General features: G+C 42.5%; 2 protein-coding genes and 1 long non-coding RNA gene across 7 annotated transcripts; 1 reads left to right on the top strand and 2 right to left on the bottom strand.

Annotated features, from left to right (window-relative positions):
* Positions 1-31,420: 31,420 nt before the first annotated feature.
* On the bottom strand, positions 31,421-44,611 carry LOC149748713 (uncharacterized). The gene is made up of 2 exons (XR_016393809.1): positions 41,044-44,611; positions 31,421-38,621 (listed from the first exon to the last, which is right to left on the bottom strand). It is a non-coding gene; the product is annotated as an uncharacterized LOC149748713 (long non-coding RNA).
* A 29,110-nt stretch (positions 44,612-73,721) lies between these two features.
* Positions 73,722-122,230, top strand: ZDHHC13 (zDHHC palmitoyltransferase 13). 5 transcript variants are annotated; one of them, XM_089915054.1, is made up of 18 exons: positions 73,761-73,851; positions 75,061-75,238; positions 88,612-88,757; positions 91,541-91,663; positions 93,269-93,346; positions 94,583-94,727; positions 96,149-96,213; positions 97,586-97,748; positions 97,990-98,115; positions 100,904-101,037; positions 104,145-104,247; positions 109,040-109,162; positions 110,034-110,096; positions 110,799-110,892; positions 112,540-112,623; positions 116,772-116,929; positions 119,209-119,306; positions 121,613-122,230. In XM_089915054.1, the coding sequence occupies exons 2-18, from the start codon at positions 75,194-75,196 to the stop codon at positions 121,749-121,751; spliced, it is 1,887 nt and encodes a 628-aa protein (XP_089771180.1). In that variant the 5' UTR covers positions 73,761-73,851; positions 75,061-75,193; the 3' UTR covers positions 121,752-122,230. The 5 variants fall into 5 exon arrangements, with proteins under 5 accessions (XP_089771178.1, XP_089771182.1, XP_089771180.1 ...); XM_089915055.1 differs by lacking the exon at positions 73,761-73,851 and adding an exon at positions 73,942-74,764; XM_089915052.1 differs by lacking the exon at positions 75,061-75,238 and having other exon boundaries at positions 73,722-73,851.
* Positions 122,231-130,746: 8,516 nt separating this feature from the next.
* Positions 130,747-141,579, bottom strand: CSRP3 (cysteine and glycine rich protein 3). Its single transcript, XM_022583778.3, has 5 exons — positions 140,963-141,579; positions 136,549-136,717; positions 134,689-134,821; positions 132,458-132,551; positions 130,747-130,891 (listed from the first exon to the last, which is right to left on the bottom strand). Exons 1-5 carry the CDS (start codon positions 141,222-141,224, stop codon positions 130,815-130,817), a joined length of 735 nt encoding a protein of 244 aa, XP_022439486.2. The 5' UTR covers positions 141,225-141,579; the 3' UTR covers positions 130,747-130,814.
* Between the last annotated feature and the right edge of the window lie 2,600 nt (positions 141,580-144,179).

Raw genomic sequence — 144,179 nt, 5'->3', positions numbered from 1 at the left:
TGTTAGTTATTATTCTTAAATCTTTCATTAGTTATTATTATAGCTTTGAACAATAAAATTCGGTTTCTGTTTTTAAAATTGATCTGTGCTAAACTGGATAAATTGACTTCCCTTTGAGATGTAAAGAAGTTAGCACACATACCAGCCATACTTGGGTCTCTAGGAACAAGTATGGCATGAGTGAGTGAGAGACAGATTTAACCAGAATCGGGTTTTTTCTGACGAGTGTGGCAGAGGGGAGTGTGATAAGGGCCAGGAGGGTGTGTGCAAAGCAGTGATTATAGCAACAGGTCATGGAATCTAAACATGGCAGGAATGGAAGTGAGGGCATGAGGGAATCATGGGCAATGAGATGTGTTGAGTCAAGAGATGGGAGGTCAGGATGGTATTTGCTGGTCATTGGATTTGGGATACTAGGGAAAATAAATTGTGCAGATCAGAGGTGAAGGGCAGGCAGTGCAAACTTGAAACATAATTTGGAGGTGATGCTATTGTGGGTGATGACGAGATCCAGGACTGGATGATTAGAATGCAGTGGGAGACAAGGTTAAAGGAAGGAGGTGTTTAGACAGCTGAGAGGTTAGAATGTTGGATTAACCATCTAAACAGATATTCGAGTCCCCAGAGTGAGGCTGGGGTGGTGCTGGAGATGACTATAAACCAGGTACTTAGGCCAGAAAATAAACATTCACATACCTACCTCAAAATCAAGCATATATTGAAGTTCTATTATATTTGCCAATCTCTCTTTAAAAACGAATAAATAAAACTAAAACTAAAGATACAACTATAGCCCAAGCCTGCAGCTCACTTGGATCTGTCACTCTTCAGTTCTTCTGAAATTGATGTGTCTTTTTCTCTCATATGCATGACAGGATGTCAAAATAGAAGGTTTATCTAAATATCAAGATATTCCACAAAATGCACTTCAAGAGGAATGCAACATGACTTGTAGAATTTAAAAGTAAAGCTTCTGATCACTGGTTACACAACTCTTAAGCTATCATGCATGTCGGGGTATAAAAATGTTCAGAACTGAATTTTTCTGTAAGGCTTAAAATGTTGAATTTAATTTAAAGGTGAGCCATTTTTTCCTCTCCCACCACAGGGCTCTCGTGATGTTCAAAACCCAGCCAAAGCTGTACAATTAATAAACTCACAGGACTCACAGGAATGACTCTCATACGAACCCGTCTAAGTTGGTGGCACAGCATCAAGGCACCCTACCTGGTGCATAGGCCACCAGCGCTGTCTTCCTGTCTCCTCCCACCACCCTGTGCCCCAGCTAAGGAGCCCTCACCTACAGCCAAGCCCTGCTGTGGCACTTGGAAATCAAGGGTTGCATATAGGATACAGCTGAGTGCTGGTCTGGGAAGACCATTGGATCTGGATCTGAGATCTGAGTGTTGAGCTGTGTTCTAGGAATGATCAATATATTGGGTTGGAAAAACTGTAAACTATAAATGGTATTATTTTCCTAGCTACCTTGTATTGTCTCCTAAGTATCAAGAGTTTATTTGTTAGCTCTCCTTTCTGGGGGGGTGTTGTCACACCATCTCATGGCGACCCCTCCCTGTCTGCCCGAATGCTGTGAGGAATGAGTAACCACTGGCCGAGAACAGTTAAGAATTCTGTACCAAACCCAAGTTTTTTTATTAATACGATTGACATGACGGCTCCAATGTTTTCAATCCCGCTCCTCTTGGGGACTGGCCATGAAACTGACTAAAAGTCACAGCCAGAACAATTGGTACAAAACCTTGAGGCTTACAGAGTGTTCCAAAAGCTAGTAATAAATGGTTTCCAAGGTAATTTCTATTTTGAAATCGACACTGAAGTTGCAATGGCCAAATTAGAACTAGTGGGCATATTTTTTGACTCTCCACTGGTTGGAGCAAAAGCTAAATAACCACTCATAAGTTTTCAAAGGTAAAAGCCGTGTTTTTCACTCCTAGAACCCATGGCAAACTGGTCACCATGTCAGGGACAAATATCTCCAGAGGACCTTTCCTAAACCTGATTTCCTGGACTATTCTTATGCAGGCAGAATCTAACTCTAAGGACATTCTTTTCCCAAAGACCAGAGAATCCAATGAACTCTAGATACTCATTTAGAATGAAGTTTTTTTTTTATCTGCAGCATGCTTCCAAACACAGGCCCAAACATGAATCTTAGAGGAACAGAGTCTCAGAGAAAAATAAGGATTCTTCTTTTTCTCTATCATCAAGTAGAAAACAATTATAGACAGGGTTTTATGATTTTAGACAAATATTTTTTCCCATTGAAATGAAACTAGAAGTAGAAAGCTTTGAATAAGAAAAGATTCAAAGAAGATAACGTGAGAAATGTATTTATAATGTACAGAGAGATACAGATATTCTACTTTCAGAAAAACGCTTTTCTGAGAATAACAGAAGAGCCAGGTTTTAAAAAATCAGTTTGAAGGCACCGGGGAGTCACTGAGGCATTTCAGAGGCATAAGGCTGAGAGAAGAGTGGATAATTGCCAAGTCTGGCAGGGCAGCATTGCCTCTCAAAGTCACTTCTTTTTATTTATTTATTTATTTTTAGCTGCACTGAATCTTCATTGCTGCTCGTGGGCTTTCTCTAGCTGTGGCGAGCGGAGGCTACTCTTCATTGCGGTGCATGGGCTTCTCATTGCGGTGGCTTCTGTTTGTCGCAGAGCATGGGCTCTAGGCGTGCAGGCTTCAGTAGTCGTGGCTTGCGGGCTCTAGAGCACAGGCTCAGTAGTTGTGGTGCATGGGCTTAGTTGCTCCACGGTATGTGAGATCTTCCTGGACCAGGGCTCGAACCCGTGTCCCCTGCATTGGCAGGTGGATTCTTAACCACTGCACCACCAGGGAAGTCCCTCTCAAAGTCACTTGTGACTGACCAGGGCAGAGGCTCTTCAGCACCGCCCTAGACTGCTTCTGGACATCTCCAGGGTTTCCTGAAGAAGGCTTCCTCCGTGTCCATCCACCTCAGAAATATCCTGCAGAGCGCTTTGGGGAACCAATTTGAGGGTTTGCCATCTCTGCCACTGCCTAAAGAAGCCAGTGAAGAAGTGAATGATGAGATTGGCACAGCCATTAACACAGAGCAGGATAAACACAGTGCAATGAAGGAAACAAAAGAAGGAATTGTAACCAGTTTGAATCCCCCATCCAACGAATGAGTGGATGCCAGCAGGCAGGCCACCAAAATATGATCACCATTGTGCACAGGTTGGTCACACACAGCCTAGTCATTTGCATCCAATGGGAGCCATACAGGAATATGATTAGCAGGGTCAGGCTGACACTAGAGAGAACCACAAATACGAATATCAGAGTGATGTTAGCATCCTGTCAGCATAAGATGAGCCTGTATGTGCCTCTTTTTTTTCTTAAAGTCTTTAACATTTTGTTTTGTTTTATTTTGTTTTGTTTTTTCGGTACGCGGGGCTCTCACTGCTGTGGCCTCTCCCGTTGTGGAGCAACAGGATCCGGACGCGCAGGCTCAGCGGCCATGGCTCACGGGCCCAGCCGCCCCGCAGCATGTGGGATCTTCCCGGACCGGGGAACGAACCCACGTCCCCTGCATCGACAGGTGGACTTGCAACCACTGCGCCACCAGGGAAGCCCGTCTAACATTTTAATGCTTCTGAATCTACAGTTCATTTTACAATGAATGATGCATCATATTTAATGGCATCTTCCCTTCCTTCCTTCCTTCCTTTCTCTCTGTTTTAAATTAAAAAGTTTTTTTGATTTTTATACAGTTTTTAAAGATTACTTTCCATTTACAGTTTCTACAAAATATTTGCTACATTCCTAATGTTTACAGTACATCCTTGAGCCTGTCTTACACCCAGTACTTTGTACTCCCACTCTCGCACACCTATATTGATTCTTCACCCCTCCCCGCTGGTAACCACTAGTTCTTTATATCTGTGAGTCTGCTTTCTTTATGTTATATTCACTTCACTAGTTTGTTGTACTGTTTAGATTCCACATATAAGTGATATCTTATAGTATTTACACACACACACACACACACATACCATATCTTCTTTATCAGTTCATCTGTTGATAGACATTCAGTTTGTTTCCATGTCTTGGCAATTATAAATAATGCTGCTATGAACATTGGGGTGCATGTATCTTTTTGGATCAGTGTCTGTTTTTGGTTTTGTTTTGGATATATACCCAGGAGTGAAATTGCTGGGTCATGTGGTAGTTCTATTTTTAGTTTTTGAGAAACCTCCGTACTGTTTTCCACAGTGGCTGCACCAATTTATTGAGACATTACCACCAACATTGTATGAGGGTTCCCTTTTCTCCACATCCTCACCAACATTTGCTATTTGTAGACTTTTTGATGACAGCTATTCTGACAGGTGTGAGATGATATCTCGTTGTGGTTTTTTAAACAAAATTTATTTATTTATTTGTTTATTTATTTATTTATTTGGCTGCGCTGGGTCTTAGTTGCGGCACACGGGATCTTCGTTGCTGCGTACGGGATCTTTAGTTATGGCATGCGAGATCTAGTTCCCTGACCAGGGATGGAACCTGGGCCCCCTGCTTTGGGAGCACGGAGTCCCAGCCACTGGGTCACCAGGGAAGTCCCTCACTGTGGTTTTGATTTGCATTTCCCTGATGGTTAGTGATGTTGAGCATCTTTTCATGTGCCTGTTGGATATCTGCATTTCCTCTATGAAAAAATGTCTATTCAGTTCTTCTGCCCATTTTTTAATCAGTTTGTTTGTTTTTTTGATGTTGAGTTGTATGAGCTGTTTATATGTGTTGGATATTAACCCCTTATTGGTCATATCATTTGCAAATATTTTCTCCCATTCAGTAGGTTGTGTTTTCATTTTTTCAATCGTTTCCTTTGCTGTGCAAAAGCTTTTAAGTTTAATTAGGTCCCATTTGTTTTACGTTTGCTTTTATTTCCTTTGCTTTAGGAGATGGATCCAAAAAACTATTGCTTCAATGTAAAATATTTATGCCAAAGAGTGTTGTGCCTATATTTTCCTCTAGGAGTTTGATAGTATCTGGTCTTACTTACTTTAGGTCTTTAATACATTTTGAGTTTATTTTTGTATACGGTGTTAGAGAATGTTCTAATTTCATTCTTTTACCTGTAACTGTCCAGTTTTCCCAGTACCACTTCTTGAAGAGACAGTCTTTTCTCCATTGTATATTCTTGTCTCCTTTGTTATAGATTAATTGACCATAGTGATGGGTTTCTTTCTGGGGTTTCTATCCTGTACTATTAATTTATGTGTCTGTTTTTGTGCCAATACCATTCTGGTTTTTTTTTGTTTGTTTTTTTTACATCTTTATTGGAGTATAATTGCTTTACAATGGTGTGTTAGTTTCTGCTTTATAACAAAGTGAATCAGTTATACATATACATATGTTCCCATATCTCCTCCCTCTTGCGTCTCCCTCCCTCCCACCCTCCCTATCCCACCCATCCAGGTGGTCACAAAGCACCGAACTGATCTCCCTGTGCTATGCAGCTACTTCCCACTAGCTATCTATTTTACGTTTGGTAGTGTATATATGTCCATGCCACTCTCTCACTTTGTCACAGCTTACCCTTCCCCCTCCCCATATCCTCAAGTCCATTCTCTAGTAGGTCTGTGTCTTTATTCCTGTCCTGCCCCTAGGTTCTTCATGACATTTTTTTTTCTTAGATTCCATATATATGTGTTAGCATACGGTATTTGTCTTTCTCTTTCTGACTTACTTCACTCTGTATGACAGACTCTAGGTCCATCCACCTCACTACAAATAACTCAATTTCGTTTCTTTTTATAGCTGAGTAATATTCCATTGTATATATGTGCCACATCTTCTTTATCCATTCATCCGATAGTGGACACTTAGGTTGTTACCATCTCCTGGCTATTTTAAATAGAGCTGCAATGAACATTTTGGTACATGACTCTTTTTGAATTATGGTTTTCTCAGGGTACATGCCCAGTAGTGGGATTGCTGGGTCATATGGTAGTTCTGTTTGTAGTTTTTTAAGGAACCTCCATACTGTTCTCCATAGTGGCTGTATCAATTCACATTCCCACCAGCAGTGCAAGAGTGTTCCCTTTTCTCCACACCCTCTCCAGCATTTATTGTTTCTAGATTTTTTGATGATGGCCAATCTGACCGGTGTGAGATGATATCTCATTGTAGTTTTGATTTGCATTTCTCTAATGATTAATGATGTTGAGGATTCTTTCATGTGTTTGTTGGCAATCTGTATATCTTCTTTGGAGAAATGTCTATTTAGGTCTTCTGCCCATTTTTGGATTGGGTTGTTTTTTTTTTGTTATTGAGCCCATTCTGTTTTGATGACTGTAGCTTTGTAGTATAGTCTGAATTCAGGGAGTGTGATTCCCCCAGCTCTGTTCTTCTTTCTCAAGATTGTTTTGGCTATTTGGGGTCTTTTGTATTTCCATACAAATTAAAAATTTTTATGTTCTAGTTCTGTGAAAAATGCCGTTGGTATTTTGATAGGGATTGCGTTGACTCTAAATTGCCTTGGGTAGTATGGTCATTTTAACAATGTTGATTCTTTCAATTCAAGAACATTATATATCTTTACATTTGTTTGTGTCATCTTCAATTTCTTTCATCAGTGTCTTATAGTTTTCAGAGTACAGGTCTTTTGCCTCCTTAGGTATGTTTATTCCTAGATATTTTATTCTTTTTGAGGCAGTGGTAAATGGGATTGTTTCCTTAATTTCTCTTTCTGATATTTTATTGTTAGTGTGTATAAATGCAGCAGATTTCTGTATATTAATTTTGTATCCTACAACTTTACCAAATTAATTGATGAGCTCTAGTAGTTTTCTGGTGGCATCTTTAGGACTTTCTATGTATAGTATAATGTCATTTGCAAACAGTAACAGTTTTACTTCTTTCTTTCCATTTTGGATTCCTTTTATTTTTTTTTTCTTCTCTGATTGCTGTGCCTAGGACTTTCAAAACTATGTTGAATAAAAATGGCGAGAGTAGGAATCCTTGTCTTGTTCCTGATCTTATAGGAAATGCTTTCAGCTTTTCACCATTGAGTATGATGTTAGCATTGGGTTTGTCATACATGACCTTTATTATGTTGAGGTATGTTCCCTCTATGCCCACTTTCTGGAGAGTTTTTATTGTGAATGGATGTTGAATTTTATCATAAGCTTTTTTTCTGCACATATTGAGATGATCATATGGTTTTTATTCTTCAGTTTGTTAATGTGGTGTATCACATTGATTGATTAGCAGATTTTGAAAAATCCTTGCATCCCTGGGATAAGTTCCATTTGATCATGGTGTATGATCCTTTTAATGTATTGTTGGATTCGATTTGCTAGTATTTTGTTGAGGATTTTTGCGTCTACGTTCATCAGTGACTTTGGCCTGTAATTTTCTTTTTTTGTGATATCTTTGTCTGGTTTTGGTACCAGGATGATGGCAGCCTCATAGAATGAGTTCAGAAGTGTTCCTTCCTCTGCAGTTTTTTGGAATAGTTTAAGAAGGATGGGTGTTAACTCTTCTCTAAATGTTTGGTAGAATTTACCTGTGAAGCCATCTGATCCTGGACTTCTGTTTGTTGGGAGTTTTAAAATTACTGATTCAATTTCAGTACTGGTAATTGGTCCGTTCATATTTTCTATTTCTTCCTGGTTCAGTCTTGGGAGATTGTACCTTTCTAAGAATTTGTCCATTTCTTCTGGGTTGTCCATTTTATTGGTGTGTAGTTGTTTGTAGTAGTCTCTTATGATCCTTTGTAGTTCTGTGATGTTAGTTGTAACTTCTCCTTTTTCATTTCTGATTTTATTGATTTGGGCCCTTTCCCCTTTTGACTAAAGATTTATCAATTTTGTTTATCTTTTCAAAGAACCAGCTTTTAGTTTCATTGATCTTTTCTATTTTTTTGATCTTTATGATTTCTTTCCTTCTGCTAACTTTGAGTTTTTCTTGTTCTTCTTTCTTTAGTTGCTTTTGGTGTAAGTTAGATTGTTTATTTGAGATTTTTTTTCCTGAGGTAAGTTTTTTATTTTATTTTTTTGTCTTCCTTCCCAACCAAAAGCATTTTGACCAATATATAGTGCTTTAAGTTAAAAAAAAATTTTTATAGTGGAGTATAGTTGATTTAACAATGTTGTGTTAGTTTCAGGTGTACAGCAAAGTAATTCAGTTATACATATACACATAGCTATTCTTTTTCAAATTCTTTTCCCATTTAGGTTATTACAGAATATTGAGCAGAGTTCCCTGTGCTATACAGTAGTTCCTTGTTTGTTACCTATTTTAAATATAGTAGTGTGTGTATGTCTATCCCAAACTCCCAACTTATACCTCCCCCCACCTTTCTCCTTTGGTAACCATAAGTTTGTTTTCTAAGTCTGTGAGTCTGTTTCTGTTGTGTAAATAAATTCATTTGCATCATTTTTTTTAAGATTCTGCATATAAGCTATATATATGATATTTGTCTTTCTCTGTCTGACTTACTTCACTTAGTTTGATAATCTCCAGGTCCATCCACGTTGCTGCAAATGGCATTATTTCATTTTTTTAATGGCTGAGTAATATTCCATTGTATATATGTACCACATCTTTATCGATTCATCTGTCGATGGACATTTAGGTTGTTTCCATGTCTTGGCTATCGTAAACAGTGCTGCAATGAACTTTGGGGTGCATGTATCCTTTCGAACCATGGTTTTCTCCAGATATATGCCTGGGAGTGGGATTGCTAGGTCATATGGTAGCTCTATTTTTAGTTTTTTAAGGAACGTCCATACTGTTCTCCATAGTGGGTGTACCAGTTCACATTCCCACCAATAGTGTGGAAGTGTTCCCTTTTCTTCACACCCTTTCCAGCATTTATTGTTTGTAGACTTTTTGATGATGGCCATTTTGACTGGTGTGAGGTGATACACTCCTGAGGTAAGTTTGTATCATTATAAACTTCCCTCTTAGAACTGCTTTTGCTGCATCCCATAGGTTTTGGATCATCTTGTTTTTTGTTTTCATTTGTCTCTAGATATTTATTTCCTCTTTGATTTCTTCAGTGATCCATTCGTTGTTTAGTAACATACTGTTTAGCCTCCAAATGTTGTGTTTTTTGCATTTTTTTCTTGTAGTTGATTTCTAATCTCATAGTGCTGTTGGGTCAGAAAAGGTGCTTGATATAATGTCAGTTTTCTTAAGTTTACTGAGGCCTGTTCTGTGGCCTAGGATGTGATCTATCCTGGAGAATGTTCCATGTGCACTTGAAAAGAATGTGTATTCTGCTGCTTTTGGATGGAATGCTTTCTATAGACCATTTGGTCTCATGTGTCATTTAAGGTCTACTTTTCCTTATTGATTTTCTGTCTAGATGATCTGTCCATTGATGTAAGTGAGGTGTTAAAGTCCCCTACTATTATTGTGTCATTGTTGATTTTTCCTTTTATGTCTGTTAATATTTGCCTTATACTTTAATGTGCTCCTATGTTGGGTCCATATGTATTTATAATTGTTATATCTTCTTCATGGATTGATCCCTTAAGCATTATGTAGTGTCCTTTGCGTCTTATAACAATCTTTATTTTACAATCTATTTTGGCTGATACAAGTATTGCTACTCCAGCTTTCTTTTGATTTCCATTTGTGCGGAATACCTTTTTCCATCCCCTCCCTTCCAGTCTTTATGTGTCTCTAGATCTGAAGTGAGTCCTTGCAGGCAGCATGTATACAGGGCCTGTTTTTGTATCCATTCAGCCAGTCTGTGTCTTTTGGTTGGAGCATTTAGTTCACTTACATTTAAGGTAATTATCGATATCTAAGTTCTTATTGCCATTTTGGTAATTGTTCAGATTTGTTTTTGTAGGTCTTTTTCCCCCTTTCATCTTTTCTTCTCTTCTGTTGTGATTTGATGACTATCTTTAGTGTTATGTTTGGATTCTGTTTCCTTTATTGTGTGTGTATCTATTATAGATTTTTGGTTTGTGGTTACCATGAGGTTTTTGTATAGCAGTCTATATATATATCTATAAATCTATATCTATCTATATCTATATATATATGATTGTTTTAAGTTGCTGATCTCTTAATTTCAAATGCACTTTAAAAATCCTGCATTTGGGGCTTCCCTGGTGGCGCAGTGGTTGAGAGTCTGCCTGCCAATGCAGGGGACATGGGTTCGTGCCCCGGTCCGGGAAGATCCCACATGCCGCGGAGCGGCTGGGCCCGTGAGCCGTGGCCGCTGAGCCTGCACGTCCAGAGCCTGTGCTCCACAACGGGGGAGGCCACAACAGTGAGAGGCCCGCGTACCGCAAAAAAAAAAAAAAAAAAAAAAAATCCTGCATTTGTATTCTGCTCCCCTCACGCTTACTGTTTTCAGTACCATATTTTACATATAATTGTTCCGTGTATACCTTAACTGCTTATTGTGGGTACAGATGATTTTACTGCTTTTGTCTTTTAACCTCCTTACTAACTTTGTGTGTAGATGATTTCCTGCCTTTACTGTATGTTTGCCTACTGGTGAACTTTCTCCTTTTGCAATTTTCTTGTTTCTAGTTATGGCCTTTTCTTTCTTGCCTAGAGAAGTCCCTTTAACATTTGTTGTAAAGCTGTTTTGGTGGTGCCGAATTCTTTTAGCTTTCACTTGTCTGTGAGGGTTTTGATTTCTCCATCAAATCTGAATGCGAACCTTGTTGGGTAGAGCATTATTGGTTGTAGGTTTTTCCCTTTTATCACTTTAAGTATATGGTGCCACTCCCTTCTGGCCTGCAGAGTTTCTGCTGAAAAATCAGCTGATAGCCTTATGGGAGTTCCATTGTATGTTATTTGTTGCTTTTCCCTTGCTGCTTTTAGTATTCTCTCTTTACCTTTAATTTTTGTCATTTTGATTACAATGTATCTTGTTCTGTTCCTCTTTAGGTTAAGCCTGCATGAGCCTCTGTGCTTCCCGGACTTGGGGGACTGTTTCCTTTCCCAGGTTAGGGAGGTTTTCAGTTATTATCTCTTTCAATATTTTCTCAGGTTGCTTTTTTCTCTTTTCTCCTTCTGGGATACCTATAATGTGAATATTAGTGCACTTGATGTTGTCCCAGAGGTCTCTTAAACTGTCCTCATTTCTTTTCACTCTTTTTGCTTTTTTCTGTTCAGCAGCAGTGATTTCCACTACTCAGTCTTCCAGCTCACGCATCCATTCTTCTGTATCATTTAGTCTACTATTGATTCCTTCTAGTTTGTTTTCCATTTCAGTTATTGTGTTCTTCATCTCTGTTTGGTTGTTCTTTATATTTTCTAACTTTTTGTTAAAAACTTATAACTTCTCACTCTGTGCCTCCATTCTCCTGCAGGCCAGAAGGGAGTGGCACCATATATTTCAAGTGATGAAAGGGAGAAACCTACAACCAATAATACTCATCATCGCTCTGAACTCTGTCTTAGGTAGATTGCCTATCCCCACTTCACTTAGTTCTTCTGGGGTTTTATCTTGTTCCTTCGTCTGGAACATATTCCTCTGCTGCTTCATTTTGTCTAAGTTGCTATTTGTGTTTTTATGTATGTGGTAGGTTAGTTACATTTCTTGACCTTGGAGAAGTGGCCTCCTGTAGGAGGCGTCCTATGCATCCCAGCAGTGTACTCGCCTCTTGTCACCCAAGCTACATGCTCTAGGGGTTTCCCCTAAGAGGGCTGCAGGGGTCCTTCTGCTGTGGTGGGCTGACTATATGGGCAGTCGTCTGGTTAGTTGCCGGGCCAGGCCTTGCGTGGATGCTGCTGTGGCTACTGTTTACTGGTGCCTGGTAATGAGGTGGCTAGTTGCTGGATCCTAGGTGGCCCCGGGGCTAATGCTGCCTCACTGGTGGGAGGAGTCAGGGTCCTGAAGACTCTGGCACTGCTGCCCCCCCACTGGCAGATGACGCAGGTCCTGGGGTTAGTGCCAGGCTCCTGGCAGGCAGAGCTGGTTCCTGGAGTCTGGCTGCTGGACCCGGGGATCCCAGAGCTTGTTTCAGATTGTTGATGTCAGGGGGCCAGTTCCTAACACAGATGGGTATAGGGTCCAGGGTATCCCAGAGGTTGCATTTGTCTGCTAGTGGGCGGGGCCAGGGCCCAGCTGGCCCGAGGGTAGGCTCTGGCCTACTGTCAGCAGACTCTGTCCATAGGCTGCTGGATTGTAGTTTTCTTGTGTCTGGTACCTGCCCACTGGTGGGTGGAGTTGGGGCTTGGCCCTCTGGTGGGCAAGGCCGTGCTTAGGGGCATGTCTAGAGGCAGCTGTGGGCTGTGGAAGTCTTTTAGCAGCCTGTCTGCTGATGGGTAGGGCTGTGTCCCAGCCCAATTAGTTGTTTGGCCTGAGGCGTTCCAGCGCTGGTGCCTACAGGCTGTTTGGTGGGGCCAGTCTTGGTGCTAATGAGCCAAGATATCAGCCACCAGCAGCAATGTTCATGCAGTTGAATGTTCCTAAAAATGTTTGACACCAGTGTCTATGTCCCCAGGGTGAGCCACAGCCATTCCCCCCCCCCCGTCACCCCCCACCTCTCCAGGAGACTCTCCAAGACCAGCAGGTAGGTCTGGCCCAGGCTCCTATCAAATTACTGCTTTTGCCCTATGTCCAGGTGCATGTAAGATTTTGTGTTCACCCTTTAAGAGTGACGTCTCTATTTCTCCCAGTCCTGTGGGGCTCCTGCAATTAAGCCAAATGCTCTGAGGGCTTGTCTTCGCAGTGCTGGACCCCCAGGCTGGGGAACCTGACTTGGGGCGCAGAACTCTCACTCCTGTGGGAGAACGTCTGCAGTATAATTATTCTCCAGTCTGTGGGTCACCCACCTGGCGGGTATGGGATTAGACTGCATTGTGAGTCTCCCCTTCCTACCCATCTCGTTGTGGTTCCTTCTTTATGTCTTTAGTTGTAGAAGATCTTTTTCAGGTAGGTTGCAGTCTTTTTCACTGATGATTGTGATTTTGGTGTGCTTGTGAGAGGAGGTGAGCTCAGGGTCTCTCTACTTTGCCATCTTGGCCGCTCTTCACTATGTACTTTTTATTCATGGCACTGAACACAGGTTGCAGCTCTAATTTTTTTTTTTTTTTTTTTTGCGGTACGTGGGCCTCTCACTGCTGTGGCCTCTCCCATCGCAGAGCACAGGCTCCGGATGCGCAGGCTCAGCGGCCATGGCTCACGGGCCCAGCTGCTCCGCAGCATGTAGGATCTTCCCAGACCAGGGCACGAACCCGTGTCCCCTGCATCAGCAGGCAGACTCTCAACCACTGCGCCACCAGGGAAGCCCGCAGCTCTAATTGTTAAGTGTATGTCTTTTGGGGTTTTTTTAATCTCCCTTGTTAAAGTCAGTGCTCAGTAACACCTAGATCTGCCTGGGTTTTTTTGGTTGTTGTTGTTCACTATTGTATCCTCAGCATCTAGCACATGTCCCTCTCTGAGAGACCACCTGTTATAATGCTCCCGTTTAACACAGGACGAAGCCGAGGCTTAAAGAGTCAAAGGATTTCCCTGAGATGACATAGTGAATAGCAGGTCCAACACCAGCTCTGGGCTCCTCGAGCCCTGCCTGAGGCTTTTCCACTGTTCTTTACCACATCATTTATTATGGAAGGAGCCCCCAGGAAAAAATCTTCATGTGAGCTCACAATGTGATATTCCGAGGTGTAGAAACTGCTGGTGGCTCCAAATATCCGTTTCTTCTTGTCTCACATAATAATTCCGGGATTTTTTAGACCAGAAAAAGGATCCTTATCCCCGCCTCCCTTAATGCTGTATGGCAGCATGTGATTAGGCACTGACCAATGGGAGGTGAGCAGAAGTGATGTAACCAGCTCCCGGGTTGTGCGTTTCCCCCTCCTCTTCTCCTCTGGATGGAATGCTGATGTGTCCAGGAGCTACGCAGGACCTCAGGGACAAAGTCACCTCTCTAAACCTCTCTACAGATGGGAGCAGCAATTTAAAAGAGCCTTGGTGTCTAAGGCCTTGGAGGCACCAGTCCAGTCCTAGTAACTTCTCTCTTAAGTCAATCTTATAATGAATTTCTTTACGCTCAAATCACAAACTGAAAATACTTATACGTCCCTGTGTACTCCTTCCTCTTTAAAGCATATCTGCATTCCATTCTCAAGGCATTTATGATGGTAGTGAGAGATTATTCCAAAGAAGTGACACAGATAGAGGTACAAACAAACAGTCAAAGAAACAAACTGCGGAGATACAGTGAGAGATTGATCCAATCACAATGAGATAGAGGAAGTCCCAGGAAATACCAACTATGATGAGGTGTAAGACGAGGTGGATTTTCTCCATTTGCCATGAACTCTCATTTACATCTTCTGTTTCCTTCTCTATATCCTGGGAGATCTCTCTCTGTCTCACGATGGCCTCCCTTTCCCTCTGGCTCCTGGTTGCTTTCAGTGGAAGGGAGACACTAACAGTGATTGGAAGGCAGGAGGAGAGCGATTTGGGGATTCTTTTAGCTTCCTGGCTTTCTCCTGCCAGGCTGTGATGATGTGACTCTACATACAGGGATGTAGCCCCTGTCTGGTGGCCCTTTCCTACAGCCACAGTGACAACTACAGCTACAGCCCAGAGCCCTCCCTGAGTTCTAGTAACTTCTCCTTCCCTTGTCTTTCAAGCCTAGTGATGCTACGGCTCCCTTCTGTTACTTTCCTCAGTGGGGAGAGGTCATCATCCCATGTAACTTTCCCTAATCCGCTCATATTAGTAAATTGTCCTTTAATTAAACTCTTTTTAATCATTACATATTTGGCCATCTGTTTCCTGCTGGGAGCCTGAGAGATACAGAAAGGAAAAGAACATTTGAAAAGGAAGTAAAACAGATGACTGGGTTATTCACATCACTTTAGCTTTGGGATGCATGCATGTGCCCTATCTTGCTCCCTGAATTAAGGACAACAGCAGATTTCTCACCATGATAGCACATTTGAATGATTGAGAAGGAGGGGAGAGTAGGGATAAAGTCTAATAAACAGTGTTGGTTCATCAATTCAGATCTTCATGGCTGAGGCTGACAGCACCCAGAGTTGCCAGGAGGGAGCTTCCTGTCTCCTGCCTTTTCCTGTTGCAGCCCCTGTGGCTTCCTGAATACTCCACCCCCAGGTGGAGTTATGTGAATGGGTACTAAGAGGAAAAACCCAACGCTGGCTTTGGAAATAAATATTTGATAAATGTACCTTTCCTCCATTCTTGTTGCTGGAGGTGACATGCTGACCCGTGATGTAGGGAAAAGTCTCATGGGATTGACAATCTCTAGAGGATGCTTCTCTGCCTTGGAGAGGTGCCAGCAGGGGCAAGGGTGAAGCCTGGTGCCCGGGTGAGACTTATCAAGATGCTGCACAGTCCCTGTGATTTCCTGTAGAGAGACCTGCTGGCAAATGAGAGCGTGGAGTTCTCTGAGTCATGATCCCTCATGAGATGTTTCTCAACATTTGGTCCAGCTCTTCTCCTATCTCTCAGCCTTTGCCCATCCCCACCGCATTCAGTGCTGGTCCCTGCAAGGGACTGTTGTTGTGGAGCCTTTTGCTGCCCAACTGTGTGTTTGGACAGCAATGCCAAGAATAAAACACACCCTCCTTCCTTGTCATTCAAGGTTCTCCATGGCCTGTCCCACCCTTTCTCTTCATCATAGTAGTAACGCATACAGGATTACAATTTCTTGCCAGTTTCAGTTAAACGGTAAAAGTAAAAGTCTTTCTGAATCCTATTCTCCAGAAGAAACAACTTGTTTTAGTTTTTTTTTTCTAAATTCTATCAGTAGTGGTTATAGATTTGAATAGTAAACTTATATTTCTAATTTTTAATTTATCAGTATTAACAACAGAATCAATTGATCCCCCATGTAAGATAGGATTCCCCACATAAGATTCTCCATATAAGAATTTAGAATATGGCTGAGATATTTGGAATTATCAGACTGGGAATTTTAAATTACTGTGATTAATATGCTAGGTATTCAATTCATTTTGGGGACAGAGAAAGTATTCTGTATGATACTGTAATGGTAGATGCATGATATTCTGCATTTGTCAAAACCATTGAACTTTACAACACAAAAATTGAACCCTAATGTAAACTATGGAATTCAGCTTATAATAATGTGTCAATATTGGTTCATCAGTTTCAATAGATGTGCCACATTAATGGAAAATGTTAGTAACAGGAAAACCTGTGTAGTGGAGTGGGGATGGGGAGAGGGAGTATATGGGAACCCCGTGTATTTTCTGCAAAATTTTTCTATAAATCTAAAAGTGCTTTAAAATAGAAAATCTATTAAAAATGAATAGGCAAACCACCAACTAGATGAATATTTATAATACACATAACTCACGAAGGACTTATATTTAGCACATAAAAACTCCTACAAATAAATAATGAAAAAGGGAAAGAATGAAAACAGGCAAAAGGTAAACAGACACTTCAAAGAAAAACAAGTAGCCAATAAGCATATGAAAATATGCTCAATTTCATAAGTCATTTGGGAAATTCAAATTAAAACATAATGAGGGCTTCCCTGGTGGCGCAGTGGTTGAGAGTCCGCCTGCCGATGCAGGGGACACGGGTTCGTGCCCCAGTCCAGGAAGATCCCACATGCCGCGGAGCGGCTGGGCCTGTGAGCCATGGCCGCTGAGCCTGCGCGTCCAGAGCCTGTGCTCCGCAACGGGAGAGGCCACAGCAGTGAGAGGCCTGCGTACCGCAAAAAAAAAAAAAAAAAAAAAAAAATGGGGATGACATTATGACCTACCTATAGGTTTGTTGTGAACATTAGTGAGTTAATTATGTAATAGTTCAGAACAGGGACACATGGTAAGTACTATATACTTATTGGCTCCTATGATCATTTTTATTATTATCTCTTTCTAGAAGTTTCACTCAACATATGTTAGTGTTTCTCTTTCTACTCTCCATATCCCTTAACACCTTTTTCTTATTTTCCATCTCTCTGGCTCCTAGGCAGCTTTCTGGGTAATTTCTACAGATGGATCTTCTAAGTTTCTGGTCTCTTTTCCACTGTGTCTAATCTTCTGTTTAATTCATCCACTGAATTTTAAATTCAATTTTTATATTATTAATTTCTAGAAGTTCTACTTGAGATTTTGTTTTTAAATTTGCTTGGGCAGCTTTTGGCTTGGTCTTGATGCTGGCTCACATTGTCAATTCTCTTTTATGTCTTTAACCCTATTTAAGCATAGCAATATTATAATTCTCCATCTGAAAATTCCAGTGCCAAAGTCTATCTATGTCTGATTTTACTGTCTATTGTTTCTTCTATCTTTTCATATGGTGCCTTGTTTCTTTGTGTATTTGTAATTTTAGACTGTCAGCTGCTCACTTTCCTTGGGACTTTATTTGTGGGAATTCCTTGAGGTCTGAATTATAGTTGAGTTCTTCTAGAGAAGACTTGTGGGGTTTTTTTTGCTAATTGACTCGGGAAACTTCCCAACATGGCTCTCATCTATCAGGATGTCCCCAGAAACCTCATCTGTCGTTTGAAGTTTTAGGGAGACAACAGGTTGTGTGAGTTTGGACCACAGTGTGTCTTGTGGCTACAAATTCTCAAGAGAAAATTTCTCTTCACCTACATCCAAGCTTGGTCAAACAATTTCTTGGTGGTTTTATTTCTCACTAATGAGAAATACACCAAGGTTTAGTCTTTGAGGTCTCAGTTTTTCATGGGGCACCCCTGTTAGACTTCCCACTTTTGGGTTGTCCTAAAACTTTATCTTCTACCCTTGCTAGATCATGCAGGGCTTGTAGTAGTCATACTAGGAAATATGAGTTTCCTTCTGAGAGCAAAGGGGGTCCATTTAAGGAATTTAAGCAAGGAAGTAACTTGATCAGCTCTGCACTTCAGAAGAGTCTCTCAGGCTGCTGGGAGGAGAATATATAGAATATAGATGAAACTATAATTCTCTCGTCACATGGAAACAACTGCATGAATACTATGATACATGCATACAAAGTATACAACTATTTATGCTGTTTTGTAATATGTAATATATTTCCAGTTCGATAATTATTAATTGTGGAACCTGTTTTGCCATAGTTCCTTATCCTTAAAATGAGATGCTTTCCAGCTGTGATGAATCTAAAATGAAATCCCTGGTACCTGTGGAGGCTTCTTGCCTGCATGTACCCTCCCCTCTCCTTGGATTTGTTTTGTTCCAAAGAGAGTGGAGACCTCAAATGGGGATCTCTCTGAGGCCAAACTTGATCCCAGGATGACTCTCATTCATTAGGTCCTTTATGGTTCCTGGAGGCTCCCCTTTTCATCATTGTGATATTCTCATCAATGTAGGCCCCTCTCCATGGCCCCAAATTTTGTGTTATGAATTCTTTCCATTAGAATTGAGAATGCAGGGCAGTGTCATTTAGAAAGTCCCTATAAAGGACAGTTTTGTTGGGGAGTATGTGTTGCGGGGAGGGTATGTGTGTGTGTGTGTGTGTAGCTGATTTTACTACATGAGCTTGCACAGATACATATTTTGGAAGGGGGTGGGTGGCTCATCGCTGATCTGGGCCTCTTCTCATTCCACTCCGTACAGTTATCACCAGCCACTGAAAGCCAAGCAGGTGCAATGAAACCAGGAGAGGGGGAGTATCCTGATGATGTCATTTGAACTTGGGTCCTACTATGCCTGGAGCCAGGTTCTCTTGCAGACACCCAGTTATTTGAACCAATAATGTCCCATTTTTGCCAAAATGAATTTCATTTGGGCCTGTCCTTTGCTCACACAGCCATAAATGTGTCCATATCAAAGCATTTATCACACAGTACTTGAAGCACCTGAGGACATGATTTCTCTCCCACTGCACTACGAGCTCTTTGAGAATAACGAACATGTCTTTGAGTCCCAGGGCCTGGGATAGTGCCTGACCCCATGCTTAGCAATTTTTTTTTGAAGTGCATACACTTGTGTCTGTAAGCATGAGTGAATTAGTGATTGAATAGATGACTTGGAGAGGTGAAGGTTGGGAAGTCATTCTGGGCAGAGAACTTTTAAAGCTTCACTGTGAGAAACATCTGCCAATAGAAGAGCAAAACAAAATGAAGGCAAAGAAAACTTGACAGGTTAAAGTCCACTTTAAAATGTACCCAACAGTTAAGAAGCCCAGCCCTTGTGGGAAATAGAATGTACCTGTAGTTGACTTAGATTAGTTTCCCAATGCCCGTACTATTTGGGAAGCAGTGTATTGAGAGAGTGGGGGAGCAGGCCACAGTGACATGGAGAGTCACAGGGGGGGTCCAGGAAAGTGGAAGCAGAATACGTGGGGGTTGGAGGTGGGGACAGAAAGGTCCCTGGGTTGCAGGATCCTTCCTATAAAAACCCCTTTGGAAAATGGGCTTCACCAATCTCTTGTCTCTTCTTCTTTTTTTTTAAAGATTGTAGCCTTATTTTATTTTATTTTTTTGGCTGTGTGGTGCGGCATGTGGAATGTTAGTTCCCTGCCCAGGGATCGAACCCGTGCCCCCTGTGTTGAGAGCACAGAGTCTTAACCACTGGACCAACAGGGAAGTCCCTCTTGTCTCTTCTTGACCAGGGATGGAAGACTAAGGGTGCGTAATCAGAATGACGGTTGATCTATGGTGGCCCTGCCATGGGGTGCTGGAGGACTGGATCAAAGTTAGTCTGAACTGGTTGGATGGAAGGAGAAACAGTTATATGACTTCAGCTAGGGAAAGAGGAGTTAAGCTGGGGAGAGTTGAGGAGGGCAAGAGGTCGGAGCCTCCCTTGTGAGAGCAACCATGATCCTTGAATAGGAAATCACACGGCTTCTCAGACTCTTGGCAACACCAGATAAGGCAGCAACTTCTCCAGGGCTCTCCCAGCCAGAGGACCAGAAGTTTACTACAGAGTCAGGGGCTCCAGGAAGGACCTCCTGCTTCAAGGCAGTTCTGAGCTGACTTTCTACTGGAGTAGAGGAGAAAGAAGGCTTATTGAATTCCTTTCTTCCCATCCTTTGTCATTTAGGTCAATCTGCTCTTGTTCGGACAGGGGCTCCTCAGAAAGTCAGAGGATCATGGAGGCAGAAGTTCCAGGGCTCCTAGCAGCTGAGTGGTCAGGGAAGCCTGCGGCCAGGTTCATCTGAGTGGGGAGAGCCAGCTCCTCTCTGGTCCTTCATACCGTGTCCTTCCATCTGTCAGCTGTTCGGATCTGCTGTCAGGGAGCATGGTCTGGGGGGATTCTGGGAATGAAAAACTTGGGACAACCAATGCTCTAGTTTTCCTCGTTGGAATTTCTTTTTCTTCCAAGCATCACATAAATTCATTCACAAATATTTCTTGAATGGCTACTTTGTGCAGGGCACTATGGTAGTCACTGATTATAAGGAGTGAGCATCACAGACAGAAATCCCAGTGCCTGTTAAAAGTTACATTCTGGACACACGTGTGTGCGTAGTCAGTAGGCTTGGATTAACTGAGTACAACTCTGGCTGATTTTTCCTGTTTGATCTGGTCGTATTCAATTCAGTGCTAGCAACCTCTGTGCTGTGAAAGGCATTGGTGTTCCTTTCTTTCCTGAAGCTCCCAGCATTGTGCTGACCCACATTTGTTTCTTTCACTCCATCAGTTTCTCTCCAAGGCTCAAAGGTGCCCAGATCTCACAGGGGGAGGGGATATTAGCGGCCACACTGCATTTGGGGAAACTGAGAGTCAGGGAGGGCATGTGCCATGTCAAGGTGAGACACAGAGCAGGGAACAGAACTGTAGGCTCCTCCCTGGGGCTGGCACTGCCCCCTCCGCCTCGCCACAAAGCCCTCTCTTTGACTGCTCCACCTTTGGGTGATCTTGCTGGGGAGGGAACTGCACTGATAATCTCACCTTTTTCAGAAAAGGGGCACTGTCTGAGGATGCGATCACTGACCACTGGAGGCACTAGGACCGCCCCCGGGTTGGTCAGCAGCCAAACTGCTGCTCTGACTGACCCTGGTGGCCATGTGACCAAGGAGCCTCTTGTGTCACTATCAAGGTGATGACTCTTTGCCCATACCATTGCCCACCGGATGGGTTCTCCCTGTCTGCCTGTCTCTGACTCTGTCTAGGTCTTTTGCCATCTTTGTTCCCTCTCTGTTTATCTCTGCCCGCCTCTATTTCTGCTTTTCTTCTTTCTGTCCCTGGTTCCGTATGTCACTCCTATCCATGCCCTCATTTCCAGACCTTCACATCACCTTCAGCAGTTTGAGGGGATTATCTCTGCCGGTCCTCATTAGGGCCCCATTCTTCTCATTAACAACTCAGTCTGGGGACCATGGAGGTGTGTGAGGACCATGGGAGAAGCAGGGGCAGGACTTGGAAGGTCTCTGGAGAGTTTCTGCTGGATCCAGAGCTGGAGTCATAGAGTCAGGCACTTCCCTGAAGTTGGTGTCAGCTCCAGGGTGTGCAGGCAGGCCCTATGAGGGAAACTGAGCATGCAGAACAAAGGCAGCGGGCATCTGGTCCTTTGGTAGCAAGCGTGTGGAGGCAAAGGAAAAGGGAAAGGGCTGGGGAGAGTAGCTCCCAGTAGCCTTGCTGACTCTGGAGGAACGGATGCTTGGAGTTGGGCCTGAGCTACTTGTTGGGACCAGAGATTTATGAGTAAAGGATGGTAGTAAGTCTGATGTTTGTAAATACCTCTGTATACTTTGTGAAGACAGTGACAAGAAGATTCCAGTGCATTTCCACGTGTTTTGTGTTCTAAGGGATGTCCAGCAATAGCTAGAAGGCCCCTGACTGTGGATCCAGCCGCTGCAGCCTGCCTGAGCACCCTGGCCCTAGGGGAGTTCTTCTGATGGCTTCTACTCTAACCCTAGGGGAGCTCTATAAAGAGGACCCCTTCTTGGGCTTCCCTGGTGGCGCAGTGTTTGAGAGTCCGCCTGCCGATGCAGGGGACACGGGTTCGTGCCCCGGTCCGGGAAGATCCCACATGCCGCGGAGCGGCTGGGCCCGTGAGCCATGGCCGCTGAGCCTGTGCGTCTGGAGCCTGTGCTCCACGACGGGAGAGGCCACAGCAGTGAGAGGCCCGTGTACTGCAAAAAAAAAAAAAAAAAAAAGAGGACCCCTTCTGATGGCTTTCCAGGGGTCTTGAGCCTGGATTTCGCTGACTCAGCTTATTGCCTTCTGTGGCCAAGCGGCAGATGGAGTGGGCTTCTCCATCCCTTTCCTCTGCTGACAGCCTCCGCCTTTCCTGTATGCTTCTCTTCTCCTTTAACCATGAGGTCTTGAATGAAAATTGTGCTCCTACTGCTTCCCCTTGTTATCCATGCCACCTGCTTCTCCTACATGCTAGACCTGAGCATCCTGCTGGCTGTCAGCCACAAGTCATCCTCCTGCTCTGGTAACCCTAACACTCAAGCCCAGAACGCATTAGCTGTTGTGTGTCCTGCTCAGTGTCTGTTCCTACTGGTGGCTCTTTTCAGAAGGGGCAGCTGTAATCTGCACAGCTCCCTTGAACTGGAGCGCCCAGAACTGGAGCTCACTGTGTGTGTGTGTGTGTGTGTGTGTGTGTGTGTGTGTGTGTGTGTCCAGCCTCAGCCTGATCATTGAGGTACAGCACAGCTCCCAGTTGTGGCTGCCTGGCAAGCTCTCTATGGCCACCTTGCTCTGTCGCCATCTTACTCCCTCTATGGCCCATCGCTTAGCATGGCTACATTCCTTGTATGGTGGATGGATATTTATTGTGGTGAGAGCAGGATCTGTCTTTTCTTGGGATCTTCTGTCCTGAGTAAACAGCAGTGCCCCCCGTACTTCTTTACTGGCTCTCTTACACCATTAATGCAATCTATTGAGATCCAACTATATACTATTTATGAGATATTAATTTAAAACCTAAGGATACAAAAAGATTAAAAGTAAAGGAATGGAAAAAGATTCACCAGGCAAACACTAACCAAAAGGAAGAAATGTAGTTATTGATATATTAATATTTATGGTTATAAGATGTACACAGGAGTTTTTAGTTATGAAAATGATTATTGGGCTTCCCTGGTGGCGCAGTGGTTGACAGTCCGCCTGCCGATACAGGGGACGCAGGTTCGTGCCCCGGTCCGGGAAGATCCCACATGCCGCGGAGCGGCTGGGCCCGTGAGCCGTGGCCGCTGAGCCTGTGCATCTGGAGCCTGTGCTCCACAACGGGAGAGGCCACAACAGTGAGAGGCCCGCGTACCGCAAAAAAAAAAAAAAAAAAAAAGATTATTGCATTTTTGTAGTTGTAGAAAAATGTTAAAAACATAATTTTAGAAAGAACCATTTATAATATCAAAACTGTAATTGGGAAAAAATCTGAAAGAATGTATAAACTTAAGAAAAATTTTTTGAATGACATTAAGGATTACTTAAGTAAATGAAGTGATAGCATATGTTCATGGATAGGAAAATTTAACATTATAAAGATGAATTCTCTTCAATTTCTCTATTATATAGTCAATGCAACTCCAATAAAAATCTCAGTCGGATTATGTGAAGCTTTGATAAACTGATTTTTAAATTCACAAAGAAGCATCAACAATAGACAATATGCTTCTGAAAAAGAAGCATAAGGAGAGAGGATCTGCGCTTTATTATGAAGCTGTAGCAGTTAAGACTATATGGTACAAACCTAGGGAGAGACAAATTGACCAGCAGATTAGAAAAGACAGCCCAGAAACAGATTCACTCAAATACCAAACTGAAATACAGTAGAGCTAGCATGGGAGCTAAATGGGTAAAGGAGGAACTTTTTATTAAATAAAGCCAAGAAAAAATTGTTATTGTAGCAGAGGGGTTTTTTTGGTGTCCACCAAAAACAAATAATAAAATGTCTTACTCAAGGTCACACTTTCAATAAATGATTCTGACCCTTAACTTCTATATACAATCCTCATTGTGTTACCTTTAAGAAGATGCTTAACTCCCTTGGGTCTTCATTTCATCATTCATAAAATTGGAACAGCATCTACCTGCAGTTCTTCTTAGGCTGTCGAAGCAGGGAGAAGCAAAGAGCCAGCTTTTAACATTTTGGTTTCTGGTTTTTGAAGTATCACATAGGATGAAGAGGGGAAAGAAAAGAAATGTGACATTCCACATGGCGCCACTAGGCGGCAGTCGATGACTATTGTGGGGCTCGTATCACCCTTGACTGGCCAGCAGGGGGCTGACGTCCATGAAGTTTGGAAAGCGATCCGATTTGAAGTAGGATAGCGAAGGGACCCATGTTACTTCTGGGTGGTTTTTCATGGATGGTAGTAAGGACAGCTATTCCTGCCAGTGTAGGGCAGTGTCTATGAAATCAGCCTCTGGAATGGTCATTCCCAGTCTCAGATCCTGGATCTAACAGGATTACTAACTTTACTTTGCTACCAGTTACGTTGCTTAACCTCACTGACCCTCAGTTTCGTCACGTGTGAGATGGTGGTGCCCGCTTATGGGGTTGTTTCGAGGTCCTCAAACACAAGTGAGTGCTCAGCACATGGTAAGAGCCCTAGGATTGTCAGCAACGCGCTTATCCTCGTCACCATCATCTTTATTATCCCATTCCTTTCCCACACTTCAAAGCCTCTGAATCTTGGTCCTGAAATTCAAGTCCCCAAGGCCAGCAGGGTCTGAAGCTGCTCAGGCCACGTCTGCCCCTGTGAGTCTTTGGGGCAGAGCATTGGGCCCGACCTGGCTCTTCAGGGCGAGCCCATTTCCACTTCTGTTGCTGCATCTCTGTTAGAGTAGATACCTTGTGTAAACATGGGCTGTAAACTGTAAAGCCCTCTAAAGGTGTAAAGCATTGTTATAGCTGGTATAATTCTCTCAACTCTTACAGGGCTACTGGGTAAGAAGAAAAGAATGAGACTCATGGCCCTTGGGTCCCCGCTGAGGGCAGTTCCCCTTCATGGCTTCCTAGCTTCAGGGAACCCAAGTGACTCCCATGTCACCCTCTCCTCCCCGAATTCCTGGTGAGGCCTGGCTGCCACCTGGTGAGGCCTGCCAGTCTGGTTTTCTCTGGCTTCCCTCTGCCATGTTTGGCCAGTGCAGGGCGGGTAGGGTGTGTGTGAACCCCGTGGTGATGGGTTGGGCAGCCGGCTGAGGAGGGGGAGGGCAAAGGTGCAGGCCCAGGCCTGGGTTCAGCTTCGGCCTGCCGCTCCCTGAGGCGGGAGTTGCTGGAAGGAGGACACCCGTGGGGCTGGGGCCCTACAGTTCTCTGTACTAAACCAGCTCCTGACATGGGGCCAGACTTAAGAAAACCAGTACTGGGGGGCTTCCCTGGTGGCACAGTGGTTAAGAATCCGCCTGCCAATGCAGGGGACATGGGTTTGAGCCCTGGTCCGGGAGGATCCCACATGCCACAGAGCAACTAAGCCCGTGCACTGCAACTACTGAGCCTGCGCTCTAGAGCCCATGAGCCACAGCTGCTGAGCCCATGCGCCACAACTGCTGAAGCCCGCACGTCTGGAGCCTCTGCTCCACAACAAGAGAAGCCACGGCAATGAGAAGCCCCGCGCACCGCAACAAAGAGTAGCCCCCACTCGCCGCAACCAGAGAAAGCCTGCATGCAGCAACGGGGACCCAACACAGCCAAAAATAAATAAATAATTAAAAAAAAAAAAAGGAAACCAGTACCGGGGAGCTGGGCGCATGCCCAGTTTACAGATAACTGTGCAGTTTGCAGTTATGCTTTAGGAGAATGGAGGGGAGGGGCTTGCTGGAGCAGAATAGGTTCCAGAGTATAAAGATCTGTGCAGTATCGAGCCACCTTCTCACACGCCTTTCAAACGCTGAACTGTTCCTGCCTCAGAGGCACTCTGTGTGCAGGCCTGCCAGTGCTCTGTGCTTGCCACTCTTCTCTGCCACCTGGATCCGCCTTTACCCTTCAGGCCCAGTCAAGTTCCCTTCTTGGAATACATCCCGGCTCACAGGGCGCTTTCCTCGGCTGACTCCTGCAGCCCCTGCGAGCCACCCCGTAGAAGTGACACAGCGCCTCCTGCTCTATAATGACATTCGTGAGTCTCTCCTCCAGGTTGGAAACTCCCCAAGAGCAGGGACCACGTCATTCAGTCATTGGTTCATTCATCCATTTGTTCAGCAAATATTGATTGAGCACCCGTTGCCTGGAGGGCCCTGTCTTTGGTGCTGGTATTTGCACAGGAAGCCAGGCCTGAAATCCGGCTCCTGACTCCTGCCTGGCCCAGTGCTCTTTCCAACAGCCCCTCTGCCCCACCCTCATGCCCCGGAGCCCGGCCCTCTGGTTGGACTTCAGGCAGGCAGGGTTCAGGACCCACCTTCCTCTCAGCCCAGACAGGCAATCCCCTGTGTTTGGACGGCTGGGAGGCACCTCTCCACCATCTCTGGACGCTACCAATCAAGGAGCGATAGGGACACATCCTTTCCTCTCTGGTCTCTGCAGCCTCCCACGGTGTCCATGGGCACCAGGTCCAGGCTCGCCGGGTCTGGCTGGAGCCCTGGTCAGCCACTCCTGGCCACGGGACCTCGGGCAACACTCCTCTCTAAGCCATGGTTTCCTCACCTCTAAAAAGGAGATAGCAAGAGTATCTTCTCCCTGAGAGTTTTCTGAGATTCTACACGTTCGAGAAATGGTAGTTCCTGTGCTCCCCTGCCCCACTCCCAACCATAGGCCCGAGGTCTGCAGTCAACTCCCATCCACGGCAGGCCCCAACTTAGCAGACTCGGAGTTAGGAGGCCCATCTCTCTCCTCTAGCACCCAGCCCTAGATAGAGTAATAATAATAATAATAATAGTAACGTCTCTCTTTTTGGTAGTACGTACTCTGTGCCAGGCACTGTTAAAGCACTTCACATGTATTAACTCGTATAATCTTCACTACAGCCATATGAAGGGAGTGCCATTATCACCCGCCTTTTCCAGATGATGAAAGTGAGAGACAGAGAGGTTAAGCAACTTGCCCAAGATCACACAGCTAATAAGTAGCCATCAGAAAGCAAGAGATACTCTGTGTAATTATTGTAGCGCTCGTTGCCACAGCAATGGCCAAGGTAAAAAGGTAAGCCTAGGATATGTGAAGTGGGGCATAAAAGATGTCCAACACACGTAGGCCCCTTCCCAGGGCACCCAGATGCCCTGTGAGCCCAGCCTCTGCTGTCTCATGCTCCACTTGGGCCCTGCCTGGTGTCAGAAGCGGGTGGTCCATGCCCCTCTCCTGGGTACACAGGGCTTCCAGGGAATTCTCCCAGTTTGCCTGAGCCCACAATCATTCACTGCTCTTTGAAGTGAAAACCACCGTGCTCACACCCGCCCCCCCAGGAGTAAATCATCAGGTTCCCAAATATGTTTCCGAGTGTAAATTTCCTCCAAAACGTTTAATTCTAAGCACTTCCTAAATTGCTTATGACAGTCCGAAATGCCATGTTCCGTCCTGCTTCTGTTCTAAGGATCAAAGCAGAGGCAGCGGCCAAAGAAATGCTGGGCTGAGGGGCTGTTCAGGACAACTCAGCCACCGGGGGCGGGGCGGGGGGATTTCTTAAGAGCCTATAGCACCCTCAGCTCACTCAGGGCTCTTGGTGGCACAAAGACAGAGAACCAGGAGGGCAGGGCTCACGTCTGCTGTCTCAGCACTGAGGTTCTGTACAAGATTTCATTTGGAAGGAGGTTCTGTGCTAAAAATAAAAATTGAAAGCTACTGGGCTACATTATCACTAAGGTCTTCAGGGGCTCCCATCTCCTGGGGCTCATTTGTTCATTCCACAAATATCACTTGAATGCCAGGACCTCGGAGGCACAGAAGATCCCGTGGTGGATAAAAGTGTTATAGTCTCCGCCCTCATGGAGGTCAAAACCCAAGATGGAAAAAGACAAAAAGCAAGAAAACAATGATTAAATAAAATAATTACACAATGTGGTGGGTACCATGAAGGAAATCAACATGGTGATGGGATCTGGAGTAACCTGGGGCCTTCTCTGAGAAGTTTAAGCTGAGCCCTGGAGGATGAAAAGGAACCAGACTTGGCGAGAACCAGGGGAAGAGCATTCTTGGTGTGGGGAACCGCAAGTGCAAAGGCCCTGTGGCAGAAAAGAGGTAAGCGTCTACTATGGCTGGAGCAGAGGGAGGGAGGGAGAAGGATGGCCTGAGTTGGGTTTATTCTAAATGCACAGTCATTGAAGAGTTCTAAGCAAGGGTGAGCTACTATCCATTTACAGTTAAAAGATCACTTTTCTGCTGAGAGGAGAATGCCTTGCAGGAGGCAAGGAGATCCATTAGGAAGCTTCTGTAGGAGAGGAGGACAATGGGCTGCGGGTGGCTGTAGAGAGGAGGGAAGTGGACGGTTTGAGTCGGAGCTGGTTAGATTTGCTGAAGGACCTGGTATGGGGGGGCGGATGCAGGGGTGAGAATCAGATGTTCTGAAAATGTACAACAGACCCCGTTTTCCCACCTGCATGAAGTGGGTGTTCCCAGAGATGCCTCCTCCTTTGCCCTGACTGCCCGGTGGTCTTCTCTTTGTTCTGCGTCACCTGCCACACTGGTTTCTCTGTGCTCAGATACTCCGAGCTCGTTTCAGCCTCCAGACCTTTGCACTGCCTGGGACGCTAGTCCCTGATCTCCTCGTGGTCGGTAACTTCTTGTCTTGGGGGCTGAGCTCAGCCATCCCCTCCCCTAGCCACCTTCCCTGAACACACGACTGGTACCCCCTACTCAGACCCCCTCCACCCAGGCACTCTCTATCACGTCACCCTATTTTATGTTCTTTCACTATCTGAAAGGATCTTGCCCACTTACCTGCTTGTTCCTTTCCCCACCTGGCTCCACTAGAATGCAGACTCCGCGAAGGCAGACAGTACATCGCCTGTCTCCGTCAACTCCCCCCACGCGCAGGGGTGGCTGGGGGCGGCCCTGCAGTGCTAGATATGCCCACAAGAGAGCGCCCATAAATTTCCTTTTCAGTTTCTGGCTGGAAAATCTCCCAGGAGTAAAACTAACAGAACCCTAACTGAAATTTCACAATTTGTCTAGTATCTGTAGTATATACCCATACTGTCATGTATCATGGTCTTTCATGTTTCTGGGAGTAAAAAAAAATGTTTTTCTGTGGGATTTTGAGATACCACCTTGAGACGGGGAAGGGAATCTGCATGGGACCCTGGCTCACTCCCACACCTCTTCTCTGCTAAGCTTTCACTGACTCTTACTTGAGCCAACTTGTCCTTATGTCTCCACTGATTGTAGCCAGAGACAGATTATCTTCAGATAGATGGGACCTAAATTAACATTTTCTTGACCATAAATATATATTTGGCTATGACGCAGAGATTTCCCAACCAACTGGGTAAGACTAAGGAAATGTCAGTTCAGATCAATCAATGAAGGCTGGTAAGGGTTTGACATAATAAGGGAGCAGAAAGCGCTGGTTGGTGATTGATCATTGCTGTAATTGGAGGCAGCTGTGAAGCAGTAGAACGAGCGCAGGGCCAAGATGGGAGCACAGGAGTGAGTCCTATTTTGTATCCTGGTTCTGTTGACTTCTAGACACTTGATGATGGCTGTGAGCCTTCTTCTCTGTGAGAACGATAGTGCTCTGGCGGACATGAAAGGTGCTTTGTAAACAGGTAAGCAGGTGGTGGTGGTAGAATGGGGTGAGATTATAACCGCTGCTAGCACCGTCACGTTTGCAACCCCTCACACTGGGACCGGGGGTCCCACTGTGAAAGAGGGGCTCATGTGGAGTTGGGAGGGGACCCAGGGACTGTCTGGATGTGTCACCTAAATAAGGAAGAGGGCCAGAAGTAGGATCTGGGAACTGGAGAAGGAAGCCGGGGAATCCCAGAGCTAGGAGGAGTAGCCCAAGACAGGATGGGCCAGGCAGAGGGATGATTCTGGAAAAATATTTGCAATAACATTCCCGGCTGCTGACACAGGACAGGTGTGAACAGGCTGCATTTAATGGCCAGGGAGGGGATGGGCACGTTCCAAACTTTTTTCTAATAGAAAATGTGTTGCCTTCAATATAGGAAGCTAGGGAAACTTAATCATCATTAGTAGGCACTTTGATTATTTTTTCAAATCTTCCTGGTCGTTTTTATAGTCTTTACTCACTTTTAATTTTCTTTTTATTTCTTTACACATATTAACATTATTGTTCAATCGTCTATATCCCGATATCTGAAGTCTTTGTGGGTCTGATCCTGCAGAGTGCTGTTTTCTGCTGCCTCTCACTCGTGGTGGTCTGTTTCCTTGGATGCGTTGAGATTTGGACTGTGAGGCCCTTTTGGGGGGGAATCCTATGATAATACTGTATGGTTTGGCTTGAGGTACATTCCTGCAGGAGGACTTGTGATTGCTTCCACTGGGCATCAGGACATAAAATAGACCAGGGTCCACTTGAAATTTAAAGGATAATTTAGGGGAGTTTTAAGACCACGCTACCATGTCATTTCAGACTCCTGCTTGGTCAAGCAAGGGTCAGCCAGTAGCCCTCAAATCTCAGAGGAAATTTTTTTCTCCAACTACCCCAAATCAAGTCTGGCACAGACACTTTTCCTTGTTTTTGTTTTTCTTTTGTTGTGTGGTTGCTGTTCTTATCTCTCACCATTTTCCTCAGGATATAGCCCTTCCTGAATCTTGGCTTTACGTGGAGAGGTATCCAGTGTGACTCCCCAGCCTGCGTGGGTACAGAATTAATGCTGAGTGTCACCCCTCCCCCATTCCTAGCATAGTTCTACGCATAGCAGTTCTAGGTCACGAGGCTGTGCAGGGTCCCCCAGAGAATGTGACCGTTTCTTTACATGCATCCACTTGGACTGGGGGCCGGCTTCACTCCTGGCCTTAGGTTCCCCTTCCTTGAAGTCTCTTCCACTGATTTAAAAATATGTTTTTTAAAGATTTTTTTCTAACATTTTGATATGTTTCATAGGCAGAGAGTTTCAGGGAAGCCTCAGCATCACCTGGGAACTCTTTAGAGATGCAGAGTTTTAGGCTCCACCCAGACCCACAGAATCAGAATCTACATTTTTTTTTTTTGGCGGTACGCGGGCCTCTCACTGTTGCGGAGCACAGGCTCCGGACGCGCAGGCTCAGCCGCTCCGCGGCATGTGGGATCTTCCCAGACCGGGGCACGAACCCATGTCCCCTGCATCGGCAGGCAGACTCTCAACCACTGCGCCACCAGGGAAGCCCAGAATCTACATTTTTATACAACCCCAGAGGACTTATATAGGTTGAGAAGCATGGCTTTCCTTTACCATATTACCTGAAACAGAAGCAGGACAGGCACTTTGCGTGGATATTCCAGGATAGGGACAAAATGAAACTGTTCTTTTCCTTCCCCCTGGCTTCTCCCGGGTCCAGTGGCTCAAACGAAGAAAGACTAGGATTGGGAATTCCTTGGCAGCCCAGTGGTTAAGACTTCGCCTTCCAGTGCAGAGGAGTGCCTAGGAGTGCAGCTCCTCCCTGGTTGCGGAGCTAAGATTCCACATGCCCCATGGCCAAAAAACGAAAACACAAAACAGAAGCAATGTTGCAACAAGTTCAATAAAGACTTTAAAAGTGGTCCTCATCAACTAGGATTAGTGTGATGCCTGTGTCAGCTGCTGCCTTTCTCAGCTCCACAGAGGCCCTGGATGGATGGACCCAGCCCTGAGCAGTTCTTGAGCTGGGCATGACCCCCAGGGATGGGCTCAGAGGTCTCAGTGCTGTCCCTGCCCTGTGTTTGTAGGGCCAGGGAGCCCTTGTGCCTACTGAGTTTTCTGCCCCCTCTCCCCCGTCCCCCTCCCTGATGTCCTGCCTACACGACTGATCTTCTGCCTTAGTTTCTCCGCTCTGAATGGAAGCTGGATGGAGCTGGCCCTGAACCCCAGCCTTGACCCCCTTCTATTCTCAAAGACAACACGGCAAAGCTAAAGGGACAGGACTTTGTCCCTCTATATTCAAGAGTCTATTTCCCTGGGAAAATAAGTAGACAAACGAAACAGTCCAAACAGTGTCAGGAACCATAATATTAAATAAGATTACTTTAACTTCTACATAATAAAATATCCACTGTCCTGCCTGAACTCGGCCTTGCATTAACTTCTTCACGTACTCAGCATCCCTGAATCTTGCAGCGCAGCTCCCACTTACTCAGCATTCATGCTGAGCGAGGACCTAGGTTCAGCACTTGATGTACATCATCTCATTTAACACCCACACCATCCCTGTGCAGAGATGAGATAAGGGAGGTCCAGGGAGGCTCAGTCAGTCCACTGTCCAAGGTTACCAGGTTGGTAAATGGTTGATTTTGGATTAGAACGCAGGTCTTTGACACCAAAGCCCATTCTCTTTCCACTCCTCTTTTCTGCTCTCCTGTGTGCAGCACCCAGCAGAGCACCTGGCACAAAGTAAACCCTCAATACATGTTTTCTAAAATGAATGAGTCTTGCCATATAAAGACTACTGCTTATTGAATGCCTACTATGTGCAAGCACGTTCTCTATGTTAGTTTGGATCCTAACAACAATCCAGAAAGGTACTGATGATTATTATTTGTTTTAAAGATAAGCACACTGAAGGTCAGAGAGGTTAATTAAATTTCCCAAAGTCACACAGCTGATGAGTTATTGATCCAGGGTTTGAATTCAAGCCTTTCTTTCTGATGCCTAAAGACATGCACTTTTGGTTGTACTTTCGGTTTGCCCTCTAATGTGGGGAATTTAGTCTTGGGAAGGGGTGTCTTGAAGTTGACATGATACCAGTGGTGCTGGAGACCCCATGAGCAGTGAGAGAGAATCACCTGGAGGCAGATGGTGGCTGGAGAGCGTCCAACAACATGAGGGAGTGAGCACCCCGTCTCTGGGGTGTCAGACGGCTGTCTCTCCGAGAGGCCCAAAGGCTGGAAGAGGGCAACTTGGGAGTTCCCTTTAGCTCTGACAGCCTTGATCAGCCCTGGAAATCTCTGGAGAGGGTGACTCAGAGCCATCCCTCCTGAGGAGGGTAGTTCAGAAGGGCACAGTCCTGGTTATTCTAGTTTCTAGGTGGTATTTGGGAAAGTCTTCATCGATGAAGAAATCACCCGGGAGTGATTAACAACGCTCGGATCAGCTTCTTTCCTCCTTTGCTGGCCTCACCCAGTGAGTGGCCTTTCACAGGGGCTGATTTCTTCCACACTTACAGAAGCAGAGAATGTGAAACCACAGGTTCTGGCCTGGGGTCTCATCTGGGAAAAAGATGAAACCTGAAATAAATGGAACCCATTAGGTTTACAATTGAATTTCAAAGGGCTGGGCCCCTAAAGTGCCATCTTCCAATCAAATAATCTGAGGTCAGAGCTCTGAATGCACTAAACTGTCCTTCGAAGACTGGTAATGCGTATTGTCCCCTGCCTGCCAGCTGTGTTGAGTCAGTCTTCCTGAAGTCCACCACCAGCCTGGGACCCTAGCCACTTGCTTTATCACATTGAAAGGCTTAAAACTATCACTAGTAACAACAACGATTTACATTCGTACAGAAGGTTGCAACTGACAAAGTACTTCCATGTTCATTCCCATTTCAGACTCCAAAGAGCCCATTTGGAGGGGTGAAGTGGGAAGAGTTATCCTTGTTATACAGACCAGGAGCACGGGACTCTGAAGGCAGAGTGCTTAAGGTACTTGGCTTCTAAGGAGCAGATCCAGGACCCGAATCTAGTTGTTTTTTTTTCTTTTTTGGCTGCACCTCATGGCTTGTGGGATCTTAGTTCCCCAGCCAAGGATTGAACCCGAGTCCTCGGCAGTGAAAGCACAGCCTCCTAACCACTGGACCGCCAGGGAAGTCCCAAGATTTCTTGATTCCAAATTCAGCTACAGCTACTAACTGCCCTTCCTGAGGGAGATCGTGTGGCTTGCATCAGTGCAGCGCTCAGAATAAATAATCTGACGTAAGGAGAAGAGTGTTACTTTCATAACCTTGAAGGTAAAAGTGCTTCAGTGGATCATGTTAGGCTACTACTGTTCCCGGCCCCTCCATCACTCCTTTCCTGTATCACAGCAGAGACTCCTTTGCGGGCTCCACTGTGGTTACAACAATGTTCATGCCTCTTTTTGTAAGGGAAGGCAGTGTTACATAGTGGCTGGGAGCACGGGTTCAAGTCCTGCCTCTTCTTCAGCTGTATGGCCTTGCACAAGTTAGCTAACCTCCCCGAACCTCGATTTGACACTGCTGGCCTCATGGGGATGGTGATGATGATTGAATGAGATAACATCCTGGAGAGCTTAGCATAGAGATCAGCACATAGTAGGTGCTCATTAAATACAGACTGAACATAGCTGTATAAAACAAGGACTGTAGGTCAAACCCTGGCACTGCCAGGCTCATTCTTGGAGCATTCGTTCAAGCAGCATTGACTGAACACATGCTCCATGCCAGGTGCTCCTGTGTGCATTTCTCACTGGCTCCTCACAGCACCTCTATAGGAAGGCATCATTATTCCCATTTTACGCATGAGGAAACTGAGGCTTACTTGTCTGCTACCGTCTTTCATACGCTAGGATTCATACTCAGCTCTATCTGACTCTTATTCCAATGCTCTGCCGTGCAGTAGAAGGTGATCAGTATACAGAGATGGGAAAGGGTGTGTTATTGATTGAGAGTGGGGTAACAGGAGCCCCCGAATTGGGGTATCCAGGGACTGGACCTCTAGAGCTGTAGCTCTCACACATGCTGTGCAGCTTTGAGCTGGTCGCCTCGCCTCTCTGGGCCTCACCGCATCATCTACACACCACGGAGTTTAGACAGATCGTCTCAAAGACCCTTCCCAGCTCTGGCCCGCTGCCATGCGCCTCCGATTTCAGAAAGGTTCTAGTACACAACCCTAGAATGGGAGAAGCATAGCAATGGCCCCCGAGCTCTCAAATTAGTTTTGCCTCGTGAACCCATGTGTTTCTGCATGGATTCGGAATCTGCCTGAGGAAAGCTCTCAAATTATCCTACAGGGATTAGCCCAGCTAGTAATTACTCCTATTATTTTTTATTGTATTTTATAAGGTGCCTTTCATCCAGGATCTCAAAGGGCTTCTCAAACATTCGTTAGTGGAGCTCTGCCCCCTCCTGTGTGGATATGAAAGGCAGAAAGAGATTTTAATGTCAGAAAGAAGAGGTGGGGGGAGAGAGAAGGGGACTGGGATCCCGGGATTAATTTCACCTATGAGTTCAAAGGCGATAAGAGCAGAAATTTGCCAGGGAAAGCCTCACCTTTGGGAGTTCAAGGGATACTCAGTGAAGAGCAGATGGATCAGGAAACATTCCTCCTTTAAAAAACAAATCAATTCCTGTGTGCCTAGGAGAGGGTCATTCAGTTTGGCTCAGTTCAATTTGGCTGCTTTATTTCACTTTAGACTTGTCCATGAGCTGTCCTTTGAGCTGCTCTCTAGCACTCAGGCCTGTGCTGATTTGAAAGATGTAAGGGAAGCAAGGCTTTCCGAGTGTACCCACTGCAGACTTGGGCACACTGGGGTAAGTAGTAGGGCACAGGAACCTCCCAGGAGAGTCCTGGTGGCTGCCTTAAACAAATGGCTAAGGCCAAAGAGGCACATGAAACGATGCTCGTCATCACTAATTATTAGAGAAATGCAAGTCAAAACTACAATGAGGTGTCACCTCACACCAGTCGGAATGGCCATCATCAAAAAATCTACAAACGATAAATGCTGGTGAGGGTTTGGAGAAAAGAGAACCCTCTTGCACTGTTGGTGGGAATGTAAATTGATACAGCCACTATGGAGAACAGTATGGAGGTTCCTTAAAAGACTAAAAATAAAATTATCATATGATCCAGCAGTCCCACTACTGGGCATACACCCAGAGAAAACCATAATTCAAAAAGACACATGCACCCCAATGTTCACTGCAGCACCATTTACAATAGTCAGGACATGGAAGCAACCTAAATGCCCATCAACAGACGAATGGATAAAGAAGATGTGGCACATATATACAATGGAATATTACTCAGCCCTAAAAAGGAACGAAATTGGGTCATTTGTAGAGACGTGGATGGACCTAGAGACTGTCATACACAGTGAAGTAAGTCAGAAAGAGAAAAATGAATATCGTATATTAACACATATATGTGGTATCTAGAAAAATGGTACAGGTGAATCAGTTTGCAAGGCAGAAATAGAGACACAGATGTAGAGAACAAACATATGGACATGAAAGGGGGAAGGAGGTGGGACGAATTGGGAGATTGGGATTGACATATATACACTAATATATATAAAATAGATAACTAATGAGAACCTGCCGTATAGCACAGGAGCTCCACTTAGCTGTACAGTAGAAACTAATACAACATTGTAAAACAACTATACCCCAATTTAAAAAAAATGGCTAAGGCCAAAGCCAAGATGCCCCAGCATGTGGCCAGTGGCTACCCCAACACCTACTGGGCAGTAGGTGAGGGAGAGTGAGTTTGGGTTTAGTCCAGGGACCTGATTGACAAATGACACAGAAGGACCGCTTTGAGTCACCCATCATGAGGCCACTCCATTCCTCTCCTCCCTACTCCCCTGTACCATGACCAAGACACCTGGCTACTTGTACCAAGTTCCTTTCATCCCCATTCCGATGAATGGATAGGAGGGATCACTAGGGAGCATGAAACCCTCTCCCAGGGTTGGGTGAGGGGCCAGTGGTCTTTCCTGCTGGTGTGTGAGCTCCCGGAGGACAGAGCCCTGCCCGCCATTCACCACTTAACCCAGCACATGTTCTGGGCACAGAGCGGTGGGTGCTGAGAGCATATCTGTTGACTGCAGGAGCAGATCATGAAGCTGCCACTCTGTTGGATGGTCTGATACAGATTAGACAAGGATCCTTCCTCCCTTTGGCTTGGAAATGGTTGGATGCAAAGGACAGCCAGGGCCACACAGCTCCAGTGACTTCAGAACCAAAGACGGAACTCACTGTTAAGCTGGGGGTGAGGGTGACTCTGATGCGGTGACCGAGGGCCCAGAATGAGGTGGCGTGGGAAGCAGGGCGTGCGGTGTGAGGTGGCAAAGAGGAGGACTGTCCTGACTGCTGGGAACATGAGTGTCCTTTAGCATGTCAGGCTTCCAGCACTTTCACTGCTGGGGGCTCCAAGGCCCCATGACTGGTCCACTCAAGGTGAGACAGCCTGGAGGGATGCGGGTGACAGGAGAGAAGGATGAGGCCTGGCCTCGCCCACAGGGAGCCGGTAGTTCTGTTTTGGAGATTAGACTTCCACACAGAGCAATTAGAGAACAATGCAAGATTTGTCACTGACTAGATTGTGAGTTTCCTGTGTGGGGAGAGAGGGTCTTATTCATGGCACTGTTTCTTGTTGGGCCAGACAAAAGTCTAGGTACTGTTTCTGCTCCAGATACACTGAATGATTAGTTGTCACATTGGATGACACGAAATGTTAAGCGGCCTAGGTCAGAAAAGGGAAGAGTCTGGAGGCCAAGATGTTGGGGAAAGCTTTAAGAGGGAGGAGGAACTGTGGTGGTTGTTAATAAATGACCAGTGAGAAGAATACTCCCCACCTTCTCAAAGGGCCTTCATATCACAAGCCTGTGTGTTGAGGTTGACCGGGGAGGAAAGTGAGAGGTTCTAAGTGGCAAAGGGACTGCCTTATATTTAGTTACCCAGTGAGAGGGCATCTGAGGGCTTTGCCTGCCGGGGATCCATTCTCTTCTCTTCTGGGAAAGCCACCCTATCCTCATTCTCAGTCTGTGGGGTTTCTTTGGGGCTGACATCACCTCTAGACTTTGTGGGTGTGCCCAGGACTCAGACTCAGCACTGGACCCTCCTGGCCACAGGATCTGTCCAGGGATGAGCACATGACACACGCTGAGCCAGTGAAAATCCTCTTGAGGACTTTTTCTAGCACTCCTGGAGGCAAGGCACTCTTTCCTTTGGGGTTGCAAAGCTAGAAGAATGTAAGCCTGGAGCTGCTGGGGGTGAGCCTGGCCACTGGAGAAAAAGCTATCTAAAACTGAAGCTAACACAGAAGAAAGCAGAGCTGCAAGGTAAAGAGGAACTTTTGCAAACTCTTGTTAAGTTTTCAGATACATAAATCAATGCGTTTCTTTTTTTATTCTCTCTTAAGCTACTTAAATTTAAGTTTTTGTCACTTGTGAGAGAGAAAACCCTGTCTCATATGCCCAGCTGGTGAGTGAACCAGGTCCTGGGTCTCCTCATCCATCATCCATCCATTCTGTCCATCCATCCATCGGTTCACATACCTTTAATGGATAAAGCAGTTGCTCAATGCATTTTTGGATGAATTAGTGAAAGACTAATTTGTCATGATGTGTTTGATGACAAAGATACATCAGCTCCCTTTAATCCTGGGGGAGCTTTGTCAAGAAAGGGCAAACCTAGTTCTGAACTCAGAACTTGGAAGTCAGTTAGGAATTCAGTCCCCCAAAGAGTACTGACTTTTTCTTCAGTGTCATTAGCACAAAGCCAGACAGGATCTTTCCTTCGCCAAACATGATTCGGTTATGCTGGTGCCACAGCCCAAATGGGAGGGTCCAGGATGTCACTGACAAGCATGTGGGTTTTCTTGTTGGAGCCGGTGCCAATGCTGTGAGCTCTGCAGTGACACGAGTGTGAATTGCCAGGGAGGACTTATTTGCTTTACCCTCACGGGACCTGTTTTGCCCATTGTATGTGGTGATCACACGAAGTGCAGAACTGCCCAAGAACCTCAGAGACAGTGCCAGCTCTTTCAGGATGACTCTGTAAAAAAAAACTCGAGTCAGAGAACATAGAAGTAAACCAGTCACTGATCTCACACTCCTGTTTCTCCAGGGAAGACTGTGACTCACAGAGAAGGGGAGTACCCAAGGACACTTAGAGAGTGATAAGGAGAGACAGGATCTGGACTCTAGACTCCCAATCTGATGTTTTTCCTACTCGGCCACTCTCCCTCCTTGGGCCACAGCCCAAAACACGTGGAGTTTGTCTCCAAGGCTCATTTCCTCTTTGATCAGTCAGGGCTGTTGGTAGATCAGGGAATGCTGTGGACACCGGACTGTATTTCAAAGATGTTCTTCACGTTGTCTGCCGTCATCTGCTTGTGGGCCACGTGGCACAATAAGGATGGATGGACACGGTCGCCATAGAATTGGTGGGAGGGCACCTTAAAAGTCACCTTGCCCAACCCCCTTCTGAGGTCTGGCTTCCCTCTAGAGCACCCGCTGATACACTTGTCACATTTGCAGGTGGCAGAGAGTGGGGGTGAAAGAGCTGTGCCCTTGGTTCTCTCTCTCTCCTGACTCCTCAAGGACATAAATCCATCAACGGCCTCTCTCACTCTCTAAAGTCTTCAGTCTCTTCCTCCTTGTCTCCTTCCTCTGGATTAACAAATGTTTTGGTTCTCCTTTTCTCAAAGCAAACAAACCAATAAACAATTGATGCGTCTTGTTTCAGTTTTCCCAAATGCTTTGTGACCTTCGTATCTTTCTCTTCCACAAAATTTCTTGATTCATTTATGTCTGCTGTTCACACTTCTTCATCACCCACCCATTCCTTAACTTTGGGCAGCCTGGCTTCTCTCAGAAGTCACCACTGACCTCCTAATTATGAAATCCAGTGGTTTTTTTTCCTTAAGCCTTAAAGTTTCTGTTTCCTTTGTATTGTTATTTAAGATGTTGGTCAGCCAGTACTCAATCTCCCTCCATACGATGTTGCCCTGGTTCTCTTTCTTCCCCTTAGGCCTCACCTTCTGATCATATCTCTGTTTTCACTTCGTGGCTCATTTGTTCTGATGCCCCCCCCCCACCCAGAGACCTCGTCCATCCATTGATGTCTCTGTTCATTCAACACTCAGTTGAGTGCAAACTGCCGTGCCAGGAACTGGAGGTTCAGAGACAGATCACAATCATTCTTGACCTCAGTGAGCTTATTTTCTAATGACAGAGCCAGAGAAGTTCATCCCAACATCATGTGATGACATCATGCAATGCTGGACCAGTTACTTCAAAGATTCAAGAAAATGCAGAACTGAGAGCAGAAAAGAACCTTGTCATATCCTCACATTTTACAGGAGCGGAAACTGAGGCACAGGGAGAGGAAGTCAGTGTCCTGCAGTCCTACAGAGAGTCAGCAGAAGAGCCAAGCGTAGACCTGAAATCTCTTCAAACACATCTCTGGCAGAGAATGGCTAAAGATGACTTTTCTAGTGAAGTTGGAAGGTATGGGGTGCAAAAGAGTATTTGGAGTTTTCTCCAAGATACAAATGCATTTCACTGAGTTCTTTCTGCAACTCAAGACCCATCATTGGAACCTGTGTTTTGCTTCAAATACTCCAGCAAGATGCCATGCGGTAGAGGTCCTACAATTGGGGCTTCTTTATGGAAAGGGAGAGAAACAATACCTGCTGAACACTTAATATGGGCCATAAAACCAAGACCCAGAAGTTAAGTGATTCTTACATCAGATTGAAAGCAAAATCAAGATTGGAACTCAGGTTTCCTGTCCCTAGTCTATTCTTTTCCTGTGGCCAAGAGCCATAAGCTGCCTGAGCTGGATTGCTGGGCTGTCACCTGTCCAGGACAGAGAGGGAGATGACTGACTGTGAGCCTTCTGAGTGTGGGAGCCCCACTGCAAGCCCACTGTGTGCTTTTGGATAAGAACCTGCTCTCGTCTTGACCCCCAGACAGAGCCAGCATCATGAGCATGCAACCTCTAAAGTTGCACAGGACTCTGTGCTTAGAGGGGCCCCAGGCTTGGTTTAATGTTGCCATCTTGAAATCCTTAACAATTTGTAACCAAGGGACCAACGGGATGATGTAGCCAGTTCTGCTCCCAGATTACAGCCTTTGTTGTTGCCGCTCAAAGCACTTCCCAGGTCACTCATTTGAATAGTTCAGTGTTGTCCCTGTCTTTATCCCCCTAGGAAAGGCTATTGGAAAGATCACCCGAAGGGGACTTAAAACTAGGCCAGCCAGGTGCCAGCTAGGTTTCCTGGATGACTTCCGGGAAGGGCTTTACCCTCCCTGGGCATCCTGGGCCACAGCAGAGGGCAGGATTCATCACTAACTTCGCCAGACCCAGACCCCAAACCACTCACCACTTTAATCATCTCCTTCTTTGGTTCAAGAGCCCTCGGCAGCTCCCTACCTAGAGGAGAGTCTAGCCCGCTATGGTTCCAACCTACCTTTACAGCATTTTCTCTCAATGTTCACGCATAGAGGGTCCCTGCTCTGACCAGAGTGTCTTCTTTTCCTTCACTGGGTCCACCTTCAGTACTCTGACCTCTGCGTCTTTCCGTGCCGTCCTAGTGCATCGCCTTATTCTTCTCACCAGCTGATACTCCCCCATCCTTCGAGGTCTAGCTGTGGCCCTGTGTCCTCTGTAAAGGCCCGTCTCTGACCACCTGTTCTATATCCTCTCTCCCAACGAGGCTGCATAGTCCCTGAAGACGGAGTCAGTGTCCCAACTGTATTTTCCTCACCAAGCCACACACCCAACGGCGGTCAGTGAATAGTCGCTGGTGCCCTGATTCTCACCAGAGGAGAAAAGGCAGGAGATCCATTTGCTGGTGAGGCTGGGTCGTGTCCTCCCAGGCATGGCTTGTTTGCTATCAGAAGTGAGGCAGCGAGGGCCTCGTCAAACCTGTTTCCCCAGCTGAGGCTCTGGGCCCAGGCTTGTCCCCAGTGCCCAGGCTATCACAAATCCCACTGGGAGATGTTGCCTCAAATGTTCAGGGAAGGGAGGCAGCTTCCTGACAAGGACAGAGGAGTGGGGATGCTACAGGTAGAAATGTCAGGCTCCAGACGGGGATGCTTATTGTTTTCTGGCTGATCAGACTCTATCCAGAGTTTGGGCATCGCGTGATTAAATTAAAGGTGGGGAGTGGAGGGACTACCCGGAAGAGGAACCCATGCCAAGTGGGAAGTGAATAAATTGGAGGAAAGAAAGCTTGAGAGAATGTGACCCATGTCTTTAAAACAGTCAAAGGGCTGCCATGACCAGCAGAGGTGGACTCGTTCAGGGTGGTCCCTCAGGGCCAAGGTTGGACCAAGGCAGGAAAGTTACAGGGTAGCAGGGTTCTGCTCAGGCAGAACTGTCAAACATGGGAGGGTCACAAAGGGGAAGGAATAAGCCAGCTCTTCCTCAGTAGGAGTGTCCAAGCAAAGGCTCCATCCTCACTGATCCCTCAACTCACCTCTGTTTCTCTTCACAACTTATCCCTCCGTTTCTCAAAGAGATCTTTTTTTTTTTTTTTTGCGGTATGCGGGCCTCTCACTGCTGTGGCCTCTCCCGTTGCGGAGCACAGGCTCCGGACGTGCAGGCTCAGCAGCCATGGCTCACGGGCCCAGCCGCTCCGCGGCATGTGGGATCTTCCCGGACCGGGGCATGAACCTGTGTCCCCTGCATCGGCAGGTGGACTCTCAACCACTGTGCCACCAGGGAAGCCCTCAAAGGGATCTTTAAAACTGCATCTTCTCTCCTTAAACCTTGGCTCCTACTCTGGTGTAAATGCATCAACCCTTCTCCACTGCCCCCATTTTGTTCCATCAGCTCTTGTGACAGACTCCTAACCAGTGCCCCAGCCAGCAGCCTAGATTCCCACCAACCTGCCTCCATGCTGCCAGAGTGAGATTTCTAAAATGCAAATGTGCATCTGTTATGCTCTTGCCTAGAGCCCTGCAGTGGATTCCTGGTGTCCTCATGAAATGGCTGAACTTTCAAGGCCCTTCATGGTCTGACCTGGGCAGCCTCATCCCTTGTTCTTTCCCCTGCATCTTACACACCAGCAGTACTGGAGGCTTAGATCCCTGCCCCACCACACTCACTCCTACCTCTGGGCCTTTGCACATGCTGTTCCCCCTCACCTGGAAGCATCTTCTTTCTTATTACCATTCCTATCCCACCCACTCCACTCCTCCCAGCTCTCTGCAATTCATCTAGTAGGCCTCAGGTTCAGTGTCTCGTCTTCCAGGAAGCATTGCCAGGCTTCCCAAGCCTGGGTTAGATGTCCCTGCCATATATTGCCTTAGCATTCTGTTGCTAGCTTTTGGCCTACAGTAGTGTTGTGTGTGTGTGTGTGTGTGTGTGTGTGTGTGTGTGTGTATGTGTATGTAATTACCTGTACTCCACCCCCTTCCCCAGTAGAGGGCAGGGACCATGTCTGTTTTTTTCACTCCGCATCTTCATTGCCTAGTTCCTGACACATAGTAGCTGCTCAGAATATATTTGTTGAATGAAAGATTGTCCTTCTTTGCAAAGAGGCTATAGAAGGGATTCCTGCTTTGGGCCCCTTCTACCTGTGGGACCATGTTTCCATAAAACACACCCTTTCCTACCCTTAAGTGGTATTTTATCGTGTGCAACAGAAATGGTCAATGCTCATTTCTTGTTTCAAACAAAAATTCACTGTAGGTGGTGGTGCAAGGGGCCGCAGGAGGCTCTTCAGGGACCCAACGTGAGCAGCATTTGGTTGCACAGTATCATTGCAGAAGGAAGACTCAGCGGTGAAATGTTTGGTTTCTGTAGCATCGAGCTCATTCTAGGTAACCCGGGGAGGGCGATGAATTTTACAAGGGACTGTTTAGACAGCCTGCCCCTCTGGGTAGTATCTTACTTCCGTGGCTCCTGTAGAACCTGGCGCTATTATCTCACTTGGCAGAAACAAATGGACAGGACATCAATAGCCAATAACATGAAACTTGACCTACACCTCACACCTTATACAGAAATAAACTGAAAATGGATCATAGATTTAAATGTAAAATATAAAACCATAAAACTTTTAGAGGAGAACGTAGGAGAAAAGCTTTGTGATCTAAAGTTAGGAGAAGAGGTCTTAGACACGGCACCAAAAGCACAATCCATAAAAGGAAAGACTAGACTAATTAGACTTCATTAAAATTAAAAACCTTTGCTCTGTAGAAGACAGTGAAAAAGATGAAACGACAAGTACCATTTGGGAGAAAATATTTGCAAACTACCTGACAAAAGACTTGTTTTCAGAATAAAGAACTCTAAACTCAACAGTAAGGCAACACATAATCCAATGAGAAAATGAACAAAGGACTTGGACACTTTACTAATACACAGGTGGCAAATAAACACATGAAAAGATGTTCACCATCACTAGTTGTTAGGGAAACGCAAATTAAAACCACAATGAGATACCACTACACAGAATGGCTAAAATAAAAAATACTGATAAAAATACCGATAAAACAAATGCTGGCAAGGATGTGGAGATACTGGGTTTTGCATATGCTCTTGGAGAGCATGTGAAATGGTAACAGCCATTCTGGAAATCTGTCTGGCAATTTCTTAAAATGTTAAATATATACTTGCTGTATGACCCATGAATCTCAATCTCGGGAATTTATTTTGGAGAAACGAAAACATTCTCACACAAAATGTTCACAGCACATGCTCACATAAAATGTCCTATATGCAAATGTTCAGAGATGCTTTATTTGTAGTAGCCCCAAACTGGAAATGACCCAAGTGTCCTTCAATAGGTGAAGGTTGAACAAACTGAGGTACCTCCATTCCACGGAACACTACCTAGCAAGAAAAAGGAACGAATAAGTGCAACGACTGGGAAGTATCATGAGGCTATTATGCTGAGTGAAAAAAGCCAATCTTGAAAGGTTAGATACTGTATGATTTCATTTATAAAACATTCTCAAATTGACAAAATTATGGAGATGGAGAAGAGCTTAGTGGTTGCCAGGGGCTTGGAAAGGGGAGGAAGGGTGTGATTATAAAGGGGCAGCGCTAGACAGCTGCTTTGTGGTGATGGGCAGCTCTGTGTCTTGATGTGGCAGTGATTATACAAATCAATACATATACAAATATTACAAAAAGAGTGAGTGCATGCAGAAACTGGTCAGACTATGTGCCAGTCAGTCAGTAATGCACTATAGGTGTGTAAAATGTCACCATTGCAGGTAGCTGGATGATGGGTACACGGGACACCCCCACACTATTTTTGCATCTCCTTGTGGGTCTACAATTATTTCAAAATTAAAAGTTAAAAAGTGGACTGAGAAGAAAGAGGCAAAGGAGCCTCATACTTATTAAACATCTGACTTGTGCTAGGTGCCTTTAGTCTGTTCATTTCTTCGATAATTTATTGGATGCCTTCTGTATACCATGCACTATGCCTGAAAATTAAAAGTAAACAAATGGTTACTGCCTTTTTGATATTTACAGTCTAGATCAGAAGCTTAAGTAACTTGCCCAAGATCACACACTGGTAAGGGATGGAATTGAATTCAAAACTATGGATCCAGATCATTTCTGGAAATTACATAGAAATCAAAGTTACCTTCTATGGAACATTACAACCAAACTCAGAAGTTATAAAAATAGAAAAATAATTTATCTTTTATTTCCTGCTGATTAAAATTTCATGTCATGTCAACCTTAATTAAGGCTATAGCCTCAACTTTGTGTTTTTAGTCTCAAGAAGACTACCAGTGACTATCTATATCATAAAGATAATCTAGCCACACAACTGAATAAAGGTGATGACTTATTTTCTCAAGAAAATTTGTAATTCAATGGATACCACATTAAACATTGGAATAAAAGAAATGTATAAGCCAATGAAATTTAAAAAACATAAAACAATGACCTCTGACCTCAAAAGCAAAGCTGTCTCTAGAATTTTTAAAAGTACCACGTGACCATTATATTTTTACACTATTGGTTTTGTCACTTAAAAAAAAAACTATGTGCAGAGCAACTATATTGGGAGGTGATTATTCATCACATCTCTAGAGGGTTCTTTTACTCTATTAGAGGATTTGCTACAGGGTTTCCTTATTTAAAAGACATTGGGGGGGACCTTCAAGATGGCAGAGGAGATCACCTTCCTCCCCGCAGATACATCAGAAATACATCTACATGTGGAACACTCCTACAGAACACCTACTGAACGCTGGCAGAAACCTCTGACTTCCCAAAATATATACATATTTTTTTCCTTTTTCCCTTTTTGTGAGTGAGTATGTGTATGCGTCTTTGTGTGATTTTGTCTGTATAGCTTAGCTTTTACCATTTGTCCTAGGGTTCTGTCTGTCTGCTTTTTTTTTTTTTTTTTAGTATGGTTTTTAGTGCTTGTTATCATTGGTGGATTGGTTTTTTGGTTTGGTGGCTCTCTTCTTTTTATTATTACTTTTGAATTTTTAAATTTTTAATAATTAAAAAAAATTTATTTTAATAACTTTGTTTCATTTTATTTTTTTCCTTCCTTCATTCCTTCCTCCCTCTCTCTCTCTCCTTCTTTCTTTCTTCCTTTCTTCCTTTCTTCCTTCTTTGCTTCCTTCCTTTCTCCCTCCCTCCCTCTCTCTCTCTCTCTCTCTCACTCTTTCTTCCTTCCTTCCTTCCTTCCTTCCTTCCTTCCTTCCTTCCTTCCTCCTTCCTTCCTTCCTTCCTTCCTTCCTTCCTTCCTTCCTTCCTTCTTTCCTTCCTTCCTTCCTTCCTTCCTTTCTTTCTTTCTTTCTTTCTTTCTCCAGTTTCTTCTGAGCCATTTGGCTGACAGGGTCTTGGTGCTCTGGCCGGGTGTCAGGCCTGTGCCTCTGATGGGGGAGAGCCAAATTCATGATATTGGTCCACCAGAGACCTCCCGGCTCCACATAATATCAAATGGCAAAAGCTCTCCCAGAGATCTCCATCTCAATGCTAAGACCCAGCTCCACTCAATGACCAGAAAGCTACAGTGCTGAACACCCTATGCCAAACAACTAGCAAGACAGGAACACAACCCTACCCATTAGCAGAGAGGCTGCCTAAAATCATGATAAGGTCACAGACACCCCAAAACACACCACCAGATGCGGTCCTGCCCACCAGAAAGATAAGATCCATCCTCATCCACCAGAACACAGGCACTAGTCCCCTCCACCAGGAAGCCTACACAACCCACTGAACCAACTTTAGCCACTGGGGAAAGATACCAAAAACAACAGGAACTACGAACCTGCAGCCTTCAAAAAGGAGACCCCAAACACAGTAAGTTAAGCAACATGAGAAGACAGAGAAACACACAGCAGATGAAGGAGCAAGATAAAAACCCACCAGACCTAACAAATGAAGAGGAAATAGGCAGCCTACCTGAAAAAGAATTCAGAGTAATGATAGTAAAGATGATCCAAAATCTTGGAAATAGAATGGAGAAAATACAAGGAACATTTAACAAGAACCTAGAAGAACTAAAGAGCAAAGAAACAATGATGAACAACACAAAAAAATGAAATTAAAAATTCTCTAGAAAGAAGCAATAGCAGAATAACTGATAAGTGACAGAAGAACGGATAAGTGACCTGGAAGAAAGAATAGTGGAAATAACTACTGGAGAACAGAATAAAGAAAAAAGAATGAAAAGAATTGAGGACAGTCTCAGAGACCTCTGGGACAACATTAAATGCACCAACATTTGAATTATAGGGGTCCCAGAAGAAGAAGAGAAAAAGAAAGGGACTGAGAAAATATTTGAAGAGATTATAGTTGAAAACTTCCCCAATATGGGAAAGGAAATAGCCAGTCAAGTCCAGGAAGCGCAGAGAGTCCCATACAGGATAAATCCAAGGAGAAACATGCCAAGACTCATATTGATTAAACTATCAAAAATTAAATACAAAGAAAAAATATTAAAAGCAGTTAGGGAAAAGCAACAAATAACATACAACGGAATCCCCATAAGGTTAACAGCTGATTTCTCAGCAGAAACTCTGCAAGCCAGAAGCGTGTGGCAGGACATATTTAAAGTGGTGAAAGGGAAAAAGCTACAACCAAGATTACTCCACCCAGCAAGGATCTCTTTCAGATTTGATGGAGAAATTAAAACCTTTACAGACAAGCAAAAGCTGAGAGAGTTCAGTGCCACAAAACCAGCTTTACAACAAATGCTAGGAACTTCTCTAGGCAGGAAACACAAGAGAAGGAAAAGACCTACAATAATAAACCTAAAACAATCAACAAAATGGTAATAGGAACATACATGTCGATAACTACCTTAAACGTAAATGGATTAAATGCTCCAACCAAAAGACATAGACTGACTGAATGGATACAAAAACAAGACCCATATATATGCTGTCTACAAGAGAACCCACTTCAGACCTAGGGACACATACAGACTGAAAGTGAGGGGATGGAAAAAGATACTCCATGCAAATGGAAATCAAAAGAAAGCTGGAGTAGCAATTCTCATATCAGACAAAATAGACTTAAAATAAAGACTATTACAAGAGACAAAGAAGGAGACTACATAATGGTCAAGGGATCAATCCAAGAAGATATAACAATTGTAAATATTTATGCACCCAACATAGGAGCAGCTCGATACATAAGGCAAATGCAAACAGCCATAAAAGGGGAAATTGACAGTAACACAATCATAGTAGGGGCCTTTAACACCCCAGTTTCACTGATGGACAGATCATCCAAAATGAAAATAAATAAGGAAACACAAGCTTTAAGTGATACATTAAACAAGATGGACGTAATTGATATTTATAGGACATTCCATCGAAAAACAACAATACACTTTCTTCTCAAGTGCTCATGGAACATTCTCCAGGATAGATCATATCTTGGGTCACAAATCAAGCCTTGGGAAATTTAAGAAAATTGAAATCATATCAAGTATCTTTTCTGACTACAGTGCTACGAGACTAGATATCAATTACAGGAAAAAACTCTGTGAAAAATACAAACACATGAAGGCTAAGCAATACACTACTTAATAACCAAGAGATCACTGAATCAATCAAAGAGGAAATCAAAAAATACCTAGAAACAAATGACAATGGAGACACGACGACCCAAAACCTATGGGATGCAGCAAAAGCAGTTCTAAGAGGGAAGTTTATAGCAATACAATCCTACCTCAAGAAACAAGAAACATATCAAATAAACAACCTAAACTTACACCTAGAGCAATTAGAGAAAGAAGAACAAAAAAACCCCAGTGTTAGCAGAAGGAAAGAAATCATAAAGATCAGATCAGAAATAAATGAAAGAAATGAAGGAAACAATAGCAAAGATCAATAAAACTAAAAGCTGGTTCTTTGAGAAGATAAACAAAATTAATAAACCATTAGCCACATTCATCAAGAAAAAAAGGGAGAAGACTCAAATCAATAGAATCAGAAAAAAAGGAGAAGTAACAACTGACACTGCAGAAATACAAAGGATCATAAGACATTACTACAAGCAACTATATGCCAATAAATTGGACAACCAGGAAGAAATGGAAAAATTCTTAGAAAGCACAACCTTCTGAGACTGAAACAGGAAGAAATAGAAAATATAAACAGACCAGTCACAAGCACTGAAATTGACACAGTGATTAAAAATCTTCCAACAAACAAAAGCCCGGGACCAGGTGGCTTCACAGGCAAATTCTATCAACCATTTAGAAAAGACTTAACACCTATCCTTCTCAAACTCTTCCAAAATATAGCAGAGGGAGGAACACTCCCAAACTCATTCTACGAGGCCACCATCACCCTGATACCAAAAACAGACAAAGATGTCACAAAAAAAGAAAACTACAGGCCAATATCACTGATGAACATACATGCAAAAATCCTCAACAAAATACTAGCAAACAGAATCCAACAGCACATTAAAAGGATCATACACCATGATCAAGTGGGGTTTATCCCAGGAATGCAAGGATTCTTCAGTATATGCAAATCAATCAATGTGATACACCATATTAACAAATTGAAGGATAAAAATCATATGATCATCTCAAAAGACACAGAAGAAACTTTTGACAAAATTCAACACCCTTTTATGATAAAACACTCTCCAGAAAGTAGGCATACAGGGAACCTACCTCAACATAATAAAGGCCACATATGAAAAGCCCACAGCCAGCATCGTTCTCAGTGGTGAAAAACTGAAACCATTTCCTCTAAGATCAGGAACAATACAAGGTTGTCCACTCTCACCAGTGTTATTCAACATAGTTTTGGAAGTTTTAGCCACAGCAATCAGAAAAGAAAAAGCAATAAAAGAATCTAAATAGGAAATTAAGAAGTAAAGCTATCACTGTTTGCAGATGACATGATACTATACATAGAGAATCCTAAAGATGCTACTAGAAAACTACTAGAGCTATTCAGGAAATTTGGTAAAGTAGCAGGATACAAAATTAATGCACAGAAATCTCTTGCATTCCAATACACTAATGATAAAAAATCTGAAAGAGAACTTAAGGAAACCCTCCCATTTACCATTGCAACAAAAAGAATAAAATACCTAGGAATAAACCTACCTAAGGAGCAAAAGACCTGTATGCAGAAAACTATAAGACACTGATTAAAGAAATTAAAGACAATACAAACAGATGGAGAGATAAACCATGTTCTTGGTTTGGAAGAATCAACATTGTAAAAATGACTATACTCCCCAAAGCAATCTACAGATTCAATGCAATCCCTATCAAACTACCAATGGCATTTTTCACAGAACTAGAACAAAAAATTTCACAATTTGTATGGAAACACAAAAGACCCTGAATAGCCAAAGCAATCTTGAGAAAGAAATGGAGCTGGAGGAATCAGGCTCCCTGACTTTAGACTATACTACAAAGCTACAGTAATCAAGACAGTATGGTACTGGCACAAAAACAGAAAGATAGATCAATGGAACAGGATAGAAAGCCCAGAGATAAACCCACACACATATAGTCACCTTATTTTTGATAAAGGAGGCAAGAATATACAGTGGAGAGAAGATAGCCACTTCAATAAGTGGTGCTGGGAAAACTGGACAGCTACATGTAAAAGAGTTAAATTAGAACACTCCCTAACACCATTCGCAAAAATAAACTCAAAATGGATTAAAGAACTAAATGTAAGGCCAGACACTATCAAACTCTTAGAGGAAAACATAGGCAGAACACTCTATGACATAAATCACAGCAAGATCCTTGGAAATAAAAGCAAAGATTTAAAAATGGGACCTAATGAAGCTTAAAACCTTTTGCACAGCAAAGGAAACCATATCTATTACAAGATGAAAGGACAACCCTCAGAATGGGAGGAAATATTTGCAAATGAAGCATCTGACAAAGGATTAATCTTCAAAATTTACAAGCAGCTCATGCAGCTCAATATCAAGAAAACAAAAAACCCAATCCAAAAATGGGCAGAAGACCTAAATAGACATTTCCCCGAAGAAGATATACAGATTGCCAACAAACACATGAAAGGATGCTCAACATCACTAATCATTAGAGAAATGCAAATCAAAACCACAATGAGGTATCACCTCACACCAGTCAGAATGGCCATCATCAAAAATTCTAGAAACAATAAATGCTGGAGAGGGTGTGGAGAAAGGGGAACCATCCTGCACTGTTGGTGGGAATGTAAATTGATACAGCTGCTATGGAGAACAGTATGGAGGTTCCTTAAAAAACTAAAAATAGAACTACCTTATGACCCAGCAATCCCACTACTGGGCATATACCCTGAGAAAACCAAAATTCAAAAAGAGTCATGTACCACAATGTTCACTGAAGCTCTATTTACAATAGCCAGGACATGGAAGCAGCCTAAGTGTCCATCAACAGATGAATGGATAAGTAAGATGTGGCACATATATACAATGGAATATTACTCAGCCATAAAAAGAAACGAAATTGAGTTATTTGTAATGAGGTGGATGGACCTAGAGTCTGTCATACAGAGTGAAGTAAGTCAGAAAGAGAAAAACAAATACCGTATGCTAACAGATATATATGGAATCTAAAAAAAAAAAAAAGTGGTTCTTAAGAACCTAGGGTCAGGATAGGAATAAAGATGCAGACCTAGAGAATGGACTTGAGGACACGGGGAGGGGGAAGTATAAGCTGGGACGAAGTGAGAGAGTGGCATGGAGATATATACACTACCAAATGTAAAATAAATAGCTAGTGGGAAGCAGCCGCATCGTACAGGGAGATCAGCTCGGTGCTTTGTGACCACCTAGAGGGGTGAGATAGGGAGGGTGGGAGAGAGACGCAAGAGGGAGGAGATATGGGCATATATATATATATATATATATATATATATGTATAGCTGATTCACTTTGTTATAAAGCAGAAACTAACACACAATTGTAAAGCAATGATACTCCAATAAAGATGTTAAATAAATAAATAGAGACATTGAGTTATTGAGAAATTAATCAATTCATGTACAATCACAGTGACGGGGAGCAGACCTCAAAATGACCAAGATTGAATCTCCTGGCTCTGCCAACCACGCAAGTGGGGGCCTAGCAGGATTTGCATTGATTTAGAAAAATGTAAAAAGTGATGCTTCTTCTGTTTGAGTCTTGTGGGTTACACTGATTTGTGTGTGTGAATATGGTGAGGGGTGGGGAGAGAGAGAGAGAGAGAGGTAGAGAGAGAAATGTGCCTTTCATGCATTTAACCCAGCACTTGCTTTGCACGTCACCTTGCTGGGACATATCAGTTATGTAAAATGAGGGAAATATTGATTGAATTTTAGCACGAATGCCCTCCAACATGCCCTCTACTTTGAATTGGTTTAAAAAAGATCTGTGTTTAAGAACTCATATGTGGTAGAGCCGGCATGTGCATCCAGGTCTGGCTGACTCCAAAGCCCATCACTCAGCATTAGAGTGAAGTTAATTCGCCAAATAGTGCCTGGAATGGGATTGCAGTTGGGGCTCTAATCCCAAACTGAGAGCTGCCTGCCATTGCTCCTGATGGCAAACTGGAAGGGAAGGTGGAATCCTCCTCATCTCTGCTCCATTGCATTTGTCTGTGCTCCAGCCCGACTCTGTTCCTTAAGCCCAGTGTCCCTGTGCCAGTCAGAGCTAGACTGTGTGCAGTGCCTCCCATTTGCTTTCATACATGACCCCCTGCCCGGACTATCATTCTAAGAAGAGTCCTAAGTCCTCTTTGAGCTGCTGCTAAACTCCATCTCCCCAGAACGTCCTTGCACAATTAATAATCCTGTTGCCAAGGGCAGGACTTCAACCCTGTCAGGTTTGCCTTTTCTCTGACCAATGGTCCCAGCGTTTCTAGCATTGAAACAGAGTGTATTGTGGGAAGATGTTGGAATAAGAACAGATTTTTGTTTCCAATGTTTTTTTTTTAATGCCAGACTTTGAACAACTTTATTATGATTTTAGAATTAGTTATTATAGTCGGAAGTTTGTTTTCAACAAATATTTCTATAAGTCAAGCGTGAATATTTTACAGTTTTGATGGGAAGAATATATTTATTTAAAAAATAAAGATTGTGGTTTTATTTATACAGGAAGTTCAGCCCATCTTTGTGCAAGGCTGCATCTGCTGGTATGTGACCTTTAACTACTTGCTGTAACCTCTGTGAATGAGAGTAACCTGAGGTGTTCAGAACTGCCCCCTCTGGTTTGCCTCCTGACTCTGATCTGGCTTACTCATGGGCTCCTTGGCTTGCATCACCCAGGAAGGTCCGTCTCTCCTCCTGAGACCTGCTTGCCTGAGTCCCGAGCCCCCTTCCCCTGATAATTAAGTGTATTGAGATGTCTGAGTGCTGACGTCAACCTGACCCTCAGGATGGGGTGAAACCAAGGAGCCAAACTCATTATCACCATTAGGATTTGTAACAAAATAATCCAAACAGTTCCAGTCTTCAGGGGAGACAGACAGGGTCTGCCTGGGGCACCTGCAAGCATCAGCATGTCGTTCCCTTCATCCTGAAGTTTCTCTTTCTGTTTTCCTTTCCCAAGATCATGATGGCTTTGTGATATTTCCTGATTATAAATGTAATAGACATTCTTATTTTTAAAAGTGCAGAAAGGTACAAAGAAGTAAAAATCAACCATAATCTCACTGTATCCTTCCAGAAATATCACTATATCCTTCCTTTCTCTAGACCTATGTAGCAGAAGGCTTTTTATCTAATAGTAGTGAGACTGTGCTTAGTGGGTTAAGAAAAAAACATAGTTTAAATAAGAAATGATAATAATATCAAACTGTGTGTGTATATATATATATATATATGTACTTTAAACCTTTTATTTCATTTAAAATATATCGATGTTTTAATATAGCCTTTTATGTCACTTGTTACTCTGCTGAAGGGAATTCACGTTTATCTTTCTCATATAGTCACCATAATATTTTGTCTCCAAATTCTTGTATTGGCTTCTTTGAAGAAGAAAGAAAACTTAAAAACATTTATGAAGCATTCTGAGAGCAAAATCTTGAACCTTTACAATTATCCCCCTCCCCCAACCCATTATAGCTCCCTCACTACAAGAGCAATTGAATTCTTCAAAGAATTCAACTTAGTTTTTAAAAATACGTTTCTCTGTTTTTACTCATTTTTTCTAATTTATATGATATTTAACTATGAATATTATAATAAGTAAATTGGAATAAAGAGGCTAGAGAACTGTAAAACTGACTCCTGCTAAACACATGAGCAGTCTGGCGGGAGCACAGGTGGCTGGGCACAAAGGTACACAGCCTTCCATCCAGAAGCTTCAGTGGGCCTGAGCAGCGGCCCTGGAGGTTTTCCAGGTGGAAAGGGAGGGTTGACTCAAATGATGAGTCCCCTAGGTGGTTGGATGTCAATTAGGAGAGCTGACACTGTAAGCAAACACACACACACAACAGACATTAATATAATCTATTTACAAAATTTGAAATCCATATGGCCCACTTTTTGGTTTAACCTGTTTACGTGACAATAAATATAGTCTGACATCATCACTTTGAGTGATTGCATAGTATTCCATTGTATGGATATGCCGTCTTTACCTAATCCCTTACTAAGACCTTGTAGACTTTGTTTTCTTTTTCTTTGCTCTTGTTTGTATTTTTTAAAATTAATTAACTAACTTATTTATTTTTGGCTGCGTGGGCTTTCTCTAGTTGCTGTGAGCAGGGGCTACTCTTTGTTGTGGTGCGAGGGCTTCTCATTGTGGTGGCTTCTCTTGTTGCGGAGCACAGGCTCTAGGTGCGTGGGTTTCAGCAGTTGTGGCTCGCGGGCTCAGTAGTTGTAGTTCATGGGCTCTAGAGTGCAGGCTCAGTAGTTGTGGCGCACAGGCTTAGTTGCTCCGTGGCATGTGGGATCTTCCCGGACCAGGGCTCAAACCTGTGTCCCCTGCATTGGCAGGCGAACTCTTAACCACTGCGCCACCAGGGAAGCCCTGCACTTGTTTGTATTTTTATATACTTGTTTGATTATTTCCTCAGGATAAATTTCTAGTAGTGAAATTGCTGCATCAGGGACTTCCATGGTGGTCCAGTGGTTAAAACTTTCCCTTGCAGTGCAGGGAGTGTGGGTTTGATCCCTGGTTGGGGAGCTGAGATCCCACATGCCTCGCCGCCAAAAAACCGAAACATAAAACAGAAGCAGTACTGTAACAAATTCAATAAAGACTTTAAAAATGGTCCACATCAAAAAAAATCTTAAAACAAAAAAAGAACTTGCTGCATCAAAGCATATCCATATTATTAAGATTTTGATAGGCATTGCTACCAACTCTCCAGAAAATGTGTACCAACTTATATACCTCCAGTAATGTAACCCCCAGATTTTCCTATTGGTCCCATAGCCGCTTCCCTCCTCACCCAGCCTCCCAGTGAGCAATAAAAAAAACTCTCAGGAGGAAAATGTTTGAAGGGTGTGAGATGAAGCTTCCCCATAGAGATGCCAAGTGGGCTGAACAGTGGTACCAAAATGGTGAATCCATTAGAAACAGAAAATGCTCGGGGACGGGAGGAAGTGGTGTGGGACCACCTTTTCTTTTCGTGGATCTCAGGACAGCATTAAGTAGCAGAGAGCACCAAGAATGAGGTCCTCAAAGCCCTGGCTCTGATGGGTAACTCTGTCATTTACAGGTTGTGTGACCTTTAGGCAAGTCATTTAACCTCTCTGAGCCTCAGTTTCTTCATCTATAAAATAGCATTATCCTCTGTTAGAGCGTTTATCTCGGCCTGCCTTGCCTTACATACGGCTGGACATGTTACCGCCTGACTCTCACCAGGGAATTGCTGCCTTAGTGCAGGGAAGGAGCTGACCTTGGACTTCTGTGCTTACAACCTGGGCCCTGTTTAGCTTCTAAGAACAAGTCCTTGTTTGCCACCACAGTTAGGGTCTTCACCTTGAACTCAATAACCACATTGCCCATATTCTTGATTCCTATCAGGCTGGGTCCAGAAACAGCTGGAGACTGGAGTGGAGGGTGAAGGGAAGAGGAAGAGGGTTGCGAATGTCTAGGACAATTCCATTGTGTGTGCCAATGATTAACATTAAGTTTATTTCAACACAACCTGCCTGATCTTGAACTTCAGACCGCAAGATCCCCCTTCCTGAACCTGCCTGCTGCTAGACTCTCTGTCTGGTCCCAGCCGCCTCTGTCCTGCCTGGCTGCACCTCGTTTGATAATACCATTTCTTTTAACTAAAACAGTTCCTTTAAAATAAACTCTCGCTCACAGGTACTGAGCACATATTAGATGCCGGGTACTGTGCTAAGAATTATACATGTATTATCCCTACTGACAATCCCAGAAGGTAGGCATTTCCATTTTACAGGTGAAAAAACTGTCTCAGCAAAGTTTAGCAGCTTTCCCAAGGTCACACAGCAAGAGTGTGAATAAGCTGGGATTTGAACCAGTCTGTATGCAACCAAGCCCATGTTGTTAGTCATCGCCAACGACCAGGAGAGGCAGGGAGGACAGGTGTTCAACCCTCTTCTCATTTTATAGAGGAGCAAGCTAAGGCTCAGAGCATGTCAAGATCACACACCTGGTCTGTAGCAGAGCCAAGCCTAGAACCAGATCCCAATAAAGTCACCCCAGATGGAGCTGTCACACAAAGCAGTCACTGAAATATTGAGGGATAGATAGCCTTCTGATTCCTAAAGTGGGAAAAAAAGAGGAGACACTTTGAAGTCTTGAAGAGGGATTTAAAGTACTCACTTAAAGGCTTTTTGGCAAGGGCCCATGAAACATCTGTGGAGGCAGGGATGAGTTGTCCCTGTTCCTGTCTACAGGAACCTTGAAATGCATATGCAAAGTGACAAAAATGCATGTACAGTTGGGAAAGAGCACTTCCTGTTATACCAGGGAAGACTGACTAGAGGGATGCATTTTCAGTAGTGGTTGAAGGGTTGATATAATTTGAACAGAGTTGGTGGTTCCTGGAGACCTGGTAAGTGTACAGTCCTGACTTCAGGCTGACACATACCAGATGGCTATTGTGAGCCAAGCAAGCAGTAGAGCAAAATGTACATGCTTAGTGATGTTATCTTTAAGGTATCCTTACTGAATGTGTAGGCTGTGTTTGCTTGTTACGTTATTGGATGAAATAAAGAGAAGAATGATCTTCTAGGTTTCAGACCTACGCTCACTCCCTGAACCTGACCTTCACAATGCCCTCGCACTGAGAGCCCTCTACAGTTTTAGACAGGGGTCTCCTCGACAATCTTCCCATGAGTTCCTGTTGAGGACATATCTTCTTTAGTCACCTGCTTTAAGTGTTCATAAGGTGCTTTCCCAACCATTATGTCATTTGATCCTTACACTGTCCTTAGGAGGAAGATGTGCAGGAAGTATTCCTATTTTACACAGGAGGAAATTGAGTGTTTAACGTAAAGGTGACAAGTAGGCTTCTATTCACATTGACTTCCTGGACCACCGTATTGAGGGTTCTGAGGTAAGGTCTAGGGGTTCAGCAAAAACTAATGATGTGATCAATTAACAATGTCTGCCCTGGACACAGATAAGGAGGTACCCATGCTGGTAAGTTAAAGAACTTAAGCTTCCTAATTCCCAGCCACGGTTTTTTCCTACCGCATGTTCCTCATAGAGGGCTTATGGGAGGAGGTGCAGGTATATAGATACAAGTAGGAAATGGTACAGACTAAATGCTCAGTGTGGTAGGCTGAAAATGGCCCTCCAAAAGATATCCATGTCCTAATCCCTGGAATCTGTGAATATTACCTCATATAGCAAAAACAAACAAAAAACCGTGTGTTTTGGGTGGACTTTGTGAATGTGATTTAGGATCTTGAGGTAGGGAGAGTATCCTGAATTATCTAAGTGGGCCCTCAACGCAATCATGTGGGGACTTCCCTGGTGGCACAGTGGTTAAGAATCCGACTGCCGGGCTTCCCTGGTGGCGCAGTGGTTGAGAGTTCGCCTGCCGGTGCAGGGGACACGGGTTCGTGCCCCGGTCCGGGAGGATCCCACATGCCGCGTAGCGGCTAGGCTTGTGAGCCATGGCCACTGAGCCTGTGTGTCCAGAGCCTGTGCTCTGCAACGGGAGAGGCCACAACAGTGAGAGGCCCGCGTAACGCAAAAAAAACAAACAAAAAAAATAGAATCCGACTGTCAATGCAGGGGACATGGGTTCAAGTCCTGGTCCGGGAAGATCCCACATGCTGCGGAGCCACTAAGCCCGTGTGCCACAGCTACTTAGCCTGCGTTCTAGAGCCTGCGAGCCATGACTCCTGAGCCCGCGTGCCACAACTACTGGAGCCCGCAAGCCTAGAGCCTGTGCTCTGCAACAAGAGAAGCCACCGCAGTGAGAAGCCCATGCACCACAACAAAGAGTAGCCCCTGCTTGCTGCAACTAGAGAAAGCCCGCGTGCAGCAACGAAGACCCAACGCAGCCAAAAATAATAATAATCATAAAATAAATTAAAAATAACTTTTAAAATTAATTTAAAAAATAAATGCAATCATGTGTATATTCACAAGAGGGGGCCAGAGAGAGATTTCAGAGAGAAGAAGGTGAAGATACGGCAAAGAGAGATTTGGAGATGTATCCACAAGCCAAGGAACGCTGACAAGGAGTTGGAAGCGACAAGGAATAGATTCTTCCCTAGGGCCTTTGAAAGTCGTGCAGCCCTGCCAACACCTTGATTTTGGCCCACTAATGCTGATTTCAGACGTCTGGCCTCCAGCACTGTGAGAGAATAGATTTCTGTTGTTTTAAGCCACCAAGTTTGCAGCAAATTGTTACAGCAGCCACAGGAAGCAAATATACTCAGTAAGGTTTTTTTTGTATTGAGGTATAGTTGATGTACAATATTATAGAAGTTTCAGGTGTACAACATAGTCACAATTTTTAAAGGTTATACCCCATTTATAATTATTATAACATATTGGCTATATTCCCGTGTTGTACAATATATCCTTGTAGCTTATTTATTTTATACATAGGAGTTTGTACCTCTTAATTCCCTACCCTTCTCCTGCCCCTCCTCCACTCCATCTCCCCCCTCCCTGGTGGCCACTGGTTTGCTCTCTATATCTGTAAGTCTGTTTCTTTTTTGTTATATTCACTAGTTTGTTTTAGTTTTTAGTTCCACATATAAGTGATATCATACAGTATTTGTCTTTGACTTAGTTCACTAAACATAATACCCTCCAAGTCCATCCATGATGTTGCAAATGGCAAAATTTCATTCTTTTTCTTATAGCTGACTAATATTCCATTGTGTGTGTGTGTGTGTGTGTGTGTGTGTGTACCCCACATTTTCTTTATCTATTCATCTGTTCATGGACACTTGGGTTGCTTCCGTATCTTGGCTATTGTAAATAATGCTGCTATGAACATTGTACACTCAGTAGTATTAATTTTCCCTCTTTTTGCAATCTTTCTGAGCTCTGGAAAATAAACATGCACATGTATTATGCAACAAATAGTATGTATTTCCATATAAATTTCATTGCCAATAGGAGAGACCTCCAATATGAGTAGATATGTTTAATGCAGAATCTAATGTCTATTAAGACCCGGCTTAGATGTTTACTATACAAGGATGTTTACTCTACATGGATACGAATTGAGAATTAATCAGTCTGCTCCATTTTCTACCAGAACAGTTATTTGTCTGACATTTTCTTCAGTCCATCTTCAATAGCTCATGGGTGGGATAATAGCATTTTGAACAAGTGTGAGCCTTTCATTCTAAGGGAAAGGTTTGCCTCTACAGTCTGAGGGTGTTTTTTGTTGTTGTTTGTTTTGAAGGTGTTAGGGCTACAGTTTTTCCTCTTTCGGGAAGAGGCTGGTAAAGAAGCAGAAGTTCAGCCTGCCATAAAATTAGTACACAGGCAGGATGAGCCAGCAAACTGGAAAAAATAAATCATGTCATTTCAGTGCATTGCCCATGGAGCCTCAATTAGAAAAAAAAATCCATTATGAGAAATGAAATTCTTAATAATGAAATCCTGTTCATGAATGGATGTGTGGGGGAGAGTTTATGAAATGTGAATTGGGAGAGGTTGAGCATGTTAATATCGGAGGATTCAAAAGATGGCTTCCATAGATAATCACAATGCAAATATTAAATTGTGAGTCACTGTGCCACTTTTTTTTTTTAATATACCACACATGCTACACTCAGGAGAAACACCTGCTATAAGAAGATGCAGAAGACATGGAGCCGTCAGAAAAATCACTGTCAAAAGAGCCTCAGTGAAGATTTTCTCCAGAGTGGACGTCCCTGATGGGTGGCTGGTAGTCCTGGGTGCTTTGCTCGGACTGAAGGTATTTAATGCAACCACCCCGCCCCCATTTCAGATGAGCCTGAGGCTTAGAGTTCAGTGGTCTACGGTGAGTTAATGTGCAGTAGAAACCTTACTCCTTGGCCTCAGCCCTTTCCTAGTGACCACACTGCTTCCCAGGGCACACACTGCTCGCCTTATTAAAGCCGGCATGGGCCTCATCTCCAGGCTCCCCTAGGCACGTGCTAAATCAAGTTAATCTATAACAGGTATTTATTGGGTGGGATTAGGAAACTGGCCACTTTACCCTTGGCTGGGTAAGGAAAAAGTTCCATTTAGAGTGTGTTAATCTGGTTTATTAGGCCCTACCCGAGTTACCCTAGGGAAACAAGTTTCAAGTTACCTTGGGACCAGAACAGCCGGGAATGAGCAGGATTTAGCAGCACTTCAGTTAAGCCAAATCTTCTCTGGCCTAGAATAACCTCAAATCACTGTTGTCTTTATGTACAGAAACCCTAAAGGAACCCCACGTGAGCTAATGCATCACATCACACACTTTCATTACCACCCAGCACCACCGAACTCCTCCATCCTAAGCAAGTGCAATATTTTATTCAGGAAGTGGGTGGGTATCCTGTTTTTGAGACTGGGTAATTTATTTTAGTAGTTGCAAAGTCCTGAAAAAAAAAAAGATTCCTTTCTCAGTATGGCTCCGACAAGCCCTGGGGAAGTATAGCTGGTGAAATCTGTGCCAGCCAGCACAGAGGAACTGCTTGGGAAGGTTGTCACGTAGTCAGATCAGTGGTTGAAGGGTATCTCAGCACGTGATCAGCATGCCGTGGTCCATTGTCCTGTTTGTGCTTTGAGCCTTGGTGGCAGCCCTGGTGATGATGGTTATTTACAGTGGACATGTACTGGGGAGTCTGCTGTGTATTTTAGAGAGGCTTGGACCCTGCAACCACATTCCCCAGACTCTCTTGCCAACAGGCTTTCAGATAGGCTCTGTCAATTAGGCACTGGTGGGAGATTGTCAATAAGACAGAAGCAGAGAGGAGGCTCTTCTCCTGCTTTGGACTTCCATTAGCATCCCTGCAGCAGGTGTAGAGAGCAACAGGTGCCTTTGGTATTTATAGCACTGGCAGGTGGGACATTTTCCTTAAAGCCTATATCTACAAAATGGTCCAGGTACCAGCATGCAGTGCCCCCACCATGATCTTAACACCGGTCACCTTTGGAAACCTCTATGGCTCAAAGCATCAGCCTAAGCTGTCTTTCTCCGAGGTCTGGACTCTTGGTAACACCACTTCTGTCCTGTTCTTCCAGTTTTAGGGATGGCAGCTTCTTCCAGCAGTTTCTATGCTCTAGATTAATTGATACACGTTTTTTTTTTTTTTGCTCTCAGCTATTCTAACACTGTATAGTCACTTCCCTATATTCAATTCTTTCTGTCTAAAATACCTAGAGAGGTATATGTTCTCATGATCGGACCCTTCCAACCCTGACTGATATTTAGGCCCTCAATAAATACTCGTTGAATGAATAAATTGTAATGCCACGCTAATATTCTTCGAGCTCATCATTCAAAAGAAAGAAACATGTCTTTTCCAGCATCCATAGATCAAGTTACATGGAAGGACTCTGAATGGCCTTGGTTGGGTCACATGCCATTCCCCCTCCCCGCCCCAACCTACACCTTGGACCAGTCCCTCTGGACAAAGAGCTGAAGCACATTGATTGGTCAAGCATGGCTCAGGGACTCAGCCCTATGGTTCACAGGATACTGAAATTGACAGTCCCACCTGCGCCACTTGGGATGAAGGAGAGGCACTTCCTCAATGGCAGGAGGAAGTTGGGCAGAAAAAGAATTCCCCACCACAATGAACTAAGAGTCTTCAGGGGGAAATAGACACGTTGACATTGTTATCATACATATGGTGAAGCACCAAGTGCTCTGGGGCACAGAGGAGCATTTATTCTACAAAGCACTTTGCATACACTATATCATTTGTTCCTCATTATCCAGCCACTATGAAGCAGGCATTTTCATTTTCATTTCACAGAATCTTCTTTGGCCTCCTGTGACTGGTCCCTTCTCCTCTTTTTGACTCAGAGCCCCTCTCTGCCCAGTTCCCTTGGCCAGGCCACACCCACCCAGGTTTTCTCTCCACTTCCACGTATCTCAACCCCATTCCTTTTCTTTTTTTTTTTTTTTGCGGTACGCGGGCCTCTCACTGCTGTGGCCTCTCCTGTCGCGGAGCACAGGTTCCGGACGCGCAGGCCCAGCGGCACGCGGGATCCTCCCGGACCGGGGCACGAACCCGCGTCCCCCGCATCAGCAGGCGGACCCTCAACCACTGCGCCACCAGGGAAGCCCCCCATTCCTTTTTTATGTAGAATTATCCTGAAGGAGGAGTGGTTGCAAGCAACTTTTCCCTGGTCCCATGTCAATACTGGCCCGACCATCATACAAAGCACCAACCGTGAGGCAGGCGCCGCACCAGTGTCTTACACACATTCTCTCTACAAGGCTTATTTACAACCTCACGAAATAGTAGTAGAGTCCCAGAAAAATTGTGTGACTTGGCCAAGGGTACACAGCTACTTGGCAAGAGTCAGGGTATAAAGCTACCTCAGTCTGGCTCCCAAAATAGCAGCATTTCCCCCACTTCGTCTTCATGAGAATGGAGGAATGGTTGAAAGAACTGGGGAGGTTTAACCAGGAGGACAACACACTTAGGGGTGTCATTATTCATTCAAATATCTAATGGGCTATGAGATAGAAGAGAGAATTCATTGGAATTTTTATGGCTCCGTGAGCCAGAAACAGGGCTAACTGTAAAAGTTATAACGAGGTAGAGTTCTGCTCGATATAATCAAAATGATAGAAAGAAGTGTGGGCATTTAAAGAGACAGTGCCAACAGCTTTTAAGGGAGTGGGGAGAGCGAGAGAATCCTGGCTGAGGGAGCAGATCGGTGGAAGGTTTTTGCAGATTCTATGATTATGAAATTACTCCTTGCTTTCTGCCCACCCCATTTCCTGAAGTTAGAATTCTCACAAGGCTGACCCAAGATTCCAGGTCAACTCCAGATGGTAAATTGATTTTTTTTACATGTCAAAATGACACATTGGTTATATATATATAAAAAAAAAAACCACAAAAGCATGTTTTGATAATCAGATACACCACAGGGATGTTTTGCAAACTTTTATGCATCTTTAAGCATTTAACTCTGCCTTCAACTTTTCCAGCGTTTTTAGTTTCATGTTTATCCTTTAAAAAGTACTCCATATTTATCCAATTAAGATGATTCTTGCTGGAAAATATTTTTGCTCATTTTAATATTCTGCCTCAGACTCTAAGTGAATTGCCTGAGGAAAAGGACCCAGATGGGGCATGAGCTGAGGGGCTAACAATACCGCAGAGCAGGAGGCGTCTCGGAGGCACCTTTTTGGCTCTTCTTTTTGTCTCCCTCTGCCTGCCTGTGGGTCCCTCACCCCAGGCTCTGAGCTAAGGTAATGATGTGGAACTGTTTCTTCTTCCTGAGGCAGGAACCCAGTTTGTCCTTCACCATGAGGAGAATCACCTGTAAGTGTTCATGTTTGGGGCTGAGACCAAACTAACTTGGCCTTGGAACTCAGGACTCCCTTCCTTCTTGTCTGTGGCATATGAGGAACTACATGGATGATATTTCCATGGCCCCGGCTCCTAAGTGCTACTCAGGTGTGCTCTGGCCAAAGTTCCGTTTGCAGGTGAGGAAACTAAGACCTACAGAGCTTTGATGTCTCACGAGAGGCCATTCAGCTAGTAACTGGCTGTGTAAAGACTTGAAAGCTGTCCCTTCTGACTCTTTGCCCATCTCCTTGCACTGTCCCACATGTCCCCTTCAGGCCACCCAGTGTCAACATTGACAGAGGAGGAAGCTGGGCCAAGGAGAGATGGGGCTTTTGCCTCAGGCCTTCCGTGGTGGGTCTGATCACAGCTGGAGGCCTGGTCTCTGGTGCCCTGGATTCAGGTCATAGGTCTTGATTCTCCTTTCTGATCCGCCCCACCCTGGGGTTATCCGGGCCCTGTGAGCTCTTCCTGGTTGGGTTGTGTGCAGCCTCCACGGCCTGAGACAGCTGTGTCAGAACGTGTGCCCTGGGCTTCACCACTGCTGCCCTTAGCCAAGGCGACCGTGGCTGCGCTGCTCCTGAACCGGTCCTGCAGAAGGCGGGGTGCATGTGGACCATGAACATGAGTCATGTAACTAACTGAAATTAGGAACCATTAGGCCCTGGGTCAACCTCCAATTTATAGCCTTTTCTCCTCTGCTCCCCCACAACCTTGTCAGCCCAGGACTTAGGTTGGGGCTCCTGACAATCTCTTTTTATTTGTTTGTTTTGTTTTTCTTAACATCTTTATTGGAGTATAATTGCTTTACAGTGGTGTGTTAGCTTCTGCTTTATAACAAAGTAAATCAGCTATACATATACACATATCCCCATATCTCCTCCCTCTTGCGTCTCCCTCCCACCCTCCCTATCCCACCCCTCTATGTGGTCACAAAGCACCGAGCTGATCTCCCTGTGCTATGCGGCTGCTTCCCACTAGCTAGCTATTTTACATTTGGTAGTGTATATATGTCCATACCACTCTCTCACTTCGTCCTGACAATCTTTACTCCCTCACCTGCGTATAACCATCGAGTGTAATTGTGAGCCCACGCATTGTGGGCTCTGTGCCAGCTTCAGGCATGCAGTGGTGAACAGAAAGGATACAGCCCCTTGACTCACAGAGTCACAGACGGGAGGCAGAGGTGGGCAAGTCAGCAGGCAGCTTCATACAGTAAGGGAAGCACCAAGCTGGAAAGCTGTGGCGTGTGGACAATGGCAGTCCCTCCAGCCCCGGGGGGTGGTGGGAGACTTTGCACAACACATCCAATCTTTCTCTTCTTTCCCCTTGCCCCCCCGAACGCAACCCACCGCCTTCTCTTTCCTCTCTTTCTTGCTCTCTCTCTAAAATGCCCTGAGTGCCTATTATTTAAGAGATACTCTCCTAGGTGTTATGTGGAGTTGGCTCCAGATTTCTGTGACCATTCTTAGTGGGTCCTGGACCACATTTTAAAATAAATAAAGTCTATCTTCTCCCATTTCCTGATACTTTTGTTTCCCAGCCACCCAGGAATCCAGTTCCCTTCACTATCTCCAGGTTGTCCAAAGTCCCTCATTATCCCACCTAACTGGCCTCTCCCTCCAGGAAGTGTGCCTGGTCTCAAAATTACCTCTAGCTCATGTCTGCTTACTCCCAAATCAAAACTGCTGTTTTCTCAGGACCTCTCAGACAGGTGCACTGAGATTAGACTAATTCTCTTTATTTTCCTTACTCTCTATTGTGGGTTGAATTGTGTCCCCCCAAAAGATATGTTGAAGTCCTAACTCCTGGCATCTGTGAACGTGACCTTATTTGGAAATGGGGTCTTTGCAGACACAATCAAGCTAAGATGAGCTCATACAGGATCAGGGTGGGCCCTAATCCAATGACTGTCTTTATAGGAAGAGGAACGTTTGGACACACAGAGAGAGACACAGGGAGAATGCCACAAAGGAGGCAGATACTGGAGTGATGTGCCCATAAACCAAGGAATGAGGATTGCCAGCAACCACTAGAAGCTAGGAGGACACAAGGAAGAATCCTCTCTTAGAGCTTTCAGAGACAGCATGGCCCTGCCTACCCCTTGATTTAGGACTTCCTAAAAGTCCTAAATTAGGACCAGTCCTGATTTAGGACTAGCCTCCAGAATTAAGCCACCCACTCTGGTGTTTTGTTATGGCAGCCCTAGGAAACTAATACATCCTACTGAATGTGTTTACTTGTAAGGACAAAGGAATCTCTAATTCGTGGAATTTCAGGTGGTGTATGTCCCCTTCTCCGTGAATTGTCCCCACTTGTAGTCCTTGCTAAAATCCCTTGGTGATCATGGTAAAAACAAGCTACTCCATCACAGCTGACTGGTCAGGGTAGATAAGCGACCGAAGGCCGTCTAAGCCATTGAATAATAACAACCAAATGGATTCCCTTTTTCAAAATTCTGAACGAAGAGGCACAGAGACAGTGACAAGCAGGTAGCTGGTGCTGGACCTGTAAAATCTTGTAGAGTCAGGGCTGGAGTCAATGTCATACACAAGCAGAAGTTGTGGGGAAGCAGGAACCATGAGAAAGCAGAAGGCCCCTTTCTACAGAGAGAACAGGACAGATGTCCAGAGGCACAGAGACAAGAGAGAGAAAATAGGGACCGTGGCTACCTTGGTTCTTGAGAGTAACTCAGTGTTTAACTCCAGTCCCACAAAAGACTTTGCAGCAGGCAAGGAGCCACAGAAGGTTCAAGGGAGTGGCAGGATTTCACTCTATCATTTTATTTGGCATTCTGTCCTCCTACCATCTCACCCACTACTGCCCTTGCCAACAATCCATATCTCTACTTGTCAGATTCATCAGAAACTCAGTGGCCTTGGAATGAACTCAGTGCCTTCTGCTTAGGAAATCCAGATTTTGTCTGGATTCACCAACTATCCAAAGCACAGTGTGGAATTCTTTCATTTAGAAACTGAGATGACAGCCAGTTCAGCCTCCGATGGTCCCTTCTTCTATATTCTCCAACAACTTGCACCACAGCAAGCCGGCTTGGCTGGTTACCATGGACACCACTCTGTCGCTATAATCGGAGCCAACAGGCAGCAGCTAACAGCAGATTTAACCAGTGTGTTGTCTTCTAGTGAAGGCAGAGCTGAGGGAGATGTAACTTTTCTCACTCATGTAAATAGTTTAGTGTGTGGGACAGGGCGGTGGAGGAAAGAGAAGTACAATTCTATCAGATGTCACAACCCAGTGTCCTTGTTTAAACAAGGGGTGAATACTGGCCAGTGGAACCTTGATCATATTTTCTATAAAGTCAGGAATATTCCAGAGTTGGGTCATGATCATTGTTGGCTGAGTTTTCCCTAAGATCTCAGGTTTTCTCAGTTGCCTTTGTACCTAGTAACATCCAACATGTATACAGCACTTACTGTATGCACATTACATACATTTGTTCATTTAATCCCTACAACTACTCTATGGAGTAGGTTTTATTACTAGTCCCATTTTGCAGATGAGAGCATGGAGGCTCAAAATGGTAAGGTCTCTTCCACAGGCTCTAGCCTGATGCCCGGGGGCAATCGCTAAAGCTTCCAGAGCCATAGTCTATAAAGTAGGATGTTAATCGCTGCTCTGCTTACTCCACAGGGATGTCATGAGTCTCAATCTAAAAGAAGAAAGTGTGTTTTGCAAACTGTGTAGAGCCATAGATGGGAGTCTTTAACTCAAGTCAACATTTTTTGAGCACTTAGCCTGGGATGGGAAATATGCTAGGTGCCAGGGATATAAATAAAAATGGATAATATAGGGTTGTTTGTTCATTTCAACAACTGAATAGTGAGTGGCTCCCAGGGACCAGGGACTGTGCTATGCACTGGGAATGCATCTATGGCTGAGACAGGGCCAAGTTCTATACTCACAGAGCTGTTTATGGTACACAGAGAAGATAGACGTTCACAGCGTGAATTCAATAATGTTCCATGAATGCCGTTAGAAGAATCACAGGTGATGTGGGGGCACTTACCAGGGATCCTAACCTGGTCTAGGAGTTCAGGAGGGTCTTCCCCAGGAAGTGATATTTAAATGTCTTCTAGGAGCACAGAGAGTAGGGGAGATGGGTATGTAAACCAATAGAGCTATGATAGATGGATATAGAAGGTAGAGAGGGGGGTTCTTGCCACAAGAGAGTCAAGGTAGATGTATTCCCCAGTTCTGAGTGTTGCTGTCACAATTTGGACACAACCAGAAAATTCTCCATAGGAGTAGCTATTTAAACATGTGACTGCGATCAGGTGACTAAGACTCAAAGTAGCAAACAGCAAAAAATACTTCCTGCTTCACCTTCTTTCTCTTCCTCTCTCTCTCTCACACACACAGACATACACACACCCCCATGTGAATCCAGTTAATTTGGCAAGTAAAATATAAGATGTGCACCATATCCTCCTAACCCAGACCATATTAACTGAGGTTCTCAGAGTATCTCATCACCAGATCTTGATGACGGGTATATAAAATGAAGCGAGAGTCACTTTCACTTTTTAACTGTGAAGCATTTTCATAGATAGAAGACAAGAGACTGAGCAAGACTTCTAAGCAATCCCTGCCCTGTCCCTAAACCCACAGCCCTGAAAATCTGTGAGATTGGTTGTATTTAGAAAGCTGAGGCTGCTTGAGGGCTGGTGAGATAGCCATGAGTGGGTCAGGAGAGTTGCCCTAATCCTACTTTCATCGCAGAGTGATCTTGGACAAGTCACTTCCCTCCCTGAGCCTCATTTTCCCCATTTATAAATAGAGGAAGTTGGAAAAGTCCTTTTGAGCTAGTTTTATGAATTATGAAAAGGAACCTCTACTCTACCCTATCCTCCCAGGCTAAAGCGGGTCCCTGGGTTATACCCTTGGCAGTTTTCCTTGTTAGAACTTATCATTGTTACTTCTTCTTTTCAAAAAATCTATTTATTGGGGCTTCCCTGGTGGTCCAGTGGTTGAGAGTCTGCCTGCCGATGCAGGGAACACGGGTTCGTGCCCTGGTCCAGGAGGATCCCACATGCCACGGAGCGGCTAGGCCCGTGAGCCATGGCCGCTGAGCCTGCGCTTCCGGAGACGGTGCTCTGCAACGGGAGAGGCCACAACAGTGAGAGGCCCGCGTACCACAAAAAAAAAAAAAAATCTATTTCTTTATCTCTATCAGTATTTGCCCTCTCCAAAAAACTTGAACTCCAGAAGAGCCGAGATTGTACTGTTCACCAGTGTACTCGTATGTTTTAGCCTGTGTCTGGCACACATTAGGAGCTCAATAAACATTTGTTGCCTGAAATGTTCCTAGCAAGCACTCATCCCCACCCCAGCCCTGCTGGTTTGGTACCAGAGAGCATTGGGGTTTCCTAAATGGCATCTGTGGGAATCTCTATGCTCACAAATGTGTGGGCTTTTCTGGTTGTTTTGTTGTTGTTGTCGACATTCCAAAGGGTCACTTTAGCGCCAACATTGAAGTGATTACAATGAGCCCCTGCTTCAAAAAAATTACCCCTGTCCTTTCCAGGGCCGTGGAAGAAATGAGGCCAGAATCAAAAGTTGAGTCAGAATGAAGTCACTTGCTGCCCATAGTGCGACAGTGAGGATTAGCAAACCTTAATGTGGAAATTTTTTTCAAAGCTAAGAATTGTTAAGCATTGTGCAGTCAGCACTTCTTAGAGTGATTTATGGAGTTGAACCGCCTTTGATTTCCTTTTGCAAACCATCACTTGAGCTGTATTCATTCACTGGTTCGTTTGTTTGGACAGCATTTCTTTTTTAGGCTTTACCACGTGCCAGACCTTGTGCAAAGCAAGGTGAGGAACGTAAAGATGGATGTGCACCAGAAGTCCGTGGCCAAGTAGAGGAAAGAGGATCTACCAAGAACTGCAAGGCTGACTCTAAGAGGTCAGTGTTTGTGAGCCTGTTTTTTTTTTTTTTTTTGCGGTACGTGAGCCACTCACTGTTGTGGCCTCTCCCGTCGCGGAGTACAGGCTCCGGATGTGCAGTCTCAGCGGCCATGGCTCACGGGCCCAGCCGCTCCGCAGCATGTGGGATCTTCGCGGACCGGGGCACGAACCCACACCCCCTGCATCGGCAGGCGGACTCTCAACCACTGCGCCACCAGGGAAGCCCTTGTGAGCCTGTTTGATTAAAGTCTGTCTCTTGCTGCTAGACAGGAAGCCGCAGGAAGCCAGGGGATAGGGTTTTTGTCTTGTTCCATATTGAATCCCCAGTGCTGAATGGTGCTTGGTCTGTGGTAGGAACTCAATATATACTTGCAGAATGAGGGAAATAGTGTCATCTAAAAGAGATTAAGAAAATGTGCTGTGGGGATTGGAGAGGTGGAGATTAGTCTCAGCTGGGGACATCACATGATCAAAACTGAGAGGGACCATCAAGGTTAGGGTTAGTGTTCCCGCTGCTGCTCTCAGGCCCATTTTACAAATGAGGAAACTGTCACAGAGGGGGAAAGGGATTTGCCCAGGGTCACACAGTGTTAAGGGCCGAATTTTGCCCCTTCACCCCCAATTCATATATTGAAGTCTTAACACCTAATACCTCAGAACATGACTGAATTTGGAAGTAGGGTCTTTAAAGAAGAAAGTTAAAATGAGGTGATTTTGGGGCCCTAATCCATATGACTAGTGTCGTTATAAGAAGAGGAGATTAGGTCACAGATAACATGCACAGAGGGAAGATGATGTGAAGACACAGGGAGAAGACGGCAAGCCAAGGAGAGAGGCATCAGAAGAAACAACCCTGCTGACACCTTGATCTTGGACGCTGGCCTTTAGAATTGTGAGAAAATAAATTTCTGTTGTTTAAGCCAGCCAGCCTGTGGTACTTTGTTATGGCAGCCCTAAGCCAACTAATACACACAGTAAAGTTTGGACTGGAAGCCAGGTCTGCTGAATCTCTCTCCTAAGCCCTTTACGTGACACCATCCAGATGGTCCATTTGGTGCTCTCTCCAGCACCCACTACTGATGGGGATGGTGACGATGATGATAACAGCTAACCCACGGATACTGCCTGTCAGGTACCACACACGCTTCTCAGTACTTTACACACAACAGCTCACTTAGTTCTCCCAACAGCCCTGTGAAGTAAGCATTATTTATTGTCCCATTTTTTAAAAAAAATTTCTTATTTAATTTATTTTTGGCTGCGTTGGGTCTTCGTTGCTGCGTGCAGGCTTTCTCTAGTTGCGGCGAGCAGGGGCTACTCTTCGTTTCGGTGCATGGGCTTCTCACTGCGGTGGTTTCTCTTGCTGTGGAGCACAGGCTCTAGGAGCACGCGCTTCAGTAGTTGTGGCACGTGAGCTCAGTAGTGGTGGCTCGCGGACCCTAGAGCGCAGGCTCAGTAGTTGCGGCGCATGGCCTTAGTTGCTCCACGGCATGTGGGATCTGCCCAGAGCAGGGATCGAACCCCTGTCCGCTGCATTGGCAGGAGGGTTCTTTAACCACTGTGCTACCACGGAGGTCCCTATTTTCCCACACAAAGAGATTGAGCAACTTGCCCAAGAGCATATGACAACTCAGTGCTTGTACTGGGATTCAGGCCCAGGCAGTCTGCTCCAGGAACGTGCCCTCACCCATCTGGCTGTTCTCCAGTGTTATGTCTACATGCCAAGCCAGAGGCATTTTCAAAGATGAGAGGTAATGATGGCACTTTGAGGCCTCACTGGGTTTGCTTTCCTATAGCCATAAATTATGGATATACTCATCCCGATCTGAAGTGGCTCACTGGAAGCATAAAACAAACAAGCAGAGGGAAGCAGGAGCCTTGCTAAAGAGTAGAGCATTAGGATTTATTTGTTCCAGAATCTTCTTATATGTTAGGACATCAGTGAGGAAACATTGAAATAGCAGATTTCAAGCCTCCCTCAAGCAAAAACATCTTCTTTTTTTTTTTTTTTTTTCAGTACGCGGGCCTCTCACTGTTGTGGCCTCTCCCGTTGCGGAGCACAGGCTCCGGACGCGCGGGCTCGGTGGCCATGGCTCACGGGCCCAGCCGCTCCGTGGCATGTGGGATCCTCCCGGACCAGGGCACGAACCCACGTCCCCTGCATCGGCAGGCGGACTCTCAACCACTGCACCACCAGGGACGCCCCAGCAAAAACATCTTCTAATTCAGTCCTTAAAAGTGAAACAACCAAACCACTTCAGCCAAAGCACTTTGCAGTAAGAGGCCTGGGTTTGAATCCTTTCTCAACCACTTACCAGCTGAGTGACTTGGGGTTTATGAAATCCATCTGAACCACAGTTTTTCCTTCTGGGAGATGGGGAAAATGACACCCATCTCACGGATTAGACATAATATATTCAAAAACATTGTCACAGGTGCCTATACATAGTAAGTGATCAATAAACAGAGCTCTTGTTAGCTAAGCAAAATGACCATACCTAAAGGCTCTCCTCTGTGAAGCCTTGCCCAATGTCTCATCCTGTCTGTCCAAGTTCATTGCTTGCTCTACTGGCTCTTGAGGGAAGTTGCTTGCACTTCTATTTGTCACTCAGTTTGTCCTTCCTTCCATCATAGAAGTTGATGACACACCTATCCATCTGTGCATCCACTCAGTAAAACTGTAGCATTTTTTTTATGTCCCAGTGCTGTGCCAGGCACTGGAAGTTCACAGGTGGATACAATAAGGTCCCACCCTTCAAGGCGTAGGGCTTTTGGGGCAACTCAGGGCTGGGTGTGCCCAATAGGCAGGGGTACTATAATAATAACAATAAAAATTTACAATTATATTGTACTGAAGTATTTGTCATAGGAAAAACCAGCACTTTGTTCAATTTCTAGACATTTATTTTATGATTTAGAACTATTTTAATAGAATAAGGGAGTCATAATGTTTTCGATTCTTTTCCAATTTAACTTCCAAAGGTTTGCTTTGGCAACAGATACATTAAGGAATAATTGCAAAGACTGTATTAAATGGTGGGCTAGAAAAAGCTCCAGTATTTTCTGGGGGCTGAGGTGGGAGAGCCCCATTGGCCCACTGGACTCCCCAAGGGCAGGAACCAAGCTTTCTGCTAGCTTCATAGCTGTCCTTCAAGCTGAACAGAGCTTAGATGCCACCTTTTTCAGGGCAGCCCAAAAAACGGCATGGAGAGTGCAGATGGGGGGCTCTTGCCCAATCCTCCTCTAGTCTGAGCGGTGGAACTCATATATTTTCTGGTTTGTGTGAGGAAACAGAACCCCAGATGGTGAAAGGGACTTGCCCAAGATCACAGGAACAGACAGTGGCAAATGTTTTAATAGTTAACATTTATTGATTCCTTCTTACGTCAAACATTGGCTAAGGGGCTTTACATGCTTTTTCTCATTTAATCCTTCTGACAATTCTGTGAAGTAGGTACCCTTATTTTCTCCATTTCACAGATGAGGAAAATGGAGGTAAAGTAAGAGACTTTCACAAGGTCATCTAGCTATTACGCAGCCAAGTCCGGATTTGCACTCGGTAGATGGTGGTTGATGTTGGAATAACAGCCCGATCCTGGACCTGTACGAGGGGCAGGATGAAGCATGCGGACCGGTGGACACCTACCTGGGCGAGCAGTGCACAGTCTCGGCCAGCGACTGTTATCGCCCGGCGTGGGTGGCTCGGGGACTGAACCTCCAACTGACTACTCCCAGCTAGCTTCCCTGGGGGCGCGAAAGTCCCGCCCCCAGCCGAGGAGAAGGTAGGGATTGGCTCTCTCGATGCCGATTGACGGCTCAGGGCTCGAGCGGCAGCCGCGGTGGAGGCGGGGCCACGAGCAGGAAGTGAGAGTGGAGGCGGCTTCAGACAGGCTGGCCAGCGGGCAGCTGCCGCCACTTTGCCGAGTCGCCGCCGCCACTGCGGAGATGGAGGGGCCGGGACTGGGCTCGCAGGTGAGTGCGGTTGGGCGCAGGCTGTCCCGGGGGCTCGGAGGGCGGCCGCGGCTGTGGAGAGAGGGAGGGCATGGGTGTTAGGTAGCTCGCAGAGGGGCCTCCGGGGGCAGAGGGGCCGGGGCCGGGGAGGAAGAAGCCTGGAAACACCGAGAATGATGCAGGGAATTCTCTCCGAGGCGACCGGGAAGAAAAGGCAAGGACAGGGATGAGTGCCATACCGGCCCTCCATCCACCTGCGGTCCGGGGCGCCCCGTGCCCGGCAGGGACCCATGCGGGCCCTGGGAGGGGAGGGTGGCGTTCCTGGGAGAGGTGTCAGGTGACACACCTGAGTTGGACCAGCCCGTTTTGACATTGGCCTGGAGTCTATGAGGTTCTAATCATTTCTTTTTCGGCCGGGGCGTCTGGGAACCCGCCTTCGCTCCACCCAGCCCTGTTTTAGCTCTCGTTCCCACATCCTTGCTTACTCTTTGAAAGATTTGAGGCTGTTTGTTTAGGCTGGAGAAAGGCGGGGGGGTGGTAGGTGGCAGGAAAGGGAGGTACGTTATAGCTATCTGCAAAATCCCAAAGGACTCTGTTCTGTGGAGGAGGTCGTACTAGAAGCCAGATGTAGTTTCAGAAAACAGAAGGGGCCAGTGGGGAAAGTTACAGGAGATATATGTTAGCTCCAAGAAAACTAGATTTCTGTCCTTTTTGCTTATGGTCCCGACTGGCATATTATAGCTGTTTACTTAATTTTTGTTGAATACATGAAAAATATTCAGATTCAGCCAATGTTTAGTGAGTTCTTAGCATATGCCAAGTGCTTTTATATGCATTATTTAATTCCAGAATTGAAGCATCCTTAAGAAGGTGATATCATCCCCATTTACAGATGAGAAAACCGAAGCTCTCTCCAGCAGCTGGAGTGAATTAGGTAGTAGATTTTCTGTCCCTAGTGGGATTCAAGCAGTTTGAGATGATTGGGTTAGTTGGCCTCTAAAAAAAAGTCTTTTGCCTATTGAGTGTTCCCTCACAGTCCCCCTTTCCCTTCCTGCTTTCAGCAATCTGATGTAGGTTTAAGTGAGGAACAAGACAGGTGGGGAAGCTGTCGGGTGTTCTTCCATTTTGATAGAATAAAAAAGGTTTGCAAGCAGACCATATATTACAAAAGGGTGTAGAATCTTCACATGGAAACTATGTCTCATTTGTTGTTTGTTTTTTTCCCCTCAGAGTTTCAGGGAAACGTTGGTAGCAGTAATGATCATACCTTAATTACTGCCACTCATTTACAAAAGCCTTCAAGTGCTTGAAGTTCGTTACCTTGTTCTGCAGGGAAGATTGCCCTGCCCGAATTCCCTGCCAGATGGAGGGAGAGAATGATTCAGGGGTTGAAATTAAATGGGCCAAGGTAGAGAGATCATTGTTGTTGTTAATAATTATTGGTATTAACTTTTTCAATAATAGCAAAAGATTTTACCTATATAAGATGCTCTACAGTTTGCAAAATACTTCCCTATTGTTATTCCTCACTGTGACCCTGTGAGGTGGGGAGGGGTTATTATTCCAGTTTTAGAGATAAGAATTGAGGTTCAAAAAACTGGAGTCATGGAGATCCCTGGTGGTCCAGTGGTTAGGACTCAGTGCTTTCACTGCTGTGGCCCGGGTTCAATCCCTGGTCGGGGAACTAAGATCCTGCAAGTTGTGTGATGTGGCCATAAAAAAAAAAAAAATTGGAGTCAGTTGATAAAAGTCAAATAGCTGCTGAGAGAGCCAAGACTTCATTCGTTCTACCAGGCGTTAAGCACTGTTATAGGTGCTGGAGATAAATCAGTGAACAAAACAGATAAAAACATTCCTGCTCTGGTTGAATTTGGTTCCCCTGATTCCAGCTGATAGATTTTTGCCAGAACTGTCTGGCCCCCAGTTTCCTCTCTGACCTCATTTTTTACTACTTTCTTGCTTGCTCAATCAACCACAGCTATGCTGGCCCCAAGGCCTTTGCACTTAGTATTCGCTCTATCTGGAGAACTCTTTCTTCATATAACCACATGGCTTACCCCCCCCCCACCTTTGTAAGGTCTTGACACAATCGTCACCTCAATGTGGTAGGCCTTCCCCATCACTGCCACTACCAGCAACATTCCTTAACCTCCTTCCTTCCTTTATATTTCTTCTCGGCATTTAATACCATTAACATACTCTGTAAATAATTGTCCAGTGAATGAGCTTGGATACTTAGCTCTGTTAATACAGAATGCTTCTGTTAATGCCATGAGAAATTTTCATGGCTATCTGTCAGATCTCTGTTTCTCTCTTTGTTTTATTTGATAATCTGTCAGGATTTTGACCCTCATCAGTGTTTAAATATGGTTTTCTAGATCTTGGTTTTCTCTTAAATTAATTAACTTTAACAGTACTTATTTACTATTTAGAAAATATAATTGGATTTAAGATATCTCCACGTGAGAAATATCTCTTATATCTTAAGTATGTTCCAGTCATCTATTGCTGTGTAACAAACCATCCCAAATCATAGTGGTGTAAACCAGCCATTGTCATGCACATGGACTGTGCGTCGGGACTTTGGCCAGGGCAAAACAGGGATGGTTTGTTTCTGCTCCACCATGTCCGGAGCCTCTGCTGGAAAGACTTGTCACCTGGGATGACTTGCTAGCTGGGGCTGGTAACATCTGATGGTTCCCTCACTCACATGTCTGGTGGTTGATGCTGACTTTGAGCAGAGGCACCTACATGTGGCCTGGGCCTCTGGACAGCATGGTAGCTGGGTTCCAAGAGTGAGCATTTCAAGAGACAGAAAGAGGAAGCTGCCAGTTTCTGAGGCCTGAACCTGCAAACTGGCAGAGCATCACTTCTGTGGTATTTTATTAGTGAAGCAATCACTAATAAAACTCTTATGAGTTTGCTGGTGTCTTAAGAATTTGCTTGGTCTATTCTGTTACCTTAACGTTGTAGGCAGCTATACATCAGTTACGCTTCCACTGCCACAAAGGGTGTTTGTTTATGCGGTGATGCCTTTACCAGTACACATGTCAATAATGACTACTGTAACAGCTCCTCTTAGAACCATACAACATGGATTTGGAAAGAACTGTATAGCTATATTCACCTGCTCCTTTCATTTTACAAATGTAGCAACTGAAGCCAAAAATCGGATAGATGATTAGCCACCATCATACAGCCGCCTGAAATCTGAGACTTGGGCCTTGTTCTCAAGGAGTTTACCTTTCACCATGGTAAAATGAAACAACTAGAGAGTACTTAGAAAAACATTTTCTTGATAACCAGAGAGTAATTTCTAAGAAGGATATAGTATCATGACAAACTTTGCTTTAATCTTTGTGATGGGAATGTATGGTTGTTTTCCTTAAACATTTTTATGCGACTCTCTGAAGGTAACCTCCCCCAAAGCAGGTCATCTCCTTTCTCACCTGTAGCTCTTATGGCAGAATCCTGGGAGGGAGTGATATCTAGAGCAAAGGACATAGCTTAGAGCTGTGGCCGCTAAGCTTTTTTGATGATGCACTCCTATCAGTAAAGCAGTTTTGAGCTTGCACCCCTAGAGTAAAACCGCAGTGTGGCAAGTAGGATTTGAAATGTTCATTTTTGTAAAACGTCATGTATTGTGAGATTAAGGGAATGATGAGTGGCACGTGCCCTGCAAGCTGGCTGGAGCTCAGGCCGCCAGCTGTGCAGTCCACATCATCCAGGTACCACTGACTGCAGTTTGTTGTCCATGGTTGGCCATTGATCACTCTAACTTATGTGTTAATGGGGATGATTCCGTGTCATGTGGTTGGCTGGGACTTAAAAAGTTCAGCTTCCCTCTGTTTGATGTACCTGGGGGCTGGGGAAAGGAGCCAGTCTCTAAATTCATATTGTCATGGAGCATGTTATTGTAGGATTTGACAATGTGTTTCTAAATTGTATTCATGAGTGAATAGCTCAGTATATACTCATGGTAAGGTTTTGAATTAAAGATAGTAAATGTAAGTCTGCTTCAAATCAGCCTTCTTGATAATTTGTAATTTTTTTTGGAGGGAGGCTGGCTTTTTGTTAGATCAGCTTAGATTGTCTTTGTTTCTACTTTATGTGGCCAGTAAAGAGCACCTGCTATGAGAAGTGTCAGCTCTGCCATTTTCTTGTTTGCTTGTACTTTTACTATCGTTATTATTTCAGTTCGTGGCTTCTTTGTAGTAGTAATCAGTTTAAGCCACTTGCTTATTTTGGGAGGGGTAACTTTAAAATTAGTAAGTAGTTAAAATGAGATACTATACCTTGAAAATTACTTAGCCTGATGTATACTGCAAAATGTTGAAGGTCCCACTGTAACCCCTCTGGGTGTGGACTTTTACTCTGTCCCCAAGTTACCTTGTAAACAGACCATGAGGAGTGACCTACTTGATATACAGATTAAGTGAGGCTGCCAGGGCTAAGAATTCATAAATCTTTTTTTTAAAAAATAAATTCATTTATTTATTTATTTTTGGCTGTGTTGGGTCTTTGTTGCTGCGTGGTCTTTTCTCTAGTTGTGGCGAGCAGGGGGTACTCTTTGTTGTGATGCGTGGGCTTCTCATTGCGGTGGATTCTGTTGTTGCGGAGCTCGGGCTCTAGGCGCGTGGGCTTCAGTAGTTGTGGCACGTGGGTTCGGTAGTTGTGGCTCGCGGGCTCTAGAGCGCAGGCCCAGTAGTTGTGGTGCAAGGGCTTAGTTGCTCCATGGCATGTGGGATCTTCCCGGAGCAGGACTCTAACCGGTGTCCCCTGCGTTGGCAGGCGGATTCTTAACCACTGCGCCACCAGGGAAGCCCCCAGAATTCATAAATCTTAAAGAAGCCAAATGTATAAATTTTTGTGCATTCCCGTCCTCTTTTTTTTTTTAAAAAAGGAAAAGTCATTATAACAGCTTTAACATTTTCTTCCGTTACCTAATGGGTCACTGAGTGTTTGGCCTTGAGTGCACTTGCCTCACTCTGGAGACCATTGACTTTGAAAACAGGCTTTGAGTTTATATAATCATTTTTAGGTTTTACTCTGATCTGGATTTGGACAAAAAATGATGGCGTGAACAGAAAGTACCCCTTGTTCTCTCGTCTTTGTCACCCATTTTTGCCATTTAATTACATATTGCTTCCATTATCACTTTACGCTCTTTGTCTCTGACTTAGCTGCCCAATTAGACTTAAACTCTTGGAGGATACATACCCACATCTTCTGTTTTCCTAGCATAATGCTTTGCACGTCATAAATACACAGTAATTAATTGCTGAATAAATAAATGCTTTTAATAAATAAATGCTCTTTACATTGAAATGTGTAATCCACCTCAACTTTCTGCATGAAAAGTGAAGCTGATGTCCTTAATGCCTTAAGGCATAATGAGAAGCAATAAATTTGTATCTGTATAATATGTGACATTTATTTGTGATGAAAAGTCTGTATATAAACAAAGTCTTGATCTTCCTAATATATAAATGGAAACTGATAGACAATCCACTAGAAAAACAGTAGACTATGAAAAGGCAACCCACAAAAGAGAAAGTATGAGAGCCAATAAAGAACAAACAATCAAACTCAGATTCATTAGCAACTAGGGGCATGCAAATGTAAAACAAGATGCCATTTTTTTAGCCATCAGATTGGCAAGATTGTAAAAAGATTGATAATATTCAGTTAGGAGGTTTGTAGGGAAAAAGAACACTTACATACTTGCCTGTTGGGAGTGTGAATTAGGGAAGGTCAGTATCTGTTTATGTTTAAAATACACATATTTTTTGACCCAGCAGTCCTGTGTTGGGGAATCAGTGTTATAGAATGTACAGGATGTTAATTATAGGGTTGTTTAGAGAGTGAATGCTGAAATCAACCTGCATGTCTAACAATAGGGAAATGATTGAATAAATTATGCTAGATCTATACAGTGGAATAGTATTCAACTGTTACTTGTTACTGACCTACATACAGCACTGTGCATGATATATTGTTAGGTGAGACAGGCAAGTTGATGAATAATTATATAATTGGATCCCATGTTTGGGGATAAATTTTGTTAAATATAAGAAGAAAATGATAAAAACCTATGTATCCTGTATAATGTTATATATGTTAAAGTATATACACGTAGTGAGGAAGGATACACCAAACTGTTACTAATAGTATCTCTGTTGGTACAAGATTGGAAGGGAAAGAGTCCAGATTATCAACTCTTTATTCACTTTGGTATTGCTGGTGTTTTAAACTGAAAGTTTAAAAATTTTGTAATTTAAAAAGTCTAAGTTTTATATGAAAAGCAGACTGATTTCTCTGTCAATTTTAGCTACATCTGCTGTTTATTGACGCTGGAGAAATTCTGAGTGTAGTATATTCAGCTCTTTCCTTGACCCCTTGTCTTCTTCCAGTTAGATGTAATTATAGTTACTGTGATATGGTGAAAAGTAATGTTCTTATTTATGTTTTAATCTAACTACCTATATGTTTATTATTTAGCTGTGTGTGTGTGTGTGTGTGTGTTTGTGTGTGTAAAATAAGAGTGTCATGCAGTGAGGTTGAATTTACCAGATAAATCGGAACTTATGTATTCAAAAAAGCATTTGTGGTTCTAGCTCTGGGTAAGATGGAGTAAAGCACACTCTACCCTGTCTGTCCCACTGAATGCACTAGATAGAAAGCTATTTAAGGATTCCCAAAAGAAAATTTTAGTGGGTAGGGTGGGGGAAAAAAACAGAATTCAAAAAACCACTGAACCAGGAACTAATTTACCTTTTTCCCATCTGGGTCCCCTCCTCTCTTCCACCGCCTTCTCCCTGGACTTGAACCCTGGAAGTGAGCATCCCTGCAGAGAGAGAGCACTTCTGGAGAAGCCCTCTAGTTCAGGTTCAAGGAGCAGGAAAGCAGACTCCTGGCAGCACAGGCACTGAAACTCTGAGGCAGGAGGACTTCCTCTCTGAACAGAGGAGTTGTAGTCCCAAGACAGTTCTTAGAGGTGACACCTGAAGCATGATCCATAAAAGAAAAAAATTGATACATTATACTTTATCAAAATTAAAAATTTTTGTTCTATGAAAGAGATGTAAGAAATGGAAAGGTAAGCTACAGACTGGGAGAACATATTTACAAATCACATATCTGACAAAGGACTTATGTCTAGCATGTGTGATACAAGGAACTCTCAAAACTTAGCAGTAAGAAAATAAATAGCCCAATTAAAAATGGGTAAAAAGACTTAGACAATTCACCAAAGAAGATATACAGATAGCAGATAGCACATGAAATGACACTCAGCCCGATTAGCCATTAGGGATATGCAAATTGAGACACTACTACACGTCTATTATACTGACAGTATCAAGCGCCAGAGAGGATGCAGAGCAATTGGAGCTCTCATACGTTGCTAATGGCAATGCAGAGTGGTACAGCTACTCTGGAAAACAGTTCGGCCATTTCTTATAAACTTAACATCTACTTACCAGAGGGCCAAGCAGTCTCACTCTTAGAGAAGCAAGAACATATGTTCACACAAAATGAATGTTTATACAGCTCCATTTATAATTGCCAAAAGCTGGAAACAACCCGCGTGAGTGGTTTGAATGGATAAACGGTGATACATTCATATAATGGAATACTTTATAGCAAGGAAGGAACTATTAATAACATACAGCATTATGCTGAGTGAAAGAAGCCAGTCTTAGATTGTGTTCTGTCTAATTCCATTGTATGACATTCTGGGAAAGGTAAAACTAGTGATGAAGGACATGTCTGTGGTTGCCAGGAGTGGAGGTAGGGAGAGGGTGTGGCTAAAAAGGAATATCCTGAGGGAGTTTTTTGAGGTGTTGGAACTGTTCTGGATCCTGATTGCGGTAGTGGTTACAATTTACAGAACTATATACCAAAAAGTCAATTTAACTGTAAGGTAACTTAGAACAAAAGGATTTGCTCCTTCAGAGTAACCTGTTGAGGGGTTATGGACTTACTTCAGTAAAACTACTATTTGTTAAATCTTTTTTGGAATTCCTGGAGAATTGATGTAGACACATCATTCCAAGTATCTTCAATTTTCTATTTTTAATGTGTATTCATCCTTTGAGAATTTTTTTTAAACAATGAAAAGTTGGTCAGAGAGACAGTTGTGGTGAATAAGGCGGATAAAAGCCAGGTAACAACTTTATGGTAAAGAACAAGATGGGATTATAAAATAGTAAACCAGTTTTGATCTCTAGGAATGATTTGCTAGATATTTGATGTGAACCTCCACCTTAAATGCAACTAAAAATGCTGGATACAGTATAAAATCTTAAGTGTTTTATATTTTTGATGCTACTGTAAATTTTAAAAAAGATTCCTGAGGATTTTCTGTGTACAGGATCATGCTGTCTGCAAATAAAGGTGGATTTGCTTCTTTCCTAATCTGTATGCACTTTTCTTTCCCTTACTCTATTATTGTGTCTAGGTCTTCAGTACATTGTTGATTAGAAGTGGTGATAGTGGGCATCCTTGCTTTGTTTCAGTCTTTAGAGTTCAAGCATTCAGTCTTTTACCATTGACTGTATGGTAGCTGTAGATTTTTTAAAAATGCTCCTGATTAGGTTGAGGAAGTTCCCTTCTTTCCCTAGTGTGCTAAGTGTTTTTATCATGCATGGGTGTTGAATTCTGTCAAATGCTTATTCTACTGAAATGAGTATATTTATTTTGTTAATATGGTGAATTGCACTGATTTCTTTTGAAATGTTTAAGCTTGGTTGTAATGTATATTATCCTTTTTATATATTACTGAATACAGTTTTGTTAATATTTCATTTAGGATCTTTTCATCTGTGTTCATGAAGGATATTGAGTCTATAGTTTTCTTTACTGCTTATGTCTGTTGGTTTTAGTATCAGGATAATGCTGCCTCCTAAAATGAGCTGGGAAGCAGTCCCTCTGTATTCTGAAGGAGTTGGTATCATTTCTTCCTTGAGTGTTTTCATAGACTATGCCAGTTAAAAGTCATGTGGGCCTGGAGTTGTTTTGTTTTGTTTAATGGGAAGTTTTAAAATTATGAACCCAATTTCTTTAATAGATAGAGTGCTCCTCATTTCTTTTCAAGTCCATTTTGATAACTTGTGTCTTTCGAGATATTTTATGCATTTCACCTGGGTTGTTGAATTTAGTGGCATAAAGATGTTCACAGAAGCCCCTTATTACCCTTTTAATATTTACAGAATCTTATAATGATGTCCCCTTTTTAAAACTTGCTATTTGTCATTGACATCTTTTTTCTTGATCGGTCTGACTAGAGCTTTATCAATTTTATTGATTTATTCTTTCCAAAGAACCAGCTTTTGGTTTCAGTGATTTTCTGCATTTTTTTCTTTTTTGTATTTCATGGATTTCCCTATCTTTATTGTTTCCTTCATTCTGTCTACTTGGGATTTAATTTTTTTTTCTCTAGATCCTTAAGATGAAAGCTTAGATCATTTATTTTAGTTTCTTCTTTTTTCCTGTTATAAGCATTTAAAGCTAAAAATTCACTCTATTTAGAAAAGTGTTGTTTTGTTTCCAAATATTTGAGAATATTCCACATATCGTTTGGTTATTGATTTTTTTAAAACATCTTTATTGGAGTATAATTGCTTTACAATGTTGTGTTAGTTTCTGCTGTATAACAAAGTGAATCAGCTATATTTATACATTTATCCCCATATCCCTTTGCTCTTGCATCTCCCTCCCACCCTCCCTATCCCACCCCTCTAGGTGGTCACAAAGCACCGAGCTGATCTCCCTGTGTGATGCAGCTGCTTCCCACTAGCTATCTATTTTACATTTGGCAGGGTATATATGTCAGTGCTACTCTTTCACTTCGTCCTAGCTTCCCTTCCCTCTCCCCGTGTCCTCAAGTCCATTCTCTAGGTCTGCATCTTTATTCCTATCCTGCCCCTAGGTTCTTAAGAACCTTTTTTTTTTTTTTTTAGATTCCATATATATACGTTAGCATACAGTATTTATTTTTCTCTTTCTGACTTACTTCACTCTGTATGACATGCTAGGTCCATCTGCCTCACTACAAGTAACTCAATTTCATTTCTTTTTATGGCTGAGTAATATTCCATTGTATATATGTGCCACATCTTCTTTATGCATTCATCTGTCGATGGACACATAGGCTGCTTCCATGTCCTGGCTATTGTAAAGAGAGCTGCAGTGAACATTGTGGTATGTGACTCTTTTTGAATTATGGTTTTCTCAGAGTATATGCCCAGTAGTGGGATTGCTGGGTCGTATGGTAGTTCTACTTTTAGTTTTTTAAGGAAACTCCATATTGTTCTCCATAGGGAGGACAATTTACATTTCCACCAACAGTGCAAGAGGGTTCCCTTTGCTCCACACCCTCTTCAGCATTTATTGTGTGTAGATTTTTTGATGATGGCCATTCTGACCAGTGTGAGGTGATACCTCATAGTGGTTTTGATTTGCATTTCTCTAATGATTTGTGATGTTGAGCATCCTTTCATGTGTTTGTTGGCAATCTGTATGTCTTCTTTGGAGAAATGTCTATTTAGATCTGCCCATTTTTGGATTCGGTTTTTTGTTTTTTTGATATTGAGCTGCATGAGCTGCTTGTATATTTTGGAGATTAATCCTTTGTCAGTTCCTTTGTTTGCAGATATTTTCTCCCATTCTGAGGGTTGTCTTTTGGTCTTGTTTATGGTTTCCTTTGCTATGCAAAAGCTTGTTTCATTAGGTTCCATTTTAAAATTTTTGTTTTTATTTGCATTTCTCTAGGAGGTGGGTCAAAAAGGATCTTGCTGTGATTTATGTCATGGAGTGTTGTGCCTATGTTTTCCTCTAAGAGTTTGATAGTGTCTGGCCTTACATTTAGTTCTTTAATCCATTTTGGGTTTATTTTTGTGTATGGTGTTAGGGAGTGTTCTAATTTCATTCTTTTACATGTAGCTGTCCAGTTTTCCCAGCACCACCTATTGAAGAGGCTGTCTTTTCTCTATTGTATATTCTTGCCTCCTTTATCGAAGATAAGGTGACCATATGTGTGTGGGTTTATCTCTGGGCTTTCTATCCTGTTCCATTGATCTATCTTTCTGTTTTTGTGCCAGTACCATACTGTCTTGATTACTGTAGCTTTGTAGTATAGTCTGAAGTCAGGGAGCCTGATTCCTCCAGCTCCATTTTTCTTTCTCAAGATTGCTTTGGCTATTCAGGGTCCTTTGTGATTCCATACAAATTGTGAAATTTTTTGTTCTAGTTCTGTGAAAAATGCCATTGGTAGTTTGGTAGGGATTGCATTGAATCTGTAGATTGCTTTGGGGAGTATAGTCATTTTCACAATATTGATTCTTCCAATCCAAGAACATGGTATATCTCTCCATCTGTTGGTGTCATCTTTAATTTCTTTCATCAGTGTCTTATAGTTTCCTGCATACAGGTCTTTTGTCTCCCTAGGTAGGTTTATTCCTAGCTAATTTATTCTTTTTGTTGCAGTGGTAAATGGGAGTGTTTCTTTAATTTCTCTTTCAGATTTTTTGTCCTTAGTGTATAGGAATGCAAAAGATTTCTGTGCATTACTTTTGTATCCTGCTACTTTACCAGGTTCATTAGATAGCTCTAGTAGTTTTCTGGTAGCATCTTTAGGATTCTCTACGTATAGTATCATGTCATCTGCAAACAGTGACAGTTTTACTTCTTTTCCAATTTGGGTTACTTTTCTTTTTCTTCTCTGATTGCCATGGCTAAAACTTCCAAAAACTATTTTGAATACTAGTGGTGAGAGTAGGCAACCTTGACTTGTTCCTGATCTTAGAGGAAATGGTTTCAGTTTTTCACCATTGAGAATGATGTTGGCTGTGGGTTTGTCATATGTGGCCTTTATTATGTTGATGTAGGTTCCCTCTATGCCTACTTTCTGGAGAGTTTTTATCATAAATGGGAGTTGAATTTTGTCAAAAGCTTTTTCTGCATCTATTGAGATGATCATATGGCTTTTATCCTTCAGTTTGTTAATACGGTGTATCACATTGATTGATTTGTGTATATTGAAGAATCCTTGCATTGCTGGGTTAAACCCCACTTGATCATGGCGTATGATCCTTTTAATGTGCTCTGCATTCTGTTTGTTAGTATTTTATTAAGGATTTTTGCATCTATGTTTATCAGTGATATTGGCCTGTAGGTTTCTTTTTTTGTGACATCTTTGTCTGGTTTTGGTCTCCGGGTGATGGTGGCCTCGTAGAATGAGTTTGGGAGTGTTCCTCCCTCCGCTACATTTTGGAAGAGTTTGAGAAGGGTAGGTGTTAGCTCTTCTCTTTGATAGACTTCACCTGTGAAGCCACCTCATCCTGGGCTTTTGTTTGTTGGAAGATTTCTATTCACAGTTTCAATTTCAGTGCTTGTGATAGGTCTGTTCATATTTTCTGTTTTTTTCCTGGTTCAGTCTTGGAGGGTTGTACTTTTCTAAGAATTTGTCCATTTCTTCCAGGTGGTCCATTTTATTGGCACATAGTTGCTTGTAGTAATCTCTTGATTTTTAATTTAATTCCATTTGTGGTCAGAGAACATACTCTGTATGAATTCAACCCATTTAAGGTTGTTGAGGCTTGTTTTATGGCCCAATGTATTATCTGTCTTGCTGAGTGTTAAATGTGTACTTGAAACAATATCTTTTCTCTTGTTGGATGTAATTTTATGAAAATGTCAGCTGGATCCAGTTGGTGGATAGTGTTAAGTGTTCTCTGTCCTTTTCTGATTTCTCTCCTCTTCTCTATGCAGTGTGGTTTTCTGTTTACTCATTCCATCAGTTGCTGAAAGAAGTATTAAAATATTCAACTTTAATTGTGAATCTTTCTATTTTTCTTTTTTGCTTCATGAATTTTAAAGTTCCTTTTGGGTGCATATGTGTTTAAGATTGTTATGTCTTTTTTTCCTTAAGTCACTTAAAAATTTGTTTATTTATTTTCTTTCTTTTTCTGGCTGCATCGGGTCTTAGTTGTGGCATGCAGGATCTTTGTTGCGGTACGTGGGCTTCTCTCTAGTTGTGGCGTGCAGGTTTTCTCTTTAGTTGTGGCTCCAGAGCACATGGGCTCTGTAGTTTGTGGCATGTGGGCTCTCTCTTTGAGATGCGTGAGCTCAGTAGTTGTGGCGTGTGGGCTTAGTTGCCCTGCGGAATGTGGGATTTTAGTTTCCTGACCAGGGATAGAACCCATGTCGCCTTAATTGGAAGCCAGATTCTTTACCACTGGACCGCCAGGAAGTCCTTGTTATGCTTCTTAATAAATTGGCTTCTTTAATATTTTGCAGTGTCCCTCCTCATCTCTGGTAATATTTCTTGTGCGGATGTCTACTTTGTCTTATACTAATATAACCACTACATTCCTTTTGCTTAGTATTCCTTTATGCATGGTATATATTTTTCTGTCCTTTTACTTTTAACTTATGTATGTTTTTATATTTAAAGTAGGTTTCTTGTAGACAATATGTAGTTTTTTAAAAAAAATCCAATCTAACAAACTCTGTCTTTCATTTGGTTTTCTTTAGACCATTTGTATTTAATGTGATTATCAATATAGTTAAGTATAAATATATTATCTTGTATGTTTTTTCCTTCTCTGTTTTTGTTCATTTTTTCCCTACTTTTCCTGCATTTAAAAGAATATTAATTGAGTGTCTTTTAAGTGTTTTATTTTATCTCTGCTATTGGCTTATTATATGACTTTGTTTTATTTGTTCAGAGATTGCTCTTGGGTTAACATTATACACGCTAACTTATCACTGTCTTTCTGCAAATACTATTATAACATCTCTTATAACAGTGTATTTCTGTTTCTCTATTATCATCAAGGAATTAAAAAATGTAAAAAAGTGTGTTACATTTACCCACATAATTATACATATTTACCCATGTAGTTCTATCACTCTTTATTCCTTTGTATTGGTTCAGATTTCCATCTGTTATTATTTTCCTTTAGCCTGAAGAACGTCCTGTATCATTTCTTGTAGCATTAGGTCTGTTGGCAGTTTTCTTAGCTTTTGTTTGTTTGAAAAAAGTGTATATTTCACCCCTATTTTTCGAGAATATTTTTGTCGGTGTTTCCAGGTTTAGTTTTTTCTTTCAGCTTTTTTAAACTGTTTTGCTTTTGTCTTCTGGCTGGTACTTACTGATAAGAAGTCTGAATTCATTCTTATCTTTGTTTTTTTGAACATAGTATGTCTTTTTCCTTCGCCTGCTCTTTTTATCATTGGTTTCAAGTGATTATTATATGCCTTGGTGTAATATTATGAGGTTGGCTCTGCTTGGGTTTGTTGAGCTTGTAGGAGCTGTGTGTTTATAATTTTCACCAAATTTGGAAGATTTTTGTCTATTGTTTAGTCAAATATTTAAAACTATTTCCTCTTCCTCTTCTGGGACTCCAGTTATACATATTCAAGAACTTGATTCATTGGGAGGTATCCTTAGGGTGTGTCTACCATGACTCCCTGAAGCAGAGGCCTACTGTCAATACCCATGACCCTCCACCTACTACAAGTAGCAAAATCTATTGGTGCTTTTGCAGATGACCTTTGTTTTATGACAAAATATATAATTTGGAATTTTCTAATATTAAGCTTCTAATCCTAGTGGGTAGAATTAAAATGAAAATCTTCTGTAAGATATACCTCTAAGACTGAAAAAATAATCTTTTAATTAATAGATATTGTTGATAGTACCAAGTGCTTCATGATGTAATTGAATGTGACATTAATTCTCTTACTGAGCCTTGTCAAATTACTCTTACTCTTCAGTGCAGGAATCACAGCCACAGCCCCCACCCTCCAGGATTTGGTCGACACGAAGTCTGTGCACATGAAAACAAAGAACTTGCCAAGGCGAGAGAAGCTCTTCCTCTTATAGAGGATTCTAGTAACTGTGACATTGTAAGAGCTACTCAGTAAGTCTTCCCAATGATTTGTTTTATCCTTAGGTTCTGTTGAATTGTTATAATGACGCATGTGTGGTTCATGGCACTCCAGTGTACACCTTCCTCCCTTCGTTCTCCAGTGATAGTATGTTTGTCATACCAACATCAGAGCATTTAATACAGTACAGCTTAGCTGTTAATTATTAGTCTCTCCCATTAGATCCTGAGCAACTTCTGAGCAAAAGCATGTCTTTTTCATCTTTGTAACCCCAGTACTTTTACACAGTTTCTGTCTTCTATTAAGTGCCCAATAAATGTTTGTTGATTGAATGAATGGTTTTAAATGATACTAAAACTAGACCCTGAGTTTGAAACACAAATCTGAATCTTTTAAAATGTACTACAACATAAATATGAAGATGGGATAGAAAAATATCAACTCACACATTGGTGTGTAGTTTAAACATTTATTTATTGAGTACTTTCTATGTACCTGTTGTTCTGGGTGCACTAGAAAAAAGTCAGTAAAATAGAAGTAGGTTTTCTGACCACTTGAAACTATAGTCGGTTATTTTGCTTGCACTGAAAATGAAATATGTTTTGAAAGTTTCCCCTTAAGATCTCCATTTGTGGGTTTTTGCATTAAACCATTTTCACCCTTGTGGATCTCATTGATTGTTAACATCTACCCCACCTCTTGCCATTGAATATATTTTGAAATATTTTATCTGTCAGATTATGTTAATTAGTAATCTATTTTCTTAGTAATCAAATATAAGCCTGCCCATCAGAGCTTCTAATCTGCGTGAAAGAAACTAATGTTACTGTACTAACTTGATATAATTTCTGTCAAAAGCAAAGATGTTTGGTGATTAGTTAACCTGTTTGGCTTTAATGTAGACTCATGTATTGCTTATGTTAGTTAAAAAGTTATTGACAATTATTTGAATATTCTAATTACTAATTTATATGAACTCTGAAGGCTCTGGGAACCACTACTTTAGGTGAATATTGTTTGATATTGTTTGTATTATTATATTTATATGAATATGAGGGTGGTCTTAAGGTAAATAGGTATTTGCTTTAATTAGAATGGAAATATTTAAATGTTTCTCTGCAACCAATAAAGCTCTGTAATGATAAGTGTGAGAAATTAGGCTGTATTCACAGGGAATATCAATAAAAACTCACGTTTTGTATATTTCCCCAAATTTTCTTCAGGTCTTGGACTTTAAGTGGTTGTGAGAATATATTTAGGTAGTATTTGGGAAGGGTGAAAGAGAGCCAGCTAGGATAGGTGTTTTTGTATTTTCTAAACCACCAAAATCCTAATTATTGTGTACTTTTTATATTTCTCGTGTAAAGGGAGTATTTCTTTTCCAGTAAAATGTTAAAGTTGATATTTAAAAGATGGAGAATATAAATATTGGGTCAAAAAGTTCATTCGGGTTTTTCTGTAGCATCGTACAAACTTTTTGGCCACCCCAATACATATGTATCATTATCAACAATTCATTCTCTTGTTAATATTTTCACTTAGCATTGTCAAATGGGTACCTCCATCTTTTAAAAAATGCCATAAAGACAGACAGACAGGCGCACACACACGTTTTGGTGAGGCAGAGGTTATTTAACAGTGTAGGAAATAGAGACAATTCTGCCATTTTGTTTGATTTTGACCCTTGAAGACATATCGAAACTTTCAGGTCCCTCTAAATAGAAGTAAGTTTCAGAGAAAGTGCTAAATGGTCTGGTGGGTCTTAATAGTTTCTGTGGAAAAGAAATAGTGCTAATGAATGATTTTTAAAATTATTTTAGCATTAAAAAGGAGGTATTTCTCTCCTGTTTTTCATTCTGATAGTGAGTCAGTTAAATAACTCTCTTAAATATCCCTTCAGTCTGTCCCTCCTTTTACATTCCTGTTGCCTCTTTTTCTTTAGGCTCCCATTGCTCCTCTCCTGTCTCTATTGTAAGATCCTCTAAACTGGTCTCTCAGTCTTGGCCTTGAATTAGCTTCCATACTGCCACTAATGTGATCTTCTTACAGCCCAAAGTCTGAGTGCTTTCCTCTTTAAAACCTTCAGTGGCTTCCCCTTGCACTATAGAGTCTAAATTTCAAAGCATGGCAGAGAGGGTTCATGCAGTCTTTGCCTACCTCTCCTAGCCTCATCTCTTGCCATTGCCTTTCTTATGCTAATGCTTCTGTGGTGCTAAATTGCTTATATTTCTCCAAACATCCACGCAGTTTTATATCTCTGGTTTTCGTACATGCTATTCCTTCTGCCTGAAATGTCTCCCCTTCACCCTATAAAACATAGCTTGTATATCAGGTTCCATCTCCTTCAGGAAGGGCTAATCATTCCTTCCTTTTCTATACCTATACTGTGTGCATATTTTATTGTTGAATTTATCCCATTCCAAGTTTGCTTTTAGTCTCTCTCCCTTATTGTGAGGTCATTGCTTGGACTTGGTTTGATTCAGGGATAAGATTGTCATACAGAATCAACACCATGTATTCCTGGTGCATTCCTGGTGGAAAATCAAATGAAATTTATTGAAAGAGGGCAAATGTGAATGTTAAAGTTTATTTAAGAAAATCAAGTTCAGCTCCAAATGGATTAATCTGATCATTCAATAGCCAGGTTTACTTTTGTTGTTTGGCTTTATAATCTGTCCTCTTTGGGAATATCTTTGTTAATTATTGTATTTCTATGTTGGCTGAAAGACAGATGGGATAAAGACATGGTAAAAGGAAGAAATTTTGATATTTGAAATTATTTTAATGGTATCAATTATGCATTTTCTTATTTCAGATATGGGATTTTTGAACGATGTAAAGAGTTGGTGGAAGCAGGATATGATGTCAGGCAACCAGACAAAGAAAGTGTGTCGCTTCTTCATTGGGCTGCTATTAACAACAGGCTGGATCTTGTAAAGTAAGATGGGATATATTAGTTGAACCATCTCTAATCCTTTACTGTAAATGAATATTTGAAACTTTGTGCCATGCACATTGGTTGTCATAGTATTGAAAAGGACCTCAGAGATCGTCTGGAGCAGGACTCTCACTGGCCCCAAAAGGAAAATTAAAAATAAAGCCACAGGGGACATCCCTGGTGGCGCAGTGGTTAAGAATCCGCCTGCCAATGCAGGGGACAGGGGTTTAAGCCCTGGTCCGGGAAGATCCCACATGCTGCGGAGCAACTAAGCCTGTGCGCCACAACTACTGAGCCTGTGCTCTAGAGCCCGCGAGCCATAACTACTGAGCCCACGCGCCACAGCTACTGAATCCCGCGTGCCTAGAGCCCGTGCTCTACAACAGGAGAAGCCACTGCAATGAGAAGCCCACGCACCACAACGAAGAGTAGGCCCCGCTCGCCACATCTAGAGAAAGCCCGCGCACAGCAACAAAGACCCAATGCAGCCGGAGAGAGAGAGAGAGAGCCACAGAGACCCATCACAAAGATAGAGTTCAGGCAATGAAATTGAACACTTTTTGAAAAGGGAAAACATAACACATTTTCCAGGATAGAACAGATAGTTTCATCTAGTTTAGAAGAATCACTGAAATATTTTATGTTGTAATAACGCGAGGTGGAATGGTTAGGTAGGGGAATAATTTAACTTTAAAAACAAAATTAAATATGGCATACATTTTAAAGTAGGTATGTGTGGGATTGTATAAAATAGTTCCCCTTCATAAAGCACTACTGCCTACCCATTGTTTTTGTTTTTTCTTTGTTTTATACCTTAGCATGTAAAATGTGTATGTATGTGAATGTGTATATGTTTTGTATTATACGTACTTAAAATTCTTGAGGTTTAAAAAAGTAGAAATATACTAAAGTTTAGAATAAACAGATATACAGATATACTTACAAGCAAACTCCTTTTCTGTGGAAATAAACTGATGTATTGTTTAGATAATATATATGAAGCACAACTTTGAAATAACGAGACTAATTCCTGTAAACCGCTGAAGAAAATAAGCCTCTTTACTTTATAGTTTCACTTTATACAGTGTATCCCATCTGTGCCCCCAAAATAGAGAGTGAAATGCTCAAAATGTCTAACTTCTCCAAAAGGATTTTGAATTAATTTTTTGCTACCTACTTTTAGAATTCATTCCCACATAGTAATTCTAATTTTAAACTGTTAGCAGTGGCATAGTTTTACCTTTCTTCTTGCCAGTTAAGTAGAATATCTGTAATAGAAACCTTTTGAGTATAAACCATTTCAAGAGTGTTGTGGTGGTTAGAATATGCAGAGAGTCGTTATTACGTGTTTGGTGTATAGTTGTCATGGAATGCTCGTGACAGCAGGAGTAACTACTTAACATGATGAGAATATTTCACCAGGGATCTGTTTGATGCTGTTGTGTGAATCTTTCAGACCTCTGTAGATCTGAGTGTTTTTAGGGAGGGGTATTATTATAATTTCTGTTTTCTAATACATTTATTACTAAGAAAAATTGATGTTTTCTTTCTTAGTATGAATTGTAAGTTTTAAATCTTATTTTCATTTATGTCTGCTTTTAACAGGTTTTATATTTCGAAAGGTGCTGTGGTAGATCAGTTGGGCGGAGATTTAAATTCAACTCCTCTTCACTGGGCCATCAGGTAAAGGTTTCTTTAAATACTGAAATTGCTGTTCAGAATCAAAAGTGACTTACTCATTTTCTGAATATTACAGACCAGCACTTTCCAGTAGAATTTTCTGTGATGATGGAAATGTTCTATTCTGTGCTGTCCAGTAAGGTAGCCACTAGCCATACATGAAATGCAAAATGTGGCTAATGCAATTAAGGAATGGAATTTTTAATTTTAATTAATTTTAACTAATTTGAATTTAAATAGCTGTATATGACTAGTAGTCCATATTGAAAATTGCAGTTACAGACCATTTGCAAGGCTTTTTTTCCATTTTACCCCTTCATTCAAAAATAAATAAATAAATAAATAAATTACAGTTTTAAAGAGTTTCCAGAGATGATGTTTTTGTGTTTAATTTGGGGCTCCACTATGATGCTCAACCTCAAATATTTGTATTATATTTTATAATCAAAATAAATATGTTTAATATTTGATCACATGGATAAAAGTGGTAGTTCAGTGAGTGTAAACTCAATCAGTTCTTTTCTCTCGTATGTGTTGGCATCTGAAGCTGAAGTTAGTAGGTGTGTGTGTGGATACTCAACAACTTCTTCATCTTTCATTTTAACTCCATTCTTTCTGTGGTTGGTGGGATTGATATGAACCTGAAAGTGAAGTGAATAATTGTTCATTTAAGGCAAGGAATTGAATCTTTTCTCCATAGCCAAGAATTTTGAGGAATCTGGGGTTAGCTCATCCCCCTGTTAAGCTACTGAGGTACAGTGCTTTACAGAGAAATGAGCCATATTCAAAGAAAAATATGTAGTTCCTAAGAAAAAGATTATAACAGTATACCTGCAGTCTGTGAATGTTATGCTGTGGCATATCTGCTTCATGATTATTTTTTGTTTTTAAAATAGCAGCGGTAAAGTCTAAGTGGTTTTTAATTTCCATTTTTATCATTAGTTATGTAAAATTATTTACACATGGTAGTAATCTTACACATAAGATTTAAGGTAGATTGGGAGGTTATTAAGTTTATTACCTGCACTCAAGAAGGACCATCCAGATAGTTCTAAGTTTGGAGCATCTATGCGAAAGACATTTAGAGAATCTCCAGTGTTTTAAAAATCTGTGTATTGTTAGGCAGTACTCTTTAAATCCAACCAAAATCCTTCGTGTCTTAGGAACATTGGTTTCTCCCTGAATTTTTCTCTTTTTTGCGTGACTGAATACAGTATAATTTTTGTCCTTTCTTTCCAGACAAGGGCATTTACCTATGGTCATATTATTACTGCAGTATGGTGCAGACCCCACTCTTATCGATGGAGAGGGATTCAGCAGCATCCACCTGGCAGTGTTATTTCAACACATGCCCATTATAGCATATCTCATCTCAAAAGGACAGGTATGTTTTGAAATGTTTCTTGTACTCCAGCTATTGTAAATCTGAAGGGATTCAGAGGATGATTACTAGCAGTCTGTCCTCATTTTTTTTTTCTGCCCTCATTTTTAAAGTAGAAGTTACAGATATCCAAATATTCAAATACTAGCCTCAGTAAGTCTAGCTATTGAATACTGCTTTTCCAGCTTCATTGGAGCAAAAAGGATAGGTCATTTAGCTCAGTAACATATAATAGATGTTTATGAAACTTGTAAGCCTATAATAGTTTTCCTTATGATCCCAAGTAATTTGCAGAGTTTTTCAAAAACATGACTTCAAAGCCTGTATTTTTCTTCTGATTGAATGTGGAAATGGTAGTCAGATCACTAAATTAACCCATCATTTGCTTGCATTATTTAAGTCCAAGTGGAGACCAATTTGAATGTATGTTTCTTATTGTTCCCTAAAGTAAATTCATGAAAAATGGCTTGCCTTAAGTGGCATCCATTTATGGCACTGGTTAAATTATAGGTTGCTGGCGGAGGGAGTTTCAATGTCAGCTCTACTTGCCTGGGATATGCTTTCTGGTAGCAAGTAGTTTATATATCAGTAGTCTCGTCTGTAACAGGCGTGGAAACATGTTTGCACAAATGCTGTTGGGATGATTGTGTTCTCTTCAAATAAGCACTTTCTCTTAGACTCAAATAAGCACTTTCTCTTCAACTCAAGTAGAATAATTATAACTTCCTGGGTCTCATTTTGGAAAGCTGTATGACGAGTCATCTTTTCTGCTTCTCTTTGGGCTTATTCCTCCAAGGCCCATAAGAATATTCAGTAATTGACTTTTTTTTTTTTGGCTTGGTTGAGGTATCATATACCTCAAATCTGGGTCCATTTTATTAAAAGAAGCATATCCTCTTGGAGGTATGATTTCCCTTTTATTCTATATTCTAGAAAATAAAAAAGAACTTTTCATATTTTACTTTTTGAAACATAAGTTCAAAATTGCAAGTTGCCTCAGAAGATCAAGAGTTCACTATTACTGGAAGTGTTTAAGTAGAGACTGGGTGACTTTGTGTAAGAGGGGGTAGTATGAATTAATGTGTCGGTTAAAGTCTAAACTAAGTGACTTCTAAGGTCTCTACTGTCTCATATTTGATGGTGTTTATCAACATTTTTCTCTTTCCCTTAGCTCTCTTCCACTCACAGTGTACGACATTTAAAATCATATATTCAGATTTTCCCTTTAAAAAGTTTTGTAGGGATCAGTGGATTTTAACCCTATGGATGTGAAGCAGAACATTCTTTTATTCAAATGATATTTGAATCCTTCTTATAGACACACTAGTGGTATTGAATGTATTAAAGAGATACTTCTACTAAGAGAGGAGACAGAATCTTGACTTTGTTTACAATTAGGCTGATTGACTCTTCTTTTTGAACAGAGTGTGAATATGGCAGATGTAAATGGGCAGACACCTCTCATGTTATCAGCTCACAAAGTACTTGGGTAAGTGAGTTTAATTGAATTGCCTTATTCTGACTCTTGATCCAGCAATTTAAGTATCTTAGTCTTTGTGAGATGACACAACATTCTGAGGAAGAAAGTAAGATTTTCCATCTTGTGACTGTGATATAGACTTTTAATGTAGTTGTAGTTAGGAAAGCACCATTGAAGTAAATTTTCTGTTTTCTGGTAGCTTTGGGGAAAAGTTTGAAAGCTACTAATAAGAAAAAATATTTCCTTACAGAACAGGTAGAGATTCCACAGCATATACTTATTAACATGACGTACATTTCTTAGTTTACATTTTTCAAGAATGGCTACAGGTTTAAATGCTCTCATAATTTGAAATGTAGATGAGAAATAGACTTTCCAGAAAACAATACATTTTGAGGTTCTCTGACATTGTTGACTGCTCTGAAAATATTAATTATAACTGATCTATGAAAATAGTATGTTTATATGTTCATATCAGTTATTTACATATTTAAGTTTTTGTGATTATTGATCATCACTTGTGATTATTGATCACCATATTGTCCAACTTCTGTTATTCTTCTATTCAAATACATGCTACAGTTTGCCCTGTATCAGTTTTGTTTCCAACGTTGTACTTAATTTCTGCTTTTACGTAAGATGTCTCCCCTAGGAAGTGAGTTAGTTCCGATGCCATTTCCTTTTAGCTCATGTAGAGGTGGGGCTGGGGTAGAATTTTGTCAGAAAGCATTTTGTCATTGCTGGTAACTGTAAAGTCAGGTATAATGTTTAAAAATCTTGATAGAATAAGTAAGGTAGAATATTGTTTTATTAAAGGAATCTCTTGAGTGGTCATAAAAGAAGGGAAGGTGTTGACGATAAAGTAAAAATATTTCATTGAATTCTGCTTTCAAGTCCATAACTTTCTATGATAAACAAATATTTTAGGACATTATTTATACCACTTTATGCAGTAATTGGTTGGAGGGAGAATGTGAAGTTAGCTTTGGTTTATCCCCTCAAATGTAATGTTGTACATTTAATTTTTTAATTGGATAAATAACATAGCATTTAATGTTGGCCAAAGTTAAGTGTAAAAAAAATGTTAACCAATAGAACAGCAACATGAAAGGAAAAATTTGAAAAACAAAAGCTGTTATTCCACAGTATTGATGTTAAAATTACATTATATAGCAGACTATCACTTAATAGATGTCTCTTGGGGCAGGAACTCTCCAGTATTAGCACCTAGAATGGAACTCTGCACAGAGAAGTTCCTCAGTTTTCAGAATACTTACTGATTGGTTCATTGATACGTTAGCAAACAGTTTCATTGTTTACATTTACCCTTCAAATCATTCAGCTGTCTAATATCTCTTGGTGTTTTATTGTTTTGAGACAGGTCAGAACCAACCGGATTTCTCTTAAAGTTTAATCCCTCTCTCAATGTAGTTGATAAAATACACCAAAACACTCCACTTCACTGGGCAGTTGCCGCAGGAAATGTTAATGCTGTTGATAAACTCTTGGAAGCTGGTGCTAGCCTGGATATCCGAAATGTTAAGGTATGACCAGGTGTTTATCTCCCTTAATTTATTATATCTTGAGTTAGAAGACTGATAAATTAACATAAAGATAAGCTAAACATATGTTTTCAGTTACCACGAGATAAGTATAAACAATAATAGTTGGCTACCCTTGGAATAAATACAGTGAATCTGTGATTCTGGTGAGTTTTTAAAAATGTTTAGCATCTATGGTATTGATATATCAAAAATATAATTGAACTTTTCTTTTTTTCTTTAGGGAGAAACCCCTCTTGATATGGCTGTGCAAAACAAAAATCGGCTCATTATTCATATGCTAAAAACAGAGGCCAAAATGCGAGCCAACAAAAATTTCAGACTTTGGAGGTGGCTGCAGAAATGCGAGGTACTTTCATTCGGGGCCTATTCTGTGGGCTGTAAGAACTGTTTTGTTCATTTGTTTTTGTTTTTTAAGGCATCAGGGGAAACCAGGGAGTTGGCCTAGTGCTGCATTATATCTGCTGATTATATCTTTCCCACACATCCCATAACCCACAGTTGGAAATTTGGCACTTTTATTGGCAATTTATTGTTGGTCCTTATCTAGATGGCTCTAAAGCTCCACGAATGGCCAGCAAAATCTAAGTTGTAATAGAGAATATAATTAAAATTATTAAAATGGGGTATTGAATTGATTTCACTATTTAATGTTTTCATATATGATAGCATCGTCTTATCGAATAATAATTAGTAATTATACCTTCAGGATGATTCTAGATTAATAGGCATGGGATTTCTATGCAGAGGGTCATCATGAATACTACACCAATTTTGCATTTAGGTATGTGGAGGGAGAGAAAAAGAAGTAACGGTTACTCCTCAGTCTCCTTTGCCATCTCCTCTGCTCTCTCCCCCGCCTTTATTGGTAGAGTGCCCTGTTCTTTCTAGTCATTCTCTTGGTGATTTCATGAACTCCCATGGCTTTAAATGCCCTCTCTATGTTGACAACTCCCAAAGTTATCTCTAGTTCAGACCTTTCCATACTTGTATATCCAGCTACCTTGATTTGTCCAGTTCACCGTCCAATAGGCATCATCAACATAACATCCAAAACTGAGCTCCTGATCTCTCCTCCCCGCTGTCCCTAACTGTTCCATCTACAGCTTTCCCCATCTCAGTAGGTGGCAACTCCCACTCTCCAATTATCTTTGCCTTTTCTCTGTCAAATCACGTATCCAGTCCGTCAGGAAAACGTATTGGCTAGTTCTGCCCTCAGTATATATCCAGAATCTGACCCTTCTCACCATTTTACCATGGCATTTTGGTCCAGCCACCGTTATCTTTCATGTGGATTTCTGCAGCTGTCTGACATCTCCCTGCCTCTACTCACCTCTAGTCTCTTCTCAACAGAGCAGCCAGGTGAATCTTAAAATGTAAGTCAGATACTATCATTCATCTGCTCAGAATCCTATGATGTCTCCCACTTTCTCCCAGAATAAAAGCCAAAGTCGGGCTTCCCTGGTGGCGCAGTGGTTGTGAGTCCGCCTGCCAATGCAGGGGACACGGGTTCGTGCCCCGGTCCGGGAGGATCCCACATGCCGCAGAGCAGCTGGGCCCGTGAGCCATGGCTGCTGAGCCTGTGCGTCCGAAGCCTGTGCTCCGCAACGGGAGAGGCCACAACAGTGAGAGGCCCGCATACCGCAAAAAAAAAAAAAAAAAAGCTGAAGTCCTTACATTGGTTTCCATCCAGCTTTTTATATACTATAAAATTCAGTTAGTACATTTGTCTGTCTTACCTTGCTAGAATTTAGGCCCCGTGAGAGAAAGACCTTAAATTCATCGATGCGCCCCTAAGTGCCTGGAACAGTGCCTAGCATATGGTACACACTGGAATATTTGTTGAATGAGGAAATAGTGTGGCTCATCTGTGAGTACTGTATCTGGGATTAAAATTTTGAGATCCACATTTAATTGTTATTTCTGTACTGAGATTATGTTGCTTGTAGATTCCAAGTTTACCTTTTTTAAAAAGAAATCTAGACTTGCACATTTTGTGTTATCATGCAAATTAGAATTGGAAGCATATTAAAGATTTCATATCATTTGAAATTATCCGTCCTCAGAATGTGGCTCAGGGAAGTAAAGATTGAAGAAGATAGGGCAGAATATATTTTCTCCCTTTGCTGTTGCATGAGCCCTGCTTACTTCCAAGGTCATGTATATTGCACTTAAGGGATTGCATTGTACAGATGTGGTGCCTGGCTTCAATGCAGATAGCCACACTGTTGGTTTGTAGACGCTTCATTCTTTTAACTTTTCAGAATAAACCCGAATTATTAGCATCCTGAGGATATGTTTAAGTCTTTGGCCTCCATGTGACATTTGACACTGAGAACTACTCCCTTCTTGAAGCTCTCTCCCCTGGCTTTACTGGAACCTTTCTTCTGGTTCTCATCCTGCCTTTCTGGTCATACTGATCACTCTACTTACTTACCTTTCGGGACTTACCTTTTTGACCCTTGAGTGTTTCCGATGGCCAAGATTCTGCCCCTTTCTACCTGCACACAGTCCTCAGGATGCTCTTCATTCCTGGTTTTCCCACCTGTATACTGATGAACAGCAGATTTTCTCCTGTGTGGTAGGCCTGCTTTTCTGACTGACTCCTGGCTATCTCCTAGACGTCCATAGGCATCTACAATTCCATGTGCCCTAAACAAAATTCAGACTTGTTCCTTCTAACCTTCTTTATTAGGGGATGGCACCATCCGGTGCCCAGGTTGGAACTCTTATACTCTCTTCGTTGGATCTTGGGTGTGTTGATTTTTGTGTGGTCTTTTTGTCTTGCTTTATGCTTTCTGACATATAATACTGTTTGAAAGAAATTATTTTTTTAAATGTCAGCTATCATCAACACTTTTCTTAAAAGATCACCATTTCTTGGAGTGGAAGAAAGCAAAACAAAGCATGTTTAAGCAACGTTTTATTAATGTAAGGCTTTTAAAAGATTGTTTAAGATTTGTAATTTCTCAAACTTCAGATTTATCAATCTGCAATTTTGAAGAAAAATTCTGTGTTCTGCTGTTGTATTAATTGTTACCGTATACTTAGGAAGTAGTTTTTCTGTTGAACTAATTATTATTAGATACTTAGGTGGTAAAATCCATAAAGTTCTAAAATTCTGAATCTCTTAATAGCTCTTCCTGCTGATGATGCTTTCTGTGATTACCATGTGGGCTGTTGGATACATATTGGACTTCAGTTCAGATTCTTGGCTTTTAAAAGGATTTCTTCTAATAGTATTGTTTTTTCTGACATCTTTGTTTCCAAGGTGTGTATATTAATCTTTGCAAGGCTGGTTATAGCATTTCCAATTTGAGTGCTTATTTCTATTGCTGGTTAGCTAGAGTTGCAGATTTTTATTGAACTATGCATGTTACTTATCACGTAGAAACATCCTCAGGGTGGGAGGGAAGAGCTTTGCTGGCATATGATTTGACTGAAAGCAAACTGGTCAATCCAGTAATTTAGCTGCATTGACAATTGGTGGAAAATAAATATCCTAGCTCACTTTTTGAATTGTTAATCTCAGTGAATAATGGGGAGATTTTTGTAACTGTTTTGCATCTTGAAGCATTTTTGCCCATTTTTCAGAAATTTTGTTTTTTCCTATTCGAAATTCTAAATTCTAAATCTAGATTCTAAATCTAAACTAGTAAACTAGTTACTTTTGCTCTTAATGTTTTTTAGTTGAAACAACCTAATTAAATCACAGGAAGTTATAAAATAGTAACTATGGTATGGTTCTATTTTTAGGAAAATATTCATACATGATATATGTAAAGATTGCCTGGGTTCAAGTCAAGCTTTACCACATAACAGCCTGACCTTGAGCCAGTTGGTTTACCTCTCTGTGCCTCGATTTCTTCATCTATAAAATGAGGATGAAAATTGTGACAATGCCTGCCTCATCGTTAATACAAATACAATGGTTAAACAGTGGCCGACACACAGTACTCAATAATCATGTCACACCCCAATCTCTTCTTCTCACCTCCCTTTCCCAATAGAATGGCACCCAGTTCCTCTCATGAATAAGGGGTACCATCCTTGGATTACTGTCCTCCTCTGTTTTTCCTTTCTCCTCACTTCCCCCACTCAGCACATTACCAAGTCCTTCCTGCTCTGCCCCAGCTGGTCTACCCTCTGCCTCTCCTCAGCTGGCACCCTAGACCAAGCCTCCCAGCTGGTCTCCTGATTCCATCTCTTACCCGCTGTAGTTCCTCCTCACTTGGCAATCAGGGTGGTCTTTTAAAAAGGCAAACCAGTTTCTGTCTTTTCTCCTTGTGTAAAGCCCTCAAGTGGCTTTTCCTTGTTCTCAGAATGACATCCAAACTCCTTGCCTGTGAGGTGTTATGTAATTCATTCCCTTCCCTCTGACATCATCTCTTCCCTTCACTGCCCTCCGTCCTTCTTTCTGTTTCTAAAACACGTCAAGCTCATTCCCACCTTTGGCCTTGGCTCTTGCTTGTGTCTCTGTCTGAAGGGTTCTGATACCATATTGTTGCATAGCGGGAGACGTCAGTCAGGCCTCAGTTCCAGCGTCCCCTCCTCAGCGAGGCCATGCCTGACTGACTGTACTGCATCACCCCATTGTATTTTCTTCATGGCACTTAATCACTGTTTCCTGGAATGTAAGGCTCATACAAGCAGGACACTTGTCTCTCCTGTTGAACATTTTCAGTCACTGAAAGGAAAATGTAACGATGATGATCCATAAAAGAGAATCTGGAAGGAAGTGCTGTGTTGCTCTCTTCAGGGTGTGATTATGAGTATTTCTGTGTCCTTCTTTTGATTACCAGCGTTTTGTAGAATACGCATGAGTTGCTTTTGTTATAACAAAAAACAAAGCATTAGAGGAATTTTACCTCTTAATCACTCAAGAGCAGGACAGTAGGCTGGAAATGAATTTAAATGTTAAATAAAAGTTCAAATTTCTGAAAAATAGCAAAATGCCTAAAATTGTCTGCTATTCAGAAAACTTATAAGTTAGAGATATTCATTTATTTTCCACTAATTGGGTTGACTTGGTCTTCAGATAAATTTTAAGCCAAATTACAATCATCACTTTTTCTTTTTTCCAGAGAGAAAGCAAAGGCTGGCTATATCTACTCACCTAGGATAGGGGCATTTGAGATTTTGTTTGTTTTAATAGAAACTCACATTACAAAAAATTTATATGGAAACTTTTGTTTGCGAGTTGAGGGCTTCATACGCTAGGCTTAGCATATGTACACTATTCAAATAGGAGACAAATTCATATGGCAACTGCTTTTATTTCTCCCACTCTATAGAGTCCCAATTTCACGGAGGTAAGCAGCTGTAAACTTCCACTATTATTAGGCTCCACAGGAGGTTGCTTATTGATCCAGGCTGCTATGAGATACCTGTTAGAAGTAGACAGGTCGTAGTAGCAGGCTGTTACAAACTAGGTGGTTCACTGCACCACTTAATTAGGTCAAACATATTTTGCTGCAAAATCTCAGACAAGCCATGCCATGGAGGTTACACGGGCTCTATTTGGCCTATTCTGGCAGCATACTGGGGACCTGAGGTTTGTGATCTTTAGTTGTTGTCAAATATTGTTTTATCATAATTGTGTTTATGATCTTGATAGCTTTTTAAAGACCCTTTAATATCTATCATCAACCTTTTTTTTTTCTGGTATAAATTTTAAAGTAGATCCAGGTAAACTCTATTCATGCACCGATTTACTATATCGAGTATTTATTGTAAAAGACAGATTTTTTCATTTGAAACAACAATATTAAACGTTTGAGTAAGTTATATGTGGACTTCCAAGTTGCTTTTGACCCCAGCAAGATGGTTGGTGTTTGATGACTAGTGTCACCGTTAGCCTTTATGTGTCTTCTTACATCGAGGGTCTGCTTTGCAAGCTGTTTGTAGGATGAAAGTGCTCAAGGTTGTGTGCATCTGTATGTTTCAAAAATACACTGCTAGCCTCTAGAAGAAAGTTTGTTAAATGCGAAGGTGAATCTCCAAGGATTTATATTTTTGCATTTTGGAGTATTTGAAAATATGATATGCCAGAAAAGAAAGAAATACAAATATATGTTGCAATAGAAGTAAAAAAGATTTGAAAGTATAAAGTAATTGGGAATGGAATAATGTATAAGTTAATTGTGGGAACTAGAACATTCACTTTATGAGGTGCCGGTGCTTCAGTTTTCTCACATGTAAAATGGGGTGATGATGGTGTGTAACTCTGTTACCACATGGAAAGTGGCGCATAGCACTCAGTGAAAGCTGTTGTTGTTATGTGAGGGCATCATTATTATTACTATTATTACTTAAGAGCTAAAATTAATATGATTCGAGCTTATTTTCACTAATACTTTATCCTTTTTTTTCTTGTAGGTTCTTGGTCGGGTATAAGAGTCTTATGTACTTACCAACAGTCTTTCTGCTGAGTTCCATTTTTTGGATATTTGTGACTTGGTTCATCTTATTTGTTCCTGATATCCTTCCAGGTTACATTTAAATGCATATCTCATTTTTCTTTTAAAAATTACTAATGCCATTGTTAGAAATTTAGCTACTAGAAGAGATCCAGGGAAAGTAAGTCAAATTTATATTCATTTAATGGTCCTGGTTGAAGGTGTTTAATGTTGGAAATCTACTGAATTCTGGAAATGATCTCAGAATACACTATGGAAACAGCAGGTGTCTAGTATTGATTACTCATAGGAAGGAAACAATATAATGAATTACTGTTTTATTTAGATCCATAAAAATTTGTTGTATTGCCTTGAGATTCTCTTCAAGGTCTGATGGTTATTTTAACTTGGTCAGCAGTTATAGGTGATGAATAAATCTCCTGGGTACCAGGGTCTCCTGCACGGGAAGAATACTGGAGGAAATATTTCCTCCTCAGCAATGGTCAGTGCAGTGTTATTATCCAAGGCAGTGATTTTCAGTACACAGTATAAATAAATTTGCATTGCCACCCAAAACATATGGGAAAAAATGTTTCAGAAAACAATAATCCGAATATGTGCTTTACTCTGATATTTTGTTGTTTTATCCTATTCTATTTCCTTTTTAACAAATGCTGGTCATAGCCCATTTATTTCTTTCATGACCTACTAATGGATGGCAGCCCGTAGCTTAAAAAAAAACTCATCTAAGGGATAGGTTTATCACTTGAGAAGCAGGGCCCAGGCCAAGTCTAGTCACCTAGAAGTGGGGATAGGGGTTACTTCTTACTTTATAGTTACTTATAGCTCCCATTGGGAAGGAGGCATTTTCTCCAATTTTTGATGTTCCCACCTCTTTCCAGGCTCCTTTTTCCCCTTCGAAGGACCCTAGGAAGACATTAAAGTCTTGCTTTCCTTACAGGGTAAGAGAAGGAGGGATATGGTAGATAGACATGTACCTTTAAGCGTATCCCTTTAGCTCTATGTTATTTCTCTTTCTAGTAATGACACACTTGAAAAGAAAGAATACTGTTTATGAGAGAGATGCATACACTCAGTTCAAGAATATTTTTTCATAGGAATAAATGTAAAGTGAGAGAGGCATATGAGTTCTCAGAGTGCATCTCCCTTCACTGTATAGCATGTTTTTACTTTAAGGATGCTTTTTATTTCTGAGCATTATCTCTAATATTTTTCAGATTCCTTTAATCTAAATGAATGGCATAGCATACTATGGAGGGCATTTGACTTTTTTCAAAAGATTTTATTACATCTAACCTTTGTCTCATAATTATTGATTTGAGGGCAGCTTTTTAAGCACTAGCCTTATTACCACCACTTAATAAAGGCTTGGATGATATCATAATGTGATACAAAAATACTTTATCACTTGTAGGAGTCCCAAGGCTGGTAAATCCTATGGTAGTTGACATGGTACTGAAAGGGCTGGCTGATACTTTTATATACCAACTCACATGCAGTGGAGTAAGCACAGTTTAAAAATTGTGTTTCTTGATGAATTTTTAAAATGTGAGAAACTCACACTATTTCAAATTTTGCACCTAAAATGTGGTAGTTTTTACATTGAATTATTTTAAATTTGCAGCATTAGTATTAACAAACATGTTACTCCACTGTAGTTTGAAAACCTCAATTACAGAGGTATTTAGTTAGTATTCAGCTTAGTATTCAGTTGAGTTTACTGCTGTTCAGTATTTGTGAAGACATCATTATATCAGAAGAACTGTTTTGATTTCCGTAGCTGGACAGAATCTTAAGATGTTGGAGTTGACAGGAAGGTATTTTACTCACACGTACAGCATGAAGCCGTTTGTTCTAAGCACCCGTGTGATGCCACTGCTGGTGAGGGCAGGTCGGTCAGTAGGTGGCGCCATCAGATCAGTGTTTTTCAGGCTGAATGCTAAATGCTGTTTGAACTGCCTTGGATGTGCACTGAGGTGCTGCCCTGGAAAGACCCAGCCTGAGAGTGTAGACTAGCCGTGTTGCCAAGTGTGGATTGCATGGGGCTTCCACTCCCACAGCCACCTTGCCCATCATGAGAAGAGAGTCTGGGAAACTGTGGAAAGAGTATGGTCTTTGGAATCAGACAGAATGAATTGGAGTTGAGGCTTTTTTTTCTTACTAGTTATGTGCCATTGGGCAAATAATTTCACTGAGTCTCAGTTTTTCTAGAAATTGGAGATAACAGTACCAAGTTCATGGGGCAGCTGCAAGGACTACTGTGCTAGGATGTCTGTAAGGTGCTGAACATAGTCCCCATTCTGTAAAGAATACCTATTATTTTATTATTATTATTAATTGCTCTTATGAATAAAATCTGTGTGGAAGGCTACATGTTGGGATTAATTTTAAGAGCAGCTCTAGGTTAGCTCCTCAGATGAACAGTTTCTTCTGGTGCCTTTTATATGTTCAGCAAATAATGTGTTTATCTTTTATGAGGCAGGTTTGAGAGGAGAGAGGACCTAACTGATGAGTTTGGAAGTAAGATGAGGATTCAGGGAGGAGATGGCGAACCACTGAACGTTACATTTGTGATTCTGTCTCTAGCTGAGTTAAGTTTAAGAAGGATAAATATGTGAAGCCCCTAATACTGGGTTTCAGAGGATCAACGTGTACAAGTAAGCATTGTTCTGGGAATGACATAGGTTCCGGTCAAGTGAAAAAGAACCAGGAGCTTTGACTAAAAACCCAGCATGGGTAGTGATGCAGCTTTCAAGGAAGCCAGTATATAAGGACGATGTGAGTTTCCAAGGAAAAGACATCAGCAATCTCACTGTCTTCTGCCCTGGTCAGGACACAGCTGAGATGTGTTCTTTTAAAAGAGAGCAGGAACAAAGCAGGAACATACCCAGGAGAGCGTGTTGTAGGAGGAATGCTGTTGCTGCTTATCCTGGAGGTGTGAGCTCTGCCTTCCAATTTCACGTGTTTGGAAGTCTGTCGTTTGGAAGCCAGTGCACTGTATAGAATGAGCACTCAATAATTATTGAACAAATGGGGAAGCAGCTTCTATAGGGTCTATCTATAGGACACCTATAGTGTAGATCTACAGTGTAGAAATAAAGGAGCTAAAGAATGAAAACCAGTTAGTTCAAGTTATAAAAAGGCAGATTTTAGAACCACGTTGAGAAACTTTTTAACTGCAAAAGGGTCACAAGCTAACTGGTGAGGCTGCGATGTCTATAAACAACTATGACCTAAGGGCTAAGTGCTGTAGAATAAGCATTCTTAGGTTCAGGGAAGGGAGAGAATCCTTTCCCATAGGGAATCAGGAAAGACCTAAAGGGGGAAGGAGGATTTTAAGTTAGGTCTTGAAGGCAGTTAGGACTCGGACGTCCCAAAAATGTGGTTTTAGAAGTAGATGGGGTGAAGTAGGGAGCACTTGAGGGCAATGAACCACACAAAGCAAGGACATGGAAGCAAGGAATGTTTGGCTTTTATGTGAGGGAATGTAGTGCAATTCAGGTTACTTGGAAGGAGAAAATCCATTGATTCTCCTGGGATTGGTTTTGAAAGTTATTCAGAATAAGAGCCCAAAATTTGGTCCAGTCAATACACATGAGATTATCATGTGATTAAACTGAATGTGGTTTTGAGACTGTGTCATGTGTGTTGATCAGGATTTTATGGGAATTAAATTTCAGTTTCACACAACTTTTTTGGATCCTATCTTTCTTAAAGCCAGGCCCATCTGCAGATAAACAGATAAACTAAACCAACAGGATTCGTTCCTGCCTACCTGAACCAGATGTGGTTGTGTTGTTTTTTGTGGGCTAGAGCAGTGCTTCTCAAACTATAATGTGCATGTGCATCCTCTAGGGATCTTGTTAAAATCCAGAGTCTGCTTCTGCAGGTCTGGGGTGAGGTCTGGAATTCTGCCCTTGTAGCAAGCTTCCAGGTAAAGCCATTACTGTGGGACCCATGGACCACACTTTGAATAGCAAGCGTTCAGAATTTTATTTTATGGCCACCTTTTCCACTCTGAAGTTTAGCACAAGAACATCTTGGCAACACCTTGGAAGGCAGATACAGTTCCTATGTCAATATAGTGATTTTAATTGGGCAAGGAGAACTGGTTTACTACTGGCAGTATCGGTTTATTATTGCACATTCATTTGTCTTTCCCTGAGGCAGAGTTTTACTTTTTTATACAAAGAATTTGTACCATTTCAAAAACACTTCAAAGTGGGTAATGTTTATCCTTGAAACACTTTATCTTAACTTATCCATAATATCTGCCTTTCCAAATAGTATCTGATTTGTAATCTCTTTGCAAGGAGAGCAATTTGTTTCCGAATTAACTCAGCCTAATACAGTTACAAGGATTAAGTTATGAAAACTTTCCAGTAGGAAATCTTTGCTAGCATTAATTTAATATATAGGGAAATAGTTTTAGTTGGCCTCTCTGAATTCAGTGGTTTGTTTCTTTGACTAATTTTGTTAAAATGATCAGAAAATACTGTTTTAGATGTGCACAGGAGAGCCACAGTTACACCGTTTAGATATTAATTTATTTGGATCTGGAAGGTTTTTCAATTTTTAGGAGGTTCTTCATATATTATAACTATTCCTATCAATATTTTATGAGTTTCAACTAATGAGAAGAGATTAATTATTAGCCAACTATGAGCAAATTCCTACAGGATTAGAGCATAGAATGGGGCCAGGTTTGAGGGTAGGGATATGTGTACGTAAGGGAAGGTGAGGCTAGAATGCAGAGAGAAGAGACTCTTAGGCACCAGTGATGAACTTTTCTTTCATCATAATTAGGCTGTTCTTACTGGAAGTCTGATATGTTCCTTAACTTTGCTTTAACATTTAGCAGGCACCATTTTCTATTTCATTTTCATTCTCAGCCTAGTAGCCTTCCTCTACTTTTTCTACAAGACTTGGGCAACTGATCCAGGCTTCACTAAGGCTTCCGAAGAAGAAAGGAAGATGGTGAGCTTTCTCTGTAATGTTACTGATTTTTTAATAGGAGGGTATGGAAACTATAGAGGGTCATGACCATGTTGGTTTTTGTCGTGCCTACATCTCTAGTGCCTGGGACCTAATAGATGCCCTGTAAATGTGGGATGATTAAAATCAACAAACAGATTTCTCCACTGTCATTTATTTATATGAAAGTTTAAAAACTATTTTTATTTTTTATTACAGTAATATCCCACTGGGACTTTTTCAGGTATAATTTCTGTCAGTAGATGTGAGCGCCTACTTCTTTATAGTAATACTTAGATAATGATCATACAGTTTAAATTCCCCCGTTAAGTACATAGAGGGTATCTAGGCAGGGGTCAAGGAGAGTCCTTCTCCTTACTGGCTGAGAAGAGGCCCCTTCTCTTCCTCAGACATGAAATTGTCAGATGACATGATGTGTCTTCCATTGCTCGTGAATGTTTAGAAGTTGGGGAGACTGTTGTCTTCTATGTTACCTAAAGCCAGTGTTCCTGAAAGACTGCCTTTGGTGCTTTTAACCATCAGTTCTGATGTGTAGGTGGTTTTTGTTCCTTTTTTATGCGTGTATAATGTATGTATTTATTTTTCTCTAGCATATTATAACTGAAAAATCATTGCCATTCATGGAGAAAAGGGGGGGGTGTAATTTTTGTGCATTCTAATTTATTGGCTATGGTTGAAAATGCAGCCTTGAAAAGTCACATATTTCAAGCACAGAATGATATGGTGGCAAGTCTTCTAAGTTGCTTTTCTAGCTACCTCAGTTTGAAGAGAGAGCTGTGAGAATGGTATGTAACCATGCAGCATCCATTCCCCAATAAAACGCAAACGTAAGGTCAAACTTGATGTCTTTCAGAATATCATCACCCTTGCAGAGACCGGCTATCTGGATTTCAGAACATTTTGTACATCATGTCTTGTGAGTGAGTCTTTTCTTTATAACTTTTTCCCCATCGTAAAAGCAAATTCTTGGTTACATTGCTCATGTAAGCATTTTTCAAATCTTCATGCTATATTTATACACCTTTCTTTTTACCAGGTGTAAAATTTGTTTTTTTTAAATTTTGCATTACTGTCAGAACAGTCTTCTGCCTTGAACATGTGGGAGAATGATGTTTGTTATCTCTTGAAGTTGCCTGTGGTTATACCTCTTTGTGTGTTTTCTTTGCTTTTTCCTGCCATGAAGCATATGTTAGAACTAACTTGGAGTCAGAGGCTCATGATGACCCTAGAAACCACTTAGTGAAACCTTTGATTTAGCAACTGAAGATTCATAGCCTAAAGGGAGGAAGTAACTTTCCCTAAATTATTGGCAGAACCAGAAGTGTAACTCGGTTCCCTTTTTCTTAGTCCAGGGCTCATTCTGCTGTGTGGTGTTGCCTCTTTTCCCCTTAGTCAGTGTCAGTAAGCTCTGGAATTCAAATCCCTTTTAGTGATGGCCTAATTAGACATGTGGAAGTGAATAGTAATAAGGCATTCCAGAGCCTCTAAGTGAGTTGATGATTGATTTAGGATTATTTGTGCCAATGTCGTTATAATTTAGGAATAAGATTTTGCTTTTGATTTGTTACCACTTTGAGATTCTGATTTTTGCTTAGATCTCTCTTAATTGTCCACTTAGATAAGGAAGCCATTAAGGTCACTCCACTGCCATGTGTGCGACTCCTGTGTGGCTCGGTATGATCAACATTGCCTGTGGACTGGACGGTGCATCGGTGAGAGGGTCAAGTTTCCATTTACCATTTTGAAGTTCAGCTCTCTTTAGTTATGTGTGTGACTCAGAAAAAGTGGAAAGCACGTAAGGGGTCCATTCTTGCTTGTCAGAGAATCAGCTTTGTGGTCTAACACCTTTGGAACACTGACTCTTGATGTTAATAATAATAATTAATGTCATTTGTATAATATTTTAACATGTATCAAGTACCTTCATATATAGTATCCTTTTTGAACATCACAGGTTGGTATTATTACCTCCATTTTAGAGTTGAAAAAATATTCAAGGTCAAATTATTTGCTTGAGATCACTTTAGTAGTGCCAGCCTTCCACTCTAGATACCATGTCTTTTCCATATTTTGTGTCTTGTCCCTTTTATTCACCTTCTCTACTTGCCTCTAAGGCTCAGGTAGGTGCTGGAACCAGAGATGGCGGGGTCTGGGGATTGCCTTCCACCCAGGCAGTGTTCTGATCTGAAGCCCTGGGTTTCCTCCGAGCCGTCGCAGTAAAAGCCAGGGCTTTTTTATGAGGAACTTCAGAGGAACTATGGTCATGGGTCTTCAGGGGAGGCTATGCATGTATAATCTTGATGAACAAAAGGCTGCCTCAGCTCAGGCAGCTTTCCTCGGTGCATTTTGATGTTCTCCACTGTTCCTAGAGAACAGGTGAAGAGAGAATTCCTGGGCTTCCAGGCTTCGTGTACCCCATCCCACCATAGAGATGAGATGATTGGCATTATAGCAGGCACCTTTGAATGGCAGTGGGAAAATAATAGTATGAGCCCACATATTTTTATCACATTGCGTTTACGTAGTGTTTTCGTATATATCATCCTGTTTGGTTGCCACAGGCCTGTGAAGTAGACAGAAGAGATGTTTTCCCCATATTAAAAGTGAGAACACTGAATCAGAGAAGTTAAATGATGTACCTGTAGTCACACAGCTTGTCATTCGTAAATCTGGGTCTCCTGATTCCAGTGGGTGTTGCTCCTTCTGCTGGGCTTTGCTGCCTCAGGAGGAGGTGGGGATGTGATGGTGGCTAAGGAGCTTTTGTGTCGTCAGCATCAAAATGCTGCCATCTCCAGCATCAAGGGGGCAGCACGTGCGACAGTGGGGCTTGGTTGCCTGGCCCCCTCACCCCTTCTTTGCTTCTGTAAGCCTTTCTCAGGCCGCAGGTTGCCCCTCTTTTGCTGTGTCAGTCTCCTGCAATATATCTTTTGCCCCTCAGATTTGTTTCCTCTGTTCCCCTGATTAAGTCAGTACTTGATGTCCAGAAGTTGTACTTATATAAACTTATTACACGGAAGGAAGGAAGAGACAGGGTATGACTTGCCCCAAATCCTGCCTCCTCCCTTCCCTCCAATGCTGTATAGGCCATCCTAGAGCTGTATTTGTTCTATCCAAAAAAGAAGTGTCTTCTTTAGGTAGGTAATGAATAAATATTAGTTTAGTGAACATGGACAATTGAACATGACATATCAGAGCTGTTTGGTTTGGGTTTAATGGTATTTAAAAACAAAACAACTGCTTATTTCTTTTTTACTTTGGTGAAGGCCTTTGACAGGGAAGTGGTTTAATAAGGTCTTGATTTGGAAAATCATTGGAAGAAAGTATTAAACATGTTTTTCATGTTTTTCTTTTTGATGTAGGTTTTGGCAACCATCATTATTACATATTCTTCTTATTTTTCCTTTCCATCGTGTGTGACTGGATTATATATGAATCTTTCATCTGTAAGTATAAATTTTTCTTATAGCAAACTTATGCACCCGCACTCACATATACTTTTTCTTGTAAACTGTTGTATCTCATATTCCGGCTGGATGACTATAAACCATACCCTAATAAAAATGAAACAAATGTCTCTAAGACTCTCTCAGCATTGGGAAGCTGCAGGAAGTGCTAGAAGAGGTTAGTTGTCAGTAGTTTGGAAGAGATTCTACTCTAAAGTGACCTTGATAAATTTGAGAAGTGGTCAGAAATAGAGATTCATTTAAGGTAAGTGCAGATTTATCTCCCAGGGAAATGAGTAAAAATCAGGTAGGTGTTCAAGTACAAAGCAAGGGAAGTGATATGTAAATAAACTAGGAAAAAAAAAAAGGTTGGTGCTAGAGAGGTTGTGGGAGGGAGGTGGAGGTGGTCATAGTAATTAAGGAACAAAACTGAAAGCTCATGCCATTTGACAGATGTCAAGTCACAACTTAGAACTGATGGGAAAACAGTAACAATGATCGAAAGGTCGGAAATAATAACTTGGAAGAAAACATTAACTCACTTATTCTGCATCCCTGAGAAAGGCAAATAACTTTTCAACAGCAGTGCAGAAGGGCGTTGAGGGGATCTCATGTAGGGAGTGACGTTGAGCTGTTCCAAGGTGAGCGACTAAGAGCAGGGTTTAAATTGAAGCAGGGAGGATTTTGGTTAGCTCTTAAGAATTGCATGACTATGCTTTTCAGACCTTGGAATAGGTTACCTAACCAGAAACACTGTGCTTGTAGTTTATTTTGACTTTATTTGTTTAACTGTTTATTATTCATTTATTCTGAAGGTTTTAGGAGAATTTGGATCTAGAGGCAGAGGCTTCGCTACTGATCTGTTTCCATCCACCCTCCTGTTGTATTCATGCTTAAGTCTTAGATTTTGCCAGTAGAATACTAGTTTGTTGCTTGAGCTAAAATGTGAAATGATTCAGGAAGACGTGGAAAGTTTTTTCCTACAATTTTTCTTTTCCCCTTAGCATCCCAAGTCCCACCACACCTTACACTCCCCATCCCACTCACCCACTGGCTTTCTCTAATTTAAATTTTGTTTAGTTTTTGAAAGACAGTTCCTCCTGTGCTGTCCCCAGCCTCCCAGACCTCTTCTCCAGAAACATCCAGTATTACAAGTTTTGTTTTGTTTAGGGTTTCATGTTTAGAGATTGTTAATTAAAATCTACGAAATGATCTATTTTTAGCCCTGCCGTAGGCATGGAGGGGGTCTCAGTTACCTTGTCAGCCCTTCTCCGTACCAGACACCTTTGGTGTCTCTGATCACTAGGGAATGCTTTTGTAGCTCAGTGTAACTGCCACCATCTCAAATGGACCTAAGTCAGAAGGTTGTGATCCCTGATCTCAGTTCTTGTCAAAGGCCATCAGAAGTCCTAAGCATTGAAATTTTAAAACCTCTTAGATTACGTCCTGTGGTGTAAGAAATAAAAGATTTTTTTGACAGTGCTGCTTTCTGTTGAAAGAGCTGCCTTTTTAAGGCCTGAGAATAAAGCATATTCCTGGAAAACCTTTTTAAGCTGGCCCATGGACCAACTTGTCCCTTGGACTTGATCCTCGGGGAGAGGAGCCAGATTTTACATCACTCTTGTCTCTCCCCATTCTCTCTCTTCACTAAAAATAGTCATCTTTGTGTGGTGGCTATGTCCAGCATACAACTGTATTGATAAGGACAGAAGTAATTTTCCATCACATTCATTCTTTCCAAGTTGCTTCCTTATTACATGAGTTTGGTTCTTCCCTCGTCTTTGTCTTTATTCTCTGGCTCTGAACCAATTTTTGTATCACGTTTTTTTGTTTCTTAGGAACAGTCCCACCTTACATTTACTAACAGCTGTATAGACTAACTGAACGTGTTTTGTTACTTTTATCCCATTTATATTTCTTTACACTGAATGCACGCATCCTGTCATTTATCGTTATTTCACAGACAGCAAAAACGAACTTGTGCTCCATTTTTCTAATGAGGCCTCATTGTCATCCCACCTTCTTTGTTTCTCATTAACGCTCCTGGTGCCAGAATGCTGCTGTGCACCCTCATCCTCCTCGTGGGATCGGGTTCCGGCTACTCTGACTCTGTGCAGCCTCCATGCATTTCCCCTTTTGTGAGGTCTGTTTTCAGGGTGGACAGCAAGTCACTCAAAGTGTCAGCATTCTGCAAGTTACAGGGAGAAAGATTTTAGATCATTGTTAGAAAGAACATTGTAACTGTCAGAGTTGTTTGAAGATGAAAATGATTGACCTGGAGCAATATGCGTTCCCTATCATTAGCCAGTGACCACCTGATAAGAATGTATTGTTAGTACATATTAAAGTGTTATATTGCATAACATAATGTATGTGGCCATTTGCAGCCATATCTTTGATAAATCTGAAATCAGTCCTGTGAAAATTTCCATTCAAAGTCATGCTGTGTTATCAAAAAAATTCCCAGAAGGGAGCAGTAGAAATCCATAAGCTGAAAGAAAGTAGATACTCTTTCCCACTCAGCAGCTGTTTCCTCTGCCTGCTGTTGGAAATTATATTCTTTTTTTTGTTATATCAGGTACATGGAATGCATCTTTCTTTGCAGTCCTAATGAGAAGCTCTAAAGAAAGTGTAATTTACCTTAAGTTTTTTACCTTGATTGTTACTCTATGATGATTGCCCTTAGAATTCTTCTGGCGTATATTCATGAAAGGTGGTTGGAAATCAAATGAGACTCAAAAAGAAAAAATGGACAGACCGTTGATAGTTAAGTCATGGACTCATTTTCTTCCTGTCCCAGGAGCTCTTAAGTGCTGCTTTGGGAAAATGTCTGAAACTACTTATCAAATTGTCAGAGTCATTTATGAAACCTCAAGGTGCAAATCTACACAATTCTTATTTCCTTGTCCCTTATGAATGCTCATGATGCCTGTTTAAAGTCATTGGTTTTACATAACCTTGAAGATCTGTTCCCTTGTTTCTGCTGCTTCCTACCTGTGTTCTTACTGCTGCTCTTGGCTGTGGTTAGGGGGTCAATATCATGAAGACCATAGTGAAGGCCTCACTTTTGATTGGCATGTAAATAGATGAGCTGCGACCATATGAATCTTGTTCTCTGTTCTTTTCCTAGGGGTGCCTGACTCATGAGTTCTCTCACCTGGCATTTCTACCCCTGCAGGATTAATTATGGTCCCAGTGCAGAAGTACACCCAGTAACTGCATGCTGTAGGCTGTGGTCCAGTGGTATCTAGGTGCTTATAGGATTTCTTGTGCCCACAGGAATGGCCTGTTGATCTGAACCCTTAGTAAGAGTTTATATTCTGTTCTGTAATAGACCCTTATCTTGCTGTAACATGGATAAGATAGAGAATTTTCTAGGACAAATATTTATTAAATATATAATCATTCCCAGTTATCAAGTCCTTGAACAATTAACTTCTGGCCAGTGTATTTTATTTATTTTTTTTTTTTTTATTTTATTTTTTTTAAATATTTATTTATTTATTTTTGGCTGCGTTGGGTCTTCATTGCTGCACGCAGGCTTTCTCTACTTGCGGCAAGAGGGGGCTACTGTTCGTTGCAGTGCACGGGCTTCTCATTGCGGTGGCTTCTCTTGTTGTGGAGCACAGGCTGTAGGTGCACAGGCTTCAGTAGTTGTGGCACGTGGGCTCAGTAGTTGTGGCTCGCGGGCTCTAGGGCGCAGGCGCTCAGCAGTTGTGGTGCACGGGCTTAGTTGCTCCGTGGCATGTGGGATCTTCCTGGACCAGGGCTTGAACCCGTGTCCCCTGCATTGGCAGGCGGACTCCCAACCACTGCGCCACCAGGGAAGCCCTGGCCAGTGTATTTTATACTGAATATGCTAATTTTAGTGATGATTTTATAGACCTTTTTTGCTTTTATTCCCTCATTGCCAACTACCAATGCAGTATTATCATAGCCTTAACAGTGAGGTATCTTTTTTTTTTAATCTTTGTTGAGCTGACATTTATTTGGAAGATAAAATCTTAAAAGTTGAGTTCTGATCTGTGCCATCATGTCTTACTTTCTCTTCTCCCTAAACAGAACTGCAGTGATTTTTATCTTCTTGAGGAATGATCACTAGTTTGTTGCCTTTTTAAATAATGGGTTCCTTTTTTGTGAATTCACAGATTGGTCAAATCATTGTGTCACAACATTCAAAGCAGATGGACTGTGGACCTACCTCAATCAGATTGTGGCCTGTTCCCCTTGGGTCGTATATATCTTCATGTTAGCAAGTTTCCATTTCTCATGGTCAACGTTTTTATTACTAACTCAGCTCTTTCAGGTATTTATCTTCTTATAATGCCTTTGAGTAAAATTTCCAATACCCCATAGTGAGATAGAAAGACTAGAATTTCAAATCAGAAGACTTAGATCTGAGTTCCACTTCTGTCACTTACTCTGTGGGTCTGGGCATGTCATTTGACTCCCGAATTTCAGTTTCCTTGTCTGTAAAATGGGGATAATAATGCCTGTCTACTCTCGCAGGATGGTTTAAAGGTTAGAGTAATAAGGTGTTAGTGTAGCCCTAGGATTTATCTAATCTGACCTCTTTTACAGATAGAGGTACAGAGAGGTGAATTGAATTGCTCAAGGTCACCCAGTGAGTGGCAAAATCAGAACTGGAAACTTAGGTCTTCTGACAGTTCATTTCAAGGGGTTTTTCCATCATATAATTAAATTATATGGCGTATGAAAGCATGGTATAAACTGTAAAGCATTGTGCAAATGTGAGATGATTATGTTCCCTCACTTTTCCCAGCCCTGCTTGTTATCCTTCTTATTATGCAGTACTTAAGTGGATGGAAGTGGGGAAGAAATGAAAGATGCATCAGTAACCAACAGACATGGCAATTACACTTGCAGAGTAGGTCGTGACCGTTAGAAAGCTCATGCTCCGGGGCAGTAGCCACCACCTTCAGCTTTCTGTGAAGCTCCTGTCCCCTCCCTGCTGCCTGCCTTCCCTTACGAGCATAACCTCATTCTCATTGTTGCTACGGCCTGCCCCCGTGGAATGGACAGCCGTGATCATCTGAGCCGGTTATTGCCAGAGCTCAGATCATTAGAGCATTACTCAGCAAAAGCAAGATGTATTCCATTTTTATGGGGGAGCAACCAATTCTGCAATAATAATAAAAAATAAAGTAAGAAAAAGGGGGGAAAGGCTAAGGAAAGGAATTAAGCTAATAATACTGGCTGAACTGAGGTTTCTGAATAATACCCGTCCTAGTCTCCTGTCTGACATCTACAGACTCAGGCAGTAAGAATGGATATTAGCATCAATGATTATTAATATTATAATCATTTGTAATACCTAATATTTATATATGCTTTACGTATTCCAAAGCACTTTCACGTCAATGGCCTCACAGACATTTGAGATGGAGTCTGTGCCAAAGTCGTGTTTCCATGTTATGGATGAGAAAACTAAACCTAAGAGATGTTGAGTGCCTTACTTATGGCCATAGGGCTCAGTCAGAGGTGGAGTTAGAAGCAGAACCTAAGATTTGGGACATCAGTTCTAATTCTCTTTCTTCTTTCCTGGACTCTTAGAATAAGTACATTTGAGGCTATAATATCTTTACTTTTTAAAAGAAAGTTTGTTTATACTCTCTGAGGCAGGAAAGTGGACTCAAAATTTTGGATAGTTTTCAAAAACAGGAATTCAGAGTAAAGTTGTTTTCTTAATAAACAAGACAATCCAGCTATTTAAAGCCTTTCGTTTCCTGAGTGCTCAGGTGAGTCATGGTTTTGACCGTAGGGAGTCAAACTGAGCATATAGATGGCTGGCAAGGACCGTGGGATTTATTCTCACACTGACTGAGGTGTCCGCCCCAGTTCTGCCACTTTCTAAGCTGTGTGGCCTTGGACCAGTTACTTCATCTCTGTCAGCCTGTGCGCTGGATCATTTTAACTATCGCAGATCCTTAGAGAATCCGATGAGGACGCTGTGATAATCTCTGTCTTACAGATAAGGAACTTGATGTTTGAATTATTTTGAGGATTAGGTGAGATAGCTTAGTGAATAATACTGGTTTTAATGATTTGAGAGTTTTTAAAGTTACCTTAATTCTTACACTTCCCCAAATTTATGGATTTAAATGTTCTTCACTTCAGATTAACTTTTTTATTTGGCCCTTTTCAAAGAGATACTAAGAAGCGTATAGAGGTTGAGATAATTGCATTAATACTGACCTTATGTTGTTTGATTCACCTGGAAGTTGAATGCTGAATGTGTTGAGAATCTAAACATGGCCGTAAGCCACAGCTTGAATTACTAAACCAATCATTTCACGACTGAGTCAATGCACTCTGCTTTCTTGAAGGTTAATAAAAGTCAGACAATCAAAAAAAAAAAAAAATGCCCAGCTACTAGATTTACATAGGAGTCTTGTTTTGAGCTGCTCTGTCCTTGCCCTCACCGTGATCATTGGTTAGCAATCCAGGTGATGTTGCCTTTAGGGGAGAACTGAACGTTTGCCAAGTGTCCTGTGATGCGTTGCCAAGAGTAATGAGCCTCGATGTGGTGGTGTTTTTCATGTACCTTCCCACCTCCATTTTCAGATTGCTTTTCTGGGCCTGACCTCTCATGAGAGAACCAGCCTGCTGAAGCAGAGCAGGCACATGAAGCAGACGTTGTCCCTCAGGAGGACCCCATACAAGTAAGTGAGACCTATTCTGCCCACTGAGCTGGTGGAAGGTGCTGGCCTCGCCATTGGTTTCCCGACCTAGTGTCACCACCCACAGCCCTGCTGCCATCCTCTAACTGGCTGACGGAGTTGAACCTCTCCTTTCTTGGAAGCCTCAGTGACAGGAGATGAGTGGTAAGGTCATGAGCCCCAAGGTGGTAAGATTTAGTCTACTGGGCTCAGCACAAACAGTAAGTGACTTTGAAGTTTTGCCAAGATGGGAGATCTCTTCAGTCAAGCCACATGGTCACAAGGTTGCATATTGCTGGCATGAAGTCAGCGTGAGATAACTAAGCACGTGGCTGAGAAAGCCAGCCACGGGGCTCTCTGTAGAAAGCGTTAGATTGTGAGCTTTGCCAGGATTTTCAACCTGACTTTCTATCACCAGTAATTCTTTTAGCCTGATGTTTAAAGTGCCCACCTGTGTCAGGGAAAAGTTACTTTTTCAGGTTTGGGATATGTTTTCCCCAGAGCACTGGTTGTGTAAAACCTGTCCCCAGCTGAAAATGAGAGTGTTTGTAGGATTGCTGTCATCTTATGAGATGAGAGATCAGGGTTTGAAGCTTATCTTCCTGTCAGATATGTCGGGATCTTGGAGGCTGAGAGCGCTGCAGAGGTGACCCAGTGCCCTCTAGGGATTTGACTGCTCACTGCATATCTCATGAGCAGTCTATTTTAAAGCACACTCATGGTACAAGATGAAACTGTTAGGCTGTTAGACAAGGAAATCAGAGCCTGGGATATGACTATGATGTGTGTTTAGAGGAGAGAAATTGACTTAATTGGGAAGAGACGGCCAAAGTGATGGAGTGTAGAGAGTCGTGTCAAGCTTGTGGTGATTGTTTCAGACTGGCAGTGATAATAAAATCCCTTTCTCAGTGACTTAACCAGAGGAATACTTACTCCACCGAAGTGCGGACCTCTTTGTGATAGAGGTGGAATTTTAAGCTGAGCCTTGAAAGGTGTGGGGTGGGGAGCAGGAAGGAAGGGCATCCTGAGCCCTGGAGAAGTGTCTGAATAAAGGGCCAGAGGTGAGAGAGTTGGGGCGTTTTGGGGAATTGCTAAGACATGGCAGCATTACTGGAGGAACTAAAGGTAAAGCCTTGGAGCCACTTTGAAACTAGCTTCCAAAGATTTGTCTTATTGTCTTCCCCTAAGTTACTTTTACTCACTAGCCAGCTCTTGAACTGGGCCCTGTCGGTCCCCAGCACGCCTCCCTGCTTCCACCCCATCAGTTCCGTGTGGGCAGCCCCCTGCCTGGGAAGCTACCTTCTTAGCAGCCTTGGAAATTTCTTGACCACTCTCAGTAACCAGCAGCAGTGGCACATGCACCCTCACACACAGATGTGTTCCGATGTGTTTAAGACGTTGGGTTAGGCACTTGAAAGATGGGGCATATGCCTAAAAATGAATATTCATGATAACTGGAACAGACAGTAGCATTCAGGAATTTAATGGAGGAAAAAATGATGCTGAAGATATGTAGTCAGGAAGGCTCCAAAGGGGAAGTGGGCCTTGACCGAGGCCTTGAGAACTGGTAGGGCTTAAAAGGATAAGGGTGTTACCTGATGGAAGAGTAGGGGAGTGTGGGTTCCAGGGTAGAAGAATGGCCCATGCAGTTGTGATCATGGGAAAAATAAAGCCAGAGTAGCTATAACAAAAGATGAGTTTGGAGCATCAATACCCGAGGAGTCCTGGGCTTTATTGTATAGGGCTGTGAGTACGAAGATGAGGGACTTGGCTTTGAGCCTCTGGGCAGAGGAATGTTGTTAAAGGGTTTTGACTGGGAGGCTAGGGGCTATGAATATATCAGGTGTTTGGAGGACCAGTCTCCAGTATGTAGGAAGAATTAGAAGGAATTGAGACAGAGACACCATTTAGAGTTTCTTAGAATTCGAAGAATCCCATCTTGTTGATCATAGTTTTTCTGGCCTGTCTGTCCTTTGAGATAGTCCAAGTCTGAATTAGAGCAGTGGGAATGGAAAGAAAGAAACTTAATGATGGCAATGACTGTTCTAGTGAGTGGGGACCCAAAATGAACTTGAGTTGCTGGGCACAAGCCAGGGAATCTCAAAATAGGGATTCAGGTCCAGAAATGGAACTGGGCTTCAGTTTTAAGGGCCGTAAATTCAAGACTGTCTGATTCACCTCTAGATTCCCTGCAGGATCTTGGAAGGATGTACACTGTAAATTCTCAGTGAATGTTTATGGTTTGAATGAATGTTTGTCAAATGCTAACAGGAAATGTAGTAAGACGTGTTCTCTTTCTTTCTTGGCAGCCTTGGGTTCACACAGAACCTCGCGGATTTCTTTCAGTGTGGCTGCTTTGGCTTGGTCAAGCCCTGTGCAGTGGACTGGACGTCACAGCACACCGTGGCCTTTCACCCAGCTAAGGAGAAAGTTCTTCGCTCAGTGTGAAGAAAAGCAACCCACAACTCTCACTCTGATTTGTTTGTATTTATGTTGATGCCCTGTGGTCTGCAAGTGAAGTGAAGATTTAGAGTTCACCTAAGCCCAAAGGAAAACACAGGTGGTTTTTAAAGCATTTGGTAAAAACAGAAGTTCTCGAGAAAGGCTTACACTTTTTCAGACTTAGTAAGATGGACTGTTTCTGAACAATCTTGGCAGACATCTAAAAAAAAAAACTTTTATATTTTTCACAAGAAAATGCAAGTTCCTTCTTTTTTTTTTTTTTTTTTGGAGATAATATTCACCAATTATGGAGAAAATGTGGTATTTTCAGATACTTTTATTGGCTGTTTCAAAATAGTATTATTCTTTAAACTTGTAATTTTTGATAAATTATTTGTCTTTGTTTTATCTATAAATATGTAAAAAACTATTTAAATAGATGTACCTGTTTTGCTTTCACACTTAATAAAAATTTTTTTTTTGTAGTTGAGACTTAGTTTCTGACACTTGACACTTCTTGAATCTTAAATTGAGAAAAGGTATATATAGGATGTGAAGAAAAATTCCCAAATTCCAGGAATGAGGTGAGATCACTGTTAGTAGCAATAGCAAGATTTAATTTTGTTTTCCGTTTTGCTTAGAAAATTGAACGGGAAATCTTAAAGATTAATTACAATTTTTACTTAGTACCCTTAAAATATTCGACTGGTGTGATTGTAATTGCTCATTTTCTTTGTTCTGGAAGAAATGCTAATTCAACTTGAACTCTTGGTATTGTGTGTGTGTGTGTGTGTGTGTGTGTGTGTGTATATATATATATATATATATATATATATATATGAATATGCCCCTGGACATGCATGGCACCTTCCCGCTGAAAACCCTTCCTTAGGTTCCCATTGCTCTTGGGGTAAAAGCTAAAATTCTTATCATGTCCAGCTGGCCCTGAATGATAGAGCCTTATTTTGTTTACCATCTTGTTTTGGACCACAGTTTGTACTCTAATGGCATAGACCTTTCAGTTCCTCAAAGACCTGTTCTCCTTTTTTCTACAGAGGCTTTGAGATAAGGAAACTAAAGCCTAAAGAAGTTTGTATTTTCTTCAAGGTCAAATGGATACCAAGTGGGCTACCCACTGAGGTCCCAGCCTCCTAGAATACCACCTGACACGTATGTGTTCAATAAATATTTGAATGGATTTGTTGTGTGAATGCAGGGTTTTAAAGCAGTACATGATGTGATCAGAATTGTGGCTTGAAGACTGATTCTCATTTAAGGGACAGAAGGACTTTTTCTCTCTCCCTTCCTTTCCCACCAACACCCGCCAAGTAAATATTCTCAAATTGTGGTCCATAGACCAGTTAGATCAGAGTCACAGGGACAGGGCAGGGGCCTGGGGCTCACTTGTTTAAAATTGAAATTCCCAGAGCCACTGTATTGCAGCACACCTAATTGATATGTAACATGGAAAGCACATTTCATTCATTTTTAAATTATTCCACAAATATTTATGGAGCATCATGCTAGGTGTTGCAGACCATAAAACATTTAATTGGGCATACTAATCATGGCATTTACAGTCTAGAGGGGAAGCTAAGATACATGAAACGATAGTATAATGTAGAAAATACTAAAAGCTATAAGAGGGGTGCAAATTAAATATGGTTAGAGTTTAGAGGTTGGGGAGAGCCTCAGTGGATGTAATCGAGGAAGTGTTTATGGATGATAGGGCATTAGAAAGGGTTTTCAGTGATACTGAGTTTGGAAATAGGGAGTTGGAAGTGAAAGGCATTCAGATGGAGAGAACTCTATGAGTAAAGACAACGGGAAAGTCTAAAGTATAGTCAGAACAATGACAGCCTGGGTCTATAGGATGTTGGAAGTGGGGAGCTTGGTTAATAAGTTGGAAAGGTGGACAGGGGCTAGATCACCAGGGGCATTGAACGATGTTAAGGGAAGGAACTGTAAGATTAAAGTGAGCAATAAGGAACTATTTCTTTACTCTTGTAGGTGAAAGTTCTTGAAAACCTTGTCAATATCTCCAAGTCCTCTCTCCCATCCTCCTCCTAACCCGTCTGCAATCAGGCTTTCACCTCCAGCACCTCATGGAAACTGCTCTTGTCAAGCACACCGGTGTCTTCCGTGTTGCTAAATTGCGTGTCAGCTCCAAGTCCATCGTACAGAACCTACCAGCAGCATCTGACAGGTGCTTCCTTAATATACTTTCCTCACCTGGCCTCCAGGAGAGCACCCCTGAGTTTCCTCCTCCTCTCGCTGGTTGCTCTTGAGAGCCTAACATCTCCTTTGCTGTTTTTCCGCCCCTACCATTTAATTGTGGAATGTCCCAGAGGCGACTCCTTGATCTTCTTGCCCTTTATCTAAACTCACTTCCTCTTCCTTTATAATCTCATCGGATTGTGTAGTGACGTATACCATCTATGTGCCCAAACGCAACAGGTTGTTAACTCCAGTTCGGACTTCCTTCTCAAACTCTAGACTGTGTACTTGACATACCCACTTAAACATCTATAGACATATTAAATTTGACTTGTCCAAATTGAAACTGAACTTCTGATTTCTACCCTAGCCCCATGTGCACAAATAGAACATAGATTTAAAAAATCGATTAAAAATAAAACGTACAATACATTTTAAAGTAAATGAATAAAAAATAAAGAACCCTGTTCCCTACCCTCAGTGTTCCCAATATCAGTTGATCAGAAACTCCATCCTTTCCATTGCTCAGGCCAAAACCTTAGAATCTTTTCTTGATAACTTACTTTTTCTCATAATACCACAGATTCATTTCTTTGAGAAATCCTACTGGCTCTATCTTCAAAATATATCCAGAATTGAATCCTTTTGGCCACCATTGCTGCTGTAGTCCTGAGTTACCAGCACTTCTTGCCTGGATTACTACAGCCCTCTTGTTTGGTCTCCTTGCTTCTACCCTCACCCTGTTACAAGCAGTGGGGTGATCCTCGTACAAAGCAGATTGAATCACGTCACTCCTGGGCTCAGGAACCCTCCAGTGGCTCTTCATTTCACCAGAGGAAGAGCCGAAGCCCTGACAGTAGCCTGCAGGACCCTATAGGATCTGACCGCTTCTCTTGCTTTTCGCCTTGCTGATCCCACATACCTCCCAGGCATGCTTCTGCCTCAGACCTTTCCCTGCCTGTTCTCTCTGCCTAGACTGCTGTAACCCCAGAAATCCATAGTGCCTTTCCTCACAGCTTTCTTCGAAATGTCGGTTTCTCAATGAGGCCTACCCTCATCCACATTTTGAAAGTTGTAACATCCTTTTCTTTTTTTTTTTTTTTTTTTTTTTGCGGTACGCGGGCCTCTCACTGTTGTGGCCTCTCCCGTTGCGGAGCACAGGCTCCGGACGCGCAGGCTCAGCAGCCATGGCTCACGGGCCCAGCTGCTCTGCGGCATGTGGGATCCTCCCGGACCAGGGCACGAACCCGTGTCCCCTGCATCAGCAGGCGGACTCTCAACCACTGCGCCACCAGGGAAGCCCGTAACATCCTTCTCTTGCCCTTTTCCTCTTCTTTACCCTACGCTACCTTTTCCCGCATAGCACTTACCACCTTCTAACATACTGTGTGATTCATTTATTGTCTACTGCATACTGTCTCCCTCTCCATCCTGTCAGATTATAAGGTCCATGAGGGATCTTTGTTCTGTTCACTGATGTATCCCAAGCACCTAAAATACTGTCTAACGCGTAGTATGTGTTCAATAAATATTTGCATGAATCTGCTGAATAAGTCTGTTGAGTGGAATTGAGGGATTTTAAGCAGAACACGATGTGATCAGAGTTATGTTGAAGGCTGATTCTCAATCTGGGGGCAAGTGGACTTTTTCAAGTTATATCCTCTCTTATTTTCTCACCAACCCCTGCCAAGTTCGTGTTCCCAAATGGTGGTCCACAGACCGTTCACATCAGAATCAGGGGCTGGGGGGTGGGTGCGGAGGGTGGTGTCCAGGGATAATGTGTTTGAAATTCAAATTTCTCATCTCAGACCTTTTAAATCAGTCTCTGAGAAGAGAGTCCTGGAGTCTGAATTTTTGTCAGGTTCCCCAGATGGCTCTTACATGTATGTGCTACAGTTTGAGAATCGTTTACTTTGGGAATTGCATTCCCATTATTCTATTTTGGCTTTTCCCTCGGGTATATGTAGGTGTGAAAGTTACAAAAAAGTTTGGGAATCTGTTTTATACTAGGCACCCTGGGTATGCATCCTGGATATGTCAATTATAAGCTACTTTCATCTCTTTGGGCGCATGAGTTAGCTTTCTAGTGCCTCAGTTTCCTTATTTGTATTGTGGGTAATATTGTGGGGTGTATACACCTCCAGGTGCTGTTAAGAGGATTAGATGAGTTCATACATTGAAAGTGCTTAGAATTGTAACTGGCACATAGCAAGGGCTCAATAAATGCTGGCTATTCAGAAATCTTTGGAAAATTGACTAGAGCGAGAGAAGCTAGTGGTAGGGAGATGTGCCACATCTTCCCCTTCTACTCTGCGTGTGTGTCTGGGCTAGGACTCCGAAAATTACAGTCTCCTTGTCAGCCGACTTTCCGTTAAGTTCTGCCAGTAGACTGGAAGCAGGAGGGGAGAAGGGACTTACTCCATCCTACTTGCCAGCTGTTCCCCTCAGTGCTCTTCAAACAATGGCCCTTCACCCCGACAATGACAGTTGGAATCAGTGTCCAGCTATTTCCCTGGATCAGCTCCATGGTGCCCCTTAGAAGCACCAGCAGTTAGGCAGGGCGCTCTCCTCAGAGGTCTGACTCCTAGTCCCCCGGAGAGCTCTCCTTGAGGCATGTAAATGAGGAGACCCGCATCTCTTCTCTTTGTTTCCGCAGCCCCAGGGGTGGTGTAGCTGCTTGCTGCAGTTTGTATCTCTGTGTTAAGTCAGTGTGTCCCTTGTTACTTTTTCAAACATTTTAGCACCTGTTTAGCCAATTTCCTCTATTATTTTCTCTCTTAAAAAACAAAACTAGTGTGATTTCTGTTTTTCTGACTGGACCCTGACAGATAAAAAATGTTAGAGGTAAACTTTTAGTTGTGGTCTAGGCAACCAGTAGTGAAGGCACAGGAGGGAAGGGCAGGCCCCGTTGCTGACTGAGGCAGAGGAGGAGTCAAAGATGGCTTTGCAGTGTTGAACCCAGTGAATGAGGGGGCGGTGCTGCTGTTTTGAGAAGTAAAGGAAACAGTGTGGAGAGACTGGGTGGTGAGTTTGGTAGTTGGGGCCTGTTTGAGATACTTAAAGCTATCCAGTGGAACAGTTAAGACAGCTGGAAGGAGGCCAGGGCATGGATGGGAGTCACCTGCACAGATGGATGAGATTGTCACAGGAGACACCTAGAAAAATGAGATGAAAATGAAAAGGGAGTTGCCCTCCCCAAATGGGAAGATCAATTCTAAAAATAGACCAAAGATGAAAACCAATGCAAACAAAAAAAAAAGTGAGAGAGGAGAAGGGCAGGAATGTGACCTTATGGAACATGGATCTAGGGAGCTGGAGAGGAAGGGGAGGGGGCTGGGAGGAGGTTGGGTATGAGGGCAGTCGGGAGACGGAGTCATAGAATTCAAGGAGAGGAACTAATTTCAGAGAGAAAGCAGTGGTCAGGAGTGAAGGCAGGGCTGAGAAGAGCAACTGAGGAGAGACCGGAGAGTTTGTGCTCAGGCGGTGCGGCGGTGTGGCGGCATGGGGGGATTGGAAGCCAGATGCCGAGATGCTAAGGAATAAATGGGACCTAGTCTTACAGTTTGGCTCTGAAAGGAGAGGGGAGAAGGCAGTAGCTTGGAGGTAATAGCAGGGCTTTGTTTCTGTTTTGTTTTAAAGTCAAAGCAAGCCCAATCGTGTGACTCGTATCACCATGCCGTAACTTCATTCCTTTTCCCAAATGCCTGTATCGTCAACGTTGGAGAGGACACATTTGAACTGATTTCACAAATAGTAGGCAAAATCCTGGTGATGCTCCCTGCGACTTAAATGAACGGGATGGACACTGATAGCAGCTCTCTTGGATGCAGCACATCCACTATTTCAGGTGCATGTTATTCAAGGAAGTTAATACGATAGTAAACATCCCCCAAATCTCGGTGACCTAACACAACATCAGACTTATTTCTCCTTCTTGTCACAGTCCATTTAGAATTAGCAGGTGTTCTTCCATGCAGGGACCCACGCTCCTTCCCAATTAATGGCTCCACCATTTCCTAGGGCCTCAGTGTCCACTGGGCCTTCTGTATCCACAGATGTGCAAAGAGAGAGTGTAGACTTTTCTGGGGGTCTTGGGGGCCGGGCCTCCATTGGCCAACTCAGCATGTGTCCTGGTCACTGGTAGGGAGCCTGGGAAATGCAGTAGAAGAGTGTGCCCAGGAAGCAGAGGAGAAACACAGACACTGCTGAACCACAATAAGGTTCTTTGTTTTGTTTTTTCATTTCCAAGCCCCTCCACTCCAGTATATAATAATCTCTTCTTCACTCACTCCACAAATGTTTATTAAGTGCCTACTATTTTTCGAGCACTGTGAATACAAGTGTGTCACATTCTAACAAGGAGGCAGATGGGAGTTTAAAAATTTAATGCAATGAGATAAGTGCTGTGTTAATTATGTACTGGCTATGAGAATACAGAGGTGGATTAATTCTGCTCAGGTAGTTCAGGAATAGATTTTACAGAGGAGATGGCATTTGACCTGTGACTTGATTACTAGGGGTTCACCAGTCTAAGGAGTTGGGAGGAGGTTCCGTCTTCCTGACATTCCAGGCAAAAAAATAGCATTCACAAAAGCATGATGGGGTGAGGGTACTTGTAGTATTTGGAAAGCTTCAGGTCTTTGAATGTAGCTGGGGCTTGTATGGAAGAGACTGTCTAAAGCTAAGTTGAATGGGTTAAGTCCAAGACCAATTCGTGAAAGTCCTTATATGACATATTGTTATGGGCAGAACTGTGCCCCCCTACACCCCCAAACTCCTATGTCCAAGTCCTAACCCCTGGTATCTCAGAATGTGACTATAATTGGAGATAGGGTATTACAGAGATAATTAAGTTAAAACGAGGTGATTCAGGTGGTCCCTAATCCAGGATGACTTGTGTCCTTATAAGAAGAGGTAATTACAACACACACACATACAGAAAGGGAAGACCATGTGAAGACACAGGGAGAAGGCAGCCATCTACCAGCCAAGGAGAGAATTCAGAAGACAGCAACCCTGCTGACACCTTAATCTCAGATTTCTAGGCTCCGGAACTGTGAAAAAACAATTTGTGTTGTTTAAGCCACCTATTCCATGGTACTCTGTTATGGCAGCCGTAGCCGACTGATACACATACCAAAGAGTGGGCGTGGAGGAGTCAGAATCAGGGAGGCTTGGGGAATGAGGCAAGGGGGGATGTGGGAGAGGGCAGAGCTAAGGATGACTGAAGTTTTTTGCTTGTCTCCTGGGTGTGTGGTAAGTGGGGCTGGTAACTGAACTGCAGTGGAGGAGTAGGTTGCACTGTCTGGTAGTCATTTCACATGTATCTTACCCCTCAGCAAGCCTGGAAGTCCCTAGCGTGGGGGACTTCCTAGTGAAGGGCCAAGGTAGCATATTGCTTTTAAAGTCAGTGCAGGTTAAAGGGGATTTGGTCTAGTTAATTCATTTCATCCCTGGTGTTATTAATTGTTCGATCGACAATGATGGCATCTCTTACATAGCTCTGGGAAAAGGTTTACAAATTAAAAATACGTTGTCCTAGGCTTCCTTCCCCAGAGAATGTGGAATGTACAATATTTCCATCCTCAGGCCGTTTGAGTGGAACTCAGTGGCTGAATTACCCCAGCGAGAGTCTCTAGGCAAGTAAAGCATATTTGTATATTATCTCTTTGAAAGTGGGATGGGACACAACCTCTGCCAGCTGCTTTGTTGTTGTTGTTGTTTCTCTGAACCGTTCTATTAATGCCAATCAGAGAGAGAAAATGATTAAATGTAATTGCATTTTGAGCATCAAAAAATAGATAGATAGATAAATAATGAAGTCAGTGCGAGGCCTTGTCCATGACAGCAAGTAAGCAACCCTGAATAAACACTCATTTTAAAGAACACCTTTTTGGGACTTGGAGCATAGAAAGACCCACGGTTTAGTCAAGTGTTTCATAATTTTTGTCAATAGATTTTCATTTGCTCTCATTTTCTGCAAATAATGGAGAAGTGCATGGTGGTGGGAGAAATGCCGTGGTTGTTAAAAGCAGAGGCGAGAAAATACACACGCTTGAGCCGTTGAGATCTTGCCGAGGAGGCAGAGGAAGACATTTTTAATTGGCTGCGTTTCATTCGTGAGTCTGGCAATCTGATGGAGGAGAAGTTTTAAGACAATTGCTAAACCTTAGGGAATTGTCCCAGAATAAAAGAAGATCATCCTCATGTTGTTTATAACACAGAAGCAAACTCCACATTTTGTTGCCATTTCTGAGTTTTCACGAAATGTGTAATATTGCAAAGCCCATGATACGGACAGAAGGATCAGCTCGTCAACAGTTTTATTAGTTTGATTTTCCTTTTAGAATTTGCTACCATGTTGTCTGTTTCCTCCGGGACCCCCTGTTTTCTTCTCCATTAGCGCTAACTAGAAAGAAGCTTAGCCAACAGATTCTAGAAGACGCCTTCCCTTTGCCCGTGGCTTCCTCCTCCTCCTCACTCTTTCCACAGCTGACACCAACATTCATTACATCCTCTGCACAATTTTTTTTAAACTATCTCTCTGTTTTTTTGAAAATTTCCCCCTATTTGAAAGAAAAGATCCAGAGACGTAGAAGTTACCACTTAAACTTTTATTTATGGCCTCTCCCACCCTAAGTATCGTAAATAATAAAGCATTTGTTACGGATTAGACTTTTAATAATTTTCTTCCAAAGATCTCTTCTAACTTCAGGTAAAGACTGTGATCACTTCTGAAGAGAAACACTGTCCAACTACCAACAAAAGGATGTTTGGGGAGGGGTTTCCATCTGGGTAGGATACTTGGCAAGTGCTTTAGGCCGATGAGAGACCTGAGAAACGGTGCACTTTTCACTCTTTCTTTTCCACTTGATGTGTAAGGCCCCCAAACCCAATACCTGTAGGGCCAAAATTTTTGGCATAGCAAACTGTGAACGAGAGAGAAGAGGACAGGGGAGAGAAGGGGCTGGTCAGCACCATCATTTCAGTTCCCTCTGCCTGAGCACAGTCCTTTTACCTGGGAGAGGCATCCTTTTGACAAATGTGTTTGTAAGTTAACTTTCAAACACATTGAACTGTATTTATTTTAGATCTGCTAATAAAACTGTTTATACTTCTTTGCACTTCCCTAGGTGTGTTCAGAGACATTTTCTCATTTGAGTCGACATAATCTGGCTGCCAGCTGCCTGCCCAGCCTCATCCCCTCCTGCTTCCGCCTCCGCCTCCCTGCCTGCCCTTCAGATACACACAACTGCTTGCAGTTCCTGGAACGAGCCATGATGGCCTGGCCTTGGTGCCTTTGCACTCACTGCTCCTTGTTCCTGGAACGCCCCCTCCCAAACCCACATTCACCCTTCAAGGCCCAGAGGAAGCTTCTCTTCTAAGAAGCTTCCCTTTTTGCACCCTGCATTGTGTAGCATCCTCTACTAGAGCTTGTACCACTTGAGAATGCAGTTACTTCTCTACAGGTTGATCTCCCTACTGGCTGTGGCAACATTTTAGAATTTTATAGCCTGTGAATGCTGAGCACCCTCTGTACCCTCTACTGCCAGAAGAAGGCAGCCCCTGTCAGATAGTGCATCAGTTTCCATCCTGTCTCATCCTGGGAGCTGGGCCACCTACAGTCTTGATTAGTAGCGTCCTCCCCCTTGCCTCTCCCCAACTCTTAACACACACATTTGGGGATGCTGAGGCACCATCATTGAGTGAAAGGGTGGGAGGACCCCGCTGAGAAACAGAAAAGGCCTAGGAGAGGCTCTGAGGGTGAGGACACATTGCCCTGGCCCTAAAGAGTCCCTTCTTCTTTGTAGCATCAGGAAGGAGCTAAGCCTCTATTGCCTCTCTGCAAGACAAAGGGATGATGGAGGCAGTTAGGGGCAGAGCTGTGAGGACCAGAAGGGAAACCAGCTTGTCAGTTCGCTTTTTGTGATCACGAAGTGATGTGCAACGTCAGGAACAGAAATGTCAGAAAGGAAGGAGGGAGAGAGCAAGGGAGGGAAGGAAGGGGGCTGGGAAAGAAGGAAGGGAGGGAGGGAGGAAGGAGATAGATGTGTCTTGATAAATTCAGGAGAGGCAGAACACAGTTCATCCGCGCACCCCGCAACGCTGTCACCCTTATCTGCCAGTCAAATGGACAGAGTGTTCAGGTTTTTGAAAGGAAATGTGATGTTTTTGTCCAGACCTAAGGCCTCTTCCAAGGCCAGTCAGGACACTGCTTCCTCCTTGTCCTCTCTCCCCCCAGGTGCTCAGGAACCACTGGGTATCTATAAGTATCAGGTCCCCCCAGATGTCCCTATGGAGGGGACCACAGCTGGGTCAGGCAGGAGGTTACTTTCCCTTAGGTGGCTTTGCTCCCCATCCTGCGAGCTCAAACCTGGCTCAGGCTGAGAATCCATGCCTCCGGGCAGACACAAGCCTCTCAGCAGGAACACAACTTCCCCTGCCAAGAACCCTCCCTGGGAAAACATCTCTAGAGAGTCTCTGGAACCACTCACCTTTGCAATAAAGTTCCCCATCTTTGTCAGTAACGTTCGTGGACTCTAGACTCTTCCCACAGATAGCACAGCGAAAACAGGTCTTGTGCCAAGGCTGCAGGGCACAGGAGAACAGGCAGGTGGATATTTAATAGGGCAGGCAGGGCATTTATTTCCATGTTAAGTCCCCTGACCGGCAGCATGTAAAGGCATGCCCTTGTCTTAACAGTTCACCCACCTAATTGGCCCCCGGAATAATTATTCTGGCTATGGGCTTGGCCAGCGATTCTTAGGACCCCTAAAAATGAATAGATCAAGGTGATTTCCATATGTATTCCTTCAGAACAGACTAAATAGAATAGGGCTTCCCATTTCTAGAAGATCCAAAATACTGAAGAGAGGGGAACTTGGACTTGAGGCAGTGGGTAACATATTGAATATAAAATGAAAAAAGAAAAAAGGTGAAGAAATGGGCAATCATCCAGGGAATTCAACTTCATTTTAACTCTTTGTGTATTTGTTTTTAATTGAAGTATAGTTGATTTACAATGTTGTAGTAGTTTTGGGTGTACAGCAAAGTGATATATATATATATATATATATATATATATATATATATATACTTTTTCAGATTCTTTTTCATTATAGGTTATTACAAGATACTGAATATAGTTCCCTGTGATATACAGTAGGTAGGTCCTTGATGTTTAACGTGTGTATACGTTAACCCCCAACTCCTAAGTTATCCACCGCCCCCCCCCGCTTCCCTTTTGGTAACCATAAGTTTGTTTTCTATATCTGTTACTCTATTTCTGTTTTGTAAATAATTTCATTTGTATCATTTTTTTAGATTCCACTATAAGTGATATCATATGATATTTGTCTTTGTCTGACTTACTTCACTTAGTACAATCATCTCTAGGTCCGTCCATGTTGCTGTAAATGGCATTATTTCATTCTTTTTTATGGCTGAGTAATATTCCATTGTGTGTGTATGTGTGTGTGTGTGTGTGTGTGTGTGTGGTATATATATCACACACACATATATAGCACACACACATTTATATACACCACATTCTTTTTTTAAATTTTTTTTGGCCACACTGTGTGACATGTGGGATCTTAGTTCCCTGACCAGGGCTTAAACCTGCACCCCCTGCAGTGAAAGCATGGAGTCTTAACCACCGGACTACCAGGGAAGTCCCTATACACCACATTCTTTATCCATTCCTCTGTTGATGGGCATTTAGGTTGCTTCCATGTCTTGGCTATTGTAAATAGAGCTGCAGTGAGCATTGTGGTACATGACTCTTTTTGAATTATGGTTTTCTCAGGATATATGCCCAGTAGTGGGATTGCTGGATCATATGGTAGTTCTATTTTTAGTTTTTTAAGGAACCTCCAGACTGTTCTCCATAGTGGCTGCACCAGTTTACATTCCTACCAGCAGTGTAGGAGGGATCCATTTTCTCCACACCCTCTCCAGCGTTTATTATTTGTAGCCTTTTTGATACTCTCCCTGTATTTCTGATGGAAGAGAGTTGCGTGACTTGGATCATCCAGAAGACTGTCTGCTTTCTTCATATCTGCGTGTCTTCTAGGCACAGCCCACGGTCCTAACCTGTATTTAAATGGCCTGTCCTGGGGTGGAGACTGCGCCTATATTTGGAGTCAGACACTCTCCGTGGGCTTCCTCCCCCTACTTAGTATAAACAGGATTTTTGTCTTTCTTCAGGCTCAGATCCTTTGGTGAACACCCTGGCTTCAGGCCTGAAACTGGAGCTTGTAGACAAGTGCGTGTTACTGTCTCAGACATCAGATGACTTTCCCTATTGCCAGGACATTTGTGAACGAGGATGCTTCTCACTGCTGTGGGGTGTTTGCTGTGTGCATCAGTGTGATGCCAATATCAGGCTGAGTTATGCAGTGGTGACAGCTCCCAGGGCTGACACTTTTCTGGAAGGATTGTGGACACAGGATAGGGGAGCCTGTGTGCCTTTGTTTCTCCAGAGCTCCTAGCTGGGTGCCTCCCCCTAGTGGGTTAACACTTATTGCATCGAATTCCATCCACCAGTTCCAGTTTCCTAGGGCACTGCAGGGTGACAGTCACAGCCCAGGAAAGTGGGTAAGGATGGGTGGCTCCTAAGTGGTTCCTGGGAGCTAAGGAGGGTCTGGCCTCCACCCACCCTCAGTTCCTACTTTCTTCTCTCATTCCTCCCGGCATCCCATCTGACTCACATAGAAGTCCTTACCTTGCCACCTCCCATCACCTTCTCAGCAGCATAGACTGACTTTCTGCATCGAGGGCACTTCTCCGACTCTCCGAACTTCGAAGTGAACTTGGAAGGGTTGCTGGTGGTGGCAGAGCGTGCCGGCTTTGGGGACCTGGTGGAAATTGACAAATGAATGAAACCTATAGACTTCCCTTGGCAAACAGTACTAGCTGTGTGACTTTGAGCAAGTTACTTAACTTCTCTGTGCCTTAGATGCCTCATCTGGAAAGTGGGGATAGTCATAGTACCTTCCTCACAGGGTTGTTGAGAAGGTTAAATGAGGCCACATGAGTAAAGCACTTAGAACAGTGCCTCCCTGGCCTGTTGTAAGGGCTGAGGAATGTTAGCCAGAATTCACTTACCTCTTTCCTTTCTGTTGTAAAGCACTTCACAAGTGTTCCACGTATGTTAGCTTGTATAATTACCCTTGTCTTGTTATACTGCTGTGATTGTTCGTTTAGGGTTTTCTATACCACCTTGAAACCCACGGGTCTGCTTTCCAAAATGAGTAAAAATATTACAGGGCAAGATGGGATCTTGACAGTTGATACTAAACAAACCATAGTCCAATGAGCTGATGCTTATCACAGTTCAAATTGTCACCCTGCATCCAAAGGTCCCCTGTCCTCTTGAGAGCAAAGTCTAAGAGAGAGGCACAGTAATAACCCTGTGATTCCATATCTTTTGGCGTTTCCTTGTACGTTTATCGTTTGAGCCTCACCATAACCCTCTAAAGGAGGCAGGGCTAGCTGGAGGAGAGCATGGGCCAGAGGGGTAAGTGCCCAAGGTTAGCAGCTCATAACTGGTGGAGCTGGGATGAAACCCAGGACTCCAGACTCTTCCTGGCTGTGCAGCACCACAGGAAAGCCCTAACGTAGAAGAGTGAGCTTTGAGTAATGTGAGACAGAGAATGCAGCTGGTATCATCTTTCTTTTTAAAATAGCATCTCCGGTTGGGCTTGAGTAGTGAGAAAAATTTATATGACTAGTCACACATCCCTGCAGTTTTCCAGGCTCTACCATGGGCTACTCTCTTTGGAAGGGACCAGATGACTCTTGACTCTTCAGATGCTCTCGCTATTCTCTGGGGGACACTGCCTCAGTTGGGCTGGGCCTTTCTGCCAGTCCCGCCACAGAGCTGAGCCCGGGTACCAGCTGGCCAGACAGCAGCTGCAGGCCAGTGACTGTCAGTGTATATATTCAGTTTTGGGCTGGAGGTCAGCATGATCATCATGTAGAGCAGACTGATAGATGGAGGTGGCACAGTGTGAAATCCTGGCTTCCCTAGGATAATGTTGGGGAAACCTCAACGTTGTACTGGCAACAGGCAGCACGGGAGACCTACAGAAAGTTGTAATTGTCTACTTCTGAGGCACAGCCCATCCCCACAGAGCCACTCCCCACTGCGATGCAGACGTTAGTTATCTTACAACCCAAGGGAAGAAATCTTTCAGTGACAGGCACACAGAGGATGGCCATTGCGTCCCTGCCATATTTATGTGATTTACACAAAAAATGCTCAACGAGGAAGAAAAGAGACTCCATGCAGTTTTGCGAAGGTCAAACAATAGAACATCTGTACATTCTGGGTTTTCTCTTGACATGCAAACCAAGAGCCATGGTGTAAAAGTAATTGCCCTTTTGAAAGGCAGATAATTTAAAGAGAGTCTTCGGAGAGATGACACATTGTTAGAACTTGGTCAGACTGAGTATTCCTATTGTCGGCAAGTCAGCAATAGAGTCCATTCTCCCACTTCCAGAAAACGTTGCCATGGGAACAGAATGAACTGTCCTGAAAGCTGGGGCTCTACGGGCTGGGAGAAGCGGGGCAGTAACTCACTGTTGGAACTGGAGGCCCAGGTGTTCACCCGTGTCCGTGCTGAGGCAGCCGGCACCTTGTCCATACCCGATCCCCTTGGGGCCGTACTTGCGCCCGTAGCAGACCTTACAGTAGATCTCTGACTCGTGAGCTGCCACTGTGGTGCTGTCCAGAGCCTTCCTGCAGGCCACTGTTGAGGAAAGGATGGTCAGGGGGTTAGCGTTGAGATTCCTCCCCGCCTTCCCTGCACCCCCAGTACCCTGACTGGGGCCAAGGGACTCAGCACAAGGGCCCCCCCCACCAGCCAAGAACACAACTTTGATTCCTGACCAGAGCATCTGTCCTGAGTCGTAGATTCCAAGGCAGTCCTGTTTCACAGATGAGGAAATTGGAGCACAGAGAAGGGAAGTAATGTTTTCAGTGGTACCCAGCTAGAAAGAGGTGGAGGCCAGGACTGGAACCTGGTGTGTGGTCTTGGACCAGCTAAGAATATTGTCCCTGAATGGGGACAACATGCACTCCTGAGTGTCTCACCACAAATGACATCGGGAAGTGTGAGTGTATTTGTGTGTGGGTGAGTAGGGGGTGAGGGGCTGAGGCAGGGGAGGAACTTATTTTTTTCTTAATCATATCAGAATCAGCATTGCGCAGTTTCTCTACTTAAAATGGATTTTGAAAAGCACTTTGATATTCAAGGAGGTAATTACGGCTGAGACTTCTTTTGATCCACTTCTGGAAGCAGGGGAGGCAATGAAGACCTGCTGTTAGGCTTATATTGGCTCAAGCCCCTTGGTTACTGTATATCACCTAATGTAAAGTATCCCCCATACTTTACCCTAGTATAGTTGTTATACACATGTTGTGTATATACATTATACATAGTATGTAAGACAATCCCCTATTTTTCCAAAGAGAAGATTAATAGAAAATCTTCTATTAATTAGATTTTTCTATTAATAGAAAAATTTTTGCCAACTTGAATTAAATAAACGTTTAAGGATATAAATGAAAGTGTCAAATACCTGCTTGTAACATTTAATTTAATAATATAGATCAACAATATATGGATTTGGAGATGTTACTTTTTTCTAATCTGACACAAATTCAGGAAACAATTGTATCCAAATTATTCCTCTGCATCTTCAACATCAGCATCTCCCTTCTCAACAGTGTCTTTCTGAGGCAGCTGACTCAGCTCTCCAGAGCAGCTCATCCCTACTTCTGTCTGTGTCTTTTAGAGGCAGACCTGTTTACCTGAGAAGGGGGCTGTCACCTGGAAATTGTATCTCAGCAAGAAGTACCTATTAGCAATAATATTAGGGCAGCATTAAAAAGTATGTAGGATCTCCACAGCCTAATACCTTGTTATATCGCTTTGTAATGATGATCCTTAAAGGTTGTTTAGGGTGCTACTTAGTGCTTGTAATAGTGAGGTCATATATCCACAGGAATAATAATATATGGGCATTCAATTTATTTGCCTCCTTTTTAAAAAAACAGTTCCATCAAGTGACCTCTATAAGCAATCCAGCTTTGAATGAGGTTGTTTCAGGCTAATATGCCTTTCTCAAGTGGTTATTTTTTTTTTTTTTTTTTAAAAAGTGTTATTGAATACAAGAGTGGGAGAAGAAGATAAGGTTGTAGATGAGGTAGGATTGGCCAGAGGTTGATGGTTATGTGGCTGGGGAAACAGGCGTATGGGAGTTCATTAAATAATTATGTCAATATTGTTTGTAAGAATTTCTATTAAAAAACAGATTAAATAAATGGAGTAATTGAGAGACTGTCCTGTAGCATGAGAGACTTTATAAGACTCTGAAGCCAAGGCAAACCCTTTTTATGAGGAATAATTTTGGGGGGAATTTGCCTTATATTTGAGCATGTAAGGTATACCTGTCTCTGCCCTTCCTGTAGCTGTCAGTTACTAATCTCCAGAACAACTTGGTTTTCTTTGGGTTTTTTTTTTCAGAACAACTTGTTGACTATTCATTTATGTTCTATACTCTGAGTTCTTTGAGGGCAAAACAGTTTTAATATCCCCAGAATGTAGCACAGAGCCTAGCCCAGAGTTAGTCCTCCGTAAACATTTGTTGAGTGAATGAATGAATGAATGAATGCATGCATGCATGTGTGAATGAAGATCAGTGACTTGTCCACGATTATACAGTGGTAAATTGCAGAGCCATGACTGGCCTCAGATCCTTTGACTTCTACTCCAGTGCTCATTCCCATCATTCCAGGACTGCCTATACCTTGTCTTGTCCTGGCCAATTCTATAGCCACTCCCTGGCTTCTGACTAGCTTTCACACACACAGGCACAGCAGAGCTGTGCTGTGTAATACCGTAGCCACTCACCCGCCACATGATGTTATAATGTGTATATTGGTGACATGTTGAAATTACAATTTTTTGATATATTGGGTTAAATGTTTTAAAATTAATTTCACCTGTTCCTTTTCACATTTAAAAAAATAAGTTTACTAGAAAATTTAAGTTTCCATATGTGGTTTGCATTATATATCTTTTGGACGGCACTGGTAGGGGGGTTAAGATTTGTATAGAAGTTTGGAGAACACTGGCCAGGAGACAAACTAAGGTAGACTCTGCCTCTCTGAACTCTATTTCCAGCAACTACAGGTTGACCTGTGGACAGACCACTGTTGTGACGATACTACAGAAAATCACGCTCCTCTCCAGGATCCTTCTGTCCACCACTGCAGAAACCTGTACTGCTCAGACCCCCATCCCACCCACAGGTTTTAAGGAGAATATCCAGGGGTTGAAAGGGATGCACCAGCAAATGCTCACATCGTTCTTCCATGGCTCCGTTAAACAGGGCATCCTCCTGCTGCCTGGGAAAACAAGACACCCCTCGCCATGGAAAGCATCCCCACCGTTGCCTGTACCCACTCAGACATCCAAGCTGATGAAAGGAGAATAAAGGCCTAGAAAATTGGATCTCAGATGAAGAAACCCAGCTTTCTTCTTACAACAACTTGTGTGGCAGGTATAACCATCTCTATTTTATAAATGGGGAAATTGAGGCTCACAATGGTGACTTACCCAAGGTCACCCAGTTAAAGTGCATGGTAGAGCCCATACTCAAACCCTAGTCATTTTCACTCCAACTCCAGTGTTCTTACCAATATTCCTTTCCCCCACTCTTTTTAAAGAACACTAGCTATATTTGGACAAAAGCCAGAGGGTTATGGAATGAACTCTCTTGAGCAGTGACTCTGGATCACTGTGATGATAGTGGTGAACCTGATGAATGTGTATGATGGCTTAAAAAGAATTACGTACGCATCATTAAAACCTAAAACATTAGTAAATCCACACACCCAATCACTCACGGCAGGTTCCCCCTATTGCTTGGTGACAGTTATGTTTGTTGTGGGAGGTAAGGGATAATGGAAACTCCTGCAGCAGAGAAAGCGCTACTATTTCTGGAGGATGAAGTGTCTCCATGCCCTAACAGATGGAGCCCAACCCTTGAAGTTCTGTTTGAAGCAGCTTGAGGCAACGTGATGCCTTGCGGCTGCTGGGCTGAGACATGGGGGCGGATGGGTCACGAAGGGTTGGGGAGCGCGCGTCTGCGAAATGTCCAGTAAAGCTAACCCTTAAGCCAGACCTGCTGGAGGGGAGCAAAGAAGGCAAGTGGCCAAGACAGAACTGCTCTCCTAAAATAGGACCAAGCTGCTAGGAAACTCTAGAAGGCAGTCGTGTTGAAGAGACTGGACTGGGAATCTGAAGGCACAGACTCTGCTCCTGGCTCTGCTGTAGATGCCAATGACCCAGCTTAGAGATGAGAAATGACTTGTCCAAAGTCACATGAGTTGGGTAGAGCCTGACTCCCAGGTGGACCACGGGGTTTTAAATGCCCCCCTGGTTTTGACATTTGTGAAACTGTGTCCAGCAGGGGACGGTAAAGATTCCCCTTGTCAAGTTGATGGTGCCCCAAACGCTTCCCTTTCCGACGCTTCCAGAATTGTCATCTGTTGCCCCCCAGCCTGACACAGGTTTTTTCTTAGGAAAGACCAGTTGCAGCTGGCTTCGGTGACTGCTGGCCTGTGGGGACAGCACATCAAGCCAAGTCCATCCTGGCTGCAGATAAGTGATGGCTTTCTTACTCTGTCAAGTCACACTTTGTAAATGTCGCCACTGGGTCAAGTTTTCACCACTGGGAGCTTGTTCTGACTTTGAGCTTCAGGGAAATGGCCTCTGAGCTGGACAAGTGGTTGGAGAGGGGGTGCTCAGGAGAGCGCCATCCTTTCTGTAGGTGGGGCCCCAAAGTGATATTCCTAACAAGTTCCCAGGGGATGCTGATGTTGCTGGTCCCCAGACCATACTTTGAGAACTACTGATACACAGTATCTGTGACTAAGTGTGAACTTCGAAGTGCTGAGGGGCCGTCATGGCATTCACCCAACTCACTGCAGTGGAAACAGGTCTTGTGGAAACTCCTTCCGTTGCACTGGATTTCTTCCGCATGGTAGACGGTCTTTCCGCAGGCTCCGCATTTTGCTCCTCCGCCCCAATTTGGCATCTTGAAGACTCTCTGGTCAAGGTCAAGTCTAACAGGACATAAAGCAAATACCCTAAATTTAGGTAACCTCCAGAGTGAGCCAATCCCAATCGACATATACACAATAATATATATAAAATAGGTAACTAATAAGGACCTACTGTATAGCATAGGAAACTCTACTCAATACTCTGTAATGGCCTATATGGGAAAAGAATCTAAACAAGAGTGGATATATGTATATGTATAACTGATTCACTTTGCTGTACAGCAGAAAGTAACACAAAATTGTAAATCAACTATACTCCAATAAAAATTAAAAAAAAAAAAAAAAAGAGTGAACCAATCCCTAGTAGTGCTGTGGTCTGAAGACCAGGATCCAGCCCCAGTTTGTTGGTGGTTCATTCATTCCTTCAGCAAATGGTTATTGTGTGTAAGTCATTGGATAAGCTCAGACACTCAGAGCAAGCTCTGAGCAAGTCACTTTACCACTTGGGGACTCAGTTTCCTCTTCTGTTAAATTTCAATAGCCCCAGCTCCTGTGTACCTCACAGGGTCCTTAGAAGGAATGGATAAGCTAGTTTTGTGTATCTGAAATTGTATGCAAATATTCAGTATTGTTATTTTCTTCCACCTAGGGTTTTAAAAATTATTCCATCAGAAGTGCGAATAACCTGTGAAAATGGTATTCTTATCTAGCTCAGTGCTTCTTGGGTCACCTTGGGTCTTGTTAAGATGCAGATTCTGGTTTGGTAGATCTGGGGAGAGGCAGGAAATTCTGCACTTCTAAGACTCCAGGCAGGGCTGTTGCTGCTAGGAGGGCACCACCCTTCGGTTAGCAAAGCCTTGGCTCATCTTGCTGATAAAAATACATAATATATAAAAACTCTATTCAGATTTATTTCATCTATCCATTCATTCCTTTTTAAGAAATATCATTGCCCAGGCAATGAGCTATGTTGGCACTGCACTAGATCAGTGGTTTGGAAACCTCCTCCTGCTTTCGGGGCTACCAGCAACTTGCCATGTGCATCGAGATGAACTTCATAGCTTCTATTTACCTCTGTTTTCCCACCTATGATATGAAGAGGGTCATTCTTTTCCTTGTTGCTTCACAGTGGAGTTCAGAGGATGTGCAGGAAGGTACTCGTCAGAGCTCACAGGGACAGGTGATGCTCCTGCAGGTCCTTGCACACCCTTCAAGCACCCTCTGCTACCAGAAGCTGCTGATAGCCAGCCCCAGGCCATCCTTGTCTCCCCACTAGAGAATTCTGTGTGAGCGATACTAGGCAAGGAGGGACATCAAGAAACTTTTTTCTCTTTCCTCTGTGTCTGTCTGTAAGTATGAATCCAGTTTTCAGTTTCCCCAGAGCGGAACTAAAATAAGTCATCAGTACTCAGTGAAATCTGAAATCCTGCCAGTCCCAGGGGGGCTGAATTTTCTCTGAGATCCTTCGGTTTCTAAGAAGCCTGGTGTTCATCTTGTCATTGACACCAAGCACTATCAGACAATTCCAAGTGGCTGCCTCTGACCTTCTCTTTCCCTTCTGGGAAGCTAGTCACCTTCTTATAATAGTTGGCAATTAACACTAAGCCTCCTGGGTCACCTGGTCTGGATTGTGTCGCCCAGCCTCGTAAGAAAGACAGGTTTTGCTAAGAAACAGAAGGTAAATAGCAAACAGACCATGGAAACCGATACTAGGACCAAAGGGAAACTCTCCACCTAAATGTCCTGCAAGGAGATTTTCCTGCTTCCAAAAGCAGGTTAGGTTAGCCAGGAACATCCTACCCTTCTCAGAGAAGCAGGTTCTTCTTTTTATTCAGTAAAATCTTAGAAAATAAGTTTTTTAAAAGGAAACATTTAGTGCTACTATTTCTGTAGTTCAGATTGCTTAGTTTAATGGGGAGAGTAATGGATTTTGAATTGAAAAGTTTGGGATCAAGTCTGCATTCATTCATTCATTTATTCATTTAATCACCATGCATTTACTACCTACCTATCATGTGTCAGACACTGCAGTAATTACTTGGTGAGGAATGAAGGAGAGGAAAGCTTATAAAAATGGGTAATTTGTGTCCTGTCCCCTAGCCTTGAGAAGCCTACATTCTAGTGAGAAAGATAGGCAGGAACCAGAATACTCTGTACCAGAAAAGAGGCTTATGAGAAGTGCTATGCAAACTCAAAGGAGGGCATGGCTACCGACATTTAGATTGGGGAGGAAAGCAGTGAGTTGTTGGAGGATCACAGAAAACATCACATCTAAATGGGGTTTTGAAGGGTGAATAAGAGTTCACCAGATAGAGAAAAGGGAAAAGGATATTTCAGGCAGAGAAAAGAGCACACAGAAAGGCATGGAGAACTTAATATGCCCTAAAAGAGCCCAAATTGTTTATTTTTTACTTTCAGGGGCAGAATAGGTTTTCAAGATTGCCATCTCATGTACAAACAAGATGAGGCATAAAAAGTAGACATTTGGGGGTAATTTTTTACCCAACTTCTTTTTCCAAGATCTACCCTTCTCTGACTAAAGATGGTATGTTTTTTTGGAAAAGGGTAGAATCATAATTTTCTTCGTGTTCATTTTGATCCTGAGTTTCACCATAATATAAAATAGAGGAGAAAGGCAGTATATATCCAGGAATGTGACAGTGACACTTGTGAAATTAATGATGTGAAATTTTTCAATGAAAACAACCCCAGGTCGAATTTCTCATTTCACATCTTCAATGGAGATTTCATTGGCATATCCTGCAAGTTAATGGGAAAGAGATATGCTTCTTAGGGGTGTGTGTGTGTGTGTGTCTTCAGCAATTGTCCACACATGACAGGTTGTTATCAAGTGATCATAAATATCTGACGTACATTTATCAGGACTTGAAACTCAAAATAGAAATCCATAAGCATTCGATTAAACAGGTGCTCAGTTCCACTTCTAAAGATGGAAATGTAGCTATGGGGGCCTAACACAGACGACGTCTCTGATTTCTTCTTCAGATGCTCAAAGGCCAAAAGGCAGCGTGTGTTGTAAAGCATCCTGAATTGGAAGACACACGTTCTAATCTTGACCTTGCGGCCTTAATGTGGGTCAAAAATGACGATAATATTGTGTCCTGCACTTTCCTCAC

The sequence above is a fragment of the Delphinapterus leucas genome, chromosome 7 (assembly GCF_059928025.1).
Source record: "Delphinapterus leucas isolate spDelLeu-1000000601 "Yukka" chromosome 7, BTC_Dleu_Yukka2, whole genome shotgun sequence".
Lineage (NCBI taxonomy): Eukaryota > Metazoa > Chordata > Mammalia > Artiodactyla > Monodontidae > Delphinapterus > Delphinapterus leucas.
The sequence above is the reverse complement of the archived record's forward strand: the minus strand, read 5'-3'. Positions and strand labels throughout refer to the sequence as shown.

Coding starts and splice junctions, on each gene's coding strand:
- ZDHHC13 (XM_089915054.1), top strand. CDS start 75,194: ATGGAGGGAGAGAATGATTCAGGGGTTGAAATTAAATGGGCCAAG. Junction 93,347..94,582: donor CCTCTTCACTGGGCCATCAG/GTAAAGGTTTCT, acceptor CTTTCTTTCCAG/ACAAGGGCATTTACCTATGG. Junction 110,097..110,798: donor CATTTTGTACATCATGTCTT/GTGAGTGAGTCT, acceptor TTGTCCACTTAG/ATAAGGAAGCCATTAAGGTC.
- CSRP3 (XM_022583778.3), bottom strand. CDS start 141,224: ATGCTATACAGTAGGTCCTTATTAGTTACCTATTTTATATATATTATT. Junction 136,718..140,962: donor CAAGACCTGTTTCCACTGCA/GTGAGTTGGGTG, acceptor TTTCCTCAACAG/TGGCCTGCAGGAAGGCTCTG. Junction 134,822..136,548: donor CTGGGCCTCCAGTTCCAACA/GTGAGTTACTGC, acceptor AATTTCCACCAG/GTCCCCAAAGCCGGCACGCT.